This window comes from Aegilops tauschii, chromosome 3, assembly GCF_002575655.3.
Source record: "Aegilops tauschii subsp. strangulata cultivar AL8/78 chromosome 3, Aet v6.0, whole genome shotgun sequence".
NCBI lineage: Eukaryota > Viridiplantae > Streptophyta > Magnoliopsida > Poales > Poaceae > Aegilops > Aegilops tauschii.
The window spans coordinates 136,522,146-136,666,324 of NC_053037.3; the positions used below are offsets into that span (position 1 = coordinate 136,522,146).

The following is a 144,179-nucleotide window of genomic DNA, read 5'->3' on the forward strand; positions in this document are numbered from 1 at the left end:
GTACTCCGAAAAATACCCGAACCACTTAGAACCTTTCCGATGTCGAATATAGCCTTCCAATATATCGATCTTTACGTCTCGACCATTTTGAGACTCCTCGTCATGTCTGTATCTCATCTGGGACTCCGAACAAACTCCGGTCATCAAATCACATAACTCATAATACAAATCGTCATCGAACGTTAAGCGTGCGGACCCTATGGGTTCGAGAACTATGTAGACATGACCGAGACACATCTATGGTCAATAACCAATAGCGGAACCTGGATGCTCATATTGACTCTTACATATTCTACGAAGATCTTTATCGGTCAAATCACATAACAACATACGTTGTTCCCTTTGTCTTCGGTATGTTACTTGCCCGAGATTCGATCGTTGGTATCATCTTACCTAGTTCAATCTCGTTACCGGCAAGTCTCTTTACTCGTTCCGTAATGCATCATCCCACAACTAACTCATTAGTCACATTCGCTTGCAAGGCTTATAGTGATGTGCATTACCGAGAGGGCCCAGAGATACCTCTCCGATACTTGGAGTGAAAAATCCTAATCTTGATCTATGCCAACCCAACAAACACCTTTGGAGACACATGTAGAGCATCTTTATAATCACCCAGTTACGTTGTGACGTTTGATAGCACACAAGGTGTTCCTACGGTATTCGGGAGTTGCATAATCTCATAGTCAGAGGAACAGGTATAAGTCATGAAGAAAGCAATAGCAATAAAACTCAATGATCATAATGCTAAGCTAATGGATGGGTCTTTTCTATCACATCATTCTCTAATGATGTGATCCCGTTCATCAAATGACAACACGTGTCTATGGTCAGGAAACTTAACCATCTTTGATTAACGAGCTAGTCTAGTAGAGGCATACTAGGGACACTTTGTTTTGTCTATGTATTCACACATGTATCAAGTTTCCGGTTAATACAATTCTAGCATGAATAATAAACATTTATCATGATATAAGGAAATAAAATAATAACTTTATTATTGCCTCTAGGGCATATTTCCTTCATGATGAACACGTGCCCGAGGAGGAAGATGTCGAGCCTGACGATGTTGTTAGCTCCGGCCATGGTGTGGAGGCATTTGATAATGACGCTTGGAAGAACAAAAGGTTGGAGTGGGCAGAGGCGATGTGGCTTAACAGAGGTCAGTGCAGGATTTGAAGAAGATGGACGAAGAACAAGAAGCAGCAACAGCAATAGCAGAAGCAGCAGCAGAAGTAGAAGCAGAAGAAGAGGAAGAGGAAGAGGTAGATATGGTAGCAGCAACACCAATGAACTATCCCCTATTTAGCCAATGGCTCTTAATAATTTGAACTTTCATTTGATAGTAGTTAGGATGAACTGTCATTTGTTTAAGTAGATGGCGCTACATGTTCAGATTCTGTGTGGTAATGTCACCACTAGTTAGAAGTGGTGACAACACCTTATGCAGGTTGCAACCAAACACCATGTCATATGTGCGCCTAATGCAATGCGGGCAACCAAACGCCGGGTCAAAAATGGTTGTCTCATGCAACTAGGGGCATGCAGGCAACCAAACTATGTGCATCTAGTTTTTTTGGCCTGCATCCCCTCAAACCGGCTCAATAGAGCCAGGCACGCGGGGCCAGGCTGGATCAGCAATGTAACCAAACATGCCCAGAATATCTAAGCTTATGGCATGAGGAAATGGCAGTCAAACAATGATCCCGTGCTCTGTGGCTAGCTGAGGGCGATCGCAATACGTCTTTTTTCTAGGCAGAGGCCAAAGAAAATGCTAGGACTAATAAGATCAAGTCCTTTAAGCTTAGTGATGGGACTACTGTGACTGACCAGGAGGGACTTGAGAAGTCCGCTAATGAATTCTACAATAGACTGTTCTTAGCTCAAGATGACACATCGCCAGAAGTGATCACTGTTTTAGTCGATCGAAAGGTAGATGACACCATGAATGAGCGCTTATGTGCACCAATAACCGACTTCGAAGTCGAGCATGCACCGTTCATGATGCACCCTAATAAAGTTCGAACGACTTCACAGCTGGGTTCTATATAAATCACCAGGGTCTGCTCAGGTCAGTCGTGTGCAATGCATTATTATTTTTTTGAAACCAGAGACATGCTAGAAGAGGTGAACAATACGGTGCTTGTTCTTATTCCAAAAATCAAAGACCCTCAAAAAGAGTTGCCTGAGTTCAGACTGATCTTACTATGCAATGTGTTGTATAAAACTGTGTCCAAAGTTCTTGCGTTCACATTCGGCCGGTTTTGGAACAAAGTGCCTTCGTTTTGGGTAGTTTTTTTTGCTAGTTCGTTTTGGGTAGATTAAGAGGCCTTTTATAGTACATCAAGTGATTTGCGTCGGTTATTTTCTGTGATCCATGGGCCAGATCAACGAAAACTACACCAAAATTTATGTACCCCGCCAATTCATTAGCTCTCACTGGTTTAGTGCAACTTTCAATCCATATTAATTGTCACTGGTTTTGAGTTGTACTAAATCAACGACAGTTAATATGGATCAAAAGGTGATTAAACCAGCAACAATTAATATAAATTGGAGGGAGTAGTATATTCCTGTGTGAGAGGCATTTTGGGCACCACTCCAATTCATTTCCGCCGTTCATAAGCACACCTTAAGCCATCATTTGGATAGCGGTTCTTTTACTTTCAGAAGTATATTACACTGCAGGGATCTCTTGTTAGATGGGTTTATTTGGAGGACTGGCGATGGCACAAGAATTAAAGTGCATCATGACAATTGGATACCAAGGAAGGGAAGCTTAAGGCCACTGGGCCAAAGCTATATACATGGGATAACACGGGTCTGTGACCTTCTCAACACGCATGGTACTGCATGGGATCATGGCCAGGTGTACTCCATGTTCTCTCCGGACGAGGCTGACGAGATTATCCAGATTCCGATTGGAGGACCGACTATGGAGGACTACCTGGCATGGAATTTTCACCAAGGATGGAGTGTTAATAGTGCAGTCGGCCTACCACTTGCGGATGGCACAGAAACGCCTCAAAGTAGGCCGGCCGGAATCCTCTTCTTCGGTGGCGGACCACAAATCATGGCTGAGCCTATGGGACACCGTCGCACCGGGCAAGGTGAAAACACACATGTGGAGGCTGATCCGGAATGGACTGGTAGTGGGCACCGAACTTCAAAGGAGGAAGATCAAAGAGGGTGTGTTCTGTGTTGCATGTGGGAGAGAGGAAACGAATTATCACAGATTTTGGGGCTATTTTCACTCGGTGAAGTTCTGGAAGATCATGCATTCGGAGTTGGGGGTGCCGGTGGCGATCCCACCGGAGTCAGTTGGCCCCCAGAGTGCATTATCGAGATAGCTCTTGTCGTAGTTCGTGGATGCATCCGATGATGAAAGTGTGGTCCTGGTCTAGGATGTGTATGCGCTTTGGCTGGCCCAGAATAATGCAAGAGATGGACAGAGAATTGAAGATGCTGAAGCGATCACGAGAAGAATTTTCAAACTGATGGGAGAGTGGCAGTCCATCCACGGGCGAAAGAGCAAGCAAGCTAACCCTGCCCCTCGCGAGAAATGGCGTCCGCGAGAGGAGGGTGGGTGAAAGCCAATGTTGACGGGGCAATGTCCAAGGTAGGGGAGCTGGGAGGTGTTGGCGTCGTTCTTAGGAACCAGGTGGGAGCTTTTCTCAGCGGTGCTTGCCATGTCTTTCCTCGGTGCAAGGAACCAGCAAGGGCGGAGCTATATGCTTGCAGAAGAGCAGCACAACTAGCGGAGGAATTAAATGTACCCAACATGCATGTTGAGATCGACTGTCGCGAGATTGTTTGCACGCTGCAGAGCAAGGAGAAGGACTTGTCATCGCCGGGGCCGGTCGTCGAGGAGATTAAGCAAATGATGGCTACGAGGGAGAGATGGAGAGTCACTTGGGTTAGACGTGCTGCTAATAATGCGACTCATTTGTTAGCTAGGGAGGGGGTGGCGAATAATCTCTGTAAGGTTTGGTTGCATGAACCCCCTGGCTGTATTTTGCAGGTTGTGTCAGACGAGATCCCAGGTTGGGATGATTAAATAAAGCTATGTAGTGAGTTTCAGAAAAACAACATCATCATGAATTAATTACCTAGCTCCTCGTGTTGCCCTGTTGGTGAGTAGGAGTAATTACCAGCAGCGTCCTGGTGCCTCAACGGTCAGAGCTACTGGCAAAGCCCACATTTACTCACCACCACGAGCACAAGGCCGATCGGAGGCGAAGGGGAAACACATGCATCATCAAGATCGCAGGCGTTGTAGACACGCGGCGCACGACCTTCCGTGGGCAGTCATCGCACTTTATGAGTGGCAACGGTGCGCCGACAAGCCTTTGAGACAACACCGAGCCCGGACGACAGCGGGGCGTGTCTTTGCCAGTGAACCACCGACGGGATAGATCCGAGTGGCTAGAGGCAGAGTCAATACCTGCATGCGGCCTGGGGGCGTTGTCGGGGCTGTGTGGTCCGGTATCCGGCTAATCCATGGCAAGGCGCAACCTCCGATGGTCGGGTGCGCTCAAATCCGGTCGGTCCGCTCCAAATCCGGTGATCGGATGCGCTGAAATCAGGCGGCCAGGGCTGGACAGCTCGGGGGCCGAGAAAATGGCAATTGTGTTGTGGCAAGGGTCGGGAGCACAGGGCGGCCGTGCTGGGCAGCGACGCGTGAAGGAAATATGCCCTAGAGGCAATAATAAAGTTATTATTTATTTCCTTATATCATGATAAATGTTTATTATTCATGCTAGAATTGTATTAACCGGAAACATAATACTTGTGTGAATACATAGACAAACAGAGTGTCACTAGTATGCCTCTACTTGACTAGCTCGTTGATCAAAGATGGTTATGTTTCCTAGCCATTGACATGAGTTGTCATTTGATTAACGGGATCACATCATTAGAAGAATGATGTGATTGACTTGACCCATTCCGTTAGCTTAGCACACGATCGTTTAGTATTCTGCTATTGCTTTCTTCATGACTTATACATGTTCCTATGACTATGAGATTATGCAACTCCCGTTTACCGGAGGAACACTTTGTGTGCTACCAAACGTCACAACGTAACTGGGTGATTATAAAGGTGCTCTACAGGTGTCTCCAAAGGTACTTGTTGGGTTGGCGTATTTCAAGATTAGGATTTGTCACTCCGATTGTCGGAGAGGTATCTCTGGGCCCACTCGGTAATGCACATCACTATAAGCCTTGCAAGCATTGTAACTAATGAGTTAGTTGCGGGATGATGTATTACGGAACGAGTAAAGAGACTTGCCGGTAACGAGATTGAACTAGGTATTGAGATACCGACGATCGAACCTCGGACAAGTAACATACCGATGACAAAGGGAACAACGTATGTTGTTATGCGGTTTGACCGATAAAGATCTTCGTAGAATATGTGGGAGCCAATATGAGCATCCAGGTTCCGCTATTGGTTATTGACCGGAGACGTGTCTCGGTCATGTCTACATAGTTCTCGAACCCGTAGGGTCCGCACGTTAAAGTTTGATGACAGTTATATTATGAGTTTATGTGTTTTGATGTACCGAAGATAGTTCGGAGTCCCGGATATGATCAGGGACATGGCGAGGAGTCTCGAAATGGTCGAGCCATGAAGATTAATATATTGGATGACTATATTCGGACACCGGAATGGTTCCGGGGGTTATCGGATATATATCGGAGTACCGGGGGTTACCGGAACCCCCCGAGAACTAATGGGCCTTGTTGGGCCCTAGTGGAGAGAGAGAGGGGCCGGCCAGGGCAAGAGGCGCGCCCCCTCCCCTTGAGTCCGAATAGGACAAGGAAGGGGGGGGCGGCGCCCCCCTTGCCTTTCCCCTCTCCCCCTCCTTCCTTCCCCCTCCTTCTTGGACTAGGAAAGGGAGGGGCAAACCTACTTGCAGTAGGTTTCCCCCTCCTAGGGCGCGCCACCCCCTTGGTCGGTCCTCTCCTCCTCCCCCCTTTATATACGGAGGAGGGGGGCACCCCATAGACACAACAATTGATCTCTTGATCTCTTAGCCGTGTGCGGTGCCCCCCTCCACCATACTCCATCTCGATAATATCGTAGCGGTGCTTAGGCGAAGCCCTGCGTCGGTAGAACATCATCATCGTCACCACGCCGTCGTGCTGACGGAACTCTCCCTCAAAGCTCGGCTGGATCAGAGTTCGAGGGACGTCATCGAGCTGAACGTGTGTTGAACTCGGAGGTGCCGTACGTTCGGTACTTGATCGGTCGGATCGTGAAGACGTACGACTACATCAACCGCGTTGTGCTAACGCTTCCGCTTTCAGTCTACGAGGGTACGTGGACAACACTCTCCCCTCTCGTTGCTATGCATCACCATGATCCTGTGTGTGCGTAGGAATTTTTTTGAAATTACTACGTTCTTCAACAACGCGGCCGAGAAAAATGGCGGTGGTGGCTAGGGCGAGGGGCGGCTGGAGTGGGGAGAATAGAAAAAGGGGCATATGTGTCCCCAGCGGGTGGGCAAGGGGAGGACATGGGCACGCGCCCCTTCTGTCCACGTGTGTCCGTTTCGACGCAAATGCGGCCCAACTTTGGACTAGAAATGGATCAAAAGCGGACGAAAAATGGAAGTTTGGCTATTTCTTCTTACACGTTAGGCCGTGTTCGGTGTCCGTTTACCCTCAAACGCAGAGTCTGCGATTGGAGTTAGCCTAAAATCTCCCGTATGTTGCCGATCCGAGTAGATATTATAGCAGGTGATTATTACTGTTTCTTTAAACATGCGCCTGCAGTCGCATTAGCTGGGCTGGCCCATTACATAAATTTTCCGTGGTAAACGGCTTAGCTAAAGCTTCTTCTCACGTCTTTTCCTTTTTCTATTTTTCTATTTTCTTTTTTATTTGGAACGGTTTTTTCCCTGTTCTTTTTTTTCTCCTTTTTTTCGAAATGGTTTTGTTTGTTTTTTATTTTTATTTTTTCCTTTTTCTAATTTGAATGAACATTTTTTTCAAAATCGATGAATTCTTTTTTTTAAATCGATGAATTGTTTTTCAAAATCTGAAATCTTTTATCGATGAACTTTTTTTAAATTGATGAACTCTTTTTTAAAATCAATGATTTTTAAAAAATACGATGGACTTTTATTTTATTAACTTTTCTAAAAATCAATGATCTTTTTTTTCCAAATTTTCTTTTTTCTTTTCCAAAAGATTTATATTGATTATGCGTTAACGTTTTACTAAAGGAACCATTAACTAGGACGGGTTTCTAGCTGTATATAAAAGAGCTAGGATGGTCTGATGGTTATTATGTTAGCTTGTGAGTGTTGAGTTGCTGGGTTCTAATCCCAGTGATCGCATATTATCGATCAGGTTTAGTTTCTTCTTTCTCATGTTTTCCTTATTGAGTCAGTTAGTGGGCCAGCCCGCTAGGAGTCGCTAGCGAGCGCCGCTAGCGCGCCAACTGGCGCCTGCAGCGCTGATTAGGAGGAGACCTCCAGGTACAGCACGCCCAGTTGGACCGGCCCATGTGCTGGGCTGGCGCCCCCGTTTTTTCGTTTCCTTTTTTTACTTTTAGTTTTACTTTTTACTTTTTTATTTTCTATTTTTGTTTCATTCTATATTGAAATAATTCGGGATTGTATATAAAATTAGAAACATTCTGAATTTTCATAAAAACAGTTCTTGAATTCAAAAATATTTGCGATTCAAAAGAATGAACATTTTTTTCAGTTCCGATGAACATTTTTTTAATAATGATGAACATTTTTATATTTTATGCAAAAAAATTGAAATCAATGAATTTTTTTTGAAAATAGTGAACAAAATTTTAATTTAATGAACATTTTTGTAGGTCGACAATTTGTTTTTCATTTTTGGCGAACAATTTTTAAATCCGATGAACAAAAAATTTGAATTCGATGAACATTTTTTGAAAATGATGATTTGTTTGAATTTAATGAACATTTTCTTAAAGATAGTGAACAATTTTCGAATTTTGGTGAACATTTTTTAACTCTGATGAATAAAAAAGTTGAATTCGATGAACATATTTGAAAATTATGAACAAATTTGAATTTAATGAACATTTTTTAGGTGGGTGAACAAATTTTGAATTTTGGTGACCATTTTTGAAATCTGATGGACAATTTTTTTGAATTCAATGAACATTTCTTGAATTTGATGAACGAAAAAGTGTTTGTGAATTTGAAAAGAAAATTTGTGAAAAAAGTGAAAAGTAAAGTGGAAAAAAGAGGAAAGAAAACGGAAAACAGAAAAGAAAATGATAGGAGGAAAGGAAAAAAGAAAAGAAAAAGTAAAAAATAATAGAAATAAAAAGCGGGAACTCGCGCCCCACATGGGCCGGCCCAGAAGGAGCGCGGGGGAGCTGGGGGGGGGGGGGGGGGTAGGCGCCAAAATAGTCATTTCGAGTTATGCATTTGGAATGTTCCCCTTCCAAGCAAACTAAACTAACCTTGCTAAGTGCTAGCCAGGCGAAAGTGCTTTTCGCAGGAGGCGTCCTACATGCCATATAGGATCGCGCGATCAGGAGCACCCATTATAGCAGGTTCACAGACCACCAAAGGGGAAACACCCAGCGGGCCGGCACAACAATTCATCCATCGGGAACTTGACCCTTGAACGAACTCAACTGATCGATCGAAGTCGAACTATCTAAAAGAAACTGATCGATCTTTTTTTGCATGGAAGAAACTGATAGACCGAACGGAACCTTTTTCAAAGCATGTCGTTTCCTCGCTTGGCTGGTTGACCATTTGATCGTATAAAATATTTAAAAAGTTCATAAATTTGAAAAAAGTGTATGAATTAAAAAAAGCAAAAAATTCAAAAGAGTTCATGAGTTTGAAAATATTTAATCAATTTGAAAAAAGGTCATGAATTCAAAAGAAAATTTATGGATTTGAAAAAAAGTTCATCGATTTTGAATTAAAAAATCATGGATCATGCATTCAAAGTTCAAAGAATTGGAAAAAAAATCATGGATCTGAAAATAAAGTTCATAAATTTTATTCTTTTTACAATATTGGAAAAAAGGTCACCAGATTTTTAAAAAATTCATCGGTTTGAAGAAAAAGTTCAGAAATTGGAAAAAAATCATGTTTTTCAAAGATAAGTTAACGAATTTGAAAAAGTTTCCTGTTTGAATAAAGTTTCAAATTTTATTTATTTTTGGATATTTTATAAAATGGAAAAAGAAAAGAAATTGGAACAATAAAAAAGAAAATAAAAATAAAAAAAGAAAAGCAAAAAAAAAACCCAAACAAAAGATGTTTATAAAAGATCCAAATGAGAAAAAACCCGCCAAAAACTTCTAGATGCTTCCCATAACCAGTTGAGACATTTCTGGAAACTTCCCCAAACCTGTTGGGGAACGTCTCACAAACGATTTTTCATATGTGGGTCGGCCCACTAAAACCTGTCGAAGGGGCCGGGGTGTGCAACGGTTGCAGCTTTGCCTGTAACTTGCGGCGGGAGGTATATCTCGCGAAACCACTAATTAAGAAGTGCTCCTTACAAAGATCACTCTCATTTTTCCATGTTGCGACAAGTGTTGTACTGCATACGCATCATTTGTCATAACCTGAAAGTTTTCTTTTTTTCTTCGCAGGTTCGTTTATTCAAAATGTTTTATCACTCAAACCGTGCGTCCAAATATCGAACCATTTTCACCACTGGATTTCTCGCGTCGAGATCTTCAGAACTAGATCTCATGTTGATACATTTCGACAAACTTTTTTTCTCACAGAAAAACCAGACGAAAAAACCCGAACTAGGAGCATGTTTTTCCCTTGAAGGAAGGTATGACCATGCCTCTCGCGAAAGCAAATTCATGCCTTCGTGAGAAGTAAATTTGTGCCGCTCACAAAAGAAAAAAAAGCGCGTTATTTTCCTTCTACGAAGCACGTCCATGCCTCTCACGTAAGTAAATCCGTGCCTCCACGAGAAGTAAATTTGTACCTCTCGCGAAAGGAAAAACATGTTTTTCCTTTTGCGAGTCTCGTGGAAGCAAATCCGTGCTTCCACGAGAAGTAAATCCATGCCTCATGGAATAAACAAAAACATTTTTTTCCTTTTCCGAGAGCCATCGCCGTGCCTTTCGCGGAAGGAAAAAATGTGTTTTTTTGCTTCTTTTTTTTTTGAGTTTTTTGTTGTCCAAAACCTAAGAAAAACTCAAAAGCCAATAGATCCCAAAAAATGATCTAAAAGCCAAAAACGTGTATAAAAACAAAAAAAACGGATGAAGGGCATAGAGCGCGACACGTGGCGCCGACTGAGAGTGCGTCAAGTGTGTCGCTCCCAGCCCACCCCAAATGACGCTCGAGGGGACTCCCGCAGGGGTACTCCTTGAATCTTGCCTTCAACGAGATGGACGTTGCTTTCACTGAAGGATATAGCTCCTCGCGCAAGCAGCTGGGCCGGACCCTTAGCGAATCTTTAAAGAAAATCGACCAGAAGAGGGGATTGCAGCGAAGATTTGACTCTTGGACCTCCTTGTTCCTTCGTAAGGCTGCTAGCTGGTACGCCATGGCAAAGTTCATGTTTGATATATAGGGCACAAACAACTTGAAGGAAAAAAGGCATATTTTCACTAGCTTTTTTCTCTTGGTTATACTTGTTTTTTTGCATTTCTTTTTCTGTTTACTAGCTTTTCCTATTCCTTTTCCTTCGGTTTCTTTTCCATTTTTCTTTTTCTTTTTTTGATTTTCACCCTACAGTTTTCTTATACGTTAAGAACATTTTTTAATACATGTTTAACATTTTACAAATAAAATTTCAACATTTTTGGAATACATGGTCACCATTTTTAATATTTTTCAAATGCTTGATTAACATTTTCAAATACAAGACTAATATTTTTTAAATGCAAGATTAACATTTTTAATATAATATTAACATTTTGTAATACATGGTAGAGATTTTTTATACATTTTAAAAACATTTTCAAATGCTTAACCAACATTTCTTGAATACGAGATTAACATTTTTCTAGCATATGATCAACATATTTCATATGCACAATTAACATTTTTTGCAAAATCTTTATTAACAATTTTTAAATGTGATATGAACATTTTTTAACACATGGTCAACATTTTTTTAAACACATTTAACTTTTTCAAATGCTTGGTTAACATTTTTCAAATACTTGTTCAATATTTTATTCAAATTATTGATTAACATTTTTATATACATGGTAAAAAAACTATCATTTTTGTAATACATGATCAACAATTTTTCTATACACGCTCAGCATTTTCCGAATGCTTGATTAACATATTTCAAATACTTGTTCAACATTTTTAATACATGTTCAAATGCATGATTAACATTTTTCAAAAACATTATGTAAATTATATTTCTGTAATATATGTATTTAGAATATTTGAAAGTGTAAACAAAAGTAAAAAAGGAATCAAACAACGAAATAGAAACAAACATAGAAAAGAAAATGAGGCAGTGTACACCGCGAACTGGGCCGGCCCATATGCTCACACGCACGCTTCAACGAGTCGGAAGCTTGACTCACTGAACGCGGGCATTTCCTATTTGGCGCCACAGGCGCCAGTTAACATGCATTTTCGTTAACTGGCGCCTGTGACGTCCGTAAATGGGCCGGCCCATCTAGGCACCTGTTGACTATTTCTTTTTTGATAAGTCTATGAATTTTTTTGAATATCGACGAACTTTTTTTGATTTCAACAGTTTTTTCAGATTGATGAACCTTTTTGAATATCGATGAACTGTTTTGAAAATGGATGAACTTTTTTTAGATTTATGAACTTTCTTTTCAGTTCGATGAATTTTTTGTAAAAATACATGAACTTTTTTGAATTTCTACGAACTTTTTACAAATTTAATGAACTTTTGCTAAATTGGACGAACTATTTTATCAATTTGAATAAACGTTTTTTAAATTGATGAACTTTTTTCAAAATTGATGAACCTTTTTTAAAGACATTAACTTTTCTTTTTCAAATGGTTGAACCTTTTTTTATTTAAATCTGTAAACCTTTTTTGATTTCATATTTTTATTTTCGTAACAAAAGAAACTGGGGCAACACGCTAGCCCATGGTAGCAACCACTGATACGTGACGGTGTTATACAAACGGTTTTTAACCCCTTTCCGCGACGGCATTTGGAACCGTCGCCTAGTGAGTGACGGCGATAGGGGGGTCCTTCCCACACGACCCAAAAACCGTCGGGGATATGCCCTCCTGGCACAAACGCTCTGCAAAATTAGGTCATGTGCGACCGGCGAGCGCTCAAATACGGAAATACGTACAGTAGAGCTAAAAAAATATAATTATACAGGAGGAATTGTTTCCGGTCGCAAGTACATCCTACACAGTCAGTCCCAACTAAACGTTTCCGTTCATATGTACATCCCACACAGTCGCTCCAAGGAAAACGTTTCCATTCACAGGTACATCACACACAATTTTCCCCGTTAAATGCTTTGTGATAGCGTTGCCATTGCACACGATATTAACAATTTTATCGTTTGCGTTATTGAATGCATCACACACGGTGCGTAGAAGAAAATGTGTGGCAAAGACTGTCCATCCAACACAGTTTTTATGTGGTAAACGTTTGCGCAAGGTGGCCTAACGCAAACAGTTTTCAAGAAAAGGTCGTGTGTGATTGTTCATTGATCCAACACGGTTTATTTCTAGAAACTGTGTGCGTTGCCTGAGGTCATCGTCCACGGTATTTCCTGAATAACCGTTTGCAATAGCAATACCCAATTAGTAGGCTAATTCGCCATTAGAAGGCTAATTTCCATATTATTAATAATCCATTATTAATTTAATTGACATTCATATTAAGCATATAATATATTTCATTTCCATATTAAGGAAGCATGATTTCATAATTAAAATACATCAGAGTACAACATGATATAGCTTCATCACTTAGCTACCCCATTACACAACTGCACCAGCACCAAGTTTCACATGCAACATGTAGAACCTTTCGAAATTAGCATCATAGACGGTATATAGACAGATACATCTCATCTGGAAAACTGTTAAAGCGTAAGGCGAATATTGAGCCTTCATTCATGTTGAAGGTCTTTGCAACTTTAGGCCAGTGCCTGTGGATGATTGACCGTCCGTGCTTCATCCTCTTCAGAAACACTTCAATATTGAACCGTGGGTGTTGTATGAAAACCTTCCTCGCCTCCTGACCATAGAGGTGGTTTGAGAGGTAATCATCAGTGAACTGCTTTGGAAAGGCCTGAAAACAAGGATGTGCATAAATATCTTCTCTATATTGGAAATGGGGCAAAGGAATAAAAAAAAGCAAGATATAATAATTAGTACCATCTTGTAGTGAACTGATGTCTTCTTCATTGTGCAGACAAAGATCTTGTTGTTTTTTGTCGCTAATTTCTTTATCCTAACAATCGTTTTGAGTTTCTTGACTTGATTGATATTCATGGACAACTCATTTCCCCATATGTTAAAAGGATCGAACAGCGGGTCAAAACCTCTGACAGCAAGACCTACATGTGCAAGACCAAATTGTTAAAAACCTAAATATTAGAATGGATCCTGCAATTGCACAATAATGTGCTATTAGATAACGGAGCATGCACGTGCTAACCTTGATTGTAAACCTCAGTGCTTCCCATCAGTAAAATATGTTGATGAAAAATAAGCACATTGCAGATTCATCAGATTAATTCAAGCAACATGGAAAACCCATTTATCCAAACCAAGCATGATTAAGAACTAGAAAATATAGCACTTGTATATGTTTCTCATGTATTAAGTGCAGCCAAATTCAATTTATTCCTTACATGCACAACAACACAAAATTCTACCAACGACAATTGGACATCGCATTGCAGAATTGAACCAAGCAGATAACTAAATACCACAACAAATGAACCAAACATTAACTGATCACCACATTGCACAATATAGCATACTCCTAATAAAAGATCAGACAGTTAACCAAACCAAGCATGCTTAACAACTTGGAAATATAGCAATTGTATTTGTTTCTCATGTATTTACTACAGCCAAATTCAAATTATTCCTCACATGGTATACAATAACAGAATGCACCCACAACTATTGAACATCGCATTGCAGAATTGAACCAAACAGTTAACTAAACACCACAACATAAATGAACCAAATGTTAACTGAGCAACACATTGCACAATGTATAACCAAACCAAGCATGCTTGACAACTTGGAAATATAGAAATTGTATTCATTTCTCATATATTTTGTAAAGATAAATTCGATTTATTTCTCACATGGAAGACAATACAAAATTGCAACCTGAAGAATTGAACATCACATTTGCAGAATTGAACCAAATAGTTAACTGAAAATGACAACTAATTAACAAAACAGTTAATAAGTGAGCACCACACTGCACGACATATAGAACATATACACTAGAGCAACAGATTGCATGGTAAAATTAGATAGGACAATTCACTAGAATTTGTGAAGGAAAGGCAGGAGCAGCACACGCAACGGGTAAACCGAGCATGCTTAACCGGCGTAGCTAACAAATGGCAAGGTGCTCCTCCAAGATCTGGGGGTCGGCACAAATGGCAGCCATCGCGACCTCATCCGCGCGTGCGGCCGCGATTTGCTTCTCCACTGCCAAATGCTCCTTGAGATCCTGGCTATACTGCGTGCACCATGGCTTAGGGCGGCGCTTATTTGATGGAGGGGTCGGTGATTTGGGTGGAAGGTGTCACGCCGGCAGTCGGGGCATGTGGGATGTGGAAGGAGGAGGAGGATGGGGGCCAGGTGTGGATTACCTGCCTGGATAGACGAGGCCGAGCAGCATGAAGGAGGGTTGTCGGCGAGGAGGCGGCGCTGCAAGCAAGGAGTGAATGTTTCAACTTGGAAAGGAAGGCGGAAACAGGGGAAATGTGGCTTTTGGTAAGGGGGAGGGGGCGGGGAGGTAGATATTTCCGCGGAAGCCGAAAATTTGGAATCGCTTCAGCAAAAAAAATGGCGCGCAAAGTGTCATCAGACACGGTCCCTTATTCAGAACTGTGTACGATACGTGAACATCACAAACGATTCAGATAGCTTAACCCGTGTGTGATGAGTTTGAACGTCAAAAATTTTGGTTCGAATTTCCCTGGTTACAGTGGTCATCCACACTTCTTAATCGAGCAAGTTCAGCAATTAAACAGAGCTAGCTGACCTAAACATTACTCTAACAAATTAAAGACCAGCGCTAACAAAACAAAGAGTACTACTACTGCTGGTGCTCGTCGATCTCCGCCGCCGCCTCCATGTCCAGCTTGCACCCGACGGTCTCTTGGGAAGGGCTCCATGGCATCCATCGCACTATACTCGGCAAGCATCTCGCCATCCGCATCCGCCATCTCTTTGGAAAAGGCCGCCACGAGCTGGGCGTGGGCGGCCGCGATCTGGGCTTGGACGGGCTCCGTCGTTGCAAGGTATGCGAGGGAGGAACGGACGGCTGCTCGAACTCTCTCGGCGATTGCCAACTCTTCGGCCGTGGGTTGCCGACCGTTGTCGGAGAAGCTTCGTTCGATTTGTGCGTGACCGCCACGAGCTGGGCGTCGACGACATCGACATGGTAGTGGGCGGCCTCCATCAGGGCTAAGGCCGCCGCTGCGGAACGGATAGCTGCTGTGCCGCTCTCGCCAGTTGCTATCCCCGATGCAGATGTTGCTGCCGCCACCTGAGAAGCAACAGCGGCCGTTTGGGCTGCCTTGGCCGCCCGCTTGCAGATTGCGGCCGCGCTCATGCACCTTATTAGCACGCGCATGGCGGCTGCGGCAGAGCTCTCGCCGGAGTGGGCCACCGAAGTTGCCCTCACAACGCGGGTCCACGTGCCCATCTTTCACCGGTGACGATTGAACAGTGAAATGATATTTGGGGAGCGAGCTAGTGTGCTTGAGACGCCGGCTGTGGACTGTAGCCGACACACCTTCTCGCATAAGCCATAGGCATATATACGCCGATGGTGCTCCAGGATATTTTGTGCTGCATCTCACACGGTTGGTGATAATAAACTGTGTGAGATCTACTTGATTTTTCATCTTGCTTTGAATTACATAATGGGGTCACAGCGGCAATGGACGGTGTTTGAATTGCTAGACCTTTTATCTGTAGTGAACATGCAACTATATGTGTGTCATAAAAGAATTGGAATTATTCAGGGTTCGTTTGAACATTTTACACATTAAATTGGTTTTCTAGCCATTTCAGGTGCACAAATTCAAAATTAAACTACATGCACATGCTCTGGTGCACCAACATGGGTTGTAAAATCATATATGTGTCCATGGGTTGATGCTTATGTCACATGCAAGAAATGGGGATGAAATTCGAACACCACGGCACCGTGGCTCTCTGGCAGACGTCGACGTACTTGCTTTTGTAATTCTAGTAAATCCAAAATTCATACGAAAGAAACTTGGCATGCTATCATGGAGTGGCATCAACATGCTGTGGTAAATTTTTTGTCCCATTTGTGGCAGGTTTGGGTATAACAAGTGTGATGGTTTCGGTAGGGAACGTTTCACCTTTCTGGACGAAATGATATCCGTTACTTCTTCTCGATTTCATATTTTTTCCTAGTGTCAACATAGAACAACAGGAGTGTTGTGTCATTTTTTGGGATTTTTCGGGGTTCGCTTGGACATTTCTATACATTAACTGAGTTTTCTATGCATTCATGTGCATACATCAAATTTGAACTACAGGCACATGCTCTAATGCATATAAATTAGTTGAGAATTCAAATCCGTGTCCTTGGTTGCATGCTTAGGTCCCATGTACAAAATGAGAATGAATGTCAAACACCCTGCCACCATCACTCGACCACAAACATTGATATACCGGTTATTAAATTCTAGTAAATCCAAAGCTCGTCTAAAATTCATGAAACTTGGCATGCTGTCATGGAGCGGCATGAACATGCCGTGGTAAATTTTTTGTCCCATTTGGGGCAGGTTTGGGGATATGCTTCTCACAAACCAGAGCTTCTCACAACAAGCGTGATGATTTCGGTAAGGAACGTTTCACCTTTCTAGACGAACGTTATCCATTGCCTCTTCTCGATTCCAATTTTTTTCCTAGTGTCAACATAGAACAACAGGAGTGTTGTGTCAATTTTTGGGATTTTTCGCGGTTCGTTTGGACATTTTTATGCATTAATTGAGTTTTCAATGCATTTATGTGCATAATTCAAATTTGAACTACATGCACATGCTCTAATGCATATAAATTGGTTGAAAATTCAAATATGTGTCCTTGGTTGCATTCTTAGGTCCCATGCAAGAAATGGGAATGAATGTCAAACACCCTGCCACCGTCACTCGGCCGCAAACATTGAGATACCTTTTTAAAAATTCTATTAAATCCAAAATTCGTCTGAAATTGATGAGACCTGGCATGCTATCATGGAGCGGCATCAACATGCCGTGGTAAAATTTTTGTCCCATTTGGGGCAGGTTTGGGTATATGCTTCTCATAAACCAGAGCTTCTGAGAACCAAGCATGATGGTTTCGGTAGGGAACGTCCCACCTTTGAGGACGAAACGATATCCATTGCCTCTTATTGCTTTCAAAATTTTAATAGAACAATAGGAGTGTTGTGTCAATTTTTGTGATTTTTTAGGGTTCACTTGGACATTTTTATGCATTAATTGAGTTTTCAATGCATTCATGTGCATAATTCAAATTTGAACTACATGCACATGCTCTAATGCATATAAATTGGTTGAAAATTCAAATCCGTGTCCTTGGTTGCATGCTTAGGTCCCATGCAAGAAATGGGAATGAATGTCAAACACCCTACCACCGTCACTCGGCCGCAAACATTGAGATACCTGGTTTTTAAATTTTAGTAAATCCAAAGCTCGTCTGAAATTCATGAAACTTGGCATGCTGTCATGGAGCGGCATCAACATGCCGTGGTAAACTTTTTGTCTCATTTGGGGCAGGTTTGGGGATATGCTTCTCACAAACCAGAGCTTCTCACAACAAGTGTGATGGTTTCGGTAGGGAACGTTTCACCTTTCTGGACGAAATGATATCCATTGCCTCTTCTCGATTTAAATTTTTTCGTAGTGTCAACATAGAACAACAGGAGTGTTGTGTCAATTTTTGGGATTTTTCGAGGTTCGTTTGGACATTTTTATGCATTAATTGAGTTTTAAATTTATTTATGTGCATAATTCAAATTTGAACTACATGCACATGCTCTAATGCATATAAATTGGTTGAAAATTCAAATCTATGTCCTTGGTTGCATGCTTAGGTCCCATGCAAGAAATGGGAATGAATATCAAACACCCTGCCACCATCACTCGGCCGCAAACATTGAGATACCTGGTTTTTAAATTCTAGTAAATCCAAAACTTGTCTGAAATTCATGAAACTTGGCATGCTATCATGGAGCGGCATCAACATGTCGTGGTAATTTTTTTTCCTATTTGGGACAGGTTTGGGTATATGCTTCTCACAAACCAGAGCTTCTCACAACAAGCATGATGGTTTCGGTAGGGAACGTCCCACCTTTGGGGACGAAACAATATCCATTGCCTCTTATTGCTTTCAAAAAATTTCTCATGTCAACATAGAACAACAAGAGTGTTGTGTCAATTGTTGTGATTTTTTGTGGTTCGTTTGGACATTTTGATGCATTAACTGAGTTTTCAATGCATTTATATGCATAATTCAAATTTGAACTACATGCACATGCTCCAGTGCATATAAATTGGTTGAAAAATCAAATCTGTGTCCTTGGGTGCATGCTTAGGTCTCATGCAAGAAACGGGAATGAATTTCAAACAACATGGCACCGTTGATTACCGGTAAAATGTTGAGATACTTTGTTTTTAAATTCTAGTAAATCCAAAACTCGTCTGAAATTCATGAAACTTGGCATGCTATCATGGAATGGCACCCGACATACTGTGGTATTTTTTGTGTCCATTTTGAGAGAAGTCGCACTCGAATAACAACCAACAAAGGCAGTTTGAAAAAATAGCTGCCACTTTAATATCTCAAACGTTTGTATAATTCAAACCATGTGCGTTCTGTTAACCATTCACGTGACGCCACATGTCTTGGTTTTTAATGGCTATAGGAGGTGCCGTGCGGACAGCTGCTTGACCTTGACTGAACGGGAGGCGTGCGAGCGCAGTCCGGTGCGCAGGCTGACCGAGAGGCGTGCAATCTGTCCTCCAATGCGCAGGCTCACCGGGAAGCGTGCGAGCTGTACGCTGCGCAGGCTCACTGGGAAGCGAGCCCTTTGACTTCCATGGCCGTCCGCCTTCCTCTCCATTGTTGGCGCCCGAGCCGCTGCTTAATACGGGCGGCCTTACTGTTCGCCTCCCATTCCCTTCCCTCCCGCAGACCTCCACCAACGCCATGGCGCAGAAGGATCATCTGCCACTAGTCTTCAAGTTTGGTGAAGTTGACTCCAAGCCGGAGGAGATAGAAAATAAGGAGGAATGGGGCCTCATGGACATGGCCCAGAACGAGCTGGTGATGTCTACTACGCAACTTTATTCTTGTAGACACGTGTTGGCCTCCAAGCACAGAGTTTTGTAGGACAATAGCAATTTTCCCTCAAGTGGATGACCTAAGGTTTATCAATCCGTGAGATGTAGGATGAAGATGGTCTCTCTCAAACGACCCTGCAACCAAATACAAGAAATCTCTTGTGTCCCCAACACACCCAATACAATGGTAAATTGTATAGGTGCACTAGTTTGGCGAAGAGATGGTGATAAAAGTGTAATATGGATGGTAGAAATATATTTTTTATAATCTGAATAAATAAAAACAGCAAGGTAGCAAATAGTAAACGGGCACAAAAACGGTATTGCAATGCTTGAAAATAAGGCCTAGGGTCCGTACTTTCGCTAGTGCAATCTATCAACAGTGCTAACATAGCTGGATCATATGAGTATCCCTCAAAGTGCAATAAAGAATCACTCCCGAGTTCCTATTAGCGGAGAACAAAAGATAGATATTGTTTGTAGGGTACGAAACCACCTCAAAGCTATTCTTTCCATTCGATCTATTCAAGAGTTCGTACTAAAATAACACAGAGCTATTTTTTCCGTTCGATCTATCCTAGAGTTCGTACTAAAATAACACCAAAGCAAATTCATATTCATAATACTCAATCCACACAAAGAACTACAAAGGGACCCCAAAGTTTCTATCGGAGAGAAGATAATTGTAACGCCCCGAGACCGACGCTCCAGACGCCTTCCATGTTCTTCGTGATCGATGTGTGTTTTATTTGCTTGTTGCATTTCATCATTGCATCATCCGCATTGCATCGGCACTTCGTTGCCGTCATTTTTTTAAAAACTTGCATCCGTTCGTAGTTCCCGCTTCTCCCTGTTGCCTTTGTTGTCCCTTTCAAGACCAACCATTCTTTTGTTGTCCGACCGTTTGTGCCTCTCTGCACAATGCACAAAACCCCCTCGTGTGCGTGTCCGAAACCTGTCCTGAATTCGACCCGCTCAGTCATTGCCGTTGGATTCGGATCATCCCCAAGCATGCCTAAAGTATCTTCGGTTTCTTCTTTGGCTCCTCTAACCTATGTTTTTCTCGACCGTTCGATTTTAATCGAAGGGTCCAAATCATCCCAACCAAGCAACCTACTATATATATCAGCCTACCAACCCTAAAATCTAGGGACATGTCCCATCGATCCCTCTCGGCCGCCGCCACTGTGTTCCTCGGGATCTCATCCCGATCCAATCCACCAACCAGCGCTCCCCCATGTCCCTCCTCGATCCCCATCACTCGCAACCACCCACAAATCCATCCAGTCACCGGGACGCTCGTCGGCGCAAGCTCCTCCCGTGCCCTTCCTAAGCCGAGCTCCATCTTCCACGCCGTCGTCCGCGAGCACCTGAGGGCCTGCCTCCTCGTTGCCTCGCCCCTCCCCGAGACCCCCCTCCGTCCCGAGCACCCGCAGATGCTCCCGTGCTGGCCGGTCTCCGTCTTCCCGTTCGTGCGAGACGACGAGATGCCCAGGTCAAGCCGTCGTTCCCGCGCCGCCCTCTTTTCCTTCCTTCTCCCCTGTTTTCTTTTCCCTCGCTCATCGTTCTGTTTTTCTCTCTCTGATCAGGAGGAAGCCGCAGCTCCATTGGTGCCTCTGCCTTTGACCAACGCAGTCGCGCCCCGAGCCCTCGTCGGCGAGCTGCCGTACCAGCAGCAGGTCCGGGCTGCCCCATGCCTCCTCTTCCTTCCGTCTCCCTTTTCTTCTCCCAAGTCTCTTCCTCTCTGAAACTGCTGCGCCACCATTTTTTCTTCAGGTACTAGCTCCGCCGTCTGCGACCTCTTCTCCGGCAAGATCTGCTCCGCCGCTGCTGCACCGCGTCGCCTCCTCGCCGCCCCATGCGCTCCGGTGAGCCCTGCCGCCGCTTTCCTCTCCCTTCGCGTCGCGCTCTTTCTCCTTCTCCCACCTCTCTGTCGCTTGTGTCTCTCTGTTCGAGCAGGACCACCGCCGCCGCCATGGATGGATGTGCCCCGCGCCCGAGCTCCGTTGGCCGCCGCCGTTGCCCGGAACCGAGGCTGGATGACTCGATCCGCCCGTTCTGTCCGGTTCCCGCCGACCCCGTCGCCAGGGCCCCTTGCCGTCGTCTTCTCCATTGCCATGCTCCTGCCGCTGCTTCTGTTTCTTCAGAAACAAGAGCAGCAGCGTCTCGCCCGGTTCAGTCCCGAGCGTTGACCGCGCCTCCAGTGACCTCCAAGGCCCAGCGCGCCCCTCCTGCAGCCTCTCCTCCAATCGGGTCAAGGCCCATGGTGAGCCTCCAGCGCCCCTGCTCCTGTTGGCCCAGCCAGATTCAGCCCGATCATGTTTTTTTTCTCGTTCTGCGAATTTGTCCAATTATCCAGAGTATTACAGATTTGTGGAAGACCCCTTGATGTTCATGCATTTAATAACTAAATAACCATGCACCATATGTTAAAACTTCAAATATGAAAAATTCTTAGAATTTCATCTAGTTTCATAATATGCTACTTTCATCCATGTTTAAAATGTTTAAAATGCTGTTTGTTTAAATTTGCATAAATGCCATGTTAAAATGATTTATTTCATAACTAATTAACCGTAACTCGGAATTTAATAAACTTTATATGTAAATGGGGTAAAAAATGCCTAGTTTAACATGGTGCACTTTATTTTGCTGTTTAACAACATTAAAATTGTGTTTACGGCAGAACAGTACCAAATCTAAAATATGCACATGAGGATTTTCCGGAATTGTTGTTTGTTGTTCCGGCCTCATTTAAACTTGCCTAGATAGGTAGTTTTCATATGCTTCACCCCTTGCCATGTTTAATAATATTTAATATTGTTGGGTACATAAACGAGAGAGAACTAAATAATTGATGTGGTGTTTCGTCAATATGCAACTCATTGCATATTGAGCTCCACTTAATTTGTAGTGTTGTTTGTTGCACTTTGCCATGCCATGCCTCATTAAATCGGACATGCATCATACTTGATTTTGCATCATGCCATGCTTATGTGATGATTGTTTACCATGTCGCATGCTTCTTTCCGGTTTATGTCTCTCGTTAGCTTCGGTTTCATTCCGGAGTTGTGAGGATTCGTTTGACTACGTCCGTTTGTATTCTTCATGGATTCGATCTTCTTCCTAGCGGGATCTCAGGCAAGATGACCATACCCTCGAAATCACTTCTATCTTTGCTTGCTAGTTGTTCGCTCTATTGCTATGTCGCGCTACCTACCACTTGCTATATCATGCCTCCCGTATTGCCATGTCAAGCCTCTAACCCACCTTCCTAGCAAACCGTTGTTTGGCTAAGTTACCGCTTTTGCTCAGCCCCTCTTATAGCGTTGTTAGTTGCAGGTGAAGTTGAAGTTGGTTCCATGTTGGAACATGGATATTTTGGGATAACACAATATCTCTTATTTAATTAATGCATCTATATACTTGGTAAAGGGTGGAAGGCTCGGCCTTATGCCTGGTGTTTTGTTCCACTCTTGCCGCCCTAGTTTCCGCCATACCGGTGTTATGTTCCTTGATTTTGCGTTCCTTACGCGGTTGGGGATTTATGGGACCCCCTTGACAGTTCGCTTTGAATAAAACTCTTCCAGCAAGGCCCAACCTTGGTTTTAACATTTGCCACCTAAGCCTTTTTCCCTTGGGTTCTGCAGACTCAAGGGTCATCTTTATTTTAACCCCCCGGGCCAGTGTTCCTCTGAGTGCTGGTCCAACTGGGCGATGTCTGGCGCCCCTGGGCAACCAGGGTCTATGCCAACCCGACGTCTTGCCCATCCGGTGTGCCCTGAGAACGAGATACGTGCGACTCCTATCGGGATTTGTCGGCACATCGGGTGGCTTTGCTGGTCTTGTTTTACCATGGTCGAAAAGTCTTGTAACCGGGATTCCGAGACTGATCGGGTCTTCCCGGGAGAAGGAATATCCTTCGTTGACCGTGAGAGCTTGTGATGGGCTAAGTTGGGACACCCCTGCAGGGTATAAACTTTCGAGAGCCGTGCCCGCGGTTATGTGGCAGATGGGAATTTGTTAATGTCCGATTGTAGAGAACTTGACACTTGAACTTAATTAAAATGCATCAACCGCGTGTGTAGCCGTGATGGTCTCTTTTCGGCGGAGTCCGGGAAGTGAACACGGTTCTTGTGTTATGGTTGTGCGTAAGTAGTTTCAGGATCACTTCTTGATCACTTCTAGCTTCACGACCGTTGCGTTGCTTCTCTTCTCGCTCTTATTTGCGTATGTTAGCCACCATACATTCTAGTGCTTGTTGCAGCTCCACCTCAGTACCCTTTCCTACCCATAAGCTTAAATAGTCTTGATCTCGCGGGTGTGAGATTGCTGAGTCCTCGTGACTCACAGATTCTACCAAAACAGTTGCAGGTGCCGATGATACCAGTGCAGGTGACGCAACCGAGCTCAAGTGGGAGCTCGATGAAGACCTTGGTCGTTACTATGTTTCGTTTCCAGTTGATCAATAGTGGAGCCTAGTTGGGACGATCGGGGATCTAGCATTTGGGGTTATCTTCTTTTCATTTGGATTTGACCATAGTCGGTCTATGTGTGTATCTTGAATGATGTATGAATTTATTTATGTATTGTGTGAAGTGGCGATTGTAAGCCAACTCTTTATCCCATTCTTGTTCATTACATGGGATTGTGTGAAGATGACCCTTCTTGCGACAAAACCTACAATGCGGTTATGCCTCTAAGTCGTGCCTCGACACGTGAGAGATATAGCCGCATCGTGGGCGTTACAATAATAAAAACGTGCATCAACCCATATGCATAGATTACCCCAACGTCACCTCGGGAATCCGCAAGTTGAGTGTCATAACATATATCAAGTGAATCAATACGATACCTCATTGTCACCTCAAGTATTCATACCGCAAGACATACATCATGTGTTCTCAAATCTGAATATTCAATCTGACAAGACAAAACTTCAAAGGGTAAAAATTCAATTCATCACAACAAGAGTATAGAGGGGAGAAACATCATATGATCCATCTATATTAACAAAGCCCATGATATAGATCACGAGAGAGAGAGAAAGAGAGATTAAACACATAACTACTGGTACAAACCGTCAGCCCCGAGGGTGGACTACTCCCTCCTCATCGTGGTGGCCGCCGGAATGATGAAGATGGCCACCGGAGATGATTCCCCCCCTCCGGCAGGGTGTCGGAAAGGGTCTAGATTGGTTTTCGGTGGCTACAGAGCCTTGCGGCGGCGGAACTTCTGATCTGGGTTAACCCCGAAGGGTTTCGGAATATTTGGGAATTTATAGTGCAAAGAGGGGGTGCGGGAGGCCACCAAGGTGGGCACAACCCACCTGGGCGCGCCAGGGGGCCCTGGCGCGCCCTGGTGGGTTGTGCCCCCCTCGGGGCACCCCCAGGTGCAGCTCTGGCCCATTGGGTTCCTTCTGGTCCAAAAAAAATGTCCATGAAGTTTCGTTGCATTTGGACTCCATTTGGTATTGATTTCCTGCGATGTAAAAAACAAGCAAAAAACAGCAACCGGCACTGGACACTAGGTCAATAGGTTAGTCCCAAAAAATGATATAAATTCGCTATAAAATGACTGTAAAACATCCAATAATGATAATATAATGGCATGAATACTTCATAAATTATAGATACGTTGGAGACGTATCAGCATCCCCAAGCTTAATTCCTACTCGTCCTCGAGTACGTAAATGATAAAAGAAATAATTTATGAAGTGTGAATGCTAGCAAAGTGCACAAGTTTGATCAATGACAATTTCAATCACTTTTCCTAGCATCATAACAACAATTCTTTCTCATAAAACTTCTCATGTCATAATGGCAACCAATTCATATGTTAAGGTTCAAACAATGAATTCTCTTGAAACTCAACAACCTATGTTCTCAGTCACCCAACAATTGCAATTCAACTTATTCAATGGAGTTTAAGTAAGAGCTCCACATACTCAACCATATTATAGTCTTCTATGATTGCTAACACTCACCGCGTACACATGAGCAAAACGTTTCAACCGGACACATAGAAAGATAGGGGCTTATTGTTTTGCCTCCCAACGTATTCACCTCAAGGGTGATGTCAACAATAATAACTCATGCTACCCATATTCAACTGGACATATGTGCCTAGATCTTTCCTCGCCACATGATGCTTGCCAAAGGAGAAAAATAAAAAGCAATAGAGAGAAAAACTTTGACTCTTTGCATAAAAGTAAATACATAAAAGTAAAAGATAGTCCCTTCACAGAGGGAAGCAGAGGTTGCCATGCGCTTATTTGTTTGTATGCTCAACCCCTTAGTGCAAAAGAACGTCACGTTGTATTGCCCCTTACGATAGCAACCTTTATTATGCAGTCTGTCGCTTTTATTCTTTGCCATCACAAGTTCGTACAACGCTTAATTTTCTCTTACACTAAATGATATGACACTTTTAGAAGCAATTTTTATTGCCTTATTGCACCGATGACAACTTACTTGAAGAATCTTATTCAATCCTTAGGTAGGTATGGTGGACTCTTGAAAATAAGATTTGGGTTTAAGGGTTTTTGGATGCACAAGTAGTATCTCTACTTGGTGCGGAATTTTTGGCTAGCAAAGATGGGGGCAAGCACCACATGTTGAAGGATCTATGACAATATAACTTCTATGTGAATATGAACAAACATAAATCATTATGTTGTCTTCCTTGTCCAACGTCAACAATTTTGGCATATTATATTTTGATGGGGGCTCACAATCACAAAAGATTTCCAAGATAGTGTATTTGCATGTGAAAGTTCTCTTCCTTATACTAATTATTCGTGAATTGCTTGTATGACCAAAATTGTGATTGTCAAGCCTCAAAAGATTTCACTTGGTAAACCCAATGTGAAGCTACCACTAGGCATGATATGATTTCAACTTCATGACATTCAATTTATTCAACAATTTACTCATAGGATATAACTGAAGCACAAGAGCAATTCCAAAGAAAAGAGCTTTGTTGACAGGATGTGAATGCCGCTTACTTAGCCTCCTTGGCAACTATTTGAGGACTCTATTTTATTTAAAAACTTTATGATCTAAGTACTTTATTAAAACAGCAAGCAAAACAAAACAAAATGACATTCTAAGAATATCACACATCATGTGAAGAAGCAAAAACTTAGGCTCAACCGATACTAACCGAAATTGTTGATGAAGAAAGGTGGGATGCCTACCAGGGCATCCCTAAGCTTAGATGCTTGAGACTTCTTGAATATTATCTTGGGATGCCTTGGGCATCCCCAAGCTTGAGCTTTTGTGTCTCCTTAATTCTTCTCATATCATGGCTTTCATAAATCTCAAAAGCTTCATCCACACAAAATTCAATAAGAACTCGCGAGATAAGTTAGTATAAACCAATGCAAAAATCTTATCATTCTCCACTGTAGCAAATCACTAAAATTATTATTCAACATTGCATACTAAATTCCTCTGCATATTTAATACTCCTATCCTCAAATAGAATAATTAAACAAGCAAACATATGCAAACAATGCAAACATAACAGCAATCTGTCAAAACAGTACAGTCTGTAAAGAATGCAAGAGTATCAATACTTCCCTAACTCCAAACATTATGAAATTCTACCACACTGTAGATAATTTATCAGAGCTCATTTTGCAAAAAGTTTAAACATTTTATCACATTCTGACTTTTTTAGGGAATTTTTACAACAGCGGTAAACTTTCTGTTTTCAAACAGCAACATGTAGACTTGCAAAATAAGCATGACAAAGGCTATACTTGACATTTTTATTGAAATAAACGATGAAAAACATTATTCTAAATAACATAAAGCAAATCCTAACAAAATAAATTGATGATCCAAGCAAAACACATATCATGTGACGAACGAAAACATAGCTCCAAGTGAGGTTACCGATAATGTTGAAGACGAAAGAGGGGATGCCTTCCGGGGCATCCCCAAGCTTAGTTGCTTGGATCTTCCTTGAATATTACCTTGGGGGTGCCTTGGGAATCCCCAAGCTTAGGTTCTTGTCACTCCTTATTCTTCTCATATCGATATCTCACCCAAAACTTGAAAACTTCAATCACACAAAACTTAACGGAACTTTGTGAGATAGGTTAGTATGATAAAGAGCAAACCATTTCACTTTGGTACTGTCAAAGACAAGATTCATAATTGTTTCCACACAATTCCTACTGTAGCATATCATTTCCACAATTTATATTGAGCAATATAAGCCATAGAAACTAGAAAGCAAGCAAACTATACATTGAAAACAGAATCTGTCAAAAACAGAACAGTCTGTAGTAATCTGTACACAAACCATACTTCTGCTACTCCAAAAATTATGAAAAAATTAGAACCACGTGAGCAATTTGTATATTAAACTTATGCAAAAAGAATCAACTCAAAATCGCTCTTCTGTTAAAAATTAGACTTATTTTTGTGAGCGCAAAAGTTTCTGTTTTTCAGCAAGATCAAATCGACTATCACCCAACATGATCCCAAAGGCTTTACTTGGCACTTTATTAGAACAAAAGCTATAAAACATGATTACTACAGTAGCATAATCATGTGAGCACACAAAAACAGTAGGTAAAAGTGTTGGGTTGTCTCCCAACAAACGCTTTTCTTTAATGTCTTTTAAGCTAGGCATGATGATTTCAATGATGCTTGCATAAAAGATAAGAATTGAAACATAAAGAGAGCATCATGAAGCATATGAATAGCACATTTAGGTCTAGCCCACTTCCTATGCATAGGGATTTTGTGACCAAACAACTTATGGGAGCAAGAATCAACTAGCATAGGAAGGCAAAACAAGTGCAACTTCAAAACAATCAACACATAGAGAAGAAACTTGATATTATTGAGATATGTAAGGGCAGAAGTTCCTTTCTCATAATAATTTTCAGAGGGATCATGAATGGATTCAACAATATAACTATCACATACAGCACTCTTTTCATGATGCACAAGCATAGAAGATTTATTACTCTTTATGGCATACATGTCATCATAATAATCATCATAGATAGCAACTTCATTATCATAGTCAATTGAAACCTGTTCCAAAATGTGTATGTATCACTAAATAAAGTCATGATCTCTCCAAATCCACTTTCATAAATATTGTAATAAGATTCAACACCCTCCAAAATAGTGGGATCACTACTACCTAGAGTTGACACTCTTCCAAACCCACTTTTATCAATGTAATCATCATAAATAGGAGGCATGCTATCATCATAATAAATTTTCTTATCGAAAGTAGAAGGAATCAAAGGATCATATTCATTAAGCAAAGCATCCCCAAGCTCAGGACAAGCATTATTTCCAGCAAATAAATCTTCAAACATGTCATACTCATTAAACATAGCATCCCCAAGCTTGTGGTTTTGCATATCATCACAATCATTCTTATCAATAGCATGAATGGCACCAATAGTATAGCAGACATTATTATCATATTCTTCCAATCAAGTCCTAAAAAGATTTTCAAGATCACAAGGGATATCGTTGTCTTCCCAATAATAATCATTACAAAAAGTAGTAGGTATCACAAAATCATACTCAATATCATCATCCTCCATCAACATATTTGATTCACTTTCATGAGGCACAATGGTGATAGGAGCAACATTATTTGTGAGAGATAACTTTTTACCTTTATTCTTTCTTCTTTTCTTCTTCTTCACCACATCATGTGTGGGTTTAATTAATTTTTTCAAGCTTCTTGTTGAAAAGATTGATTGGATAGGAAGCTCCTCCTTGTTACCTGATTCATCATAGTAAACACTAGGAGGGTATTGGGAAACATTTTCCCTTTGATTAGTACTCTGTTCATATTCTATTTGTTTTCTTGACTTTAGATAGTTGGCAATATAAGGATTCTCAATGCAATTTACTGCACAAAACATATAAATTTCTTCTAGATCAAAATCAAGAAACCTCTCGGGATTTGGAAAACCCTTAGTTATACGTTTCATTTCTTCATACCCCAAAGAAGACTAAGCTCTTTATGATGCTCAAGGGTAATCAAGTTATCACAATTTTTGGACACGATTTGATCATGAAATAATTTGCATTGGAGATTTAAATGACCAAGTTCATTGCAAAGTTCACAAGGATGGCGAAAAAAATTACATCTTTCAGCACAATCATCTAGCCTCTCTTGCAACTTTTTTGTTTATAAATATTTATGATTCTTACAAAATCTATCTTCCCTTTTTGGTGTGCAATTGCACTCCCAATTCACTCCGCAAAAAGTGACATGCTTATAAGAAACATTTTTGTCATGACTTGTGCAATCATCATTAGAATTTTGGACATTCAAAGAATTCATACTAACAACATTGCAATCATGCTCATCATTCAAATATTTTGTGCCAAGCATTTTATTGACTTCTTCTTCTAACAATTGAGCACAATTTTCCGAACAATCATTTTGAAGAAAGGTATTATAAAGATGATCAATAATATTATGCAACCTAAATTCCATTTTTGTAGTTTTCTTTTATAAACCAAACTAGTGATAAAACAAGAAACTAAAAGATTCAATTGCAAGATTTAATGATATACCTTCAAGCACTCACCTCCCCGGCAACGGCGCCAGAAAAGAGCTTGATGTCTATTACACAAGTTTATTCTTGTAGACACGTGTTGGGCCTCCAAGAGCAGAGTTTTGTAGGACAGTAGCAATTTTCCCTCAAGTGGATGACCTAAGGTTTATCAATCCGTGAGAGGTGTAGGATGAAGATGGTCTCTCTCAAACGACCCTGCAACCAAATACAAGAAATCTCTTGTGTCCCCAACACACCCAATATAACGGCAAATTGTATAGGTGCTCTAGTTTGGCGAAGAGATGGTGATAAAAGTGTAATATGGATGGTAGAAATATATTTTTATAATCTGAATAAATAAAAACAGCAAGGTAGCAAATAGTAAACGGGCACAAAAACGGTATTGCAATGCTTGAAAACAAGGCCTAGGGTCCGTACTTTCGCTAGTGCAATCTCTCAACAGTGCTAACATAGTTGGATCATATGAGTATCCCTCAAAGTGGAATAAAGAATCACTCCCGAGTTCCTATTAGCGGAGAACAAAAGATAGATATTGTTTGTAGGGTACGAAACCACCTCAAAGCTATTCTTTCTGTTCGATCTATTCAAGATTCGTACTAAAATAACAGCTATTTTTTTCTGTTCGATCTATCCTAGAGTTTGTACTAAAATAACACCAAAGCAAGTTCATATTCATAATACTCAATCCACACAAAGAACTACAAAGGGACCCCAAAGTTTCTATCGGAGAAAAGATAATAAAAACGTGCATCAACCCATATGCATAGATTACCCCAACGTCACCTCGGGAATCCGCAAGCTGAGTACCATAACATATATGAAGTGAATCAATATGTACGATACCTCATTGTCACCTCAAGTATTCATACCGCAAGACATACATCATGTGTTCTCAAATCTGAATATTCAATCCGACAAAACAAAACTTCAAGGGTAAATATTCAATTCATCACAACAAGAGTATAGAGGGGAGAAACATCATATGATCCATCTATATTAACAAAGCCCATGATATAGATCACGAGAGAGAGAGAGATATTAAACACATAGCTACTGGTACAAACCCTCAGCCCCGAGGGTGGACTACTCCCTCCTCATCATGGTGGCCGCCGGGATGATGAAGATGGCCACCGGAGACGATTCCCTCCTCTGGCAGGTGCCAGAAAGGGTCTAGATTGGTTTTCGGTGGCTACAGAGCCTTACCGCGGCGGAACTTCTGATCTAGGTTAACCCCGAAGGGTTTCGGAATATTTGGGAATTTATAGTGCAAAGAGGGGGTGCGGGAGGCCACCGAGGTGGGCACAACCCACCTGGGCGCGCCAGGGGGCCCTGGCGCGCCCTGGTGGGTTTTGCCCCCCTCGGGGCACCCCCAGGTGCAGCTCTGGCCCATTGGGTTCCTTCTGGTCCAAAAAAATCTCCGTGAAGTTTCGTTGCATTTGGACTCCGTTTGGTATTGATTTCCTCCGATGTAAAAAACGAGCAAAAAACAGCAACTGGCACTGGGCACTAGGTCAATAGGTTAGTCCCAAAAAATGATATAAAGTTGCTATAAAATGATTGTAAAACATCCAAGAATGATAATATAATGGCATGAATACTTCATAAATTATAGATACATTGGAGACGTATCAGCTGGCCACGACGATTGCTGCCCCCGCTCCTGTCCCCGCTCCCATCCCCGCGCCCGCACCAGCGACCATCCCCATAGCATTGACGGGCTGGTCGTCGAGCACTTTTACAGAGCTGGAAGCCGCGGGCGTCAGCGAGGTCTCCGCGGACCCGCGCGAGCTCGTGTACATGCCAGCGCCAGCACCCGTGTCCGTGCGCGCCCCTCGACCCACCGCGGCGCCAGTCCCCATGCGTTTGGCTGCACCCGCCATGCCCGTGCCCGTGCGCGCGCCCCCCTCAGCAGCATGGGACGCCGCCGTCGACCGCTACCTCTCAGCTCCGCCAGCTGCCATCCTCCCGCACCCCACCCATCGATCGCGCGACGACATGTTGTTTGATTTACAAGTGAAGAACATTTTGTGCTGCATTGAAGACTTCAACAACGGCGTCCCGGAGGACGACAACGACAACAACGGCGCGGCACGCCGCCTCCGCTGGAAATAGTTTTTTTCTTGGGTTTAATACTGTATCTCGATCATATGAATATAAATTCGCAGTATGACTGAATGAAAGATATGGTTTGAGCGAACTTGTGTTTTTCTCTCTTAATGTACAAACTTATCAAATGATTTTGTTTTGAAAAAAAGGTCAATGGTTTTTAATATAAAACACTCATCGTAAACGTTTTAGTTAGAACACCCGTATGCAAACCGACAGCTTCCCCAGGATGCCAAGGGAAAATGTGCCGAGCAGGATTTGTGCAATCTTGATCGTAAACGTTTTAGATAGAACACCCGTATGCAAAGTGATAGCAGGATTTGTGTATCTCTTCAACGCAAACGGTTCTTTTGGATGACCTATTTGCAACCACTTACAAACAATTTTGGGTATGTTGCCATTTGTCAAACTGGAAAGATTGACATTTGTTGATCTAGTAACATTGCCATTTGTCAACCTTGTAACACTGTGATTTTTCAAAATATGAAGCTAAAAATCACTAGCAGTATCTAATTTGTGTAACTAAAATTCAGTAATTAAGCATAGATTTCATTCATAGATTAAGCAGTCGTTCTTAATTTATACAAACAGTTCAACTCAACAGTTGAACCGACCAAACTTTCCCCAATTGTTGCCAACCACATATTGAAATAGCTAGTTTAACTATATACTAGCTAATTTTAAGTATGTTGTACAGTTCCACCACATCTATAGTCAGATGAACCGAACAAAATAGCCCCTAAATACTACTACTACAGAGGGGCTTTGTACTACTTCCGGCTGCTTCTCCTCTGCCGAGCGCGCTCAGTAAGAGGCAGAGGAGGAGGAGCCTACCAACGAGCTGGACAACTTTAATACGGTGCCTGCCGCTGTTGCAGCTTCAGCGACGCTCACCTCGAACGCCCTCTGCCGCTCCAGACGACCCTCTCGAAGCGGTGGTTCTCCTCGTGGATCTCCTGATTCCTCGCCTCTGAGGCGGCGTGTGCCCCGGCCACGGCGGCGGTAAGGCTCTTTGTGTGCTCAACGAGGCGCTCCTCCTCCTCCCGCAGGAACTTGGTGTAGCGTGCAAGGTCGCTGACGCACGTGCGGGCATCCACCTCCACCTCCCTCCTCCGGGCGGCGGTGGTGGAGCGGGTGATGACCCCGGCGGTCGACGGTGGGCTGGCGGCCACGGCGGCCGACGATGGGGTGGCAGCCACGACCACCACCTCCCGCGTTCAGGCCGCGGTGGCGGAGCAGGTGATGGCCATGGTGGCCGGCAGTGGGGTGGCGGCCATGTCGGCCACCTCCCGCCTTCGGGCCGCGGCGGCGGAGCGGGCAATAGCCCTGGCTTTCGACGGTGTTGTGGCAGCAACAGCTGCCGACGGGCAGAGGCGGCGGAGCGTGTGGTGGGTGTTCTGCGCACACCCAACAGGGACGCCACGCGCACTACACTACGTCGAGGACTGCACCGCCGCCGCGGTGTAGCCTCCCAGCTGGAGCTGTCCTCTGATGACGGCGGAGTGGCTGAGCGACGACGATGGACCGGTGCCATTGGCAATTGTGGGAGAAGCAGATGAGATAAGCTACAGGGAGGGAGGGGAAAATGCGACGCAGGACTCGCCGGCCGTGAGGGTTTATATAACAGGCCGGTAAGCATTGGGATTTTGGGGGATTTCATCGAGTCGAGCGGGAAGCTTGCGCGAGGTTGCGCGGGAACGGGCTCATCGACGATTCATTAACGCTACCGTTTGGCCAAAAGAACGCCCCCACGCACTGCGCAAGCTTGCGCTGTAAGCCGTCTGCGGCAGCGGGGTGACAAGACGTGCGAGAGGAGAACAAAAGGCCACGTACACATATGGTTAATAAAAAAAGTTTGTGATTTAATTACCTACTATACCCCCGTCCTGGTTTATAAGTATGATTTAACTAATAAAATACGAATGCATGTCGCCAAAGATTATATAGTTGAATTCGTATTTAAACATAGTTTCCAATTATATAATTTTTATAACATGCATTAACATTTTGTTGGTTAAATTTGAGGGAAAAGTATGGCACACAATATAAAAGGGACTATAGACTAGACGGAGGTAGTAGCACACAACCGCTCTCTACGCAGCGACGCAACTGTCGGCCGGCTTGTAGGCGACCATCTCCCGCGTGTTCAATTGCTCTATGCGTGTGGTTGCTTGCGGTTCAGGCGGCCGCGGCGCGCTCTGCTCACGTCCCACCGCGAGCGCTCTGCTCTCGCGTCCCTCCGGGTGCTCTGCCCTCGTCCCTCCATGCGCGCTACTAGTGTTTGGGGTCGGCGCACGATCATTCACGTTTGTGTGCATGCGGTTGCGCCGGGCGCGGCGCGATAATGCAGTTACCCGCTGCAAAAACTGTCATGCGGACGCGCAGAGAATCCAGGCCGCCCGGCCCCCATTTATTCCTGCGGACATTTACCTTCATCTCTCGCATCACACGATACAATTAGCACACCCACGACGACACATACAGAGAGGACATCCAGCGATTCTAATGGCGCTCCCCGTGGCTCCAATGGCGCTCCCAGCGACCGACGACAACAACGGCGGGCAGTTCACCACGCATCACGTAGTGGACACCCACGTGAGGGGGAAGGCCCTCTTGGTGGTGTACACGAACGATCCGGTCTCGGTGGAGAGATCCATCCAAACTATGGAGCAGTTCCTTGCCGAGGACAAGTACCAAGTGGTCGGCTTCGACCTCGAGTACAACATCGGTTGTGCCGGGCACGATCAGAAGGTTGTCGTCGCCCAGTTGTGCGTGCGACATGACGTCCTCGTCTACCACCACCACCTTGCCACAAGACCTTGCGAGCGTTTCTCCAGGTTTATCAACAACTCCGAGTACATTTTCACTACGGTGGACACTACCAACGATCTAAAAGCGCTCAAGGTTTTGGGCTTGAAATGCCCGAATCTTGTCAACATCCAGCACCACTACAAGGTCTAGGGCAGCGACAAAAACAAACCGAACTCCCTGGCTGACCTCGCCTCGGCCATCACCGATCCCTACTACATGAAGATGAAGAATGAGATCAAGAAGGACAAGAATGCCTGGCACAGTGTGTGGCATGAGAGACTGGATGAACAACATGTCAAGTACGCGGCCAAGGACGCGTACACAAGCTACGAGATGTACATGTGGATCGTTGACATGAGGAAGTGTCTTCTTCCTACCCCAGACGAGGGATCGAGCCACAGAGCAGTTGCGGGAGCGTCACAAGAAGTAGATGACTAGACGATCGTTTCTCCTACTTTAGAATGCATGCAATTGTTTATTGAGGTGTGTGCGAATAATCTGTATAGTCACTTATGTAATTGGATGTTTATTTCAGTTATATATATATACACACACACACATGTTATTCTTCTATAGACAGAGCAAATCACACGGCTTATTAGCAGCAATCGTCTGTGTTATTATTGGTCTTCACACACATTTATGATTAAGGACCTGTTTGCCGCGTATCACACACATCTTGTTCAGTTGAACCATTTTCATTGTGTTGCCTAATCACACACGATTCATCCCAGTGAACCGTATGCTGTATATCGCACACACCTTAATCTGGCTGCCCGTTTCTTTTGTTCCTCCTTATTCCAAACAGTTAATTGAACTGAACCGTATGCCCTTCATCGCACACGCAACTAAAATCTGAACCGTGTTTGATGCAGCCGTCATCGCAAACGTTTTGTACCTTTTTGACGGGTTTTACACCACCCTTTGCGATTATGACATCGCACACGTTTCATCGAAGGGTCTCTGAACGTAGTGTTGTGTTTGGACCATCCTGCAGTAGTGAACACTGCAGGCGCCGGATCGTTAATGGGCGCCTGCAGCGCTGCATAGGAGCTCCCCTGAACGCGAGACATAGATGCGCTCGTAACTGGCGCTACAGGCGTCGAATGCGCGAGACCAAAAGGTGTTGGAAAGATGGGATGGGGCATAGGCCTGGTCAGGTATAGTTGGTTTAGCAAAACAAATCAGCCCAGGATGCTGGTTCGCTATTGAACGTTTTTCTTCCTGTAACTGGTTACACAGAGATGTACAAAGAGCATTATCAAGGAAAAAGTTCATATTTTGCGCACAAAATGATTATGTAAACTTTGAAACTAACATGACAGTGTATACCATGGCATGAGCATCAAGTTTCACACATGTTTCATAGAACAAAAGCCTCACATTTTGCATAAATTTGCAAATCAAAAAAGGGCACATACATGTCTCTAACATCAACAATGCAATCATGTGATCCTTCGTGCAATCGGCACAATAAATAACTTCATCTTGGAACCGAGTCAATCGGGCGAGTCTTCGGGCAATCGACATGGTAAATAAGTTCAACCTGGAACTGAGTCAATCAGGCTAGTCTTCGTGCAGTTGACATGGTAAATAAATTCAGCCTAAAACCGCGGACAATAGGAAAAAGCTCGTCACTACAAGCAGTCAACATTTCAGTCGTACTTCCTTCAAGTGTTTGTGGAAGAAAAAACAAGAGAAGGAGAAGTGAAAACATCGTAAAATTCATCCCTGAATGCCGAATGAAAATGTAAAAGAAAAACTTAAGCTCTTTTGGTTGTGTTTAACATTATCATTTATTTTGACTCGATTTTCTTTGATCCTTGCGGTCAGCCTTTTTGTGAGTTGGTAGACCATTAGTTTTTGCTCTTGCCAACTAGACAGCCAGGTTGCAACCAGGTTGGAGACAGAGAATGGGTGTTAGGTACCAGCACATTTAGTTAGACGTTTCATAAAAAAGAAAGAACATCGTGTGTGGAACATGCCGACTGGCGACACGCCCATATGGTGGAACTTAAGAAAAACAACCACCCAAAAAAACGCAAATGCAATTCCGAATGAGCTGTAGCTCTCGAGGGCATAGCGCCTAGTGTGACGTAGCCCCAAGTGTGGCATAGCCCCCATAGGTATTACCAGCCAGAAGCCAAATAATACACTTGAGGAACTAATAAAGTTTAATTCATCGAGGGACTCGGGTGTAGGTGAGGAGCAGCTCCCGAGTGCCGCTGACGATGGAGGTAAAAGCCCTACGTCCCGTCCTTCGGGAAGTTTTGTGTGTGTATGATTTCAAGATTAGAATATGTCCGAGAGAGTGGGAGAGAGAGCCCCTAGATTAGAACCCCGAGGCAGCTTATATAGAGTGTGCTGCCACCGGAGTTAAGTCAATCTGCAACTTACACATTTAGTACAATGAATAGTTGCCCCCACTATGAGTCATACTGCTTGATCATAACTACAAAATAGTGGGAGCTAGTAATGTAGGTCATTATAGCATAGTGGAGCCTTCCATGCAATGCCATTATGAATGCTAAAGACTATGGACCTGCTCCTATAATTTGAGTAACATTCATCCGACTGACAATATATTATCTGGTGTCTGACGGGTTGATACTGATTTGACCGAGGGTAATCTTCCTGGCTATTATCCACTCGAACTGGGCCGCCACCTCCTGTTGTTGGTGTTTATCTGGTCCTTTGCAATCATGGGCCTGGGCCTCTAGTTGGGTCTTATGTCGTCGTAGGCCTACCCGGTGTGGAATTCCCTCGTGAGTTAAGCACTTGGGTTTCTATAGAAGTATCTAATTGTTCTTGTAGTTGTTTTTGGATCGGTTCTCTTAGCGAAGAATTGATAAAGTATATAACCATGATGTCGTTTAATAAAGTAATATAAGAGAGAAACTTATTTTAGTGGCAGAAAATTAAATGAATTTGATATTTTTTTAACATGACTAAGTTTAGAGGATCGGGTAGAAAAGACATTTGTTTAGAGGAGCAAATGTGTTCCTCTAAAGTTTACACGGCCGCTTACTCATCTAAAATTTAAGGAATCGGTTAGAAATGCCTTAAACCGAAAAGATAGGGGACTCAACACCATGCGTGACTTTTCTCTCGATCAAACCCTCTCTTCTTTTCGGTCTAAAAAGGTGATATTTTTTCCTGTTTTCGTTTACCCAGATCGTCTTACATTACCCGCTAATTTAGCAAACCTTGGCCTTTTCTAAAAGTGCTAATAGACGGCAGTCGTGATAAATGAATCTTCTCAACCAGTGCACGTACCCTAAAATGCACGACACCGTATTTCACGATCATACCAATTGCCTAACAAAGCCTTGACCAGGAAAGCACGGAATGCATTAAAAATGGGAAAGGATACCAGTTGGTCAGCGGTCAGACGAGCTGGTTTTGCTCACATAGTCGCCATCAACCTCACATGCGCCACCACACATCTTGTCCGCGGCCTCGCTTTCTTTTCACACCCCACAAGGCGCGCGCGGGCGCGCTGATCCGTGCAGACGTTAAAGTATACATCCTACTTCTGGAGATTAGCTGAAATAATTAGACGATGTTTAGCTTTTACTGAATTCTTTTCAACAGCAACAAAGTGATACCACCACACAACCACCTAATTATAAGGCCAACACTAGGCGCCGGCCCGCCTGTCCAAATTTCGGCCGGTAGTGTGCGAGCCGCCTGATTTCCGCAATGACGTCCATTGAAAATGGACCAGGCATCCCCGTTCCACCCACCTCCCGTCGCGCACCGCCTCCCCGTGTCTGCTTGTCGCCCACCTTTGCCTCTGCATACATCTACCTCGCCTCCGTCTGCTTGCAGCACCGGTGAAGACCACTCATCGTCAATGCCGTCATGATCAGCCACAGTGCCACGGTGCCAGCATTCGTGACACATAGTTGAAGCTTTGCTTCGGCTGGTTATAGCAAAAACCGATTGCTGCTTTAAGCAAAATAAATAAATCAAATGCAGCAAAATCATGGCGGCCACGCCGTCGCCATCGAGCACTATCCTCTATTGTTGCAGTGAAACAAAAGCTGGTTCCAGAAAAATCGATCACTAGTTCCCACAAAAACACAAGTTGGTTCCAGCAAAAATAATAATCAAATGTAGCAAAATCATGACGGCCGCCACCGCCGGCGTCGCCTAGCACTATCCTCTCCTGTTGCAGGAAAAATCGAAAGCTGATTTCAGCAAAAAATCAAATAAGCAACTACTTATTCGCAGCCACCACCGTCACCGCCCATCACCATCATCGACTAAGGCAGGTCCCTTGGCCGGTTCCAGCCCCACACCTCATTAGTCGCAACACGTACCCTGCGTTGTCGCCTTGCTGGTTCCAGCACCGCAACACGTCGCCTCGCCGGTTTCCAGCATGCCGACACTGGATGGGGCGTGGTGTCGTAGCAGCGCTGCGGTGGCGGTGGGTCTGCAGGTGTGCCGGCGGCCAGGGAGGTCTGAAGTGATAAAGATAGGAGGGGGCGAGCTCGGATGAGCAATTCGGCAGCCGCGATAAAAAAAAGAGGGGCGGGGCGACAAAGACAAAGGGGAAACGAGTGAATAATATGCGCCTTAGAGACAAGGGAAGACAAAAGAAGTTGTGCGCGTGGGGCCCAGAGCGACTTGGCGTGTGTGCACATTAGAAACGTTTCCCTAATTGTAATGGATTAATTTATGTGGTTCGTGGACTAAGCGTAGATTAGATGATTAGGTTTCTTGTGGTGGAACCAACCCACTAGGGTTCAAGTCCTAGACTTAACACTGATGCTCGCATTTTCCTGAATTTAGTTCAACCTTTTCGGCAACGTTAAGAGGTTGTGTTGGCTCAGTATCTTGAAGGTGCTCATAAGGGTAGGGGTTTACATGCACGCATTCGTAAGATTGGCTGTATGTGCGTGTATGTGAGCATCTGCATTTGTACTATGTAAAAAAGTGCTCCAAGTACTCATAAATATTCTAACATGTATCGTTTTGCATTTACTCCCTTTAGTTTTGTAAGAAATAGACTCATCACCCGCAACGTACTCCTCTCCCGCCCTAGTGAGAGGCGATCTTGCGCACCCTACCATCACTTCTCCTCCACTGATAAATCGCCGCCCACCTCTTCTGTTGGCCCTATCAGTGCTAGTGTCCAAAGAGACCCTACTACCAGATGGATACATAGTTTCCCCCATTTGGGATTATGAATTTTAGATACAATTTCATTGTCCGTCACTTTGGCTTTTCAACGGTGGTGGTGGCTGATTAGTCCCTTAAGTGATCCGGTAAAGGAGCAGAAAGGATTACCCCCTTTTCCCCTAGAGGTGACCCTGAGTTATCGAACTCACGAGAGGACGGTGCCCTTTAAGCAAGGGATTCTGACAAGTTTTTGCAAGAGAATTAAATTCCAGTTTTTGACTAGATCGTAAATCAAGCCGACACTGAAAACACTTATAGTAAAATTTGGCATGGGTATGAGGTCTTATGCTTACAACCATATATTTATGTTGGGATCGTCAGATCTTAATTTGTGCCCTGGAAGTCATCCATCGAAATGTGCTTATTACGTATCGAAGTGTGGGATGTGTCCAAATTACGTCTTGACCGGCACACGTCCTGCATGAAGAGTCAGTTATCCAATCGAAGAACCTATATGTCGCATGGGGCTGCCCCAGTAATTAAGATAGCAATAATCAGGCAAAGGCATTGGGCATTCAATGACTACACCTCTTGAATCCCTGGAGATAGGATCCGTGTTACCATACTAAACCTTTTTGTCACTTGTTAGAACAATACTTCACGGTCTCTCTGCCCTTAGCCTCTCCGTGACACGGACTCCATGATCCTGGGTACCTGTAGGGATGAAGAACGTGAACGAGACAACAGACAACTACATAACAACTTTATGCTACACATACGAGACTTTAATTCAAAGTACTTCCATCGATCACTCCAACAAATCCATTAGGTTGCAAGGCCTTGCCTCAACCCATGACCTTACTGTCACACATGAAGATCAGATCACACCACAAACTCATCGAAGAACATATCATGAAGATTGATTGATAATATGTCTTACAATGGATGACAGATGTGATACACGATTACAAGTACGGCTAGATGGCTAAGAACTATGGTGGTGATGAAGGTTGTGGCTATGGAGATGGGAAATGGCGGCAGCTAGGGTTGATGGAGATGGCTTTATGTGAAGATGACAATGGGTGGCTTGTTCTGCAATGTTCTGTTGCTCATTGGCGTCGGGCCCTTTATAAAGGTTGTTCAGGTGGATCAGACGCCTCGGTTAGGACGCCAAATGACCATCCATACGAGCAGGGGTGGTCATATGGAAGGTCGTCTTTTGCTATGTTTCCTCTGGTGCGTCTCCCACCTGATCTTCTCTATGTTCACTTTACTCCTTTTCATGTAAATTTCATCCATAAATTGCCTATTTCTTGTGGAAACAAAATAAAGATAAGATATTTGGAATCCTTTACATTCATTGCTCATTAGTGGCAATATCAGAGCGAATTTCTCGGTTTAAATGAAATATTTAGGTATAAACTCAGGTTAGAGGAGTGTAAAAATAACACTTATCACCGGCGGAAAGTCATCTTTCGTGATGTGTCGTTGATGGTGGTGGCAACGTCTCGTCGACGAGTAATTCTTCCTCGAGCACTCCAATCTGCGGCAACGACGATGGTTCATGGGTGTAAATTCTCGTCGCCAATTCTGTATGGTGTTGCTAGGTTTTTTAAGGTTTGTCGGCACGTCGACGACAACTTTCCCTCGCAATTGGATCCCTTGGCCTCATCTGCCATATAGGCGTGCCCTCGGTGCAGCTTGAGGCCTGCGAGATCTAATGGAGGTCGAGCTCTTGAATCTATTTCTCTTCCTGTTTGTGTTACCTTCTTCTCCAGGGCGATGGTCCCGCATATGACCATGGTCTTGATGGCTACGTGTCCATGATGAACAATATTAGTCTGTCTCCGTCGACGGAGGGGTTTGCAGTGGCACCCCATCGGCTTGTTTGAGAGGATGAAGATGTTCAGCCCCCAATGAAACCCTAGAAGCCGACTTTTCACTTTTTGGTCCATGATCACTATAGTGTTTGTTCTGGATGCTCGTCTCTCTGTTAGCAACAAACGATAATTTGACATATGCAACCGGCTATGGCTGCATCTTTGTGTAGATAACTTGGATCGGAGACTTTTTCATCGAGATTCGGTGGCTCACTTCATGAGAAGGCGCCATTAGCGTTTTTGTGGAATATGCATTTTTGTCATAAAGCTAAGAGACACTACTTGGCGTTTCTTTGAAGATGACGACCATGTGCGCTGATTTTTGTTGTTGTCTTTTTTGCGTCTGTATTGGCTGTCTGTATCATCGTGTTATTATATATGTGTTTATTTATTTATTTATCAAACTGACGTTTTAAAACAATTTCCCCCTCTTTTTCAAATAGAAACGTTTGTTCGAACCACAACCTTTGGAGCATTCAGGGGACGCAATGGTTTGAGAGTTGGTCAAGATTAACTAAGTGGTCCTCGCAAAAGAAGAAAAAATGAAGTATGACTCTCTGATCATCCACCTTAAAAAAAGCTGATGTGATCCAATCAATGGAGTTGTGCTAGTAAACAATCATGGTCAACGATCTCACATCATATATACACAACTAATGCAAGATTAGCCGAATAAAAAGGTCTCGGGCCTCTGGCTGTCACATGCATGCACGATGATGAGTCGTAGGATTCCGTTGAAGATTTTTCTCTGCATCCCCAACCTATCCGTGTACTGGCTTTGGCTCCTTATATCTGGAGTGGTATTTACGGCAACTCCAACGTTAACGCCGATCATCAAACCGTCTACAAATATTTAAATTACATGATCTGAAATTTTTAAGGCAGCTCCAATGCAGATCACTAAATCGATTGCAAATATATGTCCAGACACTTTCAGCCATTCGACGTGGCTCACCTAAAATGTCCGGACCGGTCCCTCCACTTAGAGCACGATCACCTTCCTCCTCATTCCACCGTGCACTGCCACAATGGAGCCACTTGAGGAGCCAAAGATGATGTTTGTTGTCTCGCAGGTGTCAGGACCCAAAACCGGAGGATGACGCCTGCACGGTTGCGTCCGCTCATCGTCAGCCCGATGCCTCAAGAGGAAGACGAAGGCGGAGAAGACGGCGATGGCCGGCTAGGTCGTAGCTTGCTGTCCAAAGCGCACCGCCTGGCTGGTGCCGCCCTTTAAATCACATGCCTAGCCTGCCTAGTATAAGACAACCTACTTCTACACGGCCCAACACCTTGGTACGCCTCACACGCAGCAATCGCCGCAACAGTTGCAGCCTCCTTTAATTGAGTGTCGTTCATCGTCGACCTCAACAGCGACTACGTCTGCACGGATTCACCAATCCTTGTCCGACCACGAATTCCCTCTGTGGAGCTCTCATCTGTTGGGATTTGTTGGAATGCCTCAGCCAAGCAAGACAACGGCAAAGGATTATGCGATAATGAACATTATCCACAATAGATGCAGCTATGAAGACGAACAAGTGGATGACTCCCAGGTAGAGCAAGATCCGTAGCCGTACACCCAGCTGCCTGACACCCAGTAGGCGTACACCAGGCAGCAGGACTTTGAGCCGGACAAGCATTGGCCGCCAGCGCCAACACAAAGAAGTGGGGAACCACATACTTGAACGACGATGAGTTGATCTAGGGGAGGTGCTTGGCAACTAGTGTGTATCCGTTTCGAAGCAAAAGGACACAACTTTTTTGGTAAATTGCACATGATTCATTATTGGTGAGCAAAGCAAGCGGGAAACGCATTGCCAATTCCGCCAAGACCATCGGCAAAGAAGATGGTGATCCAACAAAACGAGGGGTCGCACCTGCCACCCATGTGGCTAGGTCGAGGGGGACAAAGTGTAAGACGGAGAAGGAAAAGCGAGAAGAGGTGGCGGCCAAGCTGACGGAGAAGTTCAAGGTCATGTTGGCGAAGAAGGAGGAGGCAGTTGCCAAGCGCAATGAGATGAAGGGGGTCAAGAAGGTGGAGAGACTTGACATGTTCATGGAGATGCAAAAGAAGAAGCTTAAGTTCCAAGAGACAAAGATTTGTATTAAGGCCGAAGCCGAGACACGGAAGTTGTTGTTCATCAAGCCGACAGACTTCGGTCCCAGTGCGGTGAAGTTTGTTCAAGAGTACCGTGCTAGCATGTACAAACGCTTTGTGCGAAAGGAGTATGAAAAAAGGCTGAAAATTGAGTTCTTTGACACTGACAGCTGGACGGAGGCTTTTGGATCGATAGATGTGAAAAATTGGTTGAACATCCGTTGCTTTTGATTGTAGTTCTTTACAACTATTTAAATTTGTGAAAGAAAGAAGGCCGAACAAGGCCGGGCGGGTATTTTGATGACCCCAATTGGATGTCATCTGTCCGGTCGGATGTCCATGGACACGAAACGTGTCCACAGAGATTTTTTTTGAGAAGTTTTCAATCTATTCATCTTCAATCATGACAGTACAAAGAACACCAGAGGTAATAAAAATTACAACCAGCTCCGTGGACCACCTAGCGACGACTACAGGCACTGGAGTGTGCCGAAGGCGCACCGCCATTATCACCCATCCCTTGCTGGACTCGGGCAAACCTTGTTAGACAGTCAGAAAGTCGTCATGCTAAGACCCCATAGGACCAACGCACCAGAGCAGCAACCATCGCTGATAAAGAAAGTCGTAGATCGGAAGGATCAAATCTGTAAACATCTAAATGAAGACAAACGAAGAACAGACCCACCGAAGACCAGCATCGATTGAATCATGCGGGATCCAAGGGAGACACGCCTCCACACGCCCTCCGACGATGCTAGATGCACCATCGGAACGGGAATAGTACATGTGAGACATTATTGTTACTGAGGGACATCGTTTCCGCCACACAGCGCCAACCATGACGTTGAACCTAAAAAAACGAGAAATGGGTCACTCGAGTCGAGGGGGGGGGGGGGGGGGGGGGCGAGGTCCTTTGCACCTCCATGGCCTACAGGCCATAGGAGATAGGACGGACCGGAGGCGGCGCCGATGGGAGGAGGGGAAAGCTTGATATCTTTTCTTGTAAGCTTCTGTTATCTTATCCCGTGTCCGCAATTTTTTTTATGATGTCTAATATATGATTCACGTTAGCGTTGCCCTTAGTTTATCACGGCGATGATATTGAGGCATTTGATTGGATTGATTGCGTTGACCAACATGACGTAAGTCTGGGAAATTAGCTCACCGCTACAGGAAAATATGCATATTTTGAGGAGTGCTGCCCCATATAAGCATTTCTCTCTCTGTATAATTGAAAAGAAACATGTATTCCATGGTCAACAGTGAAATCCAATTGTTGTAAAAGATAGATATTAAATATAAAAAATGTACCTTGACGAAAGGAATAGGGTAGCTGCGCATTTGTTTTTCAGTTTGAAAAAAAATATTTCTCGTAGGACGAATAGGAGCTCAAAAATGGAAAAGAAAGACACCATCAAGCCCGCAACAACGCTAGAGGCCAACCATAAAAGGTGAGACGCCTCCAATCTGCAAATACTACATCAACCACAAGGTACACAAGTAGGCCTTCTCTTAGTTAATTGCACACTAGCCAGAGAAGAGAGAGAGAGAGAGAGGTGGGAGGAAGAGAGAGAGGGGGGTGGGAGAGAGAGAGAGAGAGAGAGAGAGAGAGAGAGAGAGAGAGAGAGAGAGAGAGAGAGAGAAGGGAAGAGCATGGAGCCCCACATGGAGAGCGCGCTCCGTCAAGGGTTGACGGAGCCGGAGCGGAGGGAGGTGGAGGGCGTGGTGGAGGAGCACCACACATTCCCTGGGCGCGCCAGCGGGACGTGCACGTCGCTGGTCACACAGCGCGTGCAGGCGCCTCTCGCCGCCGTGTGGGACATCGTGCGCGGCTTCGCCAATCCGCAGCGCTACAAGCACTTCATCAAGTCCTGTGCTCTCGCCGCCGGCGACGGCGCCACCGTGGGCAGCGTCCGCGAGGTCACCGTCGTCTCCGGCCTCCCCGCCTCCACCAGCACCGAGCGCCTCGAGATCCTCGACGACGACCGCCATATCCTCAGCTTCCGCGTCGTCGGCGGCGAGCACCGCCTCCGCAACTACCGCTCCGTCACCTCCGTCACCGAGTTCGCGGACGAGCCTTCAGGCCCGTCCTACTGCGTCGTCGTCGAGTCCTACGTCGTCGACGTACCGGAGGGCAACACCGAGGAGGACACCCGCATGTTCACCGACACCGTGGTCAAGCTCAACCTCCAGAAACTCGCCGCCATCGCTACCACCACCACCTCCTCTTCCCCACCGCCGTCGGATGAGCAAAGCTGATCATCGGTCCCGGCCGGTTGCATGCAATGCATGCATTGTGATGCTTTCCTGTTTTCTTTTCTGCACCAAAAAAAGGAGAGAATTTAATGTTATTGCGGTTCTGATGGGTGATGACATCGAAAGAGGGTGCAACTTGGTGTTATTTTCCGTTTTAGTTTTTGTATGTATATTCCATCGTTATCTTGCAATGTCATCATGTTATCACTCTTTTTTGTTTTTGCCAATCTCTCTCCAATATTGGTAGTTGGTACTCATACTTTTAAGATAGCGCTTTGGTTCGGCATTTTAAAAAGTAAAAAGTATTAGTTGCCAAGGTCACTAGAAAGAGCAACCCTAGTGCAAGTTGGAGTTAATTGCTAAAAGAATTCAGGCTCACCTAAATTCGAAGACTTCGTGTCTTTGCTTTATCCTCTTTACTTTTCATTTCCGTTCAACATGAGAGTTTTACTGGATACTTCTCACATGTATTCTCTTTATCAAAACGGGAAGTCAAGACTGTTTTCGGGTGTTGCTAGGTGTTAGTCGACACCAAGTCTCAGTCAAGTGACATAACATGTAAGAAAAAAAACTATTTTTGCACGGATCTTGATGTAAGATTTCATGAATATAGTATCGACTGAGATGTAGCTACGTTGTTTTCTAATAGCTTATTGTCTGACATATGAGCGAATCCTATCTCTATTTATCTCTACTTTTGGGTGTGGGGGGGGGGGGGTTTACTTATCTCCACTTTACTTACTTTACTTATAAAGACATGACTTCAAATTCTTTTAAAGCCGCCAAACTTAGTGCACACAACACAACCAACACCCTACGGTCTGATCCTTATTGCTTGGGCGGTCCGCCGACCCAATCAAAGGTTCAGATTCAATGTTCTGCCAATCAGAATCATCATCGCCCACAAACTGCCCTGCACACGTCCTGCCTTTTCTGATAGTCCGTAGCCACGATCTCTCTCACACAAACACGCCGATGCACCTCCCTCCCCCACCCAACACTAAGCTCCGGTGACCACGCTACCATTGACGCGGCGTCCATGCTCCTTGCGGCGCCTCTGTTGCCGCCCTCGATGCAGTGCCCACGTTGCCCCACGTCTGGTGCTCACATCGTATCTTGGCCACCTAGCTCTACATCTGACATGGCTGCCCTCAACAGGTGCCCGGGCCACTCCGCTTCACTCTACCTCGGGTGTGGCCGCCTTGCCCTTCATTGATGAGGGCCAAACAGTGTGGGTATTATTATTATTTATTTAGTTTTGAAATGGCAGGATTGCTCCATTCATTAAGAAGAAAAGAGTTGCTCGGTTAATTAGAGAAAACTGGGTGAAAACCGGAGCCCGGTTAATTATGAAAACCAGGTGAAAACCATCACGAACCACTGAGCGGCACACACATGCCCCCCCCCCCCCCCCCCCCCCCTCACCACCACTCCGAAGAGGGCCTCGTTAAGACAGCACGCATGCGTCATCGTCATAACTCTTCCCCAAGAAGGCATCATTGCCATCCCTAAACCTTGAGCAAAGGATACCAACTTTGCTATAGACGATCGTCGACTCGACCCACGCTGTAGGGGCCGTGTGGAAGTATATGAAGCGCCGTGCCAAAACTCAGTCACCTGCGACCGGACAACGCGGTCCTGACTCTGACGGAGAACTACTAAGGACATAAAAAAAATCAATCTTCAGTTCCCCGCCCTTCTTGCATACAAGCTTCAGTAGTTGTACGAAATCTTGTGAAGGTGAGAGAGAGCAGTTTTGCGAAAACTGAAACACTGCTAATGGTATATGTCACGCCTACGTGAATGAATTGTTCTGATAGCGGAACCAGGTAAGAAGGTATACTCCCTCTGATTCGAATTAACTATCGCAACCTCTATACAATATCTTACTTACATTGTTTAGAGGCCACATCAATTAATTCGGATTGGAGCGAGTAACAAATTTCTTGTATTCAGCAGAGGCTTGTAGTCTTCATTTTGTAGTGCAATATTTTATGCTTACTCAACCGACCGAGTAATATTGGTAGGTCTCTTTGATAGGCTGGGTAATATTCAATTACTTCATTGTTGAACTAATACCGAGCATGTCTTTTACATAACTAGTCAATGTGTACGTGCAATGCATGTTAATTTGAAAGTATAATAAGTGCATACGGATATTAAGTAGGATATTATCTTGTGTGTTATTATGTGATTAGCACTATATTTGGCATGAAATTAACTGTAAGCTAAACGTGTTGAGCACTCGACATTGAAGCAGTCTAGGTCGTTGGATTGACATGATTTAATGGCCGAGATTAATTGGATCTGCCCCTTTGGGTCTTTTTATATTGGTATAAATGAACATGACAATTCAATTTTTTTTAATTTGTCTGCAGTTCTACACCGGAGCATCAAACTTATGAGCCTTGCTTTGGTACACCCCCCTCACAAACCGTATAAGGGCAATATGATCATTTAACCATAAGGTATACCCATCTTCGTATGTGGTACATATGAGCTATACGTAGATGTACATAGCCGATCCGCCCGCCTGTCACATGCACGGGGTAGGATTCCAACTCCCAACCTCTTAGTTTACTTCCATTCGTTTGTAACCAAATGGGACGACTCACTTAATGTGCCTAGTTACTTCTATTATTTTTCTTGGTGTGCATCTTCTCACTCTAGTTTCTTATTTTTTTTGGTTTTGTTTGGCCTTTTTTCTGTTTTATTCATTTTTTATTTCTTCGCCGTACACACCCCCTCTGACCTTGGCTCGGCCCAACTTTTTCTTTGTATGCAACCTTCAAAAGTTAAGCGCGTTATGTCAGACTCGAACTCATAACCTCACGGTTCATAACCAGACGTGTTAATCACCCGGCATACTTCACCTCCTATGTCTAAATTCTTCTTTTCCATCTTTTGTAGTGTGTCAAATATAAGAATAAAAAGAAAGACTGTGGTTTTTCTTTTCTATTGGGTTGTTTTGGCCTGTTTTTTCTTTGGTTTTTACTTGGGTTTTTATATTCTTTTTTTTGTTTCCTTTCTTTGTTTCTTTTTCCTTTTCCTTTTTCAAATATTTTCAAATGCATGAATTTTCTGAAAATTTGAAACTTTTTCCAAATTCATGAACTTTTCTCCAATTTTTCAATATTTTAAAATTTTGTGAACTTTTTTCAAATTTCATGAACTGTTTCCAAATCCATGAACTTTTTCCAAATCCATGAACTTTTTTCAGTTTTTTCCTAACACGCTAGTGAACTTATTTCAAATCCATGAACTTTTTCAGTTTGTATGGAACTTTTTTCAAAAACTCATGAACTTTTCTCAAATCGAGGAACTAATTTTCAAATTCATGAATATTTTTTCGGATTATCATTTTCTCCATAAAAAATGTGTCTTTTTCTTTGTTCTATATGTATTTTGTTTATTTATGATCTTTTTCGATTTTACGTTTCTTTTTATTTTCCAAAAACTGCTCGTGCTTTTAAATTTTTGTTCAAAATCTGAAAAAAATGTCTTTTTGTTCAAATTTTGCTAAAAAATTATATTCCTATTTTAATAAATTGTACATAAATATCAAATAAAATGTCTGTGTCTTTGAAAACTGCAAAGAATGACAAAACACAAACATTTTTTTAAAGAAGAGCAATTTTTAATCACAAACATTTTTTGAAAAACACTAACAAATATAGACTTAAAAAACAGGAAAAAACAAATAAAAATCTGAAACCATTTTTTTTGAATTTCCCAAACATTATTTATATTTGTATAGAATGGATTTGAAAACAGGAATTTTTTTTCAAATTTCAAACAATTTTGAAAGCATGAACATTATTTGAAACTCTATGGCATTTTTGAGTTTGTGAAATTATGGGAAAATGGAATTTTTTAATTTGTGTACAAAATTTGAAAACGGGGATAGTTTTTGAATCGGTGAACCTTTTCAAATCTGTGAGACTTGGTCGGCCCAATAGGCATCCGACGGGAGCAATGTCATCATCTAGTTGGGCCAAGGCCTAAGCATTTTTTTTCCATTTTTAGTTTTTCCTCTCTTTTCTTAATTCATTTTTTACCATTTGAACTTTACATATTATTCTTTTTGAAACCTGTTAAAAAATTTGAAATATTTTTTGGAATAGAAAATTACAATTTAAGTGTTTTAAATTATGGCTTTAAATTCTTTTTTCCTTCAAGTGTTTATAAAATACTTTAAAAAACATTTACTTTTAAAATTATGATTTTAAATACATTTTTCTTTCAAACCTGACATTGATATCTACCATGGGCATGCCCACCTGCTTGCAAAATTTGGGGTCATTTCAAAAATGTTCAAAAATAGCATGTTCAACGTAGAGTGTCTGGATAGGCCAGGAGGCTCCGTTTGAGAGCATGTTATTTCTCGATATCCGTCAAATGGCTCCAATTTTTTATGTGGCCTCGTATGACCAATTCAAGGTGCCATGCCAAGTTTTTTTGGTTTTCAGCAATTTTTGCATTTTCTGGAGTTTTCCGAGTGAAAAAAGGTCGATAAATGGCTGGACGTGTCGTAACTTGCATACGGTGTCAGAAATTATTCAAACCTAACATGAATGCCTACAACGGGCATGCCCACCTTCTTACAAAAGTTGGATTCACTTCAAGGATGTCCAAAAATAGACCATGTTGAACGGAGGGTGTTCTAGTATGCTAGAAGGTCCCATCTGAGAGCACGTTGTTTCTCGACATCGTTGAAATGGCTCCAATTTTTCGTGGCCTCGTATGACCAATTATAGGCACCATGCCATGTTGTTTGGCTTTTCGACAAATTTTGCATTTTCTGGAGTTTTCCCGTTGAAAATGGCTGATAAATAGCCAGACGTGTCACAACATACATATGGTGTCAGAAATCATTCAAACCTTACATGGATGCCTACTATGGGCACACCCAGCCGATTGCAAATGTTGAGGTCATTTCAAGGGTGTCCAAAAATAGACCATGTTAAACGAAGGGTGTTCGGGTAGGTTAGAAGGCTCCGTCCGAGAGCACGTCTTTTCTCGACGTCCTTGAAATGGCCCTACGTTTTTTCCATGGCCTCATATAACCAATTAAAGGCACCATGCCAAGTTGTTTGGGCTTTCAATAAGTTTTGCATTTTCTAGAGTTTTCCGGTGAAAAAAGGTTGATAAATGGCTGGACATATCGCACCTTGCATACGGTGTCGGAAATCATTCAAACCCGGCATGGATTCCTACCATGGGCATGCCCACCTTCCTTTAATAGTTGGGTTCATTTCAATGGTGTACAAAACTAGACCATGTTTAATGGAGGGTGTCCGGTAGGTCAGACGACTCCGTTTGAGAGCACATTTGTATCTCGACGTCCTTGAAATGGCCTAATGCCTACTATGCAATTTTATGCTTGTAGAATTGGTTGGGCCTCCAAGTGTAGAGTTATGTAGGACAATAGAAAATTTCCCTGGATGACCTAAGATTTATCAATTCGTGGGAGGTGTAGGATGAAGGTGGTTCCATCTCAAACAATCCTGCAACAAAATACAAGTAGTCTCTTGTGTCCCCAACACACCCAATACAACTGTCAGTTGTATAGGTGCGCTAATTCGGCGAAGAGATGATGATAGATGTGTAATATGGATGGTAGAAATAAGTTTTCATAATCTAAACGAATAAAAATAGCAAGGTAGGAAGCAACAAAAAGTAGCTAAATACGGTGTCTCAATGCTTGAAAATAAGGCCTAGGGTTCATACTTTCACTAGTGCAATCTCTCAACATCATTAACATAATGGAATCACACGATAATCCCTCAAAGTGCAGAAAAGAATCACTCCAAGGTTTCTATTTCTATTGGAGAAGGTAGGACAAAATCGCGTAAGTAGAAAAACACCTCAAAGTTGTGTTTCCAATCAATATATTGAACCACCCCCATAGTGTCACTGATAGCCCTAGAGATCGTACTACGACATCACCATATGATGTGTATCATTGAACTCTTATGTCACGTAGATTGCCCCAATGTCACCACGGTTATTCGTGAGTTAGACATGAAATCAAGTGATCTCAAATCCAAAATATTCAATCCAACATAAAGAAACCTCAAAGAGCAAGATCAATTCACCACGAAAATAAGAGAGGGGGTGAACATCATGTGATCCAACTTTATTAACAAAGCTCATGATACATCGAGATCGGAATCCATCAAGAACATGGGAGAGAGAGAGAGAGATAAAACACATAGCTACTAGTACATGCCCTCATCCCCGAGGATGAACTATTTACACATCACCATGGAGACAACAAGGATGACGAAGATGGCCTCCCCAATGGTTCCTACTCCGGCAGGGTGCCAGAGAAGGCCTCTAGATGAGATCACTTCGAAATAGAGGCTTGCGGCGGCAATAAAATTGTTCGGGTCTCGCTCGGAGGGTTTTGGAATATTAAAGAATTTATAGGCTTGGAATTAGGTCAAACAGAGCCTCGAGGGTCCCACAAGCGTGAGTGACGCGACCTAGGGGGCGCTCACTAGGCTTGTAGGCCCCTCGGCCCTCTTCTGGTTGCCTCTCGAAGCTTATGTTGTTTCTTATTTCCCATAAAAAGTCCCTGTAAATTTTCATCATGTTTGGACTTCCCTTGATATGGATTATCTGCGAAACCAAAAACATACAAAAAAACAGGAACTGGCACTACACACTAGATTAATAAGTTAGTCCATAAAAATAATATAAAAGTGAACCAAAACAATATATAATTGATGTAAATATAGCATGAATACTTCATAATTTATAGATACATTGGAGACGTATGAGCATCCCCAAGCTTAATTGTTGCTTGTCCTCAAGTAGGTAAATGATAAAAGAAATAATTTATGAAGTGTGAATGCTAGAATAGTGCATAAGTTTGATTACATAGGCAATTATAATTCTAATAAAAAGTAGCATCATTCCAATAAGTTCAACATATCATGAAGTGGTAATGAAGTATCTCGCAATCTTTCAAGACTATATTGCAAACATAAAACAATCGGTGAATTATAGATGACGACTAGGTATCCCAATTTGAAGATAACCATCATACATATACAATTCTCAACAAATTTCTATTAGAAGAATGCATGCAAAGCTAAGAGTGATCCGAATGCCCAATACATGGTGCCAAAAGAGAGAAAATGGAATTGGTTCAACATGTAATAGATAGGCCCTTCGTAGAGGGAAGCAGGGATTAACATATGGCGGAGCTCATTTGGTTTAAAATGTATTTTTTTTGACTATTTATTGTAGAGCATCAGCCCTACAGTCCTTTTATTCCAGAAATTTTTGCCCAGGCTTGTTTAAAAACGCTCCCACCGGGAGTCAAACCCAGGACCTGGGGTGGTACTAAGGTCGCCGCAACCACTAGGCTACAAGCCCGTTCAACGGTTTAATGACCAAGGTTTCCAATATCTTCCATGCTAAACACATTAATGACAATTTCCATGCTTTTACAATCCCCTTCCACCATACTAACACAAACCCTGACTAGCCGAATCCACGCATGCCTGCCAACTTCCAACTTTTCGAGGTAGTGTTGACTACCCCACCGCTCCATGAGCTATGCGGGCACACAAAACAAGAGTTTATTTGAATATTTAGAGGTAGGATTTTGGATGCGCAAGCAGTATTTCCGCCTAGTATAGGGAAAGGCTAGCAAAAAGCTTTGGGCAACCACATTACCAAGAACGAAAACCACAATCATGCATTCTCTAATAGTAACATTATTGAGAAAATATAATCATGATAATAGCCTACAAACTTGAATACTACCAAGGCTGAATTTGGAATTTATCAAACATGTGTAAACATGTGCCAAGTGAATCATCCGTCCTTCACTAGGAGATACTTACCACCTCAACATGATAGGTTCAATTTAATAAAACTAATGCTCATTGTCATTATAATATAACTCCCTTGCTTGATTAAAGATGTGAACTATCATATTCTCACTTCTATTTTAACGGATTAAACGGACGATGAATGTTTGCTTCTCAATATACATATAATAAATAAAACATATGACATTCAATTCATTCATAATTTTTTTACTCTAAAGATATAAATGAAGCACAAGAGTAAACAATAAACTAATCCAAAAATAGATGTGAAGGACAAAGAGTAGTTAAGTAAATAGGTAGCTATGTAAAGACTCTCTCCAAATAAAATAAAAATTCAGATCTAAAGATGGTATCAAACAACAAATAAAACAAAAACATGCTCCAAGAATAACACGTATCATGTGAAGAATTAAAATATAGCTTCAAGTGAGGTATACCGATAGTGTTGAAGACGAAAGAGGGGATGCAATCCGAGGCATCCCCAAGCTTAGATGCTTGAGGCTTCTTGCAATATTACCTTGGGGTGCCTTGGACATCCTGATACATCTCCAACGCATCTATAATTTTTTGTTTTTTCCATGCTATTATAATATCAGTTTTGTATACTTTATATGTCATTTTATCTTGTTTTTATGGACTAACCTATTAACTCAATGTTGATATGTATCCAACATTTCTATAATTTTTTATTGTTCCATGCTATTATAGCATCGATCATGGATGTTTTATATGCAATTATATATCAGTTTTTTGGACTAATTAACCTATTGGCCTACTGCCAAGTGCCAGTTGTTGTTTTTTTGCCTGCTTTTGGTTTTTTAGAAAATCAGTACCAAACAAAGTCCAAATGCTACGAAACTTTTTGACAATTTTTTTCTGGACAAGAGAGACCTTAGAAGGTTCGGGATGAGACCAAAAAGGCAAATGAGGAAATGACAAGGCAACAGGGCACACCTAGGGGGGTAGGAGCGCCCTAATGCCTTGTGGGCCCCTCGTAGCTCCGTCTGACCTAATTCCGATTCTATAAATTCTCTAAAACCGGGAAACCAACAAAGAGCCACCCAAAATACTTTTCCACCGCTGCAAGTTTCTGTTCTTCCACGATCCCATATGGAGGCCTTCTCCGGCACTCTATCGGAGGGGGAATCGAGCATGGAGGGCTTATACATCAACCTTGCTACCCTTCCGATGATTTGTGAGTAGTTTACCACAGATCTACGGGTCCATAGTTAGTAGCTAGATGGCTTCTTCTCTCTCTTTGATATTCAATACAATGTTCTCCTTGATGTTATTATAGATCAATTCGATGTAATCTTTTCTTGCGGTGTGTTTGTTAGGATCCGATGAATTGTGGGTTTATGATCAGATTATTCATGAATATTAATTGGAATTCTCCTAATTCTTTTACGCATGATTATTATAGCTTTGTATTTCTCTCCGATCTATATGTTTGGTTTGGCCAACTAGATTGATTTATCTTGCAATGGGAGAGGTGCTTTATAATGGGTTCAATCCTGCTGTGATCTATATCCCAGTAACAGAAGGGGACAAGACACGTATTTGTATTGTTGCCATTAAGGGGAAAACGACAATGTTTAATCATATTGTTTGAGTTTACTTTGTCTACATCATGTCATCTTGCTTAAGGCGTTACTCCATTTTTATGAACTTGATACTCTAGATGCATGCTGGATAGCGGTCGATAGGTGGAGCAATATTACCTTGGAGTGCCTTGGACATCCTGATACATCTCCAACGTATCTATAATTTTTTATTTTTTTCATGCTATTATAATATCAGTTTTGTATACTTTATATGTCATTTTATCTTGTTTTTATGGACTAACCTATTAACTCAGTGTTGATATGTATCCAACATATCTATAATTTTTTATTGTTCCATGCTATTGTAGCATCAATCGTGGATGTTTTATATGCAATTATATATCAGTTTTTTGGACTAATTAACCTATTGGCCTACTGCCAAGTGCCAGTTGTTGTTTTTTGCCTGCTTTTGGTTTTTTAGAAAACCAGTACCAAACAAAGTCCAAATGCTATGAAACTTTTTGATGATTTTTTTCTAGACAAGAGAGACCTTAGAAGGTTCGGGATGAGACCAAAAAGGCAAATGAGGAAACGACAAGGCAACAGGGCACACCTAGGGGGGTAGGAGCGCCCTAATGCCTTGTGGGCCCCTCGTAGCTCCGTCTGACCTAATTCTGGCTCTATAAATTCTCTAAAACCGGGAAACCAACAGAGAGCCACCCAAAATACTTTTCCACCGCTGCAAGTTTCTGTTCTTCCACGATCCCATATGGAGGCCTTCTCCGGCACTCTATCGGAGGGGGAATCGCGCACGGAGGGCTTATACATCAACCTTGCTACCCTTCCGATGATTTGTGAGTAGTTTACCATAGATCTACGCGTCCATAGTTAGTAGCTAGATGGCTTTTTCTCTCTCTTTGATATTCAATACAATGTTCTCCTTGATGTTATTATAGATCAATTCGATGTAATCTTTTCTTGCGGTGTGTTTGTTAGGATCCGATGAATTGTGGGTTTATGATCAGATTATTCATGAATATTAATTGAGACTTCTCCGAATTCTTTTACGCATGATTATTATAGCTTTGTATTTCTCTCCGATCTATATGTTTGGTTTGGCCAACTAGATTGATTTATCTTGCAATGGGAGAGGTGCTTTATAATGGGTTCAATCCTGCGGTGATCTATATCCCAGTGACAGAAGGGGACAAGACACGTATTTGTATTGTTGCCATTAAGGGGAAAACGACAACGTTTAATCGTATTGTTTGAGTTTACTTTGTCTACATCATGTCATCTTGCTTAAGGCGTTACTCCATTTTTATGAACTTAATACTCTAGATGCATGCTGGATAGCGGTCGATGGGTGGAGTAATAGTAGTAGATGCAGGCAGGAGTCGGTCTACTTGTCTCGAACGTAATGCCTATATAAGTGATCATTTCCTTGAATATCGTCATAAATATGCGCTTTTCTATCAATTGCGCAACAGTAATTTGTTTACCCACCTTATGTTTTTTGTTCGAGATAGAAGCCTCTAGTGAAAACTATGGCCCCAAGGTCCACTTTTATCATATATAAAATCCAAAAATACCTTGCTGCAATTTATTTACCATTGATTTATTTTGTATTTTTATCTATCTATATATCTATCTATCACTATCAGATTTGATCCTTGCAAGCCAAGGGGATTGACAACCCCCTTGATCGCGTTGGGTGCAAGTATTTGCTCTTTTGTGTGTAGGTGTTGTTAACGAGGTTTCACGTGGTTCTCCTACTGTATTGATAACCTTGGTTCTTAACTGTGGGAAATACTTATCTCTATTGTACTGCATCATCCTCTCCTCTTCGAGGAAATACCAACGAAGCTCACAAGTAGCAGGAAGAATTTTTGGCGCCGTTGCCCGGGAGACATCACCAAAACCTATCAAGTACCTTCGCATGAACTATCATCTACTTTTTCTTACTTCCATTTGCCATTTGACTCTTGTTTTCATGTCCCCCACTTCTAATACAGTTTTACAAAAAGACAAAAATATTTTCGTTTGCTTGTTTGCTTGTTACTTGCTTGGAGTTGTTATCATGTCTGAATTTGAGAAAGTTATTGTGGAAAGCACCAGTGAAGATAACACTAGTGAGACTCTTGAGGAAAAACTTGAATCTTGTGATCTTAGTCATGATCCTCCGGAAACTGAAGCTGCCACCAATTTCAAAACTAAAATTTATGATGTGGGTAGCGGAAATATTATTCGAAAGGATATTATTCAGGAATTTTTTGATTGCATGGGAGTCATGCCCATAATTAGATGATCGATTCTTGAGATAAAACACATTGCTATGTGGATGATTTTGCTATGGTTTTGGTTAAGATAGAAAGAATTGTTTTGCTTATTCATCCGGCACTACAAAATATATTCTATGAACTTCCCAATATTCATGATCCCAAAATTAAGAAAATTGCTACTATTATCCTTATGTATGAATTTGACTATATAATCCGAGAAGCTAGAGAAATATTTTCTTACTACAGGATAAATTTTTAGCATCCTCCAATAGAAGGAATTCTCCATGATAAACATACTATACGTAGTTTGGAATCTAAAGATTATTTTGCATATAGTGAAAATCTTAGGAGGAGAGTTCCTTATGTTGAAGTTATTAAAACTTTGTACCACCATACATGTGATAGATTGGAGTGGATCACTAAAGGATTGATGAAGGGTTTAGTAATTAGTAGTTTGAGGAGATGGCTAGGGAACCTATTGCTGATGAGATACATGTTTTATATAAAGATGTTTATGGTGATGATTCAGATATTGAAGTAATGAATGTTAAAATTACCAAACAATGTCCTTTCAATAGTTAAAGCTCTCCCGCGGGGAAAGGAGAACATGGAAATAGAGATTTATTAAGAAAAGTTTTGGAAGATTTGATTAAAAAGGATTTGAGAATGAAGGATGACAACACTTGAAACTATGCATCGCCTAGCTAAGGACGTAAAACAATAGCGCTAGTTGGGAGGCAACCCAACAGTTATCTTTATTTTTCCCTTTTTCTTTTCTATTTTGGAGTGTGTGCATAATTATGCTACTATTATGGTTGTGTTTTTGTGTTTCAATTAGTGTTTGTGCCAAGTAAAGCCTTTGGGATGATTTGGTTGATGGTTGCTTTGATTCTGTGAAAAAATAGAAACTTTTGCGTCCAGTAGAAGATTTTTTTAATTTACTGGAATGTGATAAAATTCTGAATGTTTTACACATGATTGATATACAATTTTCCATGTTGTCCTAATTTTTTAGAATATTTGGAGTTACAGAAGTATTGCGTTTGTTCAGATTGTTACAGATTGTTCTTTTTTTGACAGATTATATTTTCATTGCCTAGTTTACTTGTTTTAATGAATCTATGGATTGTATCGGGGTGTATAAGTCATGGTGAAATTAGAATACAGTAGGTAATATGCAATAATAAAATATTAATGGGTTTACAACAGTACCTAAAGTTATGATTTTCTTGTTACACTAACGGATCTCATGAGTTTTTTTGTTGAGTTTTATGTGCTGAAGTTTTCAAGTTAGAGTGAAATCACGATGGATCAAGGAATAAGGAGTGGCAAGACCGTAAGCTTGAGTATGGCCAAGGCACCCCAAGGTAATATTCAAGGACACCCAAGACTCTAAGCTTGTGGATGCCCCGGATGGCATGCCCTCTTTTTTCTACCAACCATCGGTAAATAACTTGGAGCTATATTTTTTTCATCACATGATATGAATTTTCTTGGAGCCGTCGGTATTATATGAGTCTTTGATTTATTTTATTTTTAGTTTGCCACAATCATCTTTGCTGGACACACCTTCTGAGAGGGACACACATTTATTCGTGATTTGTTAGAATACTCTTTGTGCTTCACTTATATCTTTTGAGCTAGGTAGTTGCTCTAGTGCTTCACTTATATCTTTTAGAGCATGTCAGTGGTTATATTTTAAAGAAATAATTATACTCTCATGCTTCACTTATATCATTTTTAGAGTTGATAATAGTAATGGCAATATGCACGGGTTATGAAAATGGTCCTAATATGATAGGTATTCAAGAGGGATATAATAAAAACTTTCATGTAGATCACTGAATATGATAAGTTTGATTCCTTGCAATAGTTTTTGCGATATAAAGATGGCAATATGTGGGAGGTACTAGTGAATGCTTGTGGTTTAGTAAGAATATTGGTGTTAAGGTTTGTGATTACCGAAGCATGCACGTATAGTCTCCCGTTATGCTAAGAAGTTGTAGCATGATTTATTATTGATTGCCTTCCTTATGAGTGGCAGTCGGGGATGAGCGATGGTATTTTCCTACCAAGCTATCCCCCTAGGGGCATGCGTAGTAGTACTTTGCTTCGAGGGCTAATAAACTTTCACAATAAGTATGTGAGTTCTTTATGACTAATGTGAGAGTCCATGGATTATACACACTCTCACCTTTTCGCAATTTGCTAGCCTCTTCAGTACCGTGCATTGTCCTTTCTCACCTCGAGATGTGGTGCAAACTTCACCGGTGCATCCAAACCCCATGATATGATACACTCTATCACACATAAGCCTCATTATATCTTCCTCAAAACTTCCATATACATACATATTATGGCATTTTCATAGCCATTCCGAGATATATTGCCATGCAACTTCCACCGCTCAGTTATTATGACACACATCATTGTCATATTGCTTTGCATGATCATATAGCTGACATAGTATTTGTGGCTCAGCCACCGTTCATCATTTTTTATACATGTTACTCTAGATCATTGTGCATCCTAGTTCAACCTGGCAGTCGGGTCGGGTTTGGTCGGGTGAACCTTTACCAGACCCATGCCCGATCAGACTATCGGGTCTCTCCCACACCCACGACCCTGCCCATGGGTCTGAACTTACACCCACGCCCGAATCCATCGGGTAGCCCGACCCTATCGGGCATCCATCGGGACTGACAATACTTAATTTTTATATTTAGTCGATGTACAATTTTCTATTGGCAGATTGCAAGGAGTGGACGAGCTAACGATCCAGCAGTCTCTCTTTTATAGGCAGACCTCCCCTTCCCATGCGCTCCCGTAGGCGAGGTGGTACTAATGCATATGTGCGTCGTTGTGTACTGCAACCTGCATCCATCGATTTTGCTTGCATGGGCCAGGCTAAAGCTAGAATTGGGCCATACAAAGTGAGAAGAGGCCTAGTGATTGATTTGCTCCCGTATGGTCCTAGCTAGTTGTGCCTCGTTCTTTTTTAATGACCTTTGCTAGTGAAATGTTGTATGTTAGTGTATTTAGATTAGATTAAAAACAACAGATATAATGGAGAATAAATCAAATATTTAATTATTAGTACTAATCAGGTGACCCATCGGGTAACCCACGGGCATATACTTGAACCCATACCCTACCCATGACTAATCAGGTTACCCATGGGTAAGACCCATGGGCGAGGTCGACAACCCATACCCTACCCATTCGGGTCGGGTGCCCATGGGCGGGCGAACCCATGGGTCGGATTGCCGGGTTGAATCCTAGTACACTCCATAGGCATTCATATAGAGTCATATTTTGTTCTAGTATCGAGTTGTAATATTGAGTTGTAAGTAAATAGAAGTGTGATGATCATCATTATTCATTATTAGAGCATTGTCCGAGTGAGGAAATAAATAAATAGGCCAAAAAGAGCCCACCAAAAAAATGAGAGAAAAAGAGAGAAGGGACAATGTTACTATCTTTTTTCACACTTGTTCTTCAAATTAGCACCATGATTTTCATATAGAGAGTCTCCTATGTAGTCACTTTCATATACTAGTGAGAATTTTTCATTATAGAACTTGGCTTGTATATTTCGATGATGGGCTTCTGATGCGGCTTGAACTACGTTGGTATTTCCCCGAAGAGGAAGGGATGACGCAGCACAGCTACGGTAGGTATTTCCCTCAGTGATGAGACTAAGGTTATCGAACCAGTAGGACAACCACGCAACACTACGTAAACGGTACCTGCACACAAAGAACAAATACTTGCAACCCGACGTAAAAGAGGGGTTGTCAATCCCTCCTGGGTAAAAAGATAGATAAAATAGTAGTAGATTGGATAAATAGATCTCGCGGGAATGCGAGACAAAATAAATAACAATAAATTGCAGCAAGGTATTTTTTGGGTTTTTTGATTAATAGATCTGAAAATAAAAGCGAATAAAAATAGATCTTGAAGGCAAATATGATAAAGAAGAGACCCGGGGGCCGTAGATTTCACTAATGGCTTCTCTCGAGAAAAATAGCATATAGCGGGTAAACAAATTACTGTTGGGCAATTGATATAACTTCAAATAATTATGACGATATCCAGGCAATGATCATTATATAGGCATGACGTCCAAGATTAGTAGACCGACTCCTAACTGCATCTACTACTATTACTCCACACATCGACCGCGATCCAGCATGCATCTAGTGTAATAAGTTCATGGAGAAATGGAGTAATGCAATAAGAACAATGACATTATGTAGACAAGATCTATTCATGTAGGAATAGACCCCATCTTGTTATCCTTAATAGCAACGATACATATGTGTCATTTCCCCTTCTGTCACTGGAATTGAGCACCGTAAGATCGAACCCATCACAAAGCACCTCTTCCCATGACAAGAAAAATCGATCTAGTCGGGCTAACTAAACCAAAGATTCGAAGAAGAAATACGAGGCTATAAGTAATCATGCATATAAGATATCAAAAGACTCAAATAAGTATCATGGATAAAAACATAGATCTGATCATAAACTCAAAGTTCATCGGATCCCAACAAACACACCGCAAAAAGAGTTACATCAAATAGATCTCCAAGAGACCATTGTATTGAGAATCAAAAGAGAGAGAGGAAGCCATCTAGCTACTAACTACGGACCCGTAGGTCTACAATGAACTACTCACGCATCATCGGGGAAGCACCAATGAGGATGATGAACCCCTCCGTGATGGTGTCTATATTGGATCTGTCGTTTCTGGAACTTGCGGCGGCTGGAATTGTGTTTCATTGACTCCCCTAGGTTTTTTTGGAATATTGGGGTATTTATAGAGCAAAGAGGCGGTGCGAGAGGCCACCAAGGTGGCACAACCCACCAGGGCGTGCCTGGGCCCCCGGGCACGCACAAGTGGGTTGTGCTCCCCTCGGGGCACCCCTCTGGTACTTCTTTGGCCCATCCTGTGTCTTCTGGCCCAGAAAAATTCTCCAAAAAGTTTTGCTGCGTTTGGACTCTGTTTGGTATTGATTTTCTGCAAAGTGAAAAACAAGCAAAAAACAACAACTGGCACTGGGCACTATGTCAATAGGTTAGTCCCAAAAAATGATATAAAGTTGTTATAAGATGATTGTAAAACATCCAAGAATGATAATATAACAGCATGGGACAATAAAAAATTATAGGTACGTTGGAGACGTATCAGCATCCCCAAGCTTAATTCTTGCTCGTCCTCGAGTAGGTAAATGATAAAAACAGAATTTTTGATGTGGAATGCTGACTTAAATGTTCATCACATATTATTTTCTTTGTCGCATGAACATTTGAACTTTTATATGATTCAAAGTAATAGTCTAGTTTTGACGTGAAGATTTCAATACTCAAGCATATCAACAAGCAACCATGTCTTTCAAAATATCAACACTAAAGCAAGTTATGACTAGTCCATTATGCTCAATCATTGATCCATTCATGAAACACACTCGCATATTAGCTACACCCAATGCTCAAGTACGATAGTTGGTGCTTTATAAGACAAGATGGAGACTCAAATAAAAATAAAAATTGCATAAAGTAAATAGAAAGGCCCTTCGTAGAGGGAAGTGAGGATTTGTAGAGGTGCCAGAGCTCAAAGCAAAAAGATAGAGATAAAAGCATTTTGGGTGGCATGCTTTTCCTGTCAACGAAAACAATCGAGTAGTTCCCAATACTTTCCATGCTAGATATATCATAGGCGGTTCCCAAACAGAAAATAAAGTTTATTCCTTTTTCCACCATACTTTCACATCCCACGGCTAACCGAATCCACGGGTGCCGTCCATACCAAGGAATTTATTATTTGATAACATAAAGTACATTCATTTTTCATTTCGGACTGACCATCCCTAATACCTTTGCCGTACTCTCATGCAATGAAAAGTGAATAAACACTCATCTTGACAATATCACATCTAGCATGAAAAAATATCAGCCACCCCCTACTGTTTCATGAGCAGTACGAGCACACAAAAGGGAAATTTATTTTGAAGATTAGAGATGTCACATACAAATTTGCTTAGAGCGGCAAAATAATACAACATATAGGTAGGTATAGTGGACTCATATGGCAAAACTGGTTTTAAGGATTTTGGATGCACAAGTAGTAATCCCACTTAGTAGAAGTGAAGGCTAGCAAAAGATTGAGAGGCATCCAACCAAGAAACAAAAAATTTCATAAGCAAGCATTAAGCATAACTAACACCGAATAATGCACCATAAGTAGGATGTAATTTCATTGCATAACTATTGACTTTTGTGCTTGCATAGGGAATCACAACCTTAACACCAATATTCTTACTAAAGCATAATTACTCATCAACATGACTCACATATTATATCATCATATCCCAAAACTATTACAAGGAATCAAGTTTATTTTGTCCAATGATCTTCGTGAAAGTTTTTATTATATCCTTCTTGAATATCTATCACTTTGGGACTAGTTTCATATGTTGCTTTTGATAGCTCAATCAAATCTAAGTGAAGAACATGAGCATAAAAAATTTCTTCTCTCAAAATAGTTTAAGTGAAGCATGAGAGAATTTCTTTAAAAAATTTACTAACTCTCAAATAAATCTAAGTGAAGCATGAGAGCATTTCTTCAAAAATACTAAAGCACACCATGCTCAAAAAGATATAAGTGAATCACTAGAGCAATTCCATAGCTCAGAAACAAATTAAGTGAAGCATGGAGAGCAATTCTAACAAATCATAGCATAATTTTGGCTCTCTCAAATAGGTGTGTCCAGCAAGGATAGGTGACACAAAATAAAAAGAAAAACAAGCAAAGACTCATATCATACAAGACGCTCCAAGCAAAACTCATGATATGTGATGAATAAAAATGTAGCTCCGAGTAAAATACCGATGGTCGTTAGAAGAAAGAGGGGATGCCACTCGGGCATCCCCAAGCTTAGTTGCTTGCTTCTCTTTTAGATAATAGCTTGGGATGCCATGGGCATCCCCAAGATTAGGCTCTTCTTACTCCTTATTCCTTCATCCATCGTGATCTCACCCAAAACTTGAAAACTTCAGTCACACAAGACTCAACAAAACCTTCTTGAGATCTGTTAGTATAACAAAGGAAATCACTACTCTAAGTACTGTTGCAAACCCATTCATATTTTATTTTTGCATTATATCTACTGTATTCCAACTTTACTATAGCTTATACCCTCCAATACAAACCATAGACTCATCGAAATAACACAAAGAAAACAGAATCTATCAAAAACAGAATAGTCTGTAGCAATCTGAAAACTTCGAATAATTCTGTGACTCCAATTTTTTTGAAACATTAGGCCGATGTAGGCAATTTGTATATGAATCTTGTGTAAAAAATTCAGAAGCTTTCGTCGCTTATGTTATTTTTGAAAATTATTTTACTGGACGCAAAAGTTTCTGTTTTCCAACAAGATCAAATCAACAATCACCCAACATGATCCCAAAGGATTTGCTTGGCACAAACACTAACTAAAACAAAAAAACACAATCATAACAGTAGCATAATTGTGTAAACACTCAAGAACAGAAAGAAAAGGGAAAAAGTAAATTTTATTCATTGGGTTGCCTCCCAACAAGTGCTATCGTTTTATGCCCCTAGCTAGGCATAAGATTTTATTGATGCTCACATAAAAGATAATAATTGAAACACAAACATAGCATCATGAAACATGTCACAAACACATTTAAGTCTAACTCTCTTCCTATGCATAGGCATTTTATAAGAAAACAAATTATCAAGACACGAAATATCTAGCATATGCAAGTAAGAAGAAATAAACAATAATAATCTCAACATGGAGAGAGATAATTTAGTAACATGAAGATTTCAACAACCATATTTCCCTCTCTCATAATAATTACATGTAGGACCATGATCAAATTCAACAATATAACTATCATATAAAATTTTCTCTTCATGATCCACATGCATAAAAGTTTTATAATATTCCAAGGTAGTGGGATTAACATGAACTAAAGTCTTGACCTCTCCAAACCCACTTTCATCAAAAAATTCATAAGATTGAACACTCTCCAAATATGTGGGATTATTTTTACCTAAAGTTGACACTCTTCCAAACCCACTTTCAATATTATTATTGCAAATATATTCATCATGAGGCTTAAATAAATTTTAAATATCATAAGAAGAATCACCCCAATCATGATCATTGCAATAAGTAGCGGACATATCAAAATTAGCATCCCGAAGCTTGGGGTTTTGCATATTATTAGCACAATTTACATTAATAAAGTTTATAGTAAAATCATTGCAATCATGCTTTTCATTCAAGGAGCTATCATGAATCACTTCATAAATTTCTTCATCACAATTTTCAGATTCATCAATCTCAAGCAAAACTTGATAAAGATAATCTAGTGCACACAACTCACTAGCAATTGGTTCATCATGATTGGAACTTTTTAAAAGATTAGTAAGTGGATGGGGATCCATATGAATAGATTTTTAGCAAGCGAAGATGCAAGCAAATAGAAGGCACATGGCAACACAAGCAAAGATAGGAAACAACAGATCTGACGAGAAAAAGGGCGAATGAAAAAGAAGGCAAATTTTTGTGAAGTGGGGGAGATGAAAACGAGAGGCAAATGGAAAATAATGTAAATTTCAAGGAGATGAGATTTGTGATTAGAAACCTAATCGATGTTGATGATGTCTCCCCGGCAACGGCGCCAGAAATTCCTTTTGATGTGGCTTGAACTACGTCGGTATTTCCGCAAAGAGGAAGGGATGATGCAGCACAGCTATGGTAGGTATTTCCCTCAGTGATGATACCAAGGTAATCGAACCAGTAGGAGAACCACATGATACGTCTCCAACGTATCTATAATTTTTTATTATTCCATGCTATTATATTATCTGTTTTGGATGTTTTATATGCATTAATATGCTATTTTATATTATTTTTGGGACTAACTTATTAACCCAGAGCCCAATGTCAGTTTCTGTTTTTTTCCTTGTTTCTGAGCTTCGCAAAAAAGGAATACCAAATGGATTCCAAACAGAATAAAACCTTCATGTTGATTTTTCTTGGACCAGCACTACTGGAATCAGCTAATTTGCCATCTGCCGGCTCTTTGCCGTCTGCTAGCTGACGGCAAAGAAGCTCTTTGCCATCAGCTACCCAAAAGCAGATGGCAAAGAAACGGCAGACGGCAAAGAAGCTCTTTGCCATCTGCGAGCTCTTTGCCGTCAGCCAGCAGACGGCAAAGAATCTTTGCCGTCCGCTGGCAGACGGCAAAGAGTGAGGTGGCCCCCACCCCCCGCCCGTTTGGAAAAAACTTAACGGCCCACCTCTTTGCCGTCCGCCAGCAGACGGCAAAGAGGCAAAAAGGGCGGACGGCAAAGATAGGCGGACGGCAAAGAGGGCACTACCTAACGGCCCGTACCCCCCCGCCCGTTACTCACTTCTTCTCTCCTCGCCGTTCTCTCCTCCCACCCCGCCGCCGCCGCCGCCCGCCGCCCCAGCCCGACGTCCACCGCACCCTCGCCGCCTCGACCTCCACCGCACCCTCGCCGCCTCTTCCACATTGCCCCGCCCACACCAGCCCGTGCCGCCGCCGCCGACCCCGTCCGGCGTAGCCGGCCTCCCCGCCGCCCCGCACCCCTCCCCAACCTCCATCGCGGCCCCGCCGCTCCTTCCACGTCGGCCAGCCGCGCCGCGGCCGTCCAAGCCCCGTACCGCCGCGCCCGTCCCCGCCCCCGACGCCCGACCAACCGCCGCTGCCGCTGCAGCCGCGGGTCGACCGCCCCCCGAGGAGCGCCGCCCATCGCTGCCCCTCCCCTCCCCATCGCTGCGCCGCCTTGCTGCCGCCCCGTCGCCGCCCCCTCCCCGACCCGTCACCGCCCCCCACGGTGAGCCCCTGCCGCCCCCCTGTGTCCTATTTTTTTTCTGTTTTTTGTTTTTCTTTTCTGTTTAGATAAGGTTTTTTAGTTTAAGTTTTTTCAGTTTAAAATTAATTAGTTTAGGTTATTTAGTTTAATTAGTTTAGGTTTAATTAGTTTAAATAGTTTAGTTTTAATTAGTTTAGGTTTTTAGTTTAGGTTTAGGTTATATAGTTAGCATGATTAGATTAATTAGATTGGATTATATTACACTAGTGTTAGGTTTTAGTTAAATAGTCATAATTAAAGGAAGTGAAAAAAGATGAAAAAAGAAGACGAAAAGTAGAATAAGTAGAAGGGGGAAGAAGAAGAAGAAGAAGAAGAAGAGGAGGAGGAGGAGGAGGAGGAGAAATAAGAAGAAGAAGAAGAAAAGTAGAAGACGGGGGATGAGAAGAAGTAGAAGAATGAGAAGAAGTAGAAGTAGTAGAAGAATGAGAAGACCCCCTGACCCCCTGACCCCCCAACCCCGACACCACACCCCGACACCCGACCCCGACTCCACCCCGACACCCGACCCCCTAACTCCCTGACCCCGACACGACACCCCGACCCCCCGACCCCGAAACAGCACCCCGACCCCGACACGGCACCCCGACACCGACACGACACCCCGACCCCCGACACGACACCCCCGACACCCCGACCCCGAGACCCCGACCCCGACCCCGACCCCGACCCCGACACCCCGACCCCGAGCCTGACCCGACACCCCGACCCCGATACCGACACGGCACCCCGACCCCCGACACCTCCCGAAAAGGTGTTCTTTGGCCTTCCAGAGGCCGACGGGGTCATATATTTGTGAATTATTAGTTAGGTCATATATTTTTCGATTTTGTTATGAAAAACATCATATATAATTGTGTTGATGGGGTAGTTTTAAATGTGCAGTTGTTTCATCGCTGCGAGGTTTGGTGTTCGACGACCTCACCGTGCGTTTGACGAGCTCTGCCCCTTTGTTCGTGGGTGAGCACAAATGACATGTCCTCCTCCCCCATTAATTATTTGATCTATTCTGATGAAACTTGATAGCTAGCTATATATGTGTCTTGAATCATCAGTATGCGTAACCAATATGTGTCTCCCGTTCGAAAGCGTCATAGTTATAAATATGCATGCATTTGCATATTTATAACCTTGATTCTTTCGAATTGTCCAACGCTATCCATGGACAGCCCGAGTATGTTTAGATTGGGTTCGTTTTCCCATATGCTTTGCTCCGGATCCGACGCATAAATTTCGTCAGTGCCTCCCCTGTTGTTCTCCGGGTACACATCCTCTCTGTTTAGTGCAGAGACATGTATCAGGAGAACAGCGGGGAGGTGCTGCCGAAATTTTGCGTAGGATCCGGAGCATAGCATGGGAAAATGAACCCAATCTAAACATACTCGGGTGGGATTAGGACCTATCATTACCTATTAGAGTGTAGGTTGCATGGACGTAATAAAATTGACAAAGTAGATCAACTGATGAATATATACATGCTGAATTATATATATATATATATATTTGTTGTGTGTCTAGTAGCTCTGAAAGTCAAGATGAGTGATCGTGCGTGGATGTACACCGGTCACATTGGTCAGAACAAATGGAGCACTGAATGGTTCACAAAAACCAAGGGGTTTGTGCGAGCCGCATTTGCAAATGGTCAGAGGAAAACCTGGTGCCCCTGTTTACGGTGCGGCAATTGGGAAAAGAGGACAGAGGCTGAAATGGGCAAACACCTGCAGAAGAGTGGTTTTACGCCCGATTATACGGTGTGGACATTTCATGGTGAGTCTACCCAACGTGACCGAGCTGAGGTGGATCGTCGTCGCACCGACGAGCATGGTAACGGGATGGAAAACATGGTGCAAGACTTTGATGATGCTCGGGATTCAGACGAGGAGATGGAGGAATCTGCAAAGGCCTTCAATGAAATGTTGGAGTCTTCAAAACGTCCGCTCCATGAGCACACTGAGCTTTGTCTGTTGGATGCCATCTCACAAGTAATGGCTCTGAAGGCTCAGTTCAACTTGGGCAGAGAATGCTACGATGCAATGATGACAGTATTTGGACGCTTTCTACCCAAAGGCCATGTAATGCCTGCAAACCTGTACCAGTCGGACAAAATCCTCCGTGCACTGAAGATGCCCTATGATAAGATACATGCCTGTGAGAAAGGATGTGTCTTGTTTAGGCTTGACTATGCGGACTTGAGCTATTGTCCCATTTGCAAGTCTTCCAGGTATGTTGTGGTAGACAACGGTATGGGTGAGAAGACACAGACCAAAATCCCCGTTAGTGTTCTTCGGTATATGCCAATCGTACCAAGACTTCAACGTCTTTTCATGGTCGAAGAGACGGCCAGACAGATGACATGGCACAAAACGGGCAAAAGAACCGAACTAGATGCAGATGGGAATCTGATGATTGTACACACATCGGATGGTGTTGCGTGGAAAAAGTTTGATGAATTACATGGTGACAAAGAGGCAGATCCGAGGCATCCTCGAGTCGGCATCAGCACGGATGGGTTCAGTGTGTTTGGTATGACGGCAGCCCAATACAGTTGTTGGCCCGTATTTGTCTTTCCACTCAATCTCCCCCCCGGACAGATTATGCAAAGAAAGAACATTTTCCTGACGTTGATAATTCCAGGGCCCAACTATCTGGGGAAAAATATGAATGTGTACATGCAACCTCTTAAGGACGAATTGCAAGAAGCCTAGGATAATGGGTTCAAGACATACGATGCCTATAGCAAACGGAACTTCATAATGCGTGTCTGGTACATGTACTCGACGCATGACTTGCCGGCGTATGCGCTATTCGTTGGCTGGTGTGTGCATGGAAGGTTCCCGTGCCCCACATGCAAGGGAGCTCTTGAGTTTCGTTGGCTTCAGGCCGGTCGCAAGTTTTCTTGCTTCGACATGCATAGACAGTTCCTGAATCCTCGCCATAAGTTCAGGAAAGACAAGAAGAACTTCATCAGAGGTAGAGTTGTCAAAAACTCTGCACCACCTGCATTGACAGGCCAACAGACCCTGGATCAGTTAAACGCTCTCGAGCCAGATCCAGAGCGTCCAGGGTACTTCAAGGGGTATAATTCTAAGCACGCCTGGACTCACAAAACATGCTTATGGGATCTTCCTTACTTCAAAGACCTCCTTTGCCCACACAACATCGACGTGATGCACACTGAGAAGAATATCGCCGAGGCACTTTTTGGTACATTGTTCGGCATAGATGGGAAGTCAAAGGATAATACTAAGGCTAGAGTCGATCTGGAGGCGCTATGTGATAGGCCGTTACAAAACATGAAAGAACCGAAAGGAAAGCAGAACTGGACGAAGCCAAAGGCATGGTTCAATCTTGGAAGGCCAGCTATGAGGGAAATTATCTTGTGGGTGAAAATGCAGTTGATGTTCCCCGATGGGTATGCAGCGAATCTACAGAGGGGAGCCAGTCTTGATAAATTGAAGATATTTGGTCTCAAGAGTCATGATTGGCACATATGGATTGAGCGGGTAATGCCGGTGATGTTGCGTGGCTTCATCCCTAAGGATGAATGGCTAGTACTGGTAGAACTCAGCTATTTCTTCCGTGTTCTTTGTGCGAAAGAACTATCGCCTGGCGTGCTAGAAGAAATGGAAGAGTTGGCGCCGGAGTTGATCTGCAAGTTAGAGAAGATCTTTCCACCGGGCTTCTTTAATCCAATGCAACATTTGATTTTGCATCTCCCGACCGAGGCAAGATTGGGGGGGCCCGTGCAAAATCGTTGGTGCTACCCAACTGAGAGGATGCAGAAGACGCTTCGACAAAAATGTAAAAATAAACGTAGAATTGAAGCATCGATGGCTGAGGCATTCATCACTGAGGAGGCGGCAAACTTCGTGACAGCACACTACGAAGCCAAAAATCGTCATTTGCATAATCCGAAGCCTCGGTACAATGCTGACAACCCTAAAAAGGGTGGATCCAACCTCAGCCTATTCAAAGGGAATCTCGCACCAGCCAGTGTTTCAAATCCAGTATCTTTGGATAACAAACAATGGCGGACCATTTCGTTGTATATCTTCAACAACCTGATAGAAGTGCGGCCGTACATCGAGTAAGTTCTCGGTACATAATTTCGCAACTTCTATTTCCTTTGAGCTGCTCTTATTCCTGGATATTTCATACAGTCGATACGTCGCCTTATTCTCGTATGGAGCGGTGATCCAAAAGGATTCTGTCGAAGAGTATGAGCTTCTCGCAAAGCAAGGAGGCGGCTATCCCGGTTTCATCTCTTGGTTCAAACAAACGGTAATTTCTATTAGACTTGTAGGCTAATTTGTAGGCGGCTATCCCGGTTTCATTCGCTAATTTGTGCGTAATGCAACAATCCTTTCATATTAAACTTGTAGGCTAATTCAGAGTCTATGGACGGCGAATTGAGACAAGTCGCTAATGGTTTTGACTATAAGGTCCGTTCATTTGACAAATACGACATCAACGGGTATCGCTTTCGTACCTATGGCAAAGAGCTATCTATGGCCGACCGAAAGTCTACAAATTGTTGTGTATCTGCTATCGGCGAAGGAGGTACCGAGTATTATGGGAGAGTTGAAGCAATTTATGAACTTCTATTCTATGGTGAAAACCCACCGAATGTCATAGTCTTCAAATGTTATTGGTTTCAGCCGAAGGAGACTAGAAGGACTCATGAACATATAGGGCTAGTTGAAATCAACCAAAGCACCCATTTAGATGTTCCTGATGTCTATATTACGGCTCAACAGGCGATCCAAGTATTCTATCTACCGTGGGCCTGCCAAACTAATCCAAATCTGAAAGGTTGGGATGTCGTTTATGAAGTGCCGCCACGTGCTAGACTATCTCCCCCAAAGGAAGAGGATTATGAACCTCACATTAACCCAGACACATATGAAGGAGAATTCTTCCAAGAGACGCGTCTTTCCAAAAAGCGTTTCAAGAACCGCTATACTTCACCCCAAAACATTGAAGTAGACAACGACAGTGAATCCGACATCACCCCAGAGGAGGAACAAGAAGAGCCGGAACAAGAAGAGGTTACTGCTGCGGATGACCTGTCATTGCTTGACCGATTACGTCAAGGTGGCCTTCCACATGTTGATGCCACTGAACCCTATGAGCCCGTCATTGATTATAGTGATGATGATGATTATGCATTTATTGATGATACTGATCGAGATTATTAGTAGTGTCAGGTATTAAATTTTTTAATGTTGTACTTGATGATGATACACTTAAGTGATACACATATTATTATTCATGTCGGTCTTTTTTTATGTTGTACTAATTTCGTTTATTGTTTGTCATGGCAGGTGTTGAAAGATGGTGGGCGCTGGTCGGGAGCGCGCCAAGGCCCCTTCTTCGTCGGCGCGTGGTCTGAGGTCTTCGATTCCAGACGCACCTCTCCGCCGAGCGTTGCTGGACAGTATGTCCACACCGCCGGGCCCTTCTTCGTCGACCGCGGTGCCCAGCAGGGGACGAGGTAGGAAGAGAGGAGGTGGGGCACGTGGTCGCGGGAGAGGAGGTAGGGTGACTGCTACGGCGCCTTCCTCGCCGCCACCCCCAGCTGTTTCACCCGAGCACGTGACTGCTAGGGTGGACTCGTCCGAGGAGGAGGCTACACGGACTCCGGTCCACGAGCCTCCGGTCCACGGGTCTTGGGCCCACGAGCCTCAGGTCGACTGGCCTTCGGCCCACGAGACCCCGGAGGAGCACACGTCCGGATGGGGTACCTGGCCGGATCAGCCCGAGGAGCCGAGTGGCCATGCTGATGATGGCGGGGAGCTGACTGATCTTGAGGAGGAGGGTGGCACCGTCTACCAGCGTGGTGCTACACGGCTCCTGTCCGTGCCGGCGACCCGCGAGCAGAGGTGGTTGATCTTCCCTGATGGGGAGAGGTACGTAAGTGCATTTAATATTTTTGTACCTTCTGCATTCACGTTTCTTCAAATAACTAATGCGTTGGCCTTGTCATGCTGCAGGGGTTGGGACCACCATCATAGTGTCCGCCGGCCCAACTCCGTCCTTGGAGTTCTTTGCCGGCAAAACTTCCCGGGGTTTGTCACGTTGCCTGGTGAGGGTCGGCTTCCAGAGCTTGGGTTGATCTGGGAGCACTACGTGGCTGCCCCGGCCCCGCCGGATGTCATTATCGACGGTGTCGTGTGCGACACGAGGGCAGACATGGTGATCAGGACGTTCTGGGTAATTTCTCCTTTACACATTTCAAAATCTTCAACTAGCTAGTTATTAATTGTACTAATCAATATTGTCTCATTTGATTGCAGACATTCTATAGGTGTGAGGAGGGATACGAGGAGGACGCGGCAAATGTTATCCAGAACGTCTGCAAGCGCCTACTCCAGAACTTACGGCATGAGGCTCGGGTGCAGGCTGTTCGAGACTACTACGCCTTGCGTGGTATCAAGAAGACCAAGCCGGCGTGCCGCGATAAGTTCCTGAGTAAGGAGCAGTACATGAAGGTAATTCTTAAGGCCTTCTACTTAAGTTCCTTCATTTAGTAATTCTTAGCCGTAGCGCTCAAGTTTCTATTTGCTAACTTAGGCGCCTCCGAGATGGTGTGCGGATCGGATGGATTGTTGGGAGTTGTTGGTCGATGAGTGGTGCTCAAAAGAATGGCTAGCCCTCCACAACGAGGCCAAGGACAAACGTGCCCAAATGGAAGGTGTGCCACACCATCAAGGCAGCTCCAACTTATATCAGTTCGGGCGCAACTGGGTATGTGGTTTGCTTCATGATTCATGCAATTCATTCATCATGCTAGCTTGAGCCCTTTAATTACTAATTTTCATTGTTTCTCTCTTTCAGGCACGCTACAATAAGGCGGATAAGGTGCCAGAGGTGTACGACCTGTATGCCATGGCCCACACTGGCTCTTTCAAGAAAGTCAAGGCTTTCTCTCAGTCTGACCTCGATGATGCAAACAACTTCACCAACATCTCCTCCCACAACAAGCTCGTGAGATATAGAGATGAGGGGAAGGCGAGGAAAGGGGAGGACTTTAACCCGAGCCAGGGTCCCATTGATCCAGAGCTGGTGATGATATCTGGTGGCGGGAGGTCCCATGGCTTCATAGCCATTGGAGATGGACTTATCCGTTGTCCTAGCACTCTCCCGGAGATCAAGGCGCGCCAGTCGAGCTCCGCTCCTGAGATAAGGTCTCGTGAACGGCCAGTGCAACTCGCCATCAAGGTTAGTGATACGTACTCAGTTATCCTTCTCCATTACATTGTGTGCGCTTCCATCAATGATAACAAATGGTCATGTGAGTGGTGTTGCAGGCTGCTATACAGACTGAGAGAGATAGAACGGAGAAACTTCTGGCGGAGGCGGCGGAGAGGCAGCGGGAGATGGAGGAGAGGACGAGAAAGATGATGGAGGAGGAGAGGGCACGGAATGACATGCAGGCAAGGGCCATGTACGAGCTCCTTGTGGTAAGTTTCTTCTACAGATTACTTGCTAGTCTTAACATTTGAGTCTCATTACTAACTAGTATGACTCTGTTCTGAAAACCAAATGTGCAGTATGTGTGCGAGAAGTCCGGTCAGCCCGCTCCGCCGATGCCAGTGATTGCTCCTGGGAGCACGGTGAGTTTAATTTGAATGGACATTACTTGCTAGTCTTAACATTTGAGTGTCGTAATGCTAACGAGACATTAGAAATGATCTTTGGTGCAGCTTAACTCCAGAAACGCATCGCACGATCCTTCTCCAGGTAGCGGCACTAGCCACCCCGCTCCTACACCTCCCTGATCACGGTAAGTTTCTCTAGTGTTTTGCTTAACAAATGCATAAAGACCTAGACTTAGCTTTATTTCCTCCAATATGCTTACCATAATGACCTAGAGTTAGCTTCTTTTCCTCCAAAATGACTTAATAAGCTTACTGACCTTATAAACCATCCATTTTACCTAAGTTATCTCTAAAACGATATGTACTTAGCTAACTTATGTCAAAAATTGCATAATTAGCTCATAAACGACCCATTTCACCTAGGTTAACTCATAAACGACCCATTTCACCTAGGTTAGCTCATAAACGACCCATTTCACCTAGGTTAGCTCATAAACGATCCATTTCACCTAGGTTAGCTCATAAAAGATCCATTTCACCTAACTTAGCTCATAAACGACCCATTTCACCTAGGTTAACTCATAAACGACCCATTTCACCTAGGTTAGCTCATAAACGACCCATTTCACCTAGGTTAGCTCATAAACGATCCATTTCACCTAGGTTAGCTCATAAACGATCCATTTCACCTAACTTAGCTCATAAACGATCCATTTCACCTAAGATAGCTCATAAACGATCCATTTCACCTAGGTTAGCTAATAAACGATCCATTTCACCTAAGTTAACTCATAAACGATCCATTTCAACTAATTTAGCTCATAAATGATCCAGTTCACCTAAGTTAGCTAATAAATGGCATATACTTCTTCTTCTAGTCTTCTTCTTCTTCTTCTATTCTTTTTCTTCTAGTCTAATTCTTCTTCTAGTCTTCTTTTTCTAACTTTCTTATTTGCCATTTTGCAGGTTTCGTTCACTTCACGGAAGCCAGCTTTCTATGATGGATTGCTTGTTTTTTCCTTTGATGCACTTCTTGTATTCTGCTCGCTTGCTATGATGAAACTAGATTGCTATGATGAAACTTTGCATATTGTAATATGTATGGATCGATGGAACTATGTGCAACCTACTATGTATGTATGGATATATATGTGCTGGATATTTATTATGTTGGATATATATGTGCTGGCTCCTGTGATATATTTGCTGTGATATATTTCCTGTGATAATTGTTGGATATAAGAAAAACAGAATAAAAAGAGGCAGTGCAGGCTCTTTGCTGTCCGCGCGGACGGCAAAGACACCTTTGCCATCGGTGGCAGACGGCAAAGGGGGCACGTGGCGCCCACCTGTGCTTCCTGAGAGATGGGCCATTTGGCAAATTTGCCTACCGTGGCGGACGGCAAAGCTAAGCTGATGGCAAAGACTTTGCCTTTGCCGTCCGCCGTGGCAGACGGTAAAAAACAGCGGGCGCTGACGCATTGCTGACGTCAACTGGCGGACGGCAAAGAGGCGCTCAAATTTGCCGTCCGCTGGCGGATGGCAAAGGCCGCCGTTAGCCGCCTAATGGACTAACGCTGGCGGACGTCCAGTATTTTTGCCGTCCCTCCTCTTTGCCGTCCGCCGCTGTAGGCAAAGGACTCTTTGCCGTCCGCCATAAAAAGCAGACGGCAAAGGACCTGTTTACCGTAGCCTACTTTGCCGGAGCCTTTTGCCGTCCGCGGCTGACGGCAAAGGCCTTTGCCGTCCGCCGTTCGAGCCTTTGCCGTCCGCCGTGGCAGACGACAAAATAGCTGTTTCCTGTAGTGCAGAAGACACCTCGGAGACTTGGAGATCAAGTCAGAAGAGCCACGAGGCGGCGGCAAGGGAGAGGGCACGCCTCCTCGGGACTCCTCTGACCTAACCCTTGGCCCCATATATTCACATATATTCCCAAACCACCAGAAGCATCCATGAAAACACTTTTCCGCCACTGCAACCTTATGCTCCCATGAGATCCCATCTTGGGGCCTTTTCCGGCATCCTGCTGGAGGGGGATTCGATCACGGAGGGCATCTACATCAACTCTATTGCCCTTCCGATGAAGCGTGAGTAGTTTACCACAGACCTACAGGTCCACAGCTAGTAGCTAGATGGCTTCTTCTCTCTCTTTGATTCTCAATACCATGTTCTCCTCGATGTTCTTGGAGATCTATCCGATGTAATCTTCTTTTGCGGTGTGTTTGTCGAGATCCGATGAATTATGGATCTATGATCATCTTATCTATGAATATTATTTCAATCTTCTCTGAATTCTTTTATGCATGATTTGATATCTTGGTATTCTCTTCGAACTATCGGTTTAGTTTGGCCAACTAGATTGGTTTTTCTTGCAATGGGAGAAGTGCTTAGCTTTGGGTTCAATCTTGCGGTGTCCTCACCCAGTGACAGTAGGGGTAGTGAGGTACGTATTGTATTGTTGCCATCGAGGATAAAAAGATGGGGCTTACATCATATTGCTTGAGTTTATTCCTCTACATCATGTCATCTTACTTCAAGCGTTACTCTGTTCTTCATGAACTTAATACTCTAGATGCAGGCAGGAGTCGGTCGATGTGTGGAGTAATAGTAGTAGATGCAGGCAGGAGTCGGTCTACTTGACACGGACGTGGTGCCTATATTTCATAATCATTGCCTTAGATATCGTCATAACTTTGCGCTTTTGTATCAATTGCTCGACAGTAATTTGTTCACCCACCATATTATTTGCTATCTTGAGAGAAGGCTCTAGTGAAACCTATGGCCCCCGGGTCTATTTTGCATCATATAAGTTTCCGATCTACTATTTTGCAATATTTTCCTTTCCAATCTATAAACAAAAAAACCCCAAAAAATATTTACTTTATCTTTTGTTTAGTTTTATCTATCTCGATCAGATCTCACTTTTGCAAGTGACCGTGAAGGGCTTGACAACCCCTTTATCGTGTTGGGTGCAAGTGTTTGATAGTTTGTGCAGGTATTGGTGATTTGTGCGTTGTCTCCTACTGGATTGATACATTGGTTATCTAACTAAGGGAAATAATTATCTCTACTTTGCTGCATCACCCTTTCCTCTTAAAAGGAAAAACCAACGCAAGCTCAAGAAGTAGCAGGAAGAATTTCTGGCGCCGTTGCCGGGGAGATCTATGCCAAGTCAAGACATACCAAGTACCCATCATAAACTCTCTTCTCTTGCATTACATTATTCTCCATTTGTCTCTCGTTTTCCTCTCCCCCACTTCTAAAATAAATTTCGAAAAGATTTGCCTTTTTATTCACCTTCTTTCGTTCGTCTTTTCGTTTGCCCCTATGTCTTAATTGGTTTGTTTGCTCATTTGCTTGGTATAATAGTGTGTTTATTGAAAATCAGAAGCAAAGAGTTTATGGATCCTCATCCACTTGCTAATCTTTTTAAGAGATCCAATTATGATGAACCAATTGCTAGTGGGTCGTGTGCACGAGATTATCTTTATGAAGTTTTACTTGAAATTCGTGAATCTGAAAATTGTGATAAAGAAATTTATGAAGCGATTCACGATAGCTCCTTGAATAAAAAGCATGATTGCAATGGTGTTATTATAACTTCTATTTATGTCAATTATGTTAATGATATGCAAAACCCTAAGCTTGGGATGCTAATTTTGCTCTATCTACTACTTGTTGCAATGATCATGATTGGAGTGATTCTTCTTATGATCTTGAAAATTTATTTAAGCCCCATGATGAATATGAGATTGATAATAATGTTTGCAATAATATTGAAAGTGGGTTTGGAAGATTGTCAACTTTAGGTCCCACATATTTGGAGAATATTCAATCTTATGAAATTTTTGATAAAAGTGGGCTTGAAGAGGTCATGACTTTATTTAATGATAATCCCACTATTTTGGAAGAGTGTCAACTTTGCATGCATGTGGATCGTGAAGAGAATATTTTATGTGATAGTTATATTGTTGAATTTGAATATAATCCCACATGTAATTATTACGAGAGAGAGAAAATATGGTTGTAGAAATTTTCATGTTACAAAATTACCTCTCATTATGTTGAGATTGCTATTATTTCTTTCTTCTTCCTTGCATATGGTGGTTTCTGCTTGTCTAGATAATTTGTTTGCTTATAAAATCCCAATGCATAGGAAGCATGTTAGACTTAAACTTGTTTGTCACATGTTTTATTATGCTCTCTTTGTGCTTCAATTCTTGTCTTTCATGTGAGCATCATCGAAATTATCAATGCCTAGCTACAAGGCTTTAAAGAAAAGCGCCCGTTGGGAGACAACCCAATTTTTTTCTTTGTAATTCATCTAGCCTCTGTTTAGATGTGTTTTTGTGTTTTAATTACTGTTTGTGCCAAGTAAGACCTTTGGGATGGCTAACAGTGCTAGTTGTTTTGATCTTGCTGAAAAACAAAAACTTTTGCGCCCAGGAAAATAAATTTGTTTCTTTACAGAAGCATGCTTTTGATCTGATTCTTTTTGCAAAAGATTGGTACACAAATTGCCCATGTTGTCCTAATTCTTCAGAATTTTTGGAGTTACAGAAGTATTCGAGAGTTACGGATTACTACAGATTGTTCTGTTTTTGACAAATTCTGTTTTCTATGTGTTGTTTGCTTATTTTGATGAATCTATGGGTAGTATCAGGGGGTATGAACCATGGAAAAGTTGGAATAAAGTAGATATTACACCAATATAAATAAAGAATCGGTTCACAACAGTACCAAAAGTGGTGATTTATTTTGTTATACTAACGGTGCTTATGAGATTTTCCGTTGAGTTTTGTGTTGTGGAGTTTTCAAGTTTTGGGTAAGGATTTGATGGACTGTGGAATAAGGAGTGGCGAGAGCCTAAGCTTGGGATTCCCAAGGCACCCCAAGGTAATATTCAAGGACAAGCAAGAGCCTAAGCTTGGGGATGTCCCGGAAGGCATCCCCTCTTTCGTCTTTGTGTATCGGTAACTTTACTTGAGGCTATATCTTTATTCACCACATGATATGTGTTTTGCTTGGAGCGTCTTGTATGATATGAGTCTTTACTTTTTAGTTTGCCACAGTCATCCTTATTGTACACACATTTTGAGAGGGACACGCATGAATCGTGATTTATTAGAATACTCTATGTGCTTCACATATATCTTTTGAGCTAGGCAATTTTGCTCTAGTGCTTTAGTTATATCTTTTTAGAGCACGGCGGTGGCTTTATTTTGTAGAAATTATTGAACTCTCATGCTTCACTTATATTATTTTGAGAGTCTTTTTAAACAGCATGGTAATTTGCTTTGGTTATGAATTTAGTCCTAATATGATAGACATCCAAGAGGGGTATAATAAAAACTTTCATATTAAGTGCATTGAATACTATGAGAAGTTTGATTCCTTATGATTGTTTTGAGATATAGAGATGGTGATATTAGAGTCATGCTAGTGAGTAATTGTGGATTGTAGAAATACTTGTGTTAAAGTTTGTGATTCCCGTAGCATGCACGTATGGTGAACCGTTATGTGATGAAGTCGGAGCATGATTTATTTATTTATTGTCTTCCTTATGAGTGGTAGTCGGGGACGAGTGATGGTCTTTTCCTACCAATCTATCCCCTAGGAGCATGTACGTAGTACTTTGTTTGGATGACTAATAGATTTTTGCAATAAGTATGTGAGTTCTTTATGATTAATGTTGAGTCCGTGGATTATACGCACTCTCACCCTTCCACCATTGCTAGCCTCTCTAGTGCCGCGCAACCTTCGTTGGTACCATGCACCCACCATATACCTTCCTCAAAACAGCCACCATACCTACCTATTATGGCATTTCCATAGCCATTCTGAGATATATTGCCATGCAACTTTCCACCGTTCCGTTTTATTATGACATGTTCCATCATTGTCATATTGCTTTGCATGATCATGTAGTTGACATAGTATTTGTAGCAAAGCCACCATTCATAATTTTTATACATGTCACTTTTGATTCATTGCACATCCCGGTACACCGCCGGAGGCATTCATATAGAGTCATATTTTGTTGTAAGTACCGAGTTGTAATTCTTGAGTTGTAAGTAAATAAAAGTGTGATGATCTTCATTATTAGACAATTGTCCCATGTGAGGAAAGGCTGATGGAGACTATGATTCCCCCACAAGTCGAGATGAGACTCCGAACGAAAAAAAGAAAGAAGAAAAAAAGAGCCCAGAGAGCCCAAAATAAAAAATGAGAGAAAAGAGAGAAGGGGCAATGTTACTATCCTTTTACCACAATTGTGCTTCAAAGTAGCACCATGATCTTCATGATAGAGTGTCTCCTATGTTGTCACTTTCATATGCTAGTGGGAATTTTTCATTATAGAACTTGGCTTGTATATTCCAACAATGGGCTTCCTCAAACTGCCCTAGGTCTTCATGAGCAAGCAAGTTGGATGCACACTGCTACCTCTTGAGCACTGCGTTGGTTTTTCCCTTGAACAGGAAAGGGTGATGCAGCAAAGTAGCGTATGTATTTCCCTCAGTTTTGAGAACCAAGGTATCAATCCAGTAGGAGGCCACGCTCAAGTCCCTCGCGCCTACACAAACAAATAAGAACCTCGCAACCAACACAATAAAGGGGTTGTCAATCCCTTCACGGTCACTTACGAAAGTGAGATCTGATAGATATGATAAGATAATATTTTTGGTATTTTTATGATAAAGATGCAAAGTAACATAAAAGGCAATAAAAATAGCTAAGTGTTGGAAGATTAATATGATGGAAAATAGACCCGGGGGCCATAGGTTTCACTAGTGGCTTCTCTCAAGAGCATAAGTATTACTGTGGGTGAACAAATTACTGTTGAGCAATTGATAGAATTGAGCATAGTTATGAGAATATCTAGGTATGATCATGTATATAGGCATCACGTCCGCGACAAGTAGACCGACTCCTGCCTGCATCTACTACTATTACTCCACACATCGACCGCTAACCAGCATGCATCTAGAGTATTAAGTTCAAAAGAACAGAGTAATGCTTTAAGTAAGATGACATGATGTAGAGGGATAAACTCATGCAATATGATATAAACTCCATCTTGTTATCCTTGATGGCAACAATACAATACATGCCTTGCTGCCCCTACTGTCACTAGGAAAGGACACCGCAAGATTGAACCCAAAGCTAAGCACTTCTCCCATTGCAAGAAAGATCAATCTAGTAGGCCAAACCAAACTGATAATTCGAAGAGACTTGCAAAGATAACCAATCATACATAAAAGAATTCAGAGGAGATTCAAATATTGTTCATAGATAAACTTGATCATAAACCCACAATTCATTGGTCCCAACAAACACACCGCAAAAGAAGAGTTACATCAAATAGATCTCCATGAGAATCATGGAGAACTTTGTATTGAGATCCAAAGAGAGAGAACAAGCCATCTAGCTAATAACTATGGACCCGAAGGTCTGAGGTAAACTACTCACACATCATCGGAGAGGCTATGGTGTTGATGTAGAAGCCCTCCGTGATCAATGCCCCCTCCGGCAGGACGCCGAAAAAGGCCCCAAGATGGGATCTCATGGGTACAGAAGGTTGTGGCGGTGGAGTTAGGTTTTCATGGATGCCTCTGATTGTTTCGGGGTACGTAGGTATATATAGGAGGAAGAAGTACGTCGGTGGAGCAACGTGGGGCCCATGAGGGTGGAGGGCGCGCCCCCTGCCTTGTGCTCTCCTTGTTGATTTCTTGACGTGGACTCCAAGTCCTCTGGATCACGTTTGTTCCGAAAATCACGTTCCCGAAGGTTTCATTCCGTTTGGACTCTGTTTGATATTATTTTTCTGCGAAACTCTGAAATAGGCAAAAAACTGTAATTTGGGCTGGGCCTCCGGTTAATAGGTTAGTCCCAAAAATAATATAAAAGTATATAATAAAGCCCATTAATCATCCAAAACAGAATATAATACAGAATGGAACAATAAAAAATTATAGATACGTTGGAGACGTATCAAGCATCCCCAAGCTTAATTCATGCTCGTCCTCGAGTAGGTAAATGATAAAAACAGAATTTTTGATGTGGAATGCTACTTGGCATTATTTTTTATCTCTTAACTGTGGTATGAATGTTCAGATCCGAAAGATTCAAGATAAAAGTTTAATATAGACATAAAAGTAATAATACTTCAAGCATACTAACTAAGAAATTATGTCTTCTCACAATAATATGGCCAAAGAAAGTTCATCCCTACAAAATCATATAGTTTGGTCATGCTCCATTTCCATCACACAAGAATGCTCTCATCATGCACAACCCCGGTGACAAGCCAAGCAATTGTTTCATACTTTAGTAATCTCAAACTTTTTCAACCTTCACGCAATACATGAGCGTGAGCCATGGATATAGCACTCTGAGTGGAATAGAATACAAGGATGGGGGTTATGTGGAGAAGACAAAAAAGGAGAAAGTCTCACATCAATGCGGCTAATCAATGGGCTATGGAGATGCCCGTCGATTGATGTTAATGCACGGAGTAGGGATTGCCATGCAACGGATGCACTAGAGCTATAAATGCATGAAAGCTCAACAAAAGAAACTAAGTGGGTATGCATCCAACTTGCTTGCTCACGAAGACCTAGGGCATTTGAGGAAGCCCATTGTTGGAATATACAAGCCAAGTTCTATAATGAAAAATTCCCACTAGTATATGAAAGTGACAAAACAAGAGACTCTCTATCATGAAGATCATGGTGCTACTTTGAAGCACAAGTGTGAAAAAAGGATAGTAGCATTACCCCTTTTTATTTTCTCTTTTTTTGGGCCTCCCTTTTTTTATTTGGCCTTTCTCTTTTTTTTGGGACAATGCTCTATGAATGATTATCATCACACTTCTATTTATTTACAACTCAACGATTACAACTCGATACTAGAAAAAAGTATAACTCTATATGAATGCCTCTGGCGGTGTACCGGGATGGGCAATGAATCAAGAGTGACATGTATGAAAAATAATGAACGGTGGCTTTGCCACAAATATGATGTCAACTACATGATCATGCAAAGCAATATGACAATGATGAACGTGTCATGATAAACGGAACGGTGGAAAGTTGCATGGCAATATATCTCGGAATGGCTATGGAAATGCCATAATAGGTAGGTATGGTGGCTGTTTTGAGGAAGATATAAGGAGGTTTATGTGTGATAGAGCGTATCATATCACTGGGTTTGGATGTACCGGCGAAGTTTGCACCAACTCTCAAGGTGAGAAAGGGCAATGCACGGTACCGAAGAGGCTAGCAATGATGGAAAGGTAAGAGTGTGTATAATCCATGGACTCAACATTAGTCATAAAGAACTCACATACTTATTGCAAAAATCTATAAGTCATCAAAAACCAAGAACTACGCGCATGCTCCTAGGGGATAGATTGGTAGGAAAAGACCATCGCTCGTCCCCGACCGCCACTCATAAGGAAGACAATCAAAGAACACCTCATGTTTCAAATTTGTTACATAACGTTTACCATACGTGCATGCTACGGGACTTGCAAACTTCAACACAAGTATTTCTTAATTTCACAACTACTCAACTAGCACAACTTTAATATCACAACCTCCATATCTCAAAACAATCATCAAGCATTAAACTTCTCTTAGTATACAACACACTTCTAAGAAAGTTTTTACTAGTCTTGAATGCCTAGCATATTATGACTAATTTCCCAATTTAAGCAAATTACCATGCTGTTTAAGACTCTCAAAATAATATAAGTGAAGCATGAGAGAATAATAGTTTCTATAAAACAAAACCACCGCCGTGCTCTAAAAGATATAAGTGAAGCACTAGAGCAAAAACTATATAGCTCAAAAGATATAAGCGAAGCGCATAGAGTATTCAAATAAATTCCGAATCATGTGTGTCTCTCTCAAAAGGTGTGTACAGAAAAGATGATTGTGGTAAACTAAAAAGAAAAGACTCAAATCATACAAGACGCTCCAAGCAAAACACATATCATGTGGTGAATAAAAATATAGCTCCAAGTAAAGTTACCGATGGAAGTAGACGAAAGAGGAGATGCCTTCCGGGCGTCCCCAAGCTTTGGCTTTTTGGTGTCCTTAGATTACCTTGGGGTGCCATGGGCATCCCCAAGCTTAGGCTCTTGCCACTCCTTGTTCCATAATCCATCAAATCTTTTACCCAAAACTTGAAAACTTCACAATACAAAACTTAACAGAAAATCTCGTGAGCTCCGTTAGCGAAAGAAAACAAAACACCACTTCAAGGTACTGTAATGAACTCATTATTTATTTATATTGGTGTTAAACCTACTGTATTCCAACTTCTCTATGGTTTATAAACAATTTTACTAGCCATAGATTCATCAAAATAAGCAAACAACACACGAAAAACAGAATCTGTCAAAAACAGAACAGTCTGTAGTAATCTATAACTAACGCAAACTTCTGGAACTCAAAAAAATCTACCAAAATAGGAATACGTAAAAAAAATGTTTATTGATCTGATGCAATTGGAATCAATATTTTATCACGTTCTGGTGATTTTTAAAAATTGTTTTCGTGAACAGAAAGTTTCTAGAATTTTCAGCAAAATCAAATAACTATCATCCAAGAAGATCCTATAGGTTTAACTTGGCACAAACACTAATTGAAACATAAAAACAAACCTAACCAGAGGCTAGATCAAAGATTTATTCCTAAACAGAAGCAAAAAGCAAAAAACTAAAAATAAAATTGGGTTGCCTCCCAACAAGCGCCATCGTTTAACGCCCCTAGCTAGGCATTGAGATTTCGATGATGCTCACATGAAAGACAAGAATTGAAGCGCAAAGAGAGCATCATGAAACATGTGAAAAACACATCTAAGTCTAACATAGTTCCTATGAATAGGCATCTTATAGGAAAACAAATTATCATAGCAACCAAAAAACTAGCATATGCAAGGAAGTGAAAAGAAACAATAGCAATCTCAACATAACGAGAGGTAATTTATTATCATGAAAATTTCTACAACCATATTTTCCTCTCTCATAATAATTACATGTGGGATCATAAGCAAATTCAACGAAATAGCTATCACAATAAATATTTTCAACACGATCCACATGCATGCAAAGTTGACACTCTTCCAAAATAGTGGAAGTAACATTAACTAAAGTCATGACCTCTCCAAACCCACTTTTATCAAAAATGCCATAAGATTCAACATTCTCCAAATATGTGGGATCTAAAGTTGACACTCTTCCAAACCCACTTTCAATATTATTGCAAACATTATTATCAATCTCATATTCATCATGAGGCTTAAATAAATTTTCAAGTTCATAAGAAGAATCACCCCAATCATGATCATTGCAACAAGTTGAGGATATAGCAAAACTAGCATCCCCAAGCTTAGGGTTTTGCATATTATTAGCACAATTGGCATCAATAGAATTTATGATAACATCATTGCAATCATGCTTTTCATCGAAGGAACTACCAAGTATGGGTGCAATAGCAACGATCTCATGTTTAACATAATGAACTATAGCAAATTCATCTTCATAAATATTGGCATCATGGCCACAAGAATAGCAAGCATCATGTTCATCAAGGGATATTTCAATCAAATCATCGGAATCATCATTATCTATAGATTCATGCATATCATTATTTTCTTCCAAAGCAACGGTCATTCTCTCAATAAATTCTTTGACATAGCCATTATGAGCATAGTTTTCATAGCAATATTTAAGTATGTCAAAATTTTCAGATTCATAGAGAGTAGTAGCATACTTTTCAATCAAAGAAGCAACTTCATAAGCACCCTTAAAAGCAACAAATTCTTCAATTTGTTCGATATCATAGTAACTATAAACACCCTTTGCATAAGAAGATAAGATTTCATTATCATTAAACTCACATAGGTAGGGAAGGTGTTTTTTAGGGTTCTTAGAGCAACAAGTAAAATCATGAATTTCACAAAGATTCCAAGCATAACACAACAATTTGTTTATTTGATTCCATAAGAGTTTCCCTTTTTCAGACAAACGGTGACGCACAAAATGAGCATGCTCATCTAAAGATTTCCCATCAACTAGGCTAGTTGGGGTTTCAGCACGAGCGCATAAGGATCAAAGATGATCCAAGTAGAACACTTTAAGTGGATCCATATCAATAGATTTTTAGCCAGCAAAGATGCAAGCAAAAAGAAGGCACATGGTAACACAAGCAAACAAAAGAACGAACAGAAGAAGGGCGAATAAAACGGCAAAGGTGAAGTGGGGGAGAGGAAAACGAGAGGCAAATTGCAAATAATGTAATGCGAGGGATAAGAGTTTGTGATGGGTACTTGGTATGTTGACTTTTGCGTAGACTCCCCGGCAACGGCGCCAGACATCCTTCTTGCTACCTCTTGAGCACTGAGTTGGTTTTTCCCTTGAAGAGGAAAGGGTGATGCAGCAAAGTAGCATAAGTATTTCCCTCAGTTTTGAGAACCAAGGTATCAATCCAGTAGGAGGCCACGCTCAAGTCCCTCGCACCTACACAAACAAATAAGAACCTCGCAACCAACGCAATAAAGGGGTTGTCAATCCCCTCACGGTCACTTACGAAAGTGAGATCTGATAGATATGATAAGATAATATTTTTGGTATTTTTATGATAAAGATGCAAAGTAAAATAAAAGGCAATAAAAATAGCTAAGTGTTGGAAGATTAATATGATGGAAAATAGACCCGGGGGCCATAGGTTTCACTAGTGGCTTCTCTCAAGAGCATAAGTATTACGGTGGGTGAACAAATTACTGTTGAGCAATTGATAGAATTGAGCATAGTTATGAGAATATCTAGGTATGATCATGTATATAGGCATCACGTCCGCGACAAGTAGACCGACTCCTGCTGCATCTACTACTATTACTCCACACATCGACCGCTATCCAGCATGCATCTAGAGTATTAAGTTCAAAAGAACAGAGTAATGCTTTAAGTAAGATGACAAGTAAGATGACATGATGTAGAGGGATAAACTCATGCAATATGATATAAACCCCATCTTGTTATCCTCGATGGCAACAATACAATACGTGCCTTGCTGCCCCTACTGTCACTGGGAAAGGACACCGCAAGATTGAACCCAAAGCTAAGCACTTCTCCCATTGCAAGAAAGATCAATCTAGTAGGCCAAACCAAACTGATAATTCGAAGAGACTTGCAAAGATAACCAATCATACATAAAAAATTCAGAGGAGATTCAAATATTGTTCATAGATAAACTTGATCATAAACCCACAATTCATCGGTCTCAACAAACACACCGCAAAAGAAGAGTTACATCAAATAGATCTCCACGAGAATCGTGGAGAACTTTGTATTGAGATCCAAAGAGAGAGAAGAAGCCATCTAGCTAATAACTATGGACCCGAAGATCTGAGGTAAACTACTCACACATCATCGGAGAGGCTATGGTGTTGATGTAGAAGCCCTCCGTGATCAATGCCCCCTCTGGCAGGACACCGGAAAAGGCCCCAAGATGGGATCTCACGGGTACAGAAGGTTGCGGTGGTGGAATTAGGTTTTCGTGGATGCCTCTGATGGGTTCGGGGTACGTAGGTATATATAGGAGGAAGAAGTACGTCGGTGGAGCAACATGGGCGCCACGAGGGTGGAGGGCGCGCTTGGGGGGGGGGGGGGGGGGGTAGGCGCGCCCTCCTGCCTCGTGCTCTCCTGGTTGATTTCTTGACGTGGACTCCAAGTCCTCTGGATCACGTTTGTTCCAAAAATCACGTTCCCGAAGGTTTCATTCCGTTTGGCCTCCGTTTGATATTCTTTTTCTGCGAAACTCTGAAATAGGCAAAAAAAAGCAGCAATTTGGGCTGGGCCTCCGGTTAATAGGTTAGTCCCAAAAATAATATAAAAGTGTATAATAAAGTCCATTAATCATCCAAAACAGAATATAATATAGCATGGAACAATAAAAAAATTATAGATATGTTGGAGACGTATCACACACCCACTTAGTTTTCTTTTGATCTTTCATAAACCTATAGCTCTAGTGCATCTGTTGCATGGCATTCCCTACTCACTCACATTGATATCTATTGATGGGAATCTCCATAGCCCGTTAATACGCCTAGTTGATGTGAGACTATCTCCCTCTTTTTTGTCCTCTCCACAACCACCATATTCTATTCCACTATAGTGCTATGTCCATGGCTCACACTCATGTATTGCGTGAAAGTTGAAAAGGTTTGAGAGCACCAAAAGTATGAAACAATTGCTTGGCTTGTCATCGGGGTTGTGCATGATTTGAATATTTTGTGTGATGAAGATGGAGCATAGCCAGACTATATGATTTTGTAAGGATAAGCTTTCTTTGGCCATGTTATTTTGAGAAGACATAATTGCCTTGTTAGTATGCTTGAAGTATTATTGTTTTTATGTCAATACTAAACTTTTGTTTTGAATCTTATCGCGGATCTCATCAAGTATGCTGACTCAGACAACACCAAAGATCTCGGGTCCGATGATGAGAAATCCAGCAAGGGGAAGAAGAATGGTAATAACAAGGGTCAGCAACAAAACGTGACAGGTCTTAACCAGGGCAATGGTGGCAAACGCAAGCAATCCGATGGCGGGTCAGACTTTGTGGCTAACACCAATACACAACATAATAATCAGCATCGTAAGGGTAAGCCACAGTTTCGAGGACTGAGATTTAACCTGGAGGCGTAAATGAACCTTGCCCAAAACATAGTTTCCCGGATAAACCATCAAATCACTTGTGGAAGGATTGTTTTATAATGAAGGAATACAAGAACTCTGGCTTTCATCAGAATCATAGTAACAATAATGGCCCGCATGGCGGGTCAGGATCCGGCTCACACGGGCCCGGCTTTGGGGGCGGCGGCTCAAGTTCTGGACATCAAGGACAGGGTAATCAGGGCGGTTATAATTAGCAGCCCGGTCAGGGTAACCAGCAACAACAGTCAGGATATCAGAGTAATCCCAAGCAACTTAACAGCGGCCAATATCATGTTTTCACCACAAGCCTTTGCAAGCGAGATCAGACGGTTCATAAATGTGCCGTCAATGCAATTGAGCCGGTGGTGCCTCGATATTTGCGGTGGTCAGAGCAGCCAATCATATGGAGACGTGAGGATCACCTGCCCCGGGTTGATAATCCGGGTCAGCTGGCATTGGTGGTTGCCCCTCAAGTTGGGGGTTATAAATTCACTAAGGTGCTCATGGATGGAGGCAGCAACATCAATATCCTTTATTATGATACCTTTTGCCGTATGAATTTGACTGGCAAAGATCTTAAGTCGTCCTCTACAGTCTTTCACGGTGTGGTACCTGGTAAGTCGGCATATTCAGTTGGTAAGATTGCCTTAGAGGTGGCTTTTGGCGATGACTATGATTACAGAGCAGAGACATTGTGGTTTGAAGTGGGTAAGATCAAAATCCCTTACCATGCCCTGTTTGGTCGGCCGGCTTATGCCAAGTTTATGGCACGACCTTGTTATGTATATCTGCAGCTCAAGATGCCAGGACATAAGGGTACCATTACAGTCCATGGCAATAGAAAGATTTCTTTGGAGTGCGAGGAAGGTGATGCTGCCTATGCTGAGTCTGCCTGTGCCACAGAGGAACTTAAGTTTATAAGTATAATGTTGACCCAGCTAACATGACCCCTTTAAAGAAGCCAACCACAGAGCAAGACCCTTTATTGAAGTTTAAGTCGGCAGATGATACCAAACAGGTTGATTTTGTCCCTGGCGACTCATCTCAGTAGTTCACTATTGTCGTGGGAAACCATGGCCACCTATTGGACCATGAGCCCCTTTTGGTTCGGCGGGGGGATGGGCACGTTGCAAAAAGAGCGGAGAAGCGTAACACAACACAACTGATATCACACGGGCAGTTTTACCCAGGTTCGGGCCGCTGCAAGGCGTAAAACCCTACTCCTTCTTTGGTGGATTGGTGGTGGAAAATGGTGGAAAAATGTAGCGCTCTTGCCCAGCAAGGTTGCCTCGGGGCGAGAGTGGCTACGCGCGTATGAATGTGCAGGGGTCTGAATCCTTTCTACGGTTGCCATGGGCCTCCTTTTATAGATCAAGGGGTCACCACAGTGGCAAACCAGTCTTTACATACGGATTAGATAGCAAACAGTGCTATCATACCTAACTCTGTAGGCTGACAGAGCGCATTAAATGCGCCGCTCAGTGTCACCTCCGCCGATCTCTTCACCATCGCCTTCGTCTATGCCCTCCCGCCCCCGCCGGGCTACCTCTCCTGGAGCCCAACAGGGTCAGGCTGGCCTTCTGCCTAGGCACTCCTTTTGCCCTCTTCACCTCCTGCCGTAGTGCCTCGGAGGAGAGGGACAAGAAAGGGCATCACGTGGCACTTATCTTTTTTTAATCTTAAATCTGTAGGCACTTGCCAAATTTTAGTTCAAATTATGTAAGCTCTTGAATCCACGTTTGTGTCCTATAAGGTCAGTACTTGTTTGATCAGCATATTAATGAAAAAGATAAACCTTGCGGGGGACTTGTGCATGTAATATGTACATGCAGGGGTGGAACGCCTCTATATTTTTAAGTAAACAAGTTTTCCCCGGCAGGCTACCCTGCCGGTACCCTCAGTTTTTTTGCCCTGGAGTCAGGCCTACCGGGCACAAATCATGAAGAGGGACCAGACCCCCGCCAATCTTTTTGCACCAAAGGCCACTGCGACCATCCCGACCGAAGCAACGTTCGAGTCAAGGGATGGGAGCACCTAAGTTTCAAAAAGCTGCGAGGTTTTCTTATGCACAAGTCTTTACTTACAGAACACGTATGGATAAGAGAAAGAACTTATCAGTTTGTCTTGTCGGAGATCATAGTGTAGGCTCATCTTTCCATCTCCTCTTGGAGACCAAGTCCTCGGCAGGAGCCTGCAATTTATGCAGATGAAAATGATGCTAGATGCGATCTTATCTACATGAACATGCGATGCTCATGAAATGCTTATGCATGCATGCAACTTGTCGGGGGCCCCCCAGCGCTTCATTTATTTCTCTGTTGCTCAGGGTCTGCGCCTGGCTTTGTACAAGGGGTTACATGCAACTGAGGCAAGGCCTATACAAAAGGGTGGCTGCCGGGCAGGGCCCGACAGCTGCGCCTTACGGGTAGAACTTGCGGAGATGCTCAATATTCCATGAGTTTTGCAATTGAATGCCATCTCTGGTCTCCATACGGACTGCGCCAGGTCTGGTGACTCATACAACCCGGTAAGGGTCTTCCCACTTCTGCGTCAACTTGTTTACACCCTTCGCGGACTGAACGCGCCTAAGGACAAGGTCGCCTTCCTCAAAACACCGGCATGAACCCTGCGGCTGTGATAGCGACGTAGGGCTTGCTGGTAGCATGCGGCACGTGTAGCAGCCCGGAGACGGTTCTCCTCGAGAAGCACATCATCGTCACGCCGGTGCTGGTCCTGCGCTACTTCATCGTAGGCAAGCACTCGAGGTGACCCGTAAATGAGTTCCGTGGGGATAACTGCTTCTGCCCCATAGACTAGGGAGAAGGGAGTCTGCTGGCAGCTCGATTTGGTGTCGTTCTATGGGACCAAATAAGCACCGGCAGCTTGTCGATCCATCGCCTACCGCACTTCTACAGCTTATCAAATGTTCTCGTCTTGAGTCCTGATACGTCTCCAACGTGTCTATAATTTTTGATCTTTCCATGCTATTATATATTCTGTTTTGGATGTTTAATGGGCTTATTTATACACTTTTATATTATTTTGGGGACTAACCTATTAACCGGAGGCCCAGCCCAAATTGTTGTTTTTTGCCTATTTCAGTGTTTCACAGAAAAAGAATATCAAACATAGTCCAAAGAGAATGAAACCTTCGGGAACGTGATTTTTGGAACAAACGTGATCCAGAGGACTTGGAGTGGACGTCAAGCAACAGACGAGAAGGCCACGAGGTAGGGGGCGCGCCTACCCCCCAGGCACGCCCTCCACCCTCGTGTCTCCACCGACCTACTTCTTCCTCCAATATATACCTACGTACCCCCAAACCATCAGAAGCGCCCACGAAAACCTAATTCCAGCCCGCAACCTTCTGTACCCGTGAGATCCCATCTTGGGGCCTTTTCCGGCGTCCTGCCGGAGGGGGCATTGATCACGGAGGGCTTCTACATCAACACCATAGCCTCTTCGATGATATGTGAGTAGTTTACCTCAGACCTTCGGGTCCATAGTTATTAGCTAGATGGCTTCTTCTCTCTCTTTGGATCTCAATACAAAGTTCTCCTCGATCCTCTTGGAGATCTATTCGATGTAATCTTCTTTTGCGGTGTGTTTGTCGAGATCCGATGAATTGTGGGTTTATGATCAAGATTATCTTTGAACAATATTTGAATCTTCTCTGAATTCTTTTATGTATGATTGGTTATCTTTGCAAGTCTCTTCGAATTATCAATTTGGTTTGGCCTACTAGATTGATCTTTCTTGCAATGGGAGAAGTGCTTAGCTTTGGGTTCAATCTTGCGGTGTCCTTTCCCAGTGACAGCAGGGGCAGCAAGGCACGTATTGTATTGTTGCCATCGAGGATACAAAGATGGGGTTTATATCACATTGCATGAGTTTATCCCTCTACATCATGTCATCTTGCTTAAAGCGTTACTCTGTTCTTATGAACTTAATACTCTAGATGCATGCTGGATAGCGGTCGATGTGTGGAGTAATAGTGGTAGATGCAGAATCGTTTCAGTCTACTTGTCACGGACGTGATGCCTATATACATGATCATACCTAGATATTCTCATAACAATGCTCAATTCTATCAATTGCTCGATAGTAATTTGTTCACCCACCGTAGTACCTATGCTATCTTGAGAGAAGCCACTAGTGAAACCTATGGCCCCCGGGTCTATTTTTCATCATATTAATCTCCCGTTATTTCCATTACTATTTACTTGCTTTCTTTACTTTTTCTCTTTATCATAAAAATACCAAAAATATTATCTTATCAGCTCTATCAGATCTCACTCTTGTAAGTGACCGTGAAGGGATTGACAACCCCTATATCGTGTTGGTTGCGAGGTTCTTATTTGTTTGTGTAGGTGCAAGGGACTTGAGCGTGACCTCCTACTGGATTGATACCTTGGTTCTCAAAAACTGAGGGAAATACATACGCTACTTTACTGCATCACCCTTTCCTCTTCAAGGGAAAACCAACGCAGTGCTCAAGAGGTAGCAAGAAGGATTTCTGGCGCCGTTGCCGGGGAGGTGTGCGCCAAGTCAAGTCAAGACATACCAAGTACCCATCATAAACTCTTATCCCTCGCATTACATTATTTGCCATTTGCCTCTCATTTTCCTCTCCCCACTTCACCCTTGCCGTTTTATTCGCCCTTCCTCCGTTCAATCTTGTGTTACCATGTGCCTTCTTTTTGCTTGCATCTTCGCTTGCTAAGAGTTTATGGATCCTCATCCACTTGCTAATCTATTTAAGATATCCAATTATGATGAACCTATTGCTAGTGAGTTGAGTGCACTAGATTATCTTTATGAGGTTTTGCTTGAAATTCGTGAATCTGAAAATTGTGATGAAGTACTTTATGAAGCGATTCACGATAGATCTTTGAATAAAAAGCATGATTGCAATGATTTTATTATAAATTCTATTGATGTAAATTATGCTAATAATATGCAAAACCCTAAGCTTGGGGATGCTAGTTTTGCTATGTCCTCTACTTGTTGCAATGATCATGATTGGGGTGATTCTTCTTACGATCTTGAAAATTCACTTACTCCCCATGATGAATATGAGATTGATAATAATGTTTGCAATAATATTGAAAGTGGGTTTGGAAGATTGTCAACTTTAGATCCTACATATTTGGAGAATGTTCAATCTTGTGAATTTTTTGATAAAAGTGGGTTTGGAGAGGTCATGACTTTAGGTAATGTTAATCCCACTATTTTGGAAGAGTGTCAACTTTGCATGCATGTGGATCATGTTGAGAAATTTTTATGTGATAGCTATATTGTTGAATTTGATTATGATCCCACATGTAATTATTATGAGAGAGGAAAATATGGTTGTAGAAATTTTCATGATACTAAATTACCTCTCGTTATGTTGAGATTGTCTAGGTTTTATTCTTCTTCCTTGCATATGCTAGGATTTGCTTGCCTTGATAATTTGTTTGCCTAGAAGATGCCTATGCATAGGAAGTATGTTAGAATTAGATGTGTTTGTCACATGCTTTATGATGCTCTCTTTGTGTTTCAATTGCTATGTTTCATGTGAGCATCATTAAAATTATCAATGCCTAGCTAGGGGCGTTAAACGATAGCGCTTGTTGGGAGGCAACCCAATTTTATTTTTAGTATTTTTTTTCTTTTTGGTTCTGTTTAGGAATAAATCTTTGATCTAGCCTCTGGCTAGATTTGTTTTTGTGTTTTAATTAGTGTTTGTGCCAAGTTAAACCTATAGGGTCTTCTTGGATGATAGTTATTTGATCTTGCTGAAAATTCCAGAAACTTTATGTTCAAGAAAACAACTGTTAAAAATCACCAGAACGTGATAAAATACTGATTCCAATTGAAGCAGATCATTAAACAAATTGTCTAGGTCTTCCTATTTTGGTAGAATTTTTGGAGTTCCAGAAGTTTGCGTTAGTTACAGATTACTACAGACTGTTCTGTTTTTGACAGATTCTGTTTTTCATGTGTTGTTTGCTTATTTTGATGAATCTATGGCTAGTAAAATAGTTTATAAACCATATAGAAGTTGGAATACAGTAGGTTTAACACCAATATAAATAAAGAATGATTTCAATACAGTACCTTGAAGTGGTGTTTTGCTTTCTTTCGCTAACGGAGCTCACGAGATTTTCTGTTAAGTTTTGTGTTGTGAAGTTTTCAAGTTTTGGGTAAAGATTTGATGGAGTATGGAACAAGGAGTGGCAAGAGCCTAAGCTTGGGGATGCCCAAGGCACCCCAAGGTAAATCCAAGGACACCAAAAAGCCAAAGCTTGGGGATGCCCCAGAAGGCATCCCCTCTTTCGTCCTCATCCATCGGTAAATTTACTTGGAGCTATATTTTTATTCACCACATGATATGTGTTTTGCTCGGAGCGTCTTGTATGATTTGAGTCTTTGTTAGTTAGTTTGCCACCATCATCCTTGCTGTACACACCTTTTGAGAGAGACACACATGATTCGGAATTTGTTAGAATACTCTTTGTGCTTCACTTATATCTTTTGAGCTATATAGTTTTTGCTCTAGTGCTTCACTTATACCTTTTAGAGCACGGTGGTGGTCATATTTTATAGAAAATTATTGAACTCTCATGCTTCACTTATATTATTTTGAGAGTCTTAAACAGCATGGTAATTTGCTTTAATCGTGAAATTAATCTTCCATATTGAGTTCATTAAATATCATGAGAAGTTAGATACTTGATAAGTGTTTTGAGATATAAAGGTGGTAATATTAGAGTGTGTTAGTTGAGTAATTGTGAAATTGAGAAATACTTGTGTTAAAGTTGGCAAGTCCCATAGCATGCACGTATGGTAAAACTTGTGTAACAATTTTGACACATAGGTGTTCTTTTATTGCTTTCCTTATGAGTGGCGGTCGGGGACGAGCGATGGTCTTTTCCTACCAATCTATCCCTCTAGGGGCATGCGTAGTAGTACTTTGCTTCGAGGGCTACTAAACTTTTGCAATAAGTATATGAGTTCTTTATGACTAATGTGAGTCCATGGATTATACGCACTCTCAACCTTCCACAATTTTCTAGCCTCTACAGTACCGCGCATTGCCCTTTCTCACCTTGAGAGTTGGTGCAAACTTCGCCGGTGCATCCAAATCCCGTGATATGATACGCTCTATCACACATAAGCCTCCTTATATCTTCCTCAAAACAGCCACCATACCTACCTATCATGGCATTTCCATAGCCATTCCGAGATATATTGCCATGCAACTTTCCACCGTTCCGTTTATTATGACACGCTTCATCATTGTCATATTGCTTTGCATGATCATGTAGTTGACATCGTATTTTGTGGCAAAGCCACTATTCATAATTTTTTCATACATGTCACTCTTGATTCATCGGATATCCCGTTACACCGCTGGAGGCATTCACATAGAGTCATATTTTGTTCTAAGTATTGAGTTGTAATTGTTGAATTGTAAATAATAAAAGTGTGATGAGCATCATTATTAGAGCATTGTCCCATGTGAGGAAAGGATGATGGAGACTATGATTCCCCCACAAGTCGGGATGAGATTCCGGACTAAAAAAAAGAGGCCAAGAAAAAAAAGGGAGAAGGCCCAATAAAAAAATGAGAGAAAAAGAGAGAAGAGACAATGTTACTATCGTTTTTCCACACTTGTGCTTCAAAATAGCACCGTGATCTTCATGATAGAGAGTCTCCTATGCTGTCACTTTCATATACTAGTGGGAATTTTTCATTATAGAACTTGGCTTGTATATTCCAATGATGGGCTTCCTCAAAATGCCCTAGGTCTTCGTGAGCAAGCAAGTTGGATGCACACCCACTTAGTTTCTTTTGTTGAGCTTTCATATATTTATAGCTCTAGTGCATCCGTTGCATGGCAATCCCTACTCCTCTCATTGACATCAATTGATGGGCATCTCCATAGCCTATTGATTAGCCGCGTCAATGTGAGACTTTCTACCTTTTTTTCTTCTCTCATAACCCCCATCATTATACTTTACCCCACCCATAATGATATATCCATGGCTTGCGCTCATGTATTGCGTAAGAGTTGATAAGGCTAAAGCACGTTAAAATTATGAACCAATTGCTCGGCTTGTCATCGGGGTTATGCATGATGAGAACGTTTGTGTGACAATATTGAAACATAGCCTAACTATATGATTTTGTAGGGATAAGCTTTCTTTGGTTGGTTAGCATGTTTGAAGTATTATTGTTTTTATCTCAACATTAAACTTTTATCTTGAATCTTTCGGATATAAATATTCATGCCACAATAAAAAGATTTACATTGAGAATTATGCTAAGAAGCATTCCACATCAAAAATTCTGTTTCTATCATTTACCTACTCGAGGACGAGCAGGAATTAAGCTTGGGGATGCTTGATACGTCTCCAACGTATCTATAAATTTTTATTCTTCCATGCTATTATATATTCTGTTTTGGAAGTTTAATGGGCTTATTTATACACTTTTATATTATTTTGGGGACTAACTATTAACCGGAGGCCCAGCCCAAATTGCTGTTTTTTGCCTATTTCAGTGTTTCGCAGAAAAAGAATATCAAACGGAGTCCAAATGGAATGAAACCTTCGGGAACGTGATTTTTGGAACAAACGTGATCCAGAGGACTTGGAGTGGATGTCAAGCAACAGACGAGGAGGCCACGAGGTACGGGGGCGTGCCTACCGCCCCAGGCGTGCCCTCCACCCTCGTGGGCCCCTCGTGGCCCCACCGACCTACTTCTTCCTCCTATATATACCTACATACCCCCAAACCATCAGAAGCGCCCACGAAAACCTAATTCCACCACCGCAACCTTCTGTACTCATGAGATCCCATCTTGGGGCCTTTTCCGGCGTCTTGCTGGAGGGGGCATTGATCACGGAGGGTTTCTAGATCAACACCATAGCCTCTCTGATGATGTGTGAGTAGTTTACCTCAGACCTTCGGGTCCATAGTTATTAGCTAGATGGCTTCTTCTCTCTCTTTGGATCTCAATACAAAGTTCTCCACGATTCTCTTGGAGATCTATTCCATGTAATCTTCTTTTGCGGTGTGTTTGTCGAGATCCTATGAATTGTGGGTTTATGATCAAGATTATCTATGAAAAATATTTGAATCTTCTCTGAATTCTTTTATGTATGATTGGTTATCTTTGCAAGTCTCTTCGAATTATCAGTTTAGTTTGGCCTACTAGATTGTTCTTTCTTGCAATGGGAGAAGTGCTTAGCTTTGGGTTCAATCTTGCGGTGTCCTTTCCCAGTGACAGCAGGGGCAGCAAGGCACGTATTGTATTGTTGCCATCAAGGATAAAAATATGGGGTTTATATCATATTGCATGAGTTTATCCCTCTACATCATGTCATCTTGCTTAAAGTGTTACTCTATTCTTATGAACTTAATACTCTAGATGCATGCTGGATAGCGGTCGATGTGTGGAGTAATAGTAGTAGATGCAGAATAGTTTCGGTCTACTTGTCAGGGACGTGATGCCTATATACATGATCATACCTAGATATTCTCATAACTATGCTCAATTCTATCAATTGCTCGACAGTAATTTGTTCACCCACCGTAATACCTATGCTATCTTGAGAGAAGCCACTAGTGAAACCTATGGCCCCCGGGTCTATTTTCGATCATATTAATCTCCCGTTATTTCCATTACTATTTACTTGCTTTCTTTACTTTTTTCTCTTTATCATAAAAATGCCAAAAATATTATCTTATCATCTCTATCAGATCTCACTCTCGTAAGTGACCGTGAAGGGATTGGCAACCCCTTTATCGCGTTGGTTGCGAGGTTCTTATTTGTTTGTGTAGGTGCAAGGGACTTGAGCGTGACCTCCTACTGGATTGATACCTTGGTTCTAAAAAACTGAGGGAAATACTTACGCTACTTTACTGCATCACCCTTTCCTCTTCAAGGGAAAACCAACGCAGTGCTCAAGAGGTAGCAAGTCCTTGCAACACTTCAGCATACGCCCTCTCAGCTTGTCCATTGCTTCTGGGATGTGCAACAGAGGCAAATGAGATCTTGCTTCCGAGGGCATGAACACATTGCATGAAGGCGCGACTCGTGAACTGGGTGCCGTTGTCGGTGATGATCCGGGCAGGGACCCCGAAGCGGCACACCAATCCTTTCAAGAACTTGATAGTTGACTGAGCAGTCACCTTTCTCACGGCTTCTACTTCCGGCCACTTTGTAAACTTGTCGATGGCAATGAACAAAAATTCAAAGCCCCCAGCAGCTCGGGAAAAAGGGCCGAGCATATCTAGCCCCCAAACTGAAAACGGCCATGGCAAAGGGATTGTCTGAAGAGCTTGGGCAAGCAGATGGATGTTGTTGGAATGGAACTGGTAGGCTTCACATTTGGTGACTAGCTCGACCGCATCTTGGAGGGCTGTGGGCCAATAGAATCCTTGCCGGAATGCTTTCCCAACCAATGCCCTTGATCCAATGTGGGAGCCGCACATGTCTTTGTGTATTTCTGCCAGCCGTTCCTTTCCTTCTTCTCGGCAAATGCACTTCAATTTCACACCGTTGGGCCTTCTTCTGTATAGTGTGTCATCGACAAACTGATACATACCGGCCCTCCGGGCTACTCTTTCAGCTTCTTCTTGCTCTTCGGGAAGTTCTCCGGTTTGGAGGAAGTGGACTATGTGCCTTGCCTAACTTGGAGCTTGGGGCTCGGCAACAAGGACTAGCAGCACCTCCTCATTTGCGAGAGCGCGTTCCTCGACTGCAGGGACCAGTCGCCTGGCAGGAGGGTGCAGCCCGGCAATCGAAGGGGAGTTGTTTCCGGCAGGGTCCCTGTGAGGAGCCCCGAGAGGCGCCACCGGGAGAGGCTTACCGGAGTCCAGTTTCCTCCTCTTTCGGGCCATTGTTGCCGGGGATACGGAGGGATGATTAAGATGGAGAACAAAAGTTCCTGCTTCCAGGGGAAGTTTTCGCTTAGCACACTTTGACAGATGATCAGCAATGTTGTTTTCCGCACGGGGGTAGTGCTCCGTTTGCAATCCGTCAAAGCGCTCCTCCCGTCTTCTCACTTCCTAAATGTATGCCTCCATCAATGGACTTTGGTAATCCTTGTTGACTTGTCTCACCACAAATTGTGAATCTCCTTGAACAATCAACTTCTTGATTGAAAGTGCGTTATATCGACTAGAGGGGGGTTGAATAGGCGATTTTTATGAATTCTTCACTGAGGAATTTGCGGGTGAGGAAATTCCTTAGTGAAGAACTACTAGCAGTGGAATAAGTACTCAAAAGTAAACATAACAGAACACAAGCATGGTCATCATGATGAAATTAAGACAAGCACAGAGTACTGAAAGCGTAAACACATGATAGCACAGGGTGAAGACAAAACAGACTGAAGAAATTGAACTGAGGAAATTGAGAAAGTCTTCAGTCAAAGTCTTCAAACACAGATATGAATAAGTGCACAACACAGTTATGAGGAAATGAAAGAGTTGAGGAAATAGAACCAGTAAGCTTGGTGAAGACAATGATTTGGTAGACCAGTTGCAACTGTTGTCTCACTTGTACGTCTGGTTGGAGCGGCTAGGTATTTAAACCTGAGGACACACAGTCCTCACCGTATTCTCCTTGAGCTAAGGTCACACAGACCTCGCCCAATCACTAATGGTAAGTCTTCAGGTGACTTCGAAACCTTCACAAACTCGGTCACTCGGTGATCCACAATTCCTCTTGGATGCTCTAGACCATGACGCCTAACCGTCTGGAAGAAGCACAGTCTTCAAAGGTAACAAGCGTCGGATCCATGCAGGATCAATCTCTTCAGTGATGCTCAATCAGTTTGGGTTTGTAGGTGTTTGGGTTTGGGTTTTTCTCACTCGATGATTTTCTCTCAAAGTCCTCGGAGGATGGGATGCTCTAAAATGACAAGCGTCAGTTTCTCTCGGAGCAGCCAACCAGCTGGTGGTTGTAGGGGGCGGCTATTTATAGCCTAGGGAGCAGCCCGACATGATAAGACATAAATGCCCTTCAATGATATGACCGTTAGGTGGGTAGATATTTTGGGACAGCTGGCACAAGGCACAGCAATGGTCGGAAATTTGGGTATCAAATTCCTCAGGGCTATCATGTTCCTCACTATGTAGGCAATCCACACTGGCGAATTCCTAACTCCTCAGTCAGAACAAATTCCTCAGAGACCAGAAGAACTCCGTCTCTATCACTGAAGAAATTTGACTAAACTGTATGAGATTTCCAATGGCTTCACTCGAAGGGATTGGTAGGTGTAGGATTTTGAATAGAGCATCACTTGGAAATTTTTCCTTAGTATTTCCTCGACCCCCTTTAATAGTACGGTGTTTCCTATGACTCAAGAAAGAGAAAATGAAACTACGAAAATATAAGTCTTCACGCTTCATGTTCCTCGAATGAATACCAAGTCTTCAAGGTCACACCAATGTCTTCACTTTGAAAGTCTTCAGTCGAAGAACTTCATTTTTAGGGGTCGACTTTCTCTGTAAATATCAAACTCCTCATAGACTTATAGACCTGTGTACACTCATAAACACATTAGACCCCTAACCTATAAGTCTTCAATACACCAAAATCACTAAGGGGCACTAGATGCACTTACAATCTCCCCCTTTTTGGTGATTGATGACAATATAGGTTAAGTTTTAAACGGGGATAAACCTATGAAGTGTAAATACTGATATTGAGGAATTTGATTGCAAGATATGGAAGAACTCCCCCTGAAGATGTGCATAGTGAGGAATTTGCTTTTGAAGCAATGCACACTTGAAGAGTAGAATCATGGAGATCTCCCCCTATATCTTGTAATTCATACACGCATTTGACATATAATATGAAGAATTTGAAATGCATGATGAAATATGGTGACTGAAGTAATTCAGCATGCGTGCCTTAACATTAACGAGGAATGAGCATGTAGAAAAACACAGCAAAAGTATCAGGCCACCATAGAGTTTAAGTTTACAACTCGATCCAGCAAAGTCATCAGAAGAACAAGAGTTGTAACTTAGCAAAATAACGCCCATATAGATAGACCCGCTTGAAGACTAACTCGCCCTTGAAGAATATCAAGTTGATGAAGGAGCGCCAACGTTGTTGGGGTCGTTTGTTGATGTAGGGCCTGCCGCAGTGTCGTCCAAGTCTTCATACTCGTCGGTGTCGCGTGATGAAGAATACGAGCTGGCCACCAAGGTAGGAACCTTGACCTTCTTGTATTTCTTCAGTGGAGGCGCAGACCAGTCAAAATCTTCGACCCATTTTCTTTAGATCTTCTTCGCTATAGATGTGAGACAGAACAGCCCAGGTACGGTTGAAGGTTTCATGGAGGTAGTAATGGTTTTTCTTCACTTCATTGTGGGTAGCAGTCATGTTGTGAAGAATTGAACCAAACTGACGCTTGACCCATTTGTGATTGCGATCAACCTTCTGGTGAAGACTGAGGAGAAGCTCACGATCAGTCATCACCCTAGGAGCTGTGCCTTGAGGATTTTGCTTGGTTGTGTTGGCGGCAGAATCATGAGTGGCAGAGTCATCATTGGTGGAGTAAGATGCAGCTTTGCGAAATTGACCATCCAATGGACGAATGCCTTCATCAATAACAGCAGCGGCCTTGCCCTTGTCATCAGCTAAGGAATATGTCCGTTTGAGGACTTCAATTGGGGGCAAGTAGCTGCAATGGTTCAGTGTATCAGCTTTGTAGTTGGTTGAAGACCTTGTTCTGATGAATCTCATAATCCACGGAGCATAAGGCTTCAACTCAAACGGTGACATTGCGACATTTGCCAGAGTCCTCATGAAGAAATCATGGAAGTTGACGGGAACGCCATGCATGATATTGAAAAGCAGATTCTTCATGATACCAACGACTTCTTCTTCATTCGAGTCGTGGCCCTTGATGGGACTCAATGTCTTCGTCAAAATGCGATAGACAGTCCGAGGCACACATAGCAGTTCCTTCACGAGGAATTTGGTTCTTGGGGCCTAACCTGGCTTCAATGGCTTCATCAGCACTTGCATATAGTGATCTGTAAGCTCAGGCTCACTGTAGACGCAACGAGCAGCTTCATGGGGAGGACTGAGAGGCAAAGCACGAAGCAATTCAGTAGTTGGTGCCTTATAGTGAGTGTTTTCAGACATCCAGTCCAGCACCCAGGAGTTCACATCTTCAGAGTCTCCGGTGATGTGCAGCGTTGCATAAACTTGAAGAATGAGTTCTTCATTCCAATCACAGATATCAGTGCAGAAATTTAACAGTCCAGCGTCGTGAAGAACACTGAGGGCTGGCATGAAGCACGGCAGAGATTCCATATCTACGTGAGGAATGTGCTCATGATCGAAGACTTTGTCTTTGTTGAACAACACTAAGGAATAGAAATTTGCCTGGCTGGCAGTCCAGAAACACCTCTTCCTAATGCGAGCAGAGTCATAGGGGTTGTAATCTGTGAAGAATACATGCTCGCCGAAGAAATCATCAGCCTTGACTTTTTGCTTCCTGGGGAATGGATCCTTTGGTTTGGGTTGAGGAGTGTCAGTCAATTTCATCACAACCTCAGGAATCTCAATCTCAGGTTCTTCAGGCTGAGGAATTTCTAGTTCCTCTTCAGTGGCAGTCTGCGTCTTCAATGATTCAGCAGCAACAGTTTCTTCAGCACTAGTGGCTGGAATTTCTTCATGAACAGATGCAGTGGGGTGATTTTCTTCAGAGCTCATTGGAACAGTATGTGCTGGGGACTGAGGGATTTGCTGCAATGGCGTGAACAGAGGAGAGTTGGGGTGCTGACTATCCCAAAAGTCATCATTCATCAATGGAGTAGTACTCCCAATGTCCACGTCAGAGTTGTGTTCATCCAATTCCTCAACGCCGGCCTCTTCAGCAGTGAACTGAGGCATGGGCGAGGAGACAATTGGAGTTGAAGGGATTGCGTCCGCTTCAATTTCTTCATCCATCTGCTCTGTGGAAGCAGTAGAAGGATTCTCTTCATCGGATTCACTTGGAATCACATAATCTTCATCAAAAGGAACAAGGTCCTTTGATGGCATGGTCGAGATGGGAACAACATCAATTGGGTTTGCAAATGAGCTGGTCAATTTCTTCATCTTCTTCGGAGCTGAAGAATCTGATGAAGTTGATGCTTTCCTTTTCTTCACAGCTGCACGCTCTGCAGCCTTGGTCTTCTTCACATCTGATCAGATGGAAAGATCGGAGTTGGGGTGGGCGCAGGAGGAGCAGAGGAATTTGGTTGAATTTCTTCAGGCACAACTGATGCAGTTGCCCTGACTTCTTCATTTTCTTCAGGCGCACCACTAGTGGATGCCCTGGCAATTTCTTCAGCGGCTGGAATGCAGTCATCAGCCCTGGAACTCACATTTTCTTCAGCAGCCTGATTTTCATCAGCGGTGCTGGCGTGCTCTTCTGTCGGTTGAGCAGATGCTTCAGCTTGAGGAATTTCTGGTTGCGATGGAGCTGCAACCTTGGTAGTGAATTTCTCAGTCAGTTTTACAAACCAGACCTTGGCTCCTTGCCAATCAGCATAGTAAGCGTTGAAGTCATCACTGAGGCTTTTGATTTCAACCTGGATCTTCACAAGTTCATCAGTTGTCATCTTGACAACATTTTTCTTCAGAAAGCGCTCTTTCTTGTACTGAGCTTTCTTCAGCTGCCTGGCCTTCTCAAACTTCCATTTTTCTTCAGCAATGAAAGCTGACAACATATGACTTTGACTAGGAGAGAGATTCAATTCTGACAGGGGAGTGTTTGGATCTTTGTGCCATAGATCAATGTAATCCAGGATCTTCTTTGGATCCAGCAAAAACGGCACAACACTACCCTTGGCACTAGCGGCCCTATGCTGCCTGTCCCTGATGATTTCGGGTAGTTCTTCATCATCAGCCTCATCATCATCAGAGGGCAGTTGGAAGGCGACATGCTTCTTGTGTGGACTTGGTCGAGGACCTCGTCCAGTAGCAGCCTTTTTCTTCAGCAGAGAGGGGCCGGCTGAGGAACTTGCAGAGGCTCCTGAGGCAATAGATATGCCTGCTGTCCTTTGGCACGTGGCGAGACGCATAGGTGCTGAGGATTTGATCGGAGCAGCCGAAGACTTTGGCGGAGGAGCTAAGGACTTTGGAGGAGCGGGAGCAGCTTGAGGAATTGGTCGTGAGGGCTTTGAGGAATCTGGCCGTGAGGGCATTGCTGAGGAACTTGGCCGTGAGGGCATTGAAGGTGAAGCACTTGGCTTATGCGCAGGCTTCTTTGCCATGGCCTTCTTAGGCTTGCTAGCAGAGGCCTCAGCAGTGGCAGCAGCAGCAGAGTCTTCGTTGAATTTCCTCACTGCTTCTTTTGCCTGGCTGGCCAACTTGGCCTGGCGCTTGGCCCATTCTTCAGGATAGTCCTCACTGAGCTTGAGGCTTGTGGGATCTGCTACTTGGCCAGGTGCCAATGGAGGTCTTGAGCATGGAGGGGTGACAGCGAATTTCTTCATATATTTTAGAGTAACATATCTGTACTCCCTCCACTCTCTTGCCCATCTCGTCTCTATCTTTTGAATGCGCACCTTGCGCTGATTTTTATCCTCCTCAGGGGGTGTGCAGTACCCAACATAGATGTCCTCAGGGATCTCAAAAGCGGCATTAACCTCAGGCCTCTTTCCTCCCTTTTGTGGCTTCTTTCCATCAGCCATTTTCTTCAGATGAGGAATTTGAACAATGGAATTCTCTGAAGATGTATGCAACTTTTCTTCGAGGAACGCTGCAAATGAGTTAAGTTGATGAGAACCTAGTGATTCAGCAGCGTACATGTGTACCTGTGAATAGAGTATAGTTGTGAGGAATTTGAAGAGGTCATATGCGTTCTCAGAAGGTTTTGTAAAAAGAACAAGTTTGAGGAATTTGACCATATTGAGTCTTGAAGAATTTCACTAAGCGTTCTTTGTCTTAGGTTCCAGAGTTGTACAGATAAAAAATCCACACAATTGAGGAATCATGAAGAAAAACGTAGAATCAAGAACAGATGACATGTGAGGTGTTTAGTGTGTGCAGATTTGAAGAAAAACACCTTTGAAGATTTTGTAGTAATCATTTGAATCAAAGAGGGCAGTAAAAGTAACTTTTAATTACCCTAGACGAAGAACACGACGAACTGGGAAGTGTAGATGTGAAGTTCGTCAGTTCAGATCTTCCACGCCTAACTTGGCTGAGGAAGACAGCTACGGCGGCGGCGGAGGGAAGAAATCCGCGACCGGCGCGAGTACAGCGGCGACAAGGTCGAGGCAGTGAAGCTCTTCCTCACCGGCGACAATGAAATAGCGACGGCGCTAGGGTTTGAGAAGCTCGAGCTGGAGTGAGGTCGAGCGGAGTAAAGTAGAAGTGAAGAAGGGGAGGGGTATTTATAGGCACGGTGAAAAACTGTTCGCCCAAAGAATTTTGGACGAACGTGCCCCTAACCCTTCTCATTCGCTTGACATGTGTCACCCACGTACTGCGAAGTGGAGATCGTGTGAGATCGTGAGTGAATAGATAAGTGTTTTCGTGGGATGCGAAACGGTTTGAGCGGCAAAGCCGAAATTTTTAGATAAGACAAGTTAAAAGTTTCGTTCGCAAATTCTTCAGCTGACAAGGACAGTGAAGATTTTGAATGAGTTTCAAATAGAACGCACATGAAGAGTTTGTGAATAGATTTGGTTGAGTATAACATAGAGGGGGAAGGGTCCGATCACATTCACTTAGAAGAAAAAGCAACTTGAAGAAATAGCAATAAGTGAATGCTGTAGAGGACATAAACTCATATATATATATAGCCAATGAAGAAAAACGACGGAAACAGTGATGACAATGCAAAGTTGAAGAAGGTGAACAACTGAGGAATTTCAAAACTGAGGAAAAACTCAAATTGAAGATTTTCAACTTTTGGTGGTGGCGTGACCCACCGTATAAGAATGATGATTTCAAACACCGCGTACAATTGTCGTAGGGCTCTGAGAATCAAATTCTTCGTTAATTTCTTCACACTTAGAGTGTTATTCTTCATTGATCAAAGAAAACTTTTCTTCATATGTTGCACATCTAAGTCATCAATTTTGCATAAGTGTTAGGATGAGTGTCCTTTTCAAAGAACATTCGAAGATTCTAAGATATTTAGCTCACACCGCAACTTGCTAAATCTCTTCTCATCCAAGGGATTTGTGAAGATATCGGCTAGCTGTTCTTCAGTCTTCACATGCTCAATAGAAATGTCGCCCTTCAACACATGATCACGAAGAAAATGATGACGAATCTGAATGTGCTTTGTCTTCGAGTGCTGAACTGGGTTGTGAGCAATCTTGATGGCACTCTCATTGTCACAGAAGAGAGGCACATTCTTCACGTTGACGCCGTAGTCCTTGAGAGTTTGCTTCATCCACAGCAATTGAGCACAGCAAGAACCAGCAGCAATGTACTCAGCTTCAGCAATAGACAGTGATACGCAATTCTGTTTCTTCGAGGACCAACAGACCAAAGATCGTTTGAGGAAATGGCATGTGCCTGATGTTGACTTGCGGTCCACACGATCACCAGCATAGTCAGAGTCAGAATATCCAATGAGATCAAAAGCCGAGCCCTTGGGGTACCATAATCCAAGTGTTGGTGTGCGAGCTAGATATCGAAGAATATGCTTCACAACCTTATGGTGTGATTCCTTCGGTGTAGCTTGAAATCGGGCACACATGCAAACACTAAGCATAATATCTGGCCTAGATGCACATAAGTACAATAGAGAACCAATCATGGAGCGGTATACCATTTGATCGAAGTCAATACCATTTTCATCAGTGCACAGATGGCCATTTGTGGGCATAGGAATTTTGACGCCTTTGCAATCTTGCATGCCGAATTTCCTCAGTACATCCTTGAGGTATTTCTCCTGTGATATGAATATGCCATTGCGTTGTTGACGAATTTGAAGACCTAAGAAGAATTTGAATTCTCCCATGATAGACATTTGATATTCTTCACTCATCATATAGGCAAATTCATCACTGTAACGTTGGTCAGTACAGCAAAAGATAATATCATCAACATATATTTGGCACACAAACAGTTCACCATCATAAGATTTAGTGAAAAGAGTAGGGTCGAGTGAACCGGGTTTGAAGCCTTTCTTCAAGAGGAATTCCTTCAAAGTATCATACCACGCCCGTGGGGCCTTCTTGAGGCCATAGAGGGCCTTATTGAGTCTGAAGACTTTGTCAGGATTCTTTGGATCTTCAAAACCTGGGGGTTGAGCAACATATACTTCTTCCTTAAGCTTACCATTGAGGAATGCACTTTTCACATCCATTTGATATAAAGTGATATCATGATGGTTAGCATAAGCAAGTAGTATGCGAATAGCCTCAAGACTAGCAACAGGTGCAAAAGTTTCATCGAAATCAATTCCTTCAACCTGTGTGTAGCCTTGAGCTATAAGCCGTGCCTTATTCCTCACCACAAGGCCATTTTAATCTTGCTTGTTGCGGTAGATCCACTTTGTGCCAATGATATTGTGATTGCGAGGATCTGGACGTCTGACCAGTTCCCAGACGTTGTTGAGCTCAAACTGATGTAATTCTTCTTGCATAGCTTGAATCCACTCAGGCTCCAAAAATGCTTCATCTACCTTAGTGGGCTCTGTGATAGAGACAAAAGCAAAGTGCCCACAAAAGTTAGACAAATGTGAAGCTCTTGAGCGTGTGAGAGGACCTGGTGCTGCAATGTCATCGATGATCTTCTCAATTTGCACTTCCTTTGCAACGCGAGGATGAGCTGGTTGTCATCGAGGAATTTGATCAGCATTTTCTTCAGCACCATTTTCTTCAGGTGCATTAGCTCGACGTTCTTCATGTTCTGGCATGAATTCTTCAGCAGATTCTTCGGTCGGAATGACATCCTCAGTAGCCTTGAACTTGATAGTTTCCTCAGGTGCTGGTTCATCTATCACAAAAGGTAGGTGATACGTCTCCAACGTATCTATAATTTTTGATTGCTCCATGCTATATTATCTACTGTTTTGGACATTACTAGGCTTTATTATTCACTTTTATATTATTTTTGGGTCTAACCTATTAACCGGAGGCCCAGCCCAGAATTGCTATTTTTTGCCTATTTCAGAGTTTCGCAGAAAAAGAATATCAAACGGAGTCCAAATGGAATGAAACCTTCGGGAACGTGATTTTTGGAACGAATAAGATCCAGGAGACTTGGACCCTACGTCAAGAAACAGAGGAGGAGGGCACGAGGTAGGGGGCGCGCCTACCCCCCCCCCCCAAGGCGCGCCCTCCACCCTCGTGGGCCCCCTGTTGCTCCACCGACGTACTCTTCCTCCTATATATACCTACGTACCCCCAAATGATCAGATACGGAGCAGAAACCCTAATTCCACCGCCGCAACCTTCTATACCACGAGATCCCATCTTGGGGCCTGTTCCGGAGCTCCGCCGGAGGGGGCATCGATCACGGAGGGCTTCTACATCAACACCATAGCCCCTCCGATGAAGTGTGAGTAGTTTACCTCAGACCTTCGGGTCCATATTTATTAGCTAGATGGCTTCTTCTCTCTTTTTGGATCTCAATACAATGTTCTCCCCCTCTCTCGTGGAGATCTATTCGATGTAATCTTCTTTTGCGGTGTGTTTGTTGAGACCGATGAATTGTGGGTTTATGATCAAGTTTATCTATGAACAATATTTCAATCTTCTCTGAATTCTTTTATGTATGATTGGTTATATTTGCAAGTCTCTTCGAATTATCAGTTTGGTTTGACCTACTAGATTGATCTTTCTTGCAATGGGAGAAGTGTTTAGCTTTGGGTTCAATCTTGCGGTGTCCTTCCCAGTGACAGTAGGGGCAGCAAGGCATGTATTGTATTGTTGCCATCAAGGATAACAAGATGGGTTTTTATCATATTGCATGAATTTATCCCTCTACATCATGTCATCTTGCTTAAGGCGTTACTCTGTTTTTATGAACTTAATACTCTAGATGCATGCTGGATAGCGGTCGATGAGTGGAGTAATAGTAGTAGATGCATGCACGAGTCGGTCTACTTGTTTCGGACGTGATGCCTATATACATGATCATACCTAGATATTCTCATAACTATGCTCAAGTCTGTCAATTGCTCAACAGTAATTTGTTCTCCCACCGTAATATACTTATGCTCTTGAGAGAAGCCACTAGTGAAACCTATGGCCCCCCGAGTCTATCTTCATCATATTAATCTTCCAATACTTAGTTATTTCCTTTGCTTTTTACTTTACTTTTATTTTAGTTTGCATCTTTATCACAAAAATACCAAAAATATTATCCTATCATATCTATCAGATCTCACTCTCGTAAGTGACCGTGAAGGGATTGACAACCCCTTATCGCGTTGTTTGCCAGGATTTATTTGTTTTGTGTAGGTGCGAGGGACTCGCGCATAGCCTCCTACTGGATTGATACCTTGGTTCTCAAAAAACTGAGGGAAATACTTATACTACTTTGCTGCATCACCCTTTCCTCTTCAAGGGAAAACCAACACAGTGCTCAAGAGGTAGCAAGAAGGATTTCTGGCGCCGTTGCCGGGGAGGTCTACGCAAAAGTCAACATACCAAGTACCCATCACAATCCCTTATCTCCCGCATTACAGTATTTGCCATTTGCCTCTCATTTTCCTCTCCCCCACTTCACCCTTGCCATTTTATTCGCCCTCTCTTTTTTGTTCGCCTTTTTTCGTTTGCTTGTCGTTATGGCTAGTCCTCTATCTTCTCCGTTGTCTCCCGAGAATGAAGTTCTAAATTTTAAACGAAGGGAGGGAGAAAATCTAAAAGACGCTTGGTATAGAATTTGCAATGCTCAAAATAGATCTGCCAAGAAGCAATCTACTTCCGTTCTTCTCCGCAATTTTTATGTAGGCGCTAATCCTTGGTATAGATATATTCTTGATACCATTACCGGAGGGAATTTCTTGGGTAGCCATACTTTTGACTCTTATAATGCTATGATAGATTTATTTGGCTCACCACCTCTTTTGGTTAATGGAACTATGTTAACTTTGGAGCATGTAATGCAAAGACTTGAAATTATTGAAAATAAGGTTGCTACTGTAGAGTTAATTGAAAATTTGGATAAAAAGATCCACAACCGAATCACTCAATACGGGTCTAAAGTAGGAGTCACTTTGAAAAGTATTAAAGAGAAGGAACCCATAGTTAATGAGAAAATAAATCAGGATTCCACTAGAATCGATAAACTTGAGGATATCATTACCAATTTGGGAACCGCTTTTTCTTCCGTAAAGAATACTCCAAGTCCTCCTACTAAAATTGCCAAGCTTATGTATGTTCCTAAAAATAAGGGTGAATCCTCTAGTAAGGAAACTGCGGATCTCAAATCTACAAGTATTCATCCCAATCTTTCTGCTATCATTAAGGGTGAATTTTTCGATCTTGTGCCTAAAAGTTTGATAATTACCAAGAAGAAAGAAATTTCTAAGGATGATAGATGTCTCACTGAAGAATTACCCACCAAAGATGGAAATACCTAGATCTATCCTTGCTTTTATGCCTAGCTAGGGGCGTTAAACAATAGCGCTTGTTGGGAGGCAACCCAATTTGATTTTTAGTTTTTTTGCTTTTTGCTTCCGTTTAGGAATAAATATTTGTTCTAGCCTCTGGTTAGATGTGTTTTATGTTTTAATTAGTGTTTGTGCCAAGTTAAACCTATAGGATCTTCTTGGATGATAGTTATTTGATCTTGCTGTAATTTCCAGAAACTTTCTGTTAACGAAAATAATTGTTAAAAATCATCAGAACGTGATAAAATACTGATTCCAATTGCTGCTGATCAATAAACAAATTGTCTAGGTCTTCCTACTTTGGCTGATTTTTTGGAGTTCCAGAAGTTTGCGTTAGTTACAGATTACTACAGACTGTTCTGTTTTTGACAGATTCTGTTTTTCGTGTGTTGTTTGCTTATTTTGATGAATCCATGGCTAGTAAAATAGTTTATAAACCATAGAGAAGTTGGAATACAGTAGGTTTATCGCCAATATAAATAAATAATGAGTTCATTACAGTACCTTGAAGTGGTCTTTTGTTTTCTTTCACTAACGGAGCTCACGAGATTTTCTGTTGAGTTTTGTGTTGTGAAGTTTTCAAGTTTTGGGTGAAAGATTTGATGGATTATGGAACAAGGAGTGGCAAGAGCCTAAGCTTGGGGATGCCCATGGCACCCCCAAGATAATATAAGGACACCATAAAGCCAAAGCTTGGGGATGCCCCGGAAGGCATCCCCTCTTTCGTCTACTTCCATCGGTAACTTTACTTGGAGCTATATTTTTATTCACCACATGATATGTGTTTTGCTTGGAGCGTCTTGTATGATTTGAGTCTTTGATTTTTAGTTTACCACAATCATCCTTGCTGTACACACCTTTTGAGAGAGCCATACATGATTTGGAATTTCTTAGAATACTCTATGTGCTTCGCTTATATCTTTTGTGTTATATAGTTTTGCTCTAGTACTTCACTTATATCTTTTAGAGCACGGTGGTGGATTTGTTTTATAGAAACTATTGATCTCTCATGCTTCACTTAGATTATTTTGAGAGTCTTAAATAGCATGGTAATTTGCTTAAATAATCCTAATATGCTTGGTATTCAAGATTAGTAAAAACCTTCTTATGAGTGTGTTGAATACTAAGAAAAGTTTGATGCTTGATAATTGTTTTGAGATATAAAGATGGTGATATTAGAGTCATGCTAGTTGAGTAGTTGTGAATTTGAGAAATACTTGTGTTAAAGTTTGTGATTCCCGTAGCATGCACGTATGGTGAACCGTTATGTGATGAAGTCGGAGCATAATTTATTTATTGATTGTCTTCCTTATGAGTGGCGGTCGGGGACGAGCGATGGTCTTTTCCTACCAATCTATCCCCCTAGGAGCATGCGCGTAATACTTTGCTTTGATAACTTGTAGATTTTTGCAATAAGTATATGAGTTCTTTATGACTAATGTTGAGTCCATGGATTATACGCACCCTTCTTTCTTCCACCATTGCTAGCCTCTCTAATACCGCGCACTTTACGCCGGTATCATACACCCACCATATACCTTCCTCAAAACAGCCACCATACCTACCTATCATGGCATTTCCATAGCCATTCCGAGATATATTGCCATGCAACTTTCCACCGTTCCGTTTATTATGACACGCTCCATTGTCATATTGCTTTGCATGATCATGTAGTTGACATCGTATTTGTGGCAAAGCCACCGTTCATAATTCTTTCATACATGTCACTCTTGATTCATTGCATATCCCGGTACACCGCCGGAGGCATTCATATAGAGTCATATTTTGTTCTAAGTATCAAGTTGTAATTGTTGAGTTGCAAGAAAATATAAGTGTGATGATCTTCATTTTTAGAGCATTGTCCCAAGTGAGGAAAAGGATGATGGAGACTATGATTCCCCCACAAGTCGGGATGAGACTCCGGACGAAAAAAACCCAGGCCATAAAAAAAAGAGAAAAGGCCCAAATAAAAAAAATGAGAGAAAAAGAGAGAAGGGACAATGTTACTATCCTTTTACCACACTTGTGCTTCAAAGTAGCACCATGATCTTCATGATAGAGAGTCTCTCATTTTGTCACTTTCATATACTAGTGGGAATTTTTCATTATAGAACTTGGCTTGTATATTCCAATGATGGGCTTCCTCAAAATTCCCTAGGTCTTCGTGAGCAAGCGAGTTGGATGCACACCCACTTAGTTTCTTTTGTTGAGCTTTCATATACTTATAGCTCTAGTGCGTCCGTTGCATGGCAATCCCTACTCACTCACATTGATATCTATTGATGGGAATCTCGATAGCCCGTTGATACGCCTAGTTGATGTGAGACTATCTTCTCCTTTTTGTCTTCTCCAGAACCACCATTCTATTCCACATATAGTGCTATGTCCATGGCTCACGCTCATGTATTGCGTGAAGATTGAAAAAGTTTGAGTACGTCAAAAGTATGAAACAATTGCTTGGCTTGTCATCGGGGTTGTGCATGATTTAAATACTTTGTGTAGTGAAGATAGAGCATAGCCAGACTATATGATTTTGTAGGGATAACTTTCTTTGGCCATGTTATTTTGAGAAGACATAATTGCTTTGTTAGTATGCTTGAAGTATTATTATTTTTATGTCAATATTAAACTTTTTTCTTGAATCTTTTGGATCTGAATATTCATACCACAATTAAGAAGAATTACATTGAAATTATGCCAAGTAGCACTCCGCATCAAAAATTCTGTTTTTATCATTTACCTCCTCGAGGACGAGCAGAAATTAAGCTTGGGGATGCTTGATACGTCTCCAACGTATCTATAATTTTTGATTGCTCCATGCTATATTATCTACTGTTTTGGACATTACTGGGCTTTATTATTCACTTTTATATTATTTTTGGGACTAACCTATTAACCGGAGGCCCATCCCAAAATTGCTGTTTTTTGCCTATTTCAGAGTTTCGCAGAAAAAGAATATCAAACGGAATGAAACCTTCGGGAACGTGATTTTTGGGACGAATAAGATCCAGGAGACTTGGACCCTATGTCAAGAAACAAAGGAGGAGGCCACGAGGTAGGGGGCACGCCCTCCACCCTCGTGGGCCCCCTGTTGCTCCACCGACATACTCCTTCCTCCTATATATACGTACGTACCGTCAAACGATCAGATACGGAGCCAAAAACCTAATTCCACCGCCGCAACCTTCTGTACCTATGAGATCCCATCTTGGGGCCTGTTCCGGAGCTCCGCCGGAGGGGGCATCGATCACGGAGGGCTTCTACATCAACACCATAGCCCCTCCAATGAAGTGTGAGTAGTTTACCTCAGACCTTCGGGTCCATAGTTATTAGCTAGATGGCTTCTTCTCTCTTTTTGGATCTCAATACAATGTTCTCCCCCTCTCTCGTGGAGATCTATTCGATGTAATCTTCTTTTGCGGTGTGTTTGTTGAGACCGATGAATTGTGGGTTTATGATCAAGTTTATCTATGAACAATATTTCAATCTTCTCTGAATTCTTTTATGTATGATTGGTTATCTTTGCAAGTCTCTTTGAATTATCAGTTTGGTTTGGCCTACTAGATTGATCTTTCTTGCAATGGGAGAAGTGCTTAGCTTTGGGTTCAATCTTGCGGTGTCCTTTCCCATTGACAGTAGGGGCAGCAAGGCACGTATTGTATTGTTGCCATCGAGGATAACAAGATGGGGGTTTTATCATATTGCATGAATTTATCCCTCTACATCATGTCATCTTGCTTAAGGCATTACTCTGTTTTTATGAACTTAATACTGTAGATGCATGCTGGATAGCGGTCGATGAGTGGAGTAATAGCAGTAGATGCAGGCAGGAGTCGGTCTACTTGTTTCGGACGTGATGCTTATATACATGATCATACCTAGATATTCTCATAACTATGCTCAATTCTGTCAATTGCTCAACAGTAATTTGTTCACCCACCGTAAAATACTTATGCTCTTGATAGAAGCCACTAGTGAAACCTATGGCCCCCGGGTCTATCTTCATCATATTAATCTTCCAATACTTAGTTATTTCCTTTGCTTTTTACTTTGCTTTTATTTTACTTTGCATCTTTATCACAAAAATACCAAAAATATTATCCTATCATATCTATCAGATCTCACTCTCGTAAGTGACCGTGAAGGGATTGACAACCCCTTATCGCGTTGGTTGCAAGGATTTATTTGTTTTGTGTAGGTGCGGGGGACTCGCGCGTAGCCTCCTACTAGATTGATACCTTGGTTCTCAAAAAACTGAGGGAAATACTTACGCTACTTTGCTGCATCAGCCTTTCCTCTTCAAGGGAAAACCAACGCAGTGCTCAAGAGGTAGCAGTAGGTGCTCTCTTTGCGAGCCATTAGTTTCATTGAACCGCACATCTACAGTTTCAACAACCTTGTGAAGAACGTTGTTGAAGACTCTGTAGGTGTGCGAGTCCTTTCCGTAACCAAGAATAAAACCTTCATGTGCTTTCGGTGCAAATTTTGAGTTGTGATGAGGATCTCTAATCCAACATTTAGCACCGAAGACTTTGAAATAACTCACATTGGGTTTCTTGTCAGTGAGGAGTTCATAGGCAGTCTTCTTGAAGAATTTGTGAAGATATACTCTATTGATGATGTGGCATGCAGTATCAATTGCATCAATCCAGAAACGACGAAGCGTTTTGTATTCATCAAGCATAGTGCGAGCCATCTCAGCAAGAGTCATGTTCTTGCGCTCCACGACGCCATTCTGCTGAGGAGTATAAGGAGCAGATAACTCATGAGTAATACCAAGTTCATCAAGATAGTCATCAAGACCAAAATTCTTGAACTCAGTTCCATTGTCACTTCTGTTGTGCTTGATATTCATACCAAAGTTGGTTGAAGCCCTCGAGGAAAATCATTTGAAGATTTCCTGCACTTCATGTTTGTAAGTAACAATGTGTACCCATGTGTAACGAGAGTAATCATCAACAATAACAAAGCCATATTGGGATGCATCATTTGAAACAGCAGAATAATGATTAGGACCGAAGAGATCCATATGAAGCAATTCAAACGGGCGAGTGGTGGTCATGATAGTCTTCGCTGGGTGCTTAGCCTTTGTCATCTTTCGAGCTTCACAGGCTCCGCATAAGTGATCCTTGAGGAATTTGACATTCTCAATGCCAATGACATGCTTCTTCTTCGCAAGCGTGTGTAAATTCCTCATGCCTGCATGACCAAGTCGTCGATGCCAAAGCCAGCCTTCTGAAGCTTTTGCAAGTAGGCACACGGCTGGTTGTGGTCCTGTAGAGAAATCAACAATATACAAGTCTCCTCTCCTAAATCCTTCGAAGACTTTGGAATTGTCAGCTTCCATGATCACAACACAACGATACTTGCCAAAGACAACAACCATATCAAGATCGCAAAGCATTGAGACAGACATGAGGTTGTATCCTAATTAAGGACTCGACAAGCATGACTTTGTCCATGTGTCGATCCTTTGAGATCGCAACCTTACCTAGACCCAATACCTGACTTTTGCCTTTGTCAACGAAGATGATATGCTTCAGATGCGATGGAGATAAGGGAGCATCCATCAATAGATTCTTATCACCAGTCATGTGATTTGTACATCCACTATCGAGGACCCACTCATTTTCTTTGGGTTGATCATCCTGCAGATGAATTAGTGCAACTTACGAACTCATATACTTCATTAGTGAAGAATATGACATCAATTCATCAGATCAATTTCATCAAGCAACAGTACAGATAAAGCAGTATGAGGACGTGAGAAGTGAAAGTTCATTTCTTCATGATTAGCATGCGTCCTTTCAGGCATTTTTAGGTCTCCAGCAAATTCTTCAGACGTTTTAAGCACGTCTGGAAACCTGACCCTGCATAAGAGATTAGTTCTTTTTCTTCACCACCCACATCTGAAGGGGTGGCAAAGAGTTCATCACTCTGCGAGCTCTATATGAGAAAGGTGGCAAAGAAGCCAGTTCATTTCATTTCACGTAAGGGGAGTTAGGATAAGCATATGAATAAGCAGAGAAATTCTTCGAGGACTTATGAACATAATGGTTTGAAGAATAATGCACATATTCATAGCCCTTAGCTCTTCCTTGCGAAATAGAGGGGTTAGCATGATGATGTTCATATGAGGACTTTGATCCTTTTGAGGAATTTGGTCCGTATGAGGACTTGGATCCATATGAAGAATTTGGTCCATATGAAGAATTTGATCTGGGGTTCCTGTTCTTCACAGGTGGTGTCATGAGGACATTCACCTGAAGACTTTCAAGGCATCTCTTGGGAACCCAGATTTTCTTCATAGGGGAACCGTTCCTGCAGTTAGTGCCAACATATCTAGCAAATACTTCACCATTCTGATTCTTGAACAGTTTATAGTTGGAGTCAAATGACTCATCAGAAGAATGAGGAGATTCACATGTAAAGCCAGATAAATTGGATGGATCAACTGGAGGTCCCTTTGCAGCAACCCATGAGGTTTTTGGGGTACTGCTCAGGCTTCCAATATGTACCATCAGCATTGAGTTTCCTCTCAAAGGCAATACCTGATACGTCTCCAACGTATCTATAATTTTTGATTGTTCCATGCTATTATATTATCTATTTTGGATGTTTACGGGCTTTATTAAACACTTTTATATCACTTTTGGGACTAACCTATTAACCCAGAGTCCAGAGCCCAGTGCCAGTTCCTGTTTTCCCCTTATTTCAGTGTTTCGAAGAAAAGGAATATCAAACGGAGTCCAAACAGAATGAAACCTTTTGGAGAAGTTATTTTTGGAAAGAAAGCAATCCGGGGGACTTGGAGTCCACGTCAAGGAAGCAACGAGGCAGGGGGGCGCGCCCACCCCCCTGGGCGCGCCCTCCACCCTCATGGGCCCCTCGTGGCTCCCCTGACGTATTTCTTCCGCCTATATATATCCATATACCCTAAAACCATCGGGGAACAGAATAGATCGGGAGTTCCGCCGCCGCAAGCCTCTGTAGCCACCAAAAACCAATCGGGACCCTGTTCCGGCACCCTGCCGGAGGGGGGATCCCTCACCGGTGGCCATCTTCATCATCCCGACGCTCTCCATGACGAGGAGGGAGTAGTTCACCCTCGGGGCTGAGGGTATGTACCAGTAGCTATGTGTTTGATCTCTCTCTCTCTCTCTCTCGTGTTCTTGAGGTGATACGATCTTGATGTATCGCGAGCTTTGCTATTATAGTTGGATCTTATGATGTTTTCTCCCCCTCTACTCTCTTGTAATGGATTGAGTTTTCCCTTTGAAGTAATCTTATCGGATTGAGTCTTTAATGATTTTAGAACACTTGATGTATGTCTTGCCGTGCGTATCTGTGGTGACAATGCGATATCACGTGATTCACTTGATGTATGTTTTGGTGATCAACTTGCGGGTTCCGCCCATGAACCTATGCATAGGGGTTGGCACACGTTTTCATCTTGATTCTCCGGTAGAAACTTTGGGGCACTCTTTGAGGTTCTTTGTGTTGGTTGAATAGATGAATCTGAGATTGTGTGATGCATATCGTATAATCATACCCACGGATACTTGAGGTGACATTGGAGTATCTAGGTGACATTAGGGTTTTGGTTGATGTGTGTCTTAAGGTGTTATTTTACTACGAACTCTAGGGCTGTTTGTGACACTTATAGGAATAGCCCAATGGATTGATCGGAAAGAATAACTTTGAGGTGGTTTCGTACCCTACCATAATCTCTTCGTTTGTTCTCCTCTATTAGTGACTTTAGAGTGACTCTTTGTTGCATGTTGAGGGATAGTTATATGATCCAATTATGTTATTATTGTTGAGAGAACTTGCACTAGTGAAAGTATGAACCCTAGGCCTTGTTTCCTAGCATTGCAATACCGTTTATGCTCACTTTTACCGTTCGCTACCTTGCTGTTTTTATATTTTCAGATTACAAATACTCATATCTATCATCCATATTGCACTTGTATCACCATCTCTTCACCGAACTAGTGCACCTATACAATTTACCATTGTATTGGGTGTGTTGGGGACACAAGAGACTCTTTGTTATTTGGTTGCAGGGTTGCTTGAGAGAGACCATCTTTATACTACGCCTCCCATGGATTGATAAACCTTAGGTCATCCACTTGAGGGAAATTTGCTACTGTCCTACAAACCTCTGCACTTGGAGGCCCAACAACGTCTACAAGAAGAAGGTTGAGTAGTAGACATCAAGCTCTTTTATGGCGCCGTTGCCGGGGAGGTGAGTGCTTGAAGGTATATCTTTAGATCTTGCAATCGAATCTTTTTGTTTCTTGTTTTATAACTAGTTTAGTCTATAAAAGAAAACTACAAAAAAATGGAATTAAGGGTGCCTCATAGGCTTCATCTTTTTAATGTCTTTCGTGAAAATGATGGGAAGGAAAATTGTGCTCAAGTACTAGAAGAAGAATTACATAGAATGTTTGGCATAAAATATGTGAATGATGAGCATGATTGCAATGTTCTTAGTATGAATTCCTTGAATATCCATGATGCTAATGATATGCAAAGCCACAAGCTTGGGGAAGCTATGTTTGATGAAGATGATATTTTTTGCCCCCAAGCTTTGATGAGCAAATTTACTATGATGAAAGCATGCCTCATATCTATGATGATTATTGTGATGACACGTATGCTTTAAAGAATAATGATAACCATGAAACTTGTCATCTTGATCTTAATTTTCAATCACATGATAGTTATTTTGTTGAGTTTGCTCCCACTATTATTCATGAGAAGAAATTTGCTTATGTGGAGAGTAATAAAAATTCTATGCAAGTAGATCATGAAAAGAATGCTTTAGGTGCTGGCTATATTGTTGAATTCATTCATGATGCTACTGAAAATTATTATGAGGGAGGAATATATGCTTGTAGGAATTGCAATAATATCAAGTTTCCTCTCTATGTGCTTAAAGTTTTGAAGTTATGCTTGTTTTGCCTTCCTATGCTAGTTGATTATTGTTCCCATAAGTTGTTTGCTCACAAAATCCCTATGCATATGAAGTGGGTTAGACTTAAATGTGCTAGTCATATTCTTCATGATGCTCTCTTTATGTTTCAATTCTTATCTTTTATGTGAGCACCATTGAAATCATCATGCGTAGCTAGGGGCGTTAAACGTTAGCGCTTGTTGGGAGGCAACCCAATTTATTTTAGTTTCTTTCTTTTTTGGTTCTGTTTAGTAATAAATAATCCTTCTAGCTTCTGTTTAGATGTGGTTTTATATTTTAATTAGTGTTTGTGCCAAGTAGAACCTTTGGGAAGACTTGGGTGAAGTCTTTATGATCATGCTGTAAAAAAACATAAACTTTAGCGCTCACGAGATTTGCTTCAACTTTTTACTGGAGAGTGCTATTTAGTTGATTCTTTTTGAAGAAGATTACTAGAAAAATTCCTCAGGTTCACCAATTTGCTTTAGAATTTTTGGAGTTCCAGAAGTATACGTTTGATACAGATTACTACAGACTGTTCTGTTTTTGACAGATTCTGTTTTCCGTGTGTTGTTTGCTTATTTTTATGAATCTATGGCTAGTAAAATAGTTTATAAACCATAGAGAAGTTGGAATACAGTAGATTTAACGCCAATATAAATAAAGAATGAGTTCATTACAGTACCTTGAAGTAGTGTTTTGTTTTCTTTCGCTAACGGAGCTTACGAGTTTTCTGTTGAGTTTCGTGTTGTGAAGTTTTCAAGTTTTGGGTAAAGATTCGATGGACTATGGAATAAGGAGTGGCAAGAGCCTAATATTGGGGATGCCCAAGGCACCCCAAGGTAATATTCAAGGACAACCAAGAGCCTAAGCTTGGGGATGACCCGGATGGCATCCCCTCTTTCGTCTTCGTTCATCGGTAACTTTACTTGGAGCTATATTTTTATTCACCACATGATATGTGTTTTACGTGGAGCGTCATGTCATTTTATTTTGTTTTGCTTGCTGTTTGAATAAAGTATCAAGATCTGAAATTATTAAAATGGGAGAGTCTTCACATAGTTGCATAATTATTCGACTACTTATTGATCTTCACTTATATCTTTCGGAGTAGTTTGTTGTTTGCTCTAGTGCTTCACTTATATCTTTTAGAGCATGGTGGTAGTTTTATTTTGAAGAAATAGATGAACTCTCATGCTTCACTTATATTATTTTGAGAGTCCTAAACAGCATGGTAATTCACTTGGGTTATGAAACTAGTCCTAATATGATGGGCATCCAAGATGGGTATAATAAAAACTTTCATAAAAAGTGCATTGAATACTATGAGAAGTTTGATTCTTTATGATTGTTTTGAGATATGAAGATGGTTACATTAGAGTCATGATAGTTGAGTAGTTGTGAATTTGAGAAATACTTGTGTTAAAGTTTGTGATTCCCGTAGCATACACGTATGGTGAACCGTTATGTGATGAAGTCGGAGCATGATTTATTTATTGATTGTCCTCCTTATGAGTGGCGGTCGGGGACGAGCGATGGTCTTTTCCTACCAATCTATCCCCCTAGGAGCATGCACGTAGTACTTTGTTTCGATAACTAATAGATTTTTGCAATAAGTCTGTGAGTTCTTTATGACTAATGTTGAGTCCATGGATTATACGCACTCTCACCCTTCCACCATTGCTAGCCTCTCTAATACCGCGCACCTTTCGCCGGTATCATACACCCACCATATATCTTTCTCAAAACAGCCACCATACCTACCTATTATGGCATTTTCGTAGCCATTCCGAGATATATTGCCATGCAATTTTCCAGCGTTCCGCTTATTATGACACGCTCCATCATTGTCATATTGCTTTGCATGATCATGTAGTTGACATTGTATTTGTGGCAAAGCCACCGTTCATAATTCTTTCATACATGTCACTCATGAGTCATTGCACATCCCGGTACACCGCCGGAGGCATTCATATAGAGTCATATTTTGTTCTAAGTATTGAGTTGTAATTGTTGAGTTGTAAGTAAATAAAAGTGTGATGATAATCATTATTAGAGCATTGTCCCAATGAGGAAAGGACGATGGAGACTATGATTCCCCCACAAGTCGAGATGAGACTCCGCTCTTCAAAAAAAAGAAGCCATAAAAAAAAGAGAGAAGGCCCAAAAAATAATAATAATAATAAAATAAAAAAATGAGAGAAAAAGAGAGAAGGGACAATGCTAGTATCCTTTTACCACACTTGTGCTTCAAAGTAGCACCATGATCTTCATGATAGAGAGTCTCCTATGTTGTCACTTTCATATACTAGTGGGAATTTTACATTATAGAACTTGGCTTGTATATTCCAATGATGGGCTTCCTCAAAATGCCCTAGGTCTTTGTGAGCAAGCGAGTTGGATGCACACCCACTTAGTTTCTTTTGTTGAGCTTTTATACACTTATAGCTCTAGTGCATCCGTTGCATGGCAATCCCTACTCACTCACATTGATATCTATTGATGGGAATCTCCATAGCCCGTTGATACGCCTAGTTGATGTGAGATTATCTTCTCCTTTTTGTCTTCTCCACAACCACCATTCTATTCCACTTGTAGTGCTATGTCCATGGCTCACGCTTATGTATTGCGTGAAGATTGAAAAAGTTTGAGAACATCAAAAGTATGAAACAATTGCTTGGCTTGTCATCGGGGTTGTGCATGATTTAAATATTTTGTGTGATGAAGATAGAGCATAGCCAGACTATATGATTTTGTAGGGATAGCTTTCTTTGGCCATGTTATTTGAGAAGACATGATTACTTTGTTAGTATGCTTGAAGTATTATTATTTTTATGTCAATATTAAACTTTTGTTTTGAATCTTATGGATCTGAATATTCTTGCCACAATAAAGAAGATTACATTGATAAATATGTTAGGTAGCATTCCACATCAAAAATTCTGCTTTTATCATTTACCTACTCGAGGACGAGCAGGAATTAAGCTTGGGGATGCTGATACGTCTCCAACGTATCTATAATTTTTGAGTGTTCCATGCTATTATATTATCTGTTTTGGATGTTTATGGGCTTTATTAAACACTTTTATATCACTTTTGGGACTAACCTATTAAGCCAGAGCCTAGTGCCAGTTCCTGTTTTTTCCCTTGTTTCCGTGTTTCGAAGAAAAGGAATATCAAACGGAGTCCAAACGGAATGAAACCTTCTGGAGAAGTTATTTTTGGAAAGAAAGCAATCCGGGGGACTTGGAGTCCACGTCAAGGAAGCAACGAGGAAGGAACGAGGCAGGGGGCGCGCCCACCCCCCTGGGCGCGCCCTCCACACTCGTGGGCCCCTCGTGGCTCCCCTGACGTATTTCTTCCGCCTATATATATCCATATACCCTAAAACCATCGAGGAACAGAATAGATCGGGAGTTCCGCCGCCGCAAGCCTCTGTAGCCACCAAAAACCAACCGGGACCCTGTTCTGGCACCCTGCCGGAGGGGGGATCCCTCACCGATGGCCATCTTTATCATCCCGGCGCTCTCCATGACGAGGAGGGAGTAGTTCACCTTCGGGGCTGAGGGTATGTACCAATAGGTATGTGTTTGATCTCTCTCTCTCTCTCGTGTTCTTGAGGTGATACGATCTTGATGTATCACGAGCTTTGCTATTATAGTTGGATCTTATGATGTTTTCTCCCCCTCTACTCTCTTGTAATGGATTGAGTTTTCCCTTTGAAGTAATCTTATCGGATTGAGTCTTTAATGATTTGAGAACACTTGATGTATGTCTTGCCACGCGTATCTGTGGTGACAATGGGATATCACGTGATTCACTTGATGTATGTTTTGGTGATCAACTTGCGGGTTCCGCCCATGAACCTATGCATAGGGGTTGGCACACGTTTTCGTCTTGATTCTCTGGTAGAAACTTTGGGGCACTCTTTGAGGTTCTTTGTGTTGGTTGAATAGATGAATCTGAGATTGTGTGATGCATATCGTATAATCATACCCACGGATACTTGAGGTGACATTGGAGTATCTAGGTGACATTAGGGTTTTGGTTGATGTGTCTCTTAAGGTGTTATTTTACTATGAACTCTAGGGCTGTTTGTGACACTTATAGGAATAGCCCAATGGATTGATCGGAAAGAATAACTTTGAGGTGGTTTCGTACCCTACCATAATCTCTTCGTTTGTTCTCCGCTATTAGTGACTTTGGAGTGACTCTTTGTTGCATGTTGAGGGATAGTTATATGATCCAATTATGTTATTATTGTTGAGAGAACTTGCACTAGTGAAAGTATGAACCCTAGGCCTTGTTTCCTAGCATTGCAATACCGTTTACGCTCACTTTTACCGTTCGCTACCTTGCTGTTTTTATATTTTCAGATTACAAATACTCATATCTATCATCCATATTGCACTTGTATCACCATCTCTTCGCCGAACTAGTGCACCTATACAATTTACCATTGTATTGGGTGTGTTGGGGACACAAGAGACTCTTTGTTATTTGGTTGCAGGGTTGCTTGAGAGAGACCATCTTCATCCTACGCCTCCCACGGATTGATAAACCTTAGGTCATCCACTTGAGGGAAATTTGCTACTGTCCTACAAACCTCTGCACTTGGAGGCCCAACAACGTCTACAAGAAGAAGGTTGAATAGTAGACATCAATACCCTCTTTCCTAGGGTTCTTGTTGAGGATCTGCTTTTTAAGCACATCACAAAGAGTCTGATGCCCTTTGAGGCCTTTGTACATGCCTGTCATATACAATTCCTTCAGCCCTGCATCATCAGTGACACTAGCAATGTCGTCAGATGAGGAATTAGTGATAGCAGAGACAGTTGAAGAATTTGTAGCATTACAAGCATTTGAGCATTCAGGTGAAGAATTAGCAGATTCACGTTCAATGCATTTCAAACATGGAGGAACAAATTCTTCCTGAGCAGCGCTGATTTGTTGAGCAAGTAATGAATCGCGCTCCTTCTGAAGATCCTCATAACTCACTCTTAGCTTTTCAATATCTTGCTTTCTTTGAAGAAATTCATAAGAAAGCTTCTCATGATCAGATAAGAGAGTGTTATGATGACTTTGAAGGTTGTCAAACCTAGACTGAAGTCTCTGAAGACTCTCAGCCAAAGCTTTCGACTGATCCATTTCTTCACCCAACATATCATCGCTCTTATTTAGCATGTATTGAACTCTTTCCAAAGCTCTTTTTGTTTAGTGGCAAGGGAAGCATGTTTGACATAGCTGGGTCCAAATTCATCACCAGATTCATCATCACTAGATTCAGATAGATAGCATTCAGTTACCTTTGCATCTTTTGCCATAAGGCATGGTGTAGAAGATGATGATTCTGGTTCGAATGTCATCACTTTGAGAGATTCCTTGAAGTCCTCAAACCAAGGATCATGACGGGTTCGATGACCTTCGTAGACCTCAGAGAGACGGTCCCATATAAGCTTCGGATGATCGAGATGCATGATGTTGCTGAACTGATTTTGAGACAGACAGGAGCAGATGACGTCCTTCGCTGTGAGGTTGAGAAGAGTGAACTTGCGAATGTCATCAGCTTCTGCCATCTTGCACAGATCGGTAAGACCAATCTCAGTGATGGTCCACAGCTCACTGTTCATCGCCATGAGACGCTTCTTCATCATGGCCTTCCACTTGGGATACTCGTGACCGTCAAAGATGGGGCATGACACGGTCTTCATTCCTGTGGTCGACATAACTAAAACTCCAGGCGGTTAAACCAAAATCACACAGAACAAGGGAGTACCTTGCTCTAATACCAATTGAAAGTGCGTTATATCGACTAGAGGGGGGGTGAATAGGCGATTTTTATGAATTCTTCACTGAGAATTTACGGGTGAGGAAATTCCTTAGTGAAGAACTACTAGCAGCGGAATAAGTACTCAAAAGTAAACATAACAGAGCACAAGCATGGTCATCATGATGAAATGAAGACAAGCACAGAGTACTGAAAGCGTAAACACAGGATAGCACAGGGTGAAGACAAAACAGACTGAGGAAATTGAACTGAGGAAATTGAGAAAGTCTTCAGTCAAAGTCTTCAAACATAGATATGAATAAGTGCACAACACAGTTATGAGGAAATGAAAGAGTTGAGGAAATAGAACCAGTAAGCTTGGTGAAGACAATGATTTGGTAGACCAGTTCCAACTGCTATCTCAGTTGTACGTCTGGTTGGAGCGGCTAGGTATTTAAACCTAAGGACACACAGTCCTCACCGTATTCTCCTTGAGCTAAGGTCACACAGACCTCGCCCAATCACTCGTGGTAAGTTTTCAGGTGACTTCCAAGCCATCACAAACTCGGTCACTCGGCGATCCACAATTCCTCTTGGATGCTCTAGACCATGACGCCTAACCGTCTGGAAGAAGCACAGTCTTCAAAGGTAACAAGCGTCGGATCCACGCATGATCAATCTCTTCAGTGATGCTCAATAACTTTGGGTTTGTAGGTGTTTAGGTTTGGGTTTTCCTCACTCGATGATTTTCGCTCAAAGTCCTCGGAGGATGGGATGCTCTAAAATGACAAGTGTCAGTTTCTCTCGGAGCACCCAACCAGCTAGTGGTTGTAGGGGGCGGCTATTTATAGCCTAGGGAGCAGCCCAACATGATAAGACATAAATGCCCTTCAATGATATGACCGTTAGGTGGGTAGATATTTTGGGACAGCTGGCACAAGGCACAACAACGGTCAAAAATTTGGGTATCAAATTCCTCAGGGCTATCATGTTCCTCACCGTGTAGGCAATCCGCACTGGCGAATTCCTAACTCCTCAGTCAGAACAAATTCCTCAGAGACCAGAAGAACTTCAGCTCTGTCACTGAAGAAATTTGACTGAACTGTATGAGATTTCCAATGGCTTCACTCGAAGGGATTGGTACGTATAGGATTTTGAGTTGAGCATCTCTTGGAAATTTTTCCTTAGTATTTCCTCGACCCCCTTTAATAGTACGGTGTTTCCTGTGACTCAAGAAAGAGAAAATGAAACTACGAAAATAAAAGTCTTCACGCTTCATGTTCCTCGAATGAATACCAAGTCTTCAAGGTCACACCGATTTCTTCACTTTCAAAGTCTTCAGAAAGTCTTCAGAAATCCAAAGTCTTCAGTCGAAGAACTTCATTTTTAGGGGTCGACTTTCTCTGTAAATATCAAACTCCTCATAGACTTATAGACCCGTGTACACTCATAAACACATTAGACCCTTAACATATAAGTCTTCAATACACCAAAATCACTAAGGGGCACTAGATGCACTTACAATTCCCAATTCAGTGGCAATCCAGAGCCCGGCAAGGAGCCCTTCATACTCTGCTGTATTGTTTGTCGCCTCCTGCTACTTCTTGAGCTTGTGTTGGTTTTTCCCTTGAAGAGGAAAGGGTGATGCAGTAAATTAAAGATAAGTATTTCCCTCAGTTTGAGAACCAAGGTATCAATCCAGTAGGACACAACGCACAAATCACCTAATACCTGCACAAATAATCAAACAACTTGCACCCAACGCGATAAAGGGGTTGTCAATCCCTTCACGGGTACTTTCAAAAGTGAGATCTGTTAGAGATAGATAAACAATAAAGTAAATATTTTTGATATTTTTGGTTTATAGATCGGAAAGTAAAAGATTGCAAAATAGTAGATCAGAAACTTATATGATGGAAAATAGTAGATCGGAAACTTATATGATGGAAAATAGACCCAGGGGCCATAGGTTTCACTAGAGGCTTCTCTCAAGATAGCAAATAATACGGTGGGTGAACAAATTACTGCCGAGCAATTGATAGAACATCGCAAAGTTATGACAATATCTAAGGCAATGATCATGAATATAGGCATCACGTCCATGTCAAGTAGACCGAAACGATTCTGCATCTACTACTATGACTCCACACATCGACAGAATCCTACCTGCATCTAGAGTATTAAGTTCACGAAGAACAGAGTAACACATTAAGTAAGATGACATGATCTAGAGGAATTAACTCAAGCAATATGATGAAAACCCCATCTTTTTATCCTCGATGGCAACAATACAATTTGTGCCTTGCTGCCCCTACTGTCACTGGGAAAGGACACTGCAAGATTGAACCCAAAGCTAAGCACTTCTCCCATTGCAACAAAAACCAATCTAGTTGGCCAAACCAAACCGATAGTTCAAAGAGAATTACAAAGATATCAAATCATGCATAAAATAATTCAGAGAAGATTCCAATAATATTCATAGATAAGCTGATCATAAATCCACGATTCATCAGATCTCGGAAAACACACCACAAAAGAGTATTACATCAGATAGATCTCCAAGAACATCGAGGAGAACATGGTATTGAGAATCAAAGAGAGAGAAGAAGCCATCTAGCTACTAGCTATATGGACCTGTAGGTCTGTCGTAAACTACTCACGCTTCATCGGAAGGGCAATGGAGTTGATGTAGAAGCCCTCCATGATGGAATCCCCCTCCGGCAGGGTGCCGGAAAAGGTCCCTAGATGGGATCTCATGGGTACAGAAGGTTACAGCGGTGGAAAGTGTTTTCGTAAATGCCTCTGGTGGTTTGGGAATATATGTGAATATATAGGTGAAAGAATTAGGTCAGGAAGGTCGCGGGGGGCCCACAAGGGTGGGGGCGCGCCCTACCCCCTGGGTGTGCCCTCCATCCTTGTGGCTGCCTCGTGGCTCTTCCGACTTGATCTCCAAGTCTCTGGTGTGTCTTCTGGTTCAAGAAAAATCATCGCGAAGGTTTCATTCCGTTTGGACTCCGTTTGGTATTCCTTTTCTGCGAAACTCAAAAACAAGGAAAAACAGGAACTGGCACTGGGCCCTAGGTTAATTGGTTAGTCCCAAAAATAATATAAAATAGCGTATTAATGCATATAAAACATCCAAAATAGATAATATAATAGCATGGAACAATAAAAAATTATAGATACGTTGGATACGTATCACCTCCTCCCCGGGAAAATGCATCTGGACGACGTACTTTAGGTGGTCTTTAGTGGGAGCAACGGGAGTCACGCCAGCCCCTGGACCTTGTAGGGAGAAGGCACCATCGAAATACATGATCCATTCGTGGGGTGCTTCCTTGCCGGGAATAACTGTTTCCAGCACTTCCTCATCAGGGGTTGGCGTCCATTCTGCAATAAACTCTGCCAATGCCCTGCTCTAAATCGTTGATGTGCTTTCAAATTTCAGGCCAAAGCTGGATAACTCCAATGCCCACTCCACTATTCTTCCGGTAGCCTCAGGGATCCGGAGTATCCTTTGCAAAGGAAAGCGGGTGACAACCGTGAACTCATGGGCTTGGAAGTGGTGGTGCAGTTTCCTTGATGCCATGATAAGGCCAAAAATCAACTTTTGCACACCAGAGTACCTAGATCTAGCCCCCTGCAATAGGGAGCTGATGAAATACACTAGGTGCTTCACCACTTTCTTCCTTGCTGCGTCCTTGGGGTGGTCTCCGCAGTCGTGCTCTTCTTTGTCCTGATCCATATCTGGCCTTGCCAGGCTATTCTCACTCCCCCCCCTGGAAGGGACAGTAGCTGAGGCTGCTGCTTCCTCCACTTCCCGCTGCGCCACTAGTGCTGCACTAACCACTTGATTAGTTGCCGCCAGATATAGCAGCAACGACTCTTGTGGTTTAGGAGCAACCAAAGTGGGCATAGAGGACAAGTAGGTCTTCAAATATTGATCTTATTCGGGTTCGCCTCTATCCTGGAATGGGAGACAAAGAAACCAAGTAGCTTGCCGGAGGGAACGCCAAACACGCACTTATCCGGGTTCAACTACAAGTTGATCTTGCGCAGAATAGCAAACGTCTCTTCTAAATCCTTGATGAGGGTTGATCTGTCCTTGGCCTTGACCATAATATCATCCATATAAGCTTCAATGTTCCTGTGCAACTGTGATTCAAAACCCTATCCGGACTGCTCTTGCAAAAGTGGACCCGATGCTCTTCAACCCGAAAGGCATGCGCACGAAGCAGTACGTGCCACATGGGGGTGATGAATGAGGTTTTCTCTTCGTCTTCCTTGGACATAAAAATCTGATGATATCCAGAGTATGCATCCAGAAAAGAGAGCAAATCACATCCTAAAGTGAAATCCACAATCTGGTCAATGCGCGGCAAGGGAAATGGGTCCTTCGGGCAGGCCTTGTTAAGATCTGTGAAATCTATGCAAAGCCTCCATTTTCCGTTAGCTTTGCGTACGACCACTGGGTTTGCTAACCACGTTGGATGTAGTACTCCTCTGACCGGACCAGCTGCCTCAAGTTTCTTGATCTCTTCTACAATGAATTGTTGCCGCTCCAAAGCTTGCTTTCAGACCTTCTGCTTGACGGGTCGGGCATGTGGGCAGACAGCAAGGTGGTGCTCGATTACCTCCATGGGAACACCCGGGATATCCGATGGTTGCCAAGCAGACACATCTATATTCGCCCGCAGGAAGGCAATGAGTGCGCTTTCCTATTTGTCATCAAGGGTGGAACTGATAGTAAAGGTACCATCAGCGCCAGCCAGCCTTGTCGGGACCTTTTTCACATGAGGTGCAACAGCCTTGGATCTCTTGCTGTTGGAACTCTCCGGCAAGTCATCAACAGGCGCAGCATACTCCGAAGAGGTACGCTTCCCGGATTCCTTGCTGGTGTCCCTGCTAGCCTTCTTCTTTCCTTTGATTTCCTTGGCCAGAACTGTGGCTTCCGCGGCCGCATCCCATTACATCTTATCCACGCAAATAATTGCGTCCTTCTCATCTAACGGAATGGAAATGACTCCCACCGGACCTGGCATCTTCAAGGTGTTGTGGGCATAGTGGGATGCCGCCATGAGTTTTGCTAGAGCTGGGCGTCCAAGGATTCCATTGTATGGCACGGGGAGGTCGGCCACATCAAACATAACCTTCTCAGTCCGGTAGTTCAACTCTCCTCCTAATGTCACTGGCAACATGATCTTTCCCTTAGGATGACTCCTACCGGGGTTGATTCCTTGAAATGTGCCCGTGACTTTGAGTTCTTCCTCTGCTATCTGAAGTTTGCTGATGACCTTTGGGGAAATCAGATTCAACCCAGCCCCACCGTCAACCAACATCTTTGTGACTATGAGGTTGCGGATCGTTGGTGAAACCAACAACGGCAAGCATCCTACCGCAGTGGTGCGGTCAGGATGGTCCTCTTCGTCAAAGATGATGGGCAGCTCGAAGCTCGCGAGCATAATGAGCGCTCGATAGTTCAGCTCATCTCGGCTCGTGCTCGTTAATTAATGAACCAAGTTGAACAGTGATTTTTGCTCGTTAAGATTAACGAGCATAATGAGCAAGCAAACAAGTTTCATGAGCTAACTCGTTTAGCTCGCTAATTTTCAAAAGTTTGACATGAGACCCCTAGTTCATATCATCCCACTAACAAAAGAGCTACTAGATAGCCCAGCGTTGGGGCCTAGCACCCCAACCCACTTTGGCACTTCTCCTCTAGACCTAGGAGCTTGCTGCCAGGAGACCCTAGAGTCAACCAGGAGCCTACCGCCAGGAAGCAAACGTCCTTGTTTAATTTATGTCGTTGTGAATTTTTGATGAGATCATGGGATTCTTCTGTGTTGTTTATTGCCTTAATGTCCTTGTTTAATTTATTCTTTTGTGGATTTTTGATGGGATAATGGGATTCTTCTATGTTGTTTATTACCTTAACGAGCACTCGTGAACACTCGCGAGCATAACGAGCCCATAATGAACCGAGCTGAACTAAGGTTTTAGCTTGTTAATATTAACGAGCTAAATGATAATGAGCTTAACGATAACGAGCTTAATGATAACGAGCCGAACGAGCCAAGCAAATCGTTAATCCAGCCCTAGGTGTGCATGACCACTTGAGCGGCTTTCGAGACTCCGCCGCTGGCTCCACGGCATTGACCTCACGCGCCCATCGCTTTAAGTTGGCGGTGAGAGGAGTGCAGTGATGCACCTCCGTCAATGCACAGGGCGTCAGTGGCCTTCTAGAATTCCTGCTCGCTGGTTTCCTCTTCATCCCCTCCATCACTTTCATCATTGCAATCTTCCTTCTCTCGACCCCTGGCGGGTTTTCCTTGGTTCTGAAGAGCCTTGCCAGGGTGATATGCTTCACTGCCTCGGCCCTTCCTGCCAGCACCATTCTGACCTTTTTCCTTATCACGCTTCTCATATTCAGCCCTCTACTTCCTGACGAGCTGCTCAACCTAATGACATTCCTGGAGATCCTGGCCCTTGGTCCGATGAATCTTGCAATATGGCCCATCACCTTTTCCAGCCTTCTCGGCAGCCGCAGCCTCCCGGCAGTCAGTGCAGGCGGCTACTTCCTTGCCGGGGGCTTCGGCCTTAGCCTTCTTGCCGGTACTAGGCGTGCCTGATCCTTCAACGGTCAGTACTGCTTTATCCTTGCACTTGTTGGGCTTCTTGTTCTTCTTCTGACTAGTGGCCTCGTCATCATCTTCTGAGTCGACATCGACGCCATCCTCTTCTCCAGGGAGTTTCCTCCCCTCCTCCACCCGAGCACACTTGTCCACCAAGGTGTAAAGTTCCTTCACAGTCTTAGGCAATCGAACGTTCATCTTGGAACGTATCCAATGGTTGCACACGTTGGACTGGAACGCAACTATCACAGCTGCCGGGTGGATATCTGGAATATTCCTATGGACTCGGATGAATCTCTGCATGTACTTTCGTAGACTCTCTCCTTCCTTCTGCGGGAGAAACTGCAAATCGCTGGGCCGTCCTGGTTCTTGGTGGCCGCCCGTGAAGGCGCCAACGAACTCATGGCACAAGTCAGCCCAGGTCGAGATGGAGTTCTCCGGCAGATGCATTCAGCCAAGACCTCACGTTTGGCTTGAGCACCAAAGGGAAGTAGTTGGCAAAAACCTTCTCATCTCTTCCCCTAGCAGCTTGAACAACGATGGTGTAGACGCTCAAGAACTCTGCCGAACATGCGAGCGGACGGCCAACAGACTTGCCACAGCTCACAGGTGAAGGCAGGGCACCCAGCCTCGAAAGGCAGGTACCCGCCTTTGCCGAGCGCAGGCTCGTCGACGTTGGGGCCATCGCGCCCATTGGACTGGTGGTGGTCGTCGCGGCGTCACTCGATGGTGACGTGTGCACCCGCCATCTGCCCGTCCTCCAGGGCTCATCGTCGGCCTTGACGTGCTCGAGGATCGGACGAAGTCATCAAGAGTCATCAAGCTCTTGGTATCATGGCCCTTGTGATGGTTGCCACGGTGGGGATTGCACCATGGGGATGGCCCCTTCCGCACGGCCAGCAGCGTGGGTCGCCGTCGTCGTCTGGGGAGGCCGTGGCGGGCCAGCTCGCTGTGAGCCTCCAGCCTCGGCAAAGCCAATCAAACTCTGAATGGTGGCTCTCCACTCATCGATCTGATCAGCTGCCGGCAAAAACCTCAATAGCAGTTGGGCCCGCACCATGGCCTCCGAAGCGGTGCTTGGCATTGGTGATGATGATGTAGACCGCAGCGTCGCCTACTCCTGACGGTGCTGGTGGTGGCTGGGCCGGGCTCCCATCGTCGGGAGCCAGCCGCTTGGATGGCGTGGTGACAAGGTGATGGCGCGCGCGAGCCAATGACTCCATTCGGAGCATTGGATGGGCCAGTTTGCTCCGGGGGCGATGCATGTCCCGCGACCGCGCCCATGGCGGGGGCGGCCGTAGGATTGCGATTCGCCTCGGGACGAACGTCACCGCCGTAGCTATACCCCTCGGCCAGGACAAGAGGGATAGAAGGAATAATCTCTCTACCCATACCTCATGGAGCATGGTCGCCGGGATGTCGTTGGTGCTGTCCTTCTCCGGTGCCTCCCGCTCCTGCTTCGGCCGTGGGGGAGGTGGTGACAACTCCACCTGCGCCGACCACGTATCCCGTAGCACCCACATCCTCATGCGCCTCCACATTCCCCGCAGCATCGACGGTCGCGGGCGGCGGGGCCTTCGAGGTGGACGGGTGAGCTGCGGCATGGGACTTCTTCTTGGGCACCATAGTCGATGGAGTCGGTGATGAAGATGACGTGTTGTTTACGCTCTCGGGTTCGCGCAAGTGATCCCCCTACCTGGCGCGCCAAAGATGTTGTGGGAAACCACGACCACCTATGGGGCCATGAGCCCCTTTTGGTTTGGCGGATGGATGGGCACGTTGCACAAAGAGCGGAGAAGCGTAACACAACACAGCAGAGATCACACGGGCAGTTTTACCAAGGTTCGGGCCGTCGCGAGGCACAAAACCCTACTCCTGCTTTGGTGGATTGATGGTGGAAAATGGTGGAAAAATGCAGCTCTCTTGTCCGGCAAGGTTGCCTCGGGGCGAGAGTGGCTAGCGCGTATGAATGTGCGGGGTTCCGAATCCTTTCTACCGTTGCCATGGGCCTCCTTTTATAGATCAAGGGGTCACCATAGTGGCAAATCAGTCTTTACATACTGATTAGATAGAAAACAGTGCTATCATACCTAACTCTGCACGCTGACAGAGCACATTAAATTGGCCACTCAGTGTCACATCACAGCTTGCCCAGTAGGCCCTACCGGGCTGTTTTGCCAGCTTCGTGCCTGCTTGCTTGACACGTCTCAGGACGGGTGTCGCTTGGAGGTATTTTCTGTAGGAATTGGCTGCCATGTGGTAGGGAGCAGCCACTTAGTCACTTAGGAGCTTGACACCGCACTGATCGATGACGTGCGTCGCTGTGAGGTGGTGTGGTGGAGTGGTTTGCCTCCGTGAGCCCCGCCAGGCCTGCCGGGGCGATCTTGGAGGCTCGCTTCTAGGGTAACCCCAACCTCGCCAGGCTCACCTGCCCGGCAAGGGAGGTTCCTCTCATAGTGGTATCTTGTCTCTCTGGATAGTTTTGGTCTTCTTGATCTACACGTTGGTCCTTCGAAGAACTGATCCCTCATGCTTTGATCCGATCTTGGTGTTGTAACCTTGTTCTTGGGCATGTGCACAGTCTGGGCAACGGACCCAGGTTTCGTTGCACCGACAACTATTAGTGCTAATATGGATCCAAAATAGGAAAGCGCGCTCATCGAGTTCATCCGTGAGAATTGGGACATCTTTGCATGGAAGCCTTCAGATATGCCGGGTGTACCGAGAGAACTCGCTGAGCACACTCTCAATATTGATCCTAAGTTTAAGCCGGTCAAGCAATTCCTTAGCTGTTTTAATGAAGAGCGACGCAAGGCCATTGGAGAACAGGTGGCCCGGCTCTTAGCGGCCGAGTTCATTATTGAAGTTTTTCACCCTGAGTGGTTGGCTAACTCGGTGCTGGTGCTTAAGAAAAATGGCACTTAGCGTATGTGTGTGGATTATACAGACCTCAATAAAGCCTGTTCGGCTGATCCTTTTGCTCTTTCCCGCATTGATCAGATCATAGATGCTACGGCGGGTTGTGAACGTTTGAGTTTCCTGGATGCTTATTCTAGATATCATCAGATTAAGATGGCAGTTAAAGACCAAGAGAAGACGGCTTTCATCACGCCTTTTGGAGCTTTCTGCTATGTGTCTATGCCTTTTGGGCTGAAGAGCGCACAAGCGACGTATGAATGTTGTGTTCAGAATTGTTTTCATAACCAGATTGGACGCAATGTTCACGCATATGTGGATGATATTGTTGTGAAGTCTAGAAAGAAGGAGACTCTATTGGATGATTTGAAAGAGACCTTTGATAACCTCCAGGTCTACAAAATGATGCTTAACCCGGCCAAATGTGTTTTTGGTGTGCCTGCTGGCAAGCTCTTGGGCTTTTTAGTCTCCGAGAGAGGTACTGAAGCTATCCCGGAGAAGATTAAGTCTATTACTTCATTGGCTAAGCCGGCGTGTGTCAATGACGTCCAGCGCCTGGTGGTTCGCATTGCAGCATTAAGCCGGTTCATCAGCCGCCTAGGAGAGAAGGCAATTCCTCTGTACCGGATGATGAAGAAAACAGATCACTTTGTCTGGAGTGATGCTGCTAATGAGGCATTTGAGGCGCTCAAAAAGCAATTGGCAGAGCCACCTGTCCTTGCAGCTCCTGTGGAAAAAGAGCCTTTACTTTTATACCTGGCGGATAACAGCAGAGATGCCAGTGTGGCGATTGTGGTGGAACGAAAGGAGACGGGTAAGGAGTACCCAGTCCAGAGGCCGGCTTATTATGTCAGTGAGGTGTTAATTGAGTCTAAACAGCGATACCCACGTTGGCAGAAACTGGTATATGGGGTGTTCATCGCTAGTCGCAAGTTGAAGCACTATTTTCTTGGTCATCCTATTGTCGTGGTCAGCTCTGCTCCCTTAGGAAATATTATTCAAAATAGAGAGGCCACATGCCGAGTTGCCAAGTGGGAAATAGAGCTTGGACCTCATGGCTTGAAATATATGCCCAAGACAGCTATCAAATCTCGGGCTCTTTTGGATTTCATCAATGATTGGACAGAGTTGCAGATGTTGGAGGAGAGACCTGATAACACATACTGGACTATTCACTTTGGCAGGTCTAGGCAATTGGAAGGCTCGGGGCTGGAGTTATTTTGACTTTCCCCGTGAGGTGATAAGTTTTGTTATCTTTTAAGGTTGATGTTTCCCTATACTAATAATGCGGCTGAATATGAGGCTCTACTCCATGGTCTTCGGATGGCTAAGGAGATGAATTTAAGCCGGGTCAGGTGCTTTGGCGACTCAGATTTGGTGGCTCAGCAGGTCTCTGGCACTTGGGATTCCAAAGACCCGCTCATGGCGACTTATCGCCGGGTGGTTGATCATATTGCTTGTCACTTCAAAGGTTATCAGGTGGAGCATCTTGATCGAAGGAAGAATGAGGCGGCTGATGCTTTGTGCTGGCTTGGGTCTCAACGTAAGCCGGTACCCCCTAATGTTTTTCTTGATATATTGAATAATCCTTCAGTCAAAGTTGCCATCAGAAGAGGATCTTGTTATTCCTGACCCAGAGGCACAGTTGGTGGCGGCTCTCCACGCTATTCCTGATTGGACAGTTCCTTACTTGGCTTATATGACCCAGGGCGAGTTACCTGAGGATGAAACTTTGGCCAGGCAGATAACCCGGCGGTCTAAGTCTATGACCATTGTCAACGGCGAGTTACACCGATGCAGTGTCACAGGCATGTTCCAGTGTTGTGTTTCTCCTGAAGAGGGCCATGAAATTCTAAGGGAAATCCACGAAGGTGATTGAGTTCATCACGCTGGCTCTAAATCTCTAGTGGCTAAAGCTTTTCGTCATGGATTTTATTGGTTGACGGCTCATGCTGATGTAGAGGATCTTGTTAATAAGTGTGATGGCTATCAGAAATTCTCTCGACGGGCTGATACATCTCCAACGTATCTACAATTTTTTATTGTTCCATGCTGGTTCTGATGTTTAATATGCATTAATATGCTATTTTATATTATTTTTGGACTAACCTATTAACCTAGAGCCCAGTGCCAGTTCCTGTTTTTCCCTGTTTTTGAGTTTCGCAGAAAAGGAATTCTAAACGGAGTCCAAACGGAATAAAACCTTCGTGATGATTTTTCTTGGACTATAAGACAACCAAGAGACTTGGAGATGAAGTCGGAGGAGCCACGAGGTGGACACAAGGACGGAGGGCGCGCCCAGGGGGGTAGGGCGCGCCCCCACCCTTGTGGGCCCCACGTGCACCTCCTGGCCTAATTCTTGCGCCTATATATTCCCATATATCCCCAGACCAACAAAGGCATCCACGAAAAACATTTCCACCGCCACAACCTTCTGTACCCGTCAGATCCCATCTAGGGACCTTTTCCGGAACCCTACCGAAGGGGGAATCGATCACGAAGGGCTTCTACATCAACTCTATTGCCCTTCTGATGAAGCGTGAGTAGTTTACCACAGACCTACGGGCCCATAGCTAGTAGCTAGATGGCTTCTTCTCTCTCTTTGATTCTCAATACCATGTTCTCCTCGATGTTATACTTTTTTGTGGTGTGTTGCCGAGATCCGATGAATTGTGGATTTATGACCAGCTTATATATGAATATTATTTGAACCTTCTCTGAATTCTTATATGCATGATTTGATATCTTTGTAATTCTCTTCGAACTATCGGTTTGGTTTGGCCAACTAGATTGACTTTTCTTGCAATGGGAGAAGTGCTTAGCTTTGGGTTCAATCTTGCAGTGTCCTTTCCCAGTGACAGTAGGGGCTGCAAGGCACGTATTGTATTGTTGCCATCGAGGATAAAAACATGGGGTTTTCATCATATTGCTTGAGTTAATTCCTCTACATCATGTCATCTTACTTAATGCATTACTCCGTTCTTTATGAACTTAATACTCTAGATGCATGCTGGATAGCAGTTGATTTTTTTGAAGGTCAATGACAGTGGGAGAGGCTCCCACTGACTTTTGTATTACTCACAAAGAACCAGTTACAACATTGTTACAAGTGGGTTTTGTGGCCCCCCGGCCAAGACTCTTATGAGGCTACGAAGGCAAGTATTACAATTGTTCTATGTATGAGTCTAGGAAAGGACGCAACTCCTCCCTACAATTGTGAACCAACAGGGTCAGAAGCTCTTTGAATCTAGCCAGCCATGAACCAAAAGAGTGTGGAACCCCTCTGAAATGTTGATTATTTCTCTCCTTCCACAAGCTCCATGCAGCCATCAAGAAGATGTCCATAAACAGTGGTCGTTGCCAATGCTCTCTGCTAGCGTGAAGCAGAGTGAGCCTATTCCCAGTGCTTGGCCAAAGCATACCAACCTTATCCCAGCATTGTTGGCTAAATGGGCAAGTGAAGAAGAGGTGTTCCACCGTTTCCTCAGGAGGGTTCTGGCAAAGCATGCATGTGTAAGTGTTGCCCGCCATGACAAAGTGCCTGCGTCTCAGCATGTTCCTAGTGTTAAGGAGATCAACAAACAACAGCCAGCCAAACATTTTGAATTTGATCGGGCTTTTAGCCTTCCATAGCCAATGGAAGGCATCATCAGCAACTGTATCTCTGAAGCAGTGATCATATATCGCTTGGAGGAGAAAGCCCCACCAAGGTTGCATTCCCAGGCATCAGTGCATCCCCCATCAAGAAGCACATGCATCGTTCCTTGTTGGATTTCTCTGACTTCCTCTCTAGCTTGTGTGGATAACGGCAGGTGGAAGATCAAGCTCGAGTCCGTAGCAGTGAGAATATTGGCAACCGGCTCATCTTCGTTTAAGCAAAAAGAGAAAGCTCTGGCGTAAATCTCCATTAATGGGGCGTCACGGTCGTCAAACCAGACGTATTTCCAGAACAAGGAGGAAGATCCGTTGCCCAGAGTGACTCTGGTGATCCCACGGTAAACATCGCTGAGCTGCATTACATCACGCCACCAGAAAGAGCCAACAGGGTCCATCTCATGCGGTACTCTATCCGTGTAGTAAGTATCGCAGATCATAGTCACCCAGGGGACGTCATGGTGATTATAAAACTTAAACAGATGCTTCAGAAGCAGTGCTACATTCTGTGTCTTTATATCGATGATCCCAAGCCCACCTTTGCATTTGGGCCTACAGACCAACTCCCAGGCTGCTAGGGAGTTGTTTTTGACACCATCTTCAGAGTTCTTCGCCCAGAGCCAGTACCTGCGCAGCTTATCAAGGTGCTCAATCACTTTGGGGTGAAGCTTGATTGTACACATGGCATAAATTATCATCGACGTCACTGCCGAGTTAACCAAAGTGAGTTTTGCCCCAGAGGACATCAAAGACAGGGTCGTGGACATTTTCCTCTCCACCCCATGCACCAGTGGCATGAGCTCAAGCAATGTTGGCCTGGTCGTGCCCATGGGGAGGCCAAGATAGGTGAATGGCATTGAACCAACCAAGCAGCCAAGAACTTGAGCCAATTGTAATGCGCATTGTTGATCAAGATTGATAGGGATGAGGGTGGATTTGTGGAAGTTAATCTTCAGACCAACCGATGCTGCATAGTCCTCAAGGATTGTTTTCATGCGGGCAACTTGATTAGGGCAGGCTGGCATCACTAGGATGGTGTCGTCCGCATATTGTACCACTGGGTAGTCACTGTCACGATTGCATGGGATGGGCATGCTGGATAGCGGTCGATGTGTGGAGTAATAGTAGTAAATGCAGAATCATTTTGGTCTACTTGACACGGACATGATACCTATATTCATGATCATTGCCTTAGATATTGTCATAACTTTGCGCTTTTCTATCAATTGCTCAGCAGTAATTTGTTCACCCACCGTATTATTTGCTAACATGATAGAAGCCTCTAGTGAAACCTATGGCCCCGGGTCTATTTTCCATCATATAAGTTTCCGATCTACTATTTTGTAATCTTTTTTACTTTCCGATCTATAAACCAAAAATACCAAAAATATTTACTTTATCATTTATCTATCTCTATCAGATGTCACTTTTGCAAGTAACCGTGAAGGGATTGGCAACCCCTTTATCGTGTTGGGTGCAAGTTGTTTGATTGTTTGTGCAGGTATTCGGTGACTTGTGCATTGTGTCCTACTGGATTGATACCTTGGTTCTCAAACTGAGGGAAATACTTATCTCTACTTTGCTGCATCACCCTTTCCTCTTCAAGGGAAAAACCAACACAAGCTCAAGAAGTAGCATGGGCTCACGTGCCAGCTCAAGAATTGAGGATGATTCCAATTACTTGGCCGTTTGCGGTCTGGGGGCTTGATATGGTTGGACCTTTTAAGAGGTCTAAAGATAAGAAGATCCACCTCTTGGTGGCGGTTGACAAATTTACCAAGTGGGTTAAGGCAGAGCCGGTCAGCAAATGTGAAGCGGCAACGGCGGTTCAATTCATAAAGAAAGTAATCTTCCGTTTTGGTTATCCTCGTAGTATCATAACTGATAATGGTACTAATCTATCTAAGGGTGCTATGAGAGAATTCTGTCAACAAGAGCATATTCGTCTTGACGTATCGTTAGTGGCTCATCCACAGTCTAATGGTCAAGCGAAGCGGGCCACTCAGGAAATTCTTAGAGGCATAAAGCCCCGGCTTATGGTTCCTTTGTAGAGAACGCCGAGTTGTTGGGTCGAGGAATTACCCTCAGTACTCTGGAGTATCAACACCACCCCCAACAGGTCAACAGGCTAAACGCCTTTCTTGATGGTCTATGGGGCAGAGGCGGTTCTCTGCTACCTCTTGAGCACTGCGTTGGTTTTCCCTTGAAGAGGAAAGGGTGATGCAGTAAAGTAGCGTAAGTATTTCCCCTCAGTTTTTGGGAACCAAGGTATCAATCCAGTAGGAGACCACGCTCGAGTCCCACGCACCTACACAAACAAATAAGAACCTCGCAACCAACGCGACAAAGGGGTTGTCAATCCCTTCACGGTCACTTACGAGAGTGAGATCTGATAGAGATGATAAGATAATATTTTTGGTATTTTTATGGTAAAGAGAAAAAGTAAAGATTGCAAGGTAAACGGTAATAGAAATAGTTTGTTGACGGGACATTAATATGATGGAAAATAGACCCGGGGGCCATAGGTTTCACTAGTGGCTTCTCTCGAGATAGCATAAGTATTACGGTGGGTGAACAACTTACTGTCGAGCAATTGATAGAATTGAGCATAGTTATGAGAATATCTAGGTATGATCATGTATATAGGCATCATGTCCGTGACAAGTAGACCGAGTCCTGCCTGCATCTACTACTATTACTCCACACATCGACCCCTATCCAGCATGCATCTAGAGTATTAAGTTCATAAGAACAGAGTAACGCTTTAAGCAAGATGACATGTAGAGGGATAAACTCATGCAATATGATATAAAACCCATCTTTTTATCCTCGGTGGCAACAATACAGTACGTGTCGTTTCCCCTACTGTCACTGGGATCGAGCACCGCAAGATTGAACCCAAAGCTAAGCACTTCTCCCATTGCAAGAAAGATCAATCTAGTAGGCCAAACCAAACTGATAATTCGAAGAGACTTGCAAAGATAACCAATCATACATAAAAGAATTCAGAGGAGATTCAAATATTGTTCATAGGTAATCTTGATCATAAACCCACAATTCATCGGATCTCGACAAACACACCGCAAAAAGAAGAGTTACATCAAATGGATCTCCAAGAGAATCGAGGAGAACTTTGTATTGAGATCCAAAGAGAGAGAAGAAGCCATCTAGCAAATAACTATGGACCCGAAGGTCTGAGGTAAACTACTCACACATCATCGGAGAGGCTATGGTGTTGATGTAGAAGCCCTCCATGATCGATGCCCCCTCCGGCGGAGCGCCGGAAAAGGCCCCAAGATGGGATCTCACGGGTACAGAAGGTTGCGGC

General features: G+C 42.9%; 1 protein-coding gene across 1 annotated transcript; it reads left to right on the forward strand.

Moving 5' to 3' along the window:
• Positions 1-45,578: 45,578 nt before the first annotated feature.
• On the forward strand, positions 45,579-47,052 carry LOC109786931 (abscisic acid receptor PYL9). The gene has a single exon (XM_020345499.4). It carries the CDS (start codon positions 45,787-45,789, stop codon positions 46,390-46,392), a length of 606 nt encoding a protein of 201 aa, XP_020201088.1. The 5' UTR covers positions 45,579-45,786; the 3' UTR covers positions 46,393-47,052.
• Positions 47,053-144,179: the final 97,127 nt, after the last annotated feature.

Coding starts and splice junctions, on each gene's coding strand:
- LOC109786931 (XM_020345499.4), top strand. CDS start 45,787: ATGGAGCCCCACATGGAGAGCGCGCTCCGTCAAGGGTTGACGGAGCCG.